This window comes from Seriola dumerili, unplaced genomic scaffold, assembly GCF_002260705.1.
Source record: "Seriola dumerili isolate Sdu_G_001 unplaced genomic scaffold, Sdu_1.0 BDQW01000002.1, whole genome shotgun sequence".
Lineage (NCBI taxonomy): Eukaryota > Metazoa > Chordata > Actinopteri > Carangiformes > Carangidae > Seriola > Seriola dumerili.
In genome coordinates this window covers 6348535-6464905 of record NW_019174257.1, presented here as the reverse complement: position 1 = coordinate 6464905, position 116371 = coordinate 6348535, and the positions used below count along the sequence as shown (strand labels likewise).

General features: G+C 38.8%; 7 protein-coding genes across 8 annotated transcripts; 1 reads left to right on the top strand and 6 right to left on the bottom strand.

The window, feature by feature from the left end:
• Positions 1 to 4923: 4923 nt before the first annotated feature.
• r3hdm4 (R3H domain containing 4) lies at positions 4924 to 13411 on the bottom strand. The gene is made up of 8 exons (XM_022738930.1): positions 13255 to 13411; positions 11177 to 11334; positions 10815 to 10936; positions 9926 to 10043; positions 9755 to 9840; positions 8840 to 8925; positions 8037 to 8092; positions 4924 to 7532 (listed from the first exon to the last, which is right to left on the bottom strand). Exons 1-8 carry the CDS (start codon positions 13293 to 13295, stop codon positions 7429 to 7431), a joined length of 771 nt encoding a protein of 256 aa, XP_022594651.1. The 5' UTR covers positions 13296 to 13411; the 3' UTR covers positions 4924 to 7428.
• A 3599-nt stretch (positions 13412 to 17010) lies between these two features.
• Positions 17011 to 46143, bottom strand: LOC111235088 (ATP-binding cassette sub-family A member 1-like). The gene is made up of 48 exons (XM_022763447.1): positions 46078 to 46143; positions 45733 to 45826; positions 44994 to 45135; positions 43993 to 44117; positions 42780 to 42898; positions 42116 to 42313; positions 41939 to 42031; positions 40847 to 41084; positions 40256 to 40395; positions 39656 to 39772; positions 39351 to 39548; positions 39035 to 39240; positions 38501 to 38677; positions 37911 to 38133; positions 37461 to 37682; positions 37106 to 37310; positions 36790 to 36903; positions 35961 to 36132; positions 35392 to 35523; positions 35097 to 35236; positions 34844 to 34981; positions 34014 to 34252; positions 33497 to 33554; positions 33126 to 33328; positions 32042 to 32171; positions 31474 to 31619; positions 31062 to 31186; positions 30769 to 30876; positions 29994 to 30186; positions 29626 to 29720; positions 29039 to 29071; positions 28769 to 28874; positions 28606 to 28680; positions 28294 to 28463; positions 27996 to 28173; positions 27392 to 27507; positions 26290 to 26434; positions 25805 to 25928; positions 25404 to 25533; positions 25010 to 25136; positions 24665 to 24727; positions 23473 to 23579; positions 23012 to 23153; positions 21877 to 22011; positions 21301 to 21404; positions 20924 to 21016; positions 19915 to 20164; positions 17011 to 19399 (listed from the first exon to the last, which is right to left on the bottom strand). The coding sequence occupies exons 1-48, from the start codon at positions 46141 to 46143 to the stop codon at positions 18902 to 18904; spliced, it is 7152 nt and encodes a 2383-aa protein (XP_022619168.1). The 3' UTR covers positions 17011 to 18901.
• Positions 46144 to 47777: 1634 nt separating this feature from the next.
• LOC111217072 (amyloid-beta A4 precursor protein-binding family A member 3-like) lies at positions 47778 to 58184 on the bottom strand. The gene is made up of 11 exons (XM_022738772.1): positions 57917 to 58184; positions 55737 to 56754; positions 55560 to 55590; positions 55286 to 55431; positions 54918 to 55004; positions 53323 to 53511; positions 51923 to 52102; positions 50445 to 50657; positions 49411 to 49530; positions 48951 to 49091; positions 47778 to 48819 (listed from the first exon to the last, which is right to left on the bottom strand). The coding sequence occupies exons 2-11, from the start codon at positions 56739 to 56741 to the stop codon at positions 48748 to 48750; spliced, it is 2184 nt and encodes a 727-aa protein (XP_022594493.1). The 5' UTR covers positions 56742 to 56754; positions 57917 to 58184; the 3' UTR covers positions 47778 to 48747.
• A 618-nt stretch (positions 58185 to 58802) lies between these two features.
• On the bottom strand, positions 58803 to 63076 carry pex11g (peroxisomal biogenesis factor 11 gamma). The gene is made up of 5 exons (XM_022769666.1): positions 62883 to 63076; positions 61463 to 61660; positions 61039 to 61217; positions 60363 to 60431; positions 58803 to 60234 (listed from the first exon to the last, which is right to left on the bottom strand). Exons 1-5 carry the CDS (start codon positions 62943 to 62945, stop codon positions 60021 to 60023), a joined length of 723 nt encoding a protein of 240 aa, XP_022625387.1. The 5' UTR covers positions 62946 to 63076; the 3' UTR covers positions 58803 to 60020.
• Positions 63077 to 64709: 1633 nt separating this feature from the next.
• On the bottom strand, positions 64710 to 78528 carry LOC111240029 (FYN-binding protein 1-like). Of its 2 annotated transcripts, none has more exons than XM_022770034.1 (16): positions 78416 to 78528; positions 72974 to 73595; positions 71900 to 72014; positions 71376 to 71431; positions 71155 to 71192; positions 70687 to 70724; positions 69631 to 69763; positions 69120 to 69282; positions 67629 to 67779; positions 67376 to 67392; positions 66718 to 66778; positions 66391 to 66433; positions 65996 to 66158; positions 65727 to 65760; positions 65225 to 65262; positions 64710 to 65126 (listed from the first exon to the last, which is right to left on the bottom strand). In XM_022770034.1, the coding sequence occupies exons 1-16, from the start codon at positions 78416 to 78418 to the stop codon at positions 65098 to 65100; spliced, it is 1704 nt and encodes a 567-aa protein (XP_022625755.1). In that variant the 5' UTR covers positions 78419 to 78528; the 3' UTR covers positions 64710 to 65097. The 2 variants fall into 2 exon arrangements, with proteins under 2 accessions (XP_022625755.1, XP_022625822.1); XM_022770101.1 differs by having other exon boundaries at positions 71900 to 72011.
• A 642-nt stretch (positions 78529 to 79170) lies between these two features.
• Positions 79171 to 92738, bottom strand: LOC111236903 (disabled homolog 2-like). Its single transcript, XM_022765847.1, has 10 exons — positions 92647 to 92738; positions 92354 to 92483; positions 87905 to 88044; positions 84734 to 84832; positions 83729 to 83860; positions 83136 to 83222; positions 82999 to 83046; positions 82811 to 82873; positions 82225 to 82315; positions 79171 to 80492 (listed from the first exon to the last, which is right to left on the bottom strand). Exons 2-10 carry the CDS (start codon positions 92433 to 92435, stop codon positions 80071 to 80073), a joined length of 1164 nt encoding a protein of 387 aa, XP_022621568.1. The 5' UTR covers positions 92436 to 92483; positions 92647 to 92738; the 3' UTR covers positions 79171 to 80070.
• Positions 92739 to 106420: 13682 nt separating this feature from the next.
• Positions 106421 to 110334, top strand: LOC111231234 (prostaglandin E2 receptor EP4 subtype-like). Its single transcript, XM_022758311.1, has 2 exons — positions 106421 to 107860; positions 109088 to 110334. The coding sequence occupies exons 1-2, from the start codon at positions 106736 to 106738 to the stop codon at positions 109418 to 109420; spliced, it is 1458 nt and encodes a 485-aa protein (XP_022614032.1). The 5' UTR covers positions 106421 to 106735; the 3' UTR covers positions 109421 to 110334.
• Positions 110335 to 116371: the final 6037 nt, after the last annotated feature.

Here is a 116371-nt window from a genome sequence, read left to right as displayed (position 1 = left end):
TGTCTAATATAAAGTATCATATTTCCCTGTGTCATAAAGCTCATTTGCTGTCCGTCATTGTGAAGAACATGGGCACTAGTTTGAGTCATTCCCACAATTGCTGTGTTTGCTAGCACACCAGGTCTGAAGCCGGAAATAGTCCCTAACAAATGAACAATTTACTCCTGTTTGGGTATAATCTAAAAACCAAAGTGCCCAACTATTTTAGTAATTTATTTAGCATTTTTAAATGAAAGTAGCCTATATATTGAATACTCATTTAAAAATTTGGTTTTAATTTTTTAGAAAGAATGAATGGGATAGGAGCTGAAAGCCAGAGACAGGCTGGGGAAGCTAAAATATCAAGAGATGGACTAACATATTGTTGGTTTGGGCCTTTCCATATAATCATATAATTATTTTACTGTTAAAAAATTCTGGACAAACACCAGCCTTATCCAAGATCTACCCACAGATTTTCAGTGATGATCAAGTCAGAGGACTGTGAGGGGATGTCCATCACAAAAGACAATTTAAAATTCTAATTATTTACATCCAATGAATCAGTCACTAGATCTTCACTCCCACCCTGTCTATAAACAAAAGGCAAAACAAGCGAGCAAAAGAAAAACCAAAAACAACAGATTAACAAAAAACTGCCTCTCAGTTGTGATAATTTGCTGCTTTTGCAGATTAATCAGTAATAAAACTAGTTGTTAAATGCAGCCCCACAAATGATGTTTATCTACTTTCTGGATGTTTTCTTACTAATGTTTTGTTTTGTCTGATGACCACACCGTGATGTTGAGGGGTCACAAGTAAACAAAGACAAAGACATGCAGTTTAGACTAATTGCTGACTCTAAATTGCCTTTAGGTTTGATGGGAGTGTGAATGGTTGTTTGTCTTGATATATCAGCAATGTGATAGACTGGGGAGGGTGTACCCTGCCCTCACCCAGTCTCAGCTGTGGTGGACTCCAGCACCCCTGGTTCCTTATAAGGTTAAGTGGTACGGCTAATGAATGAATGAATGAAGTAAACATACTGTAGCTTAATTTTAAGGGGGTCTCAAGGCCAAACAGTTGAGAACCACTTACATGTATTGTAGAGAAGGTCAGGGTTAAAAAGCTAATCATTATGAAGATTCTGCACAAAATCCTTGTACATTTATATTTTCAGCATGAAGTTTGCAATATATATAAATGTATTTAGTACAAAATTTGTACAGTGTAACTTAGTGTTTGTCATGGAACTTACCATAAATCATGTGTTGTGTGTTTACATTTCCCCTCAGTGTTGATTTTTAGTGACAGTCCCTTGATGGAGAACCCCTGTTCAGCAGGAAGGTTGGATGGGAAAATTAAAAGAGTGTTTGGTATGAAAACTGCATAAAATAAGCTTAAAATTGAAGCCTAACAATTCAGCCCATCAGATTTCACCAGCTACAAACATTACTGACTTATATCGTTATGGATAATTTAGTTTTATCAAAATCATTGATACAGTTTCCCTTCATTTCAATAAGCTTCTCAAAACTCATTTTGAAAATATGAAGGTGGAAAAGTGGTTTATTCAACTGCAGGGAACTCACCTAAACTCAACTTTTTACTTTCAATATACAGTATGCAGTGGAGCCTGGCAAGCTGAATGAATGAGAAAGAGTGAGGGTGTTGAAAATAGTTGATTTAGCTGTCTGTTCAAAATGAATCCATTTAAAATGCTATTGAAAAACTGCATTGAACACATTTTGATACAGTACACGTACACACACACACACACACACACACACACACACACACATAACATTACACTTAAAAAATTCAGTAACCATGGCTGGATCACCAACAGGGCCTCGGGAGACCCCAAAAGCCCCAGATTTACTCAATATTATTTGGGTCTACATAATTTGATCGCAAATTTATCAGAAATTTGCAACAGTGACGTACAATATCAACTACAGTGTATCAGATCCTCCATCCTCCATCTCATTTCCCTTTTCTTGTAGAGGGACCCTGTGTCTAAATATAGCTTTAAGAACTAAAATGTTTCGGCTTCTAATAAAATCGAAATTGTTTTAAATTGCGTTTAATTAAATTACTTCATTTTTTTCTGTGTCAAGTAGTTGACACACAGAAAACGTGAGGCAAGGTTGCATATCCCACCATAGGGATACTGTAAGGCTGCAACCAACGATTCATTTCATTATAAGTACATTCAACTATTATTTTTTTTGATAATCAATTGTTCCATCCAAAAAAGTTTCAGAAAATAGTGAAAAACAACATATTGGCATTCAAATTATGTTTTCTTTCTCTGACCAACAGTCCAACCCCAAGATGTTTACCATCATAGTAAACAGGGAAAACAGCATTTTGCAAAAAAAAAAAAATTACTTAATCTATGAATCATTAACCAAATTGTTGCCATTTAATTTTCGGTCAATCAACTAATTGATTAATCAACTAATCATTTCACCCCTAAAGTAGTGGTTGGTGTATGTATCATGTGTCATGTAAAGTTGGGGTCAACAGAGGCCCAACAACAAATTTTTGTGCCAGGGCTCCTCTTAGAGATGAATCCAACCAGAGCTATAATTCAACAACTTATAGGACAGAGAGAACATGCAATATATTTGTGAGTGGAAAAATTAAAAAGCACAATGTAAACAGGTCTAGTCCATTCAAATTTTGACTATAAGCAAAAAATAATATTTGTTCAGCCACAGTTAGATAAACTCCTTGCAGGACATAGCCTCTTCTGTCCTCATCCCACAATTGTTGACAAGCTTCAAAAGTCACCGTCCTCCTCACCTGTTTCCACATATGAGTTTACAGTGAGCGCAGGCTGGTTGCAGCTGTTTACTAAAATAAAGTGCTCAAAGATATTTAAAACAGAAAAATGATCCTCCCTCTGCCTCATCAGAAGTAATAGGATCCCGGAGAGGAGTGTGTTCATGGCCCTGACGCAGTGAGAGATGAAATTAAAATCAAATGTGTCTCTGTGTTGATGAAAGCTGTAATTTCACACTTGATACCAAAATAATTAAAGATGACTGATGTGTTTCATTTTGAGTTGATCTTTGCCAGGGTGTGGTCGAACATGGGAAAGGATGAATCCAAAAACAAGAAAATGTCGGTGATGAGGACTGTTTTGAGAGCACATCATGCAACATGTTCATTCACTTCACTAGAAATAATCAGGCGTCAAGACAAAAGATAAAGTTTTAAACTTCTGATGTTCAGTCAGTTTCTTAAAGCATTACTAATGATTCTCAAGTATTCTTAATGTGACTTCCTGTATATTACAGAAACAGAAAACACATTGCATTTTCTGTTACTAAAGTTAATGCAATATGAAAACACCTTGGGTTGCATATTTGAAGTATTCAGACTTCTCGAAATGCTTGTCTTATCTCTGATATGTGGTTTTATAATAAACTGATTAAATTGTGTTCTGAAATTATAGAATAAACAAACACTTCAGTTTATGTTTCAATATGGAGTAAGATTCTAATATTTAAAACTTTTTTAATCAAGCAATACAAGACATATAGACATATAAAGACTACCGGAGAGACCTTAATATTGATCTTAATAAGCTAGGTCAAATTCAGCTGAATACCAAGTGGCAGTATCTGTCAACCCTCTACATACTTTATATGGTTGCATTATCCATGTTGGTTGTTTCAAAGACTGCCAATAATCAACGAGAAGATTTTTCCTAATCTTTAAATAGCTAAAAAATGTTGATAATTGTCATTCATCCAAACAGCTGCATCAAAGTTGAAGTCATCATTCGGAGTGTTTGCATTATCTCGTCTATCACATGTAATGTACCATTTTTAAAGCTGGCTCTGAAAAGTTGTGTAACAGCTCCAATCATTAAAACTAAAAAACACGTGGAAATGGTCGATTCAGCACATTGATGTTCACATGGGCACTCTGATAAATTCAGACGCTTGTTTTCACTGATGACCTGTAGTTCATTGCACCATTACGCCATCTACTGGTAAGAATCGAAGCAAATCCACACAACTTTCATGCTAAAAATACCACTGTCCATCTGTCACGGAACTTTTTAGAAACACTTTAAATAGCTTCAGTAAATAAACAATCAACAATCTTTCTAAAAATAAAGCATTCAGTTCTCCTATAACACCTCAATGATTTTGTGTTACTGGTTCTTTTACCTAATATTTTGTATGGTGGTTTTGAAGCGTTTTTTGTTGTCAAGGGTAAATGGTTGTAAATCAAAGTCTGCAGTTGCTTGGTTATATGAATATTTTTGGATTTTAATCTAAGCATTCTGCTGTATCTTATTTAAAGGATTGGTTTCCAGAAATGTCCAAATTTCATGTTTCTTAACTTGCATTCACACCTTATATAAGTGAATATGAACATTATGTGCAATCTGCGTGTCTTCTTTGTAGCCAAACACCATATTTCGAATCAGCAAAGACACTATACAGTCATGTGCTCAAGCGCACAACATGCAGCGCACTAAAATTAATAATATGAGCAAAGGAAATGTGGTTATATGGCAACCTCAGTAATTTCCCATGTGGATAACAAACAGTGGTGGAAAGTAACTAAGTAAATTACTACTCTTTACTACGTTTTACTACGTCTTTCTATGTTTTCAGTAGATTTTGTAGACAATATTTCTGTATTTTTACTTTGGAATGCAGGACTTCACCTGCACTCAAGTATTTCTGAAGTGGGGTATTGCTACTTTTACTGAAGTTGTAGTTTTGAATACTTCTTCCACCACTGATAACAGACTGGCTGGAGCTGATATTTATACCTGTGCATGGAGTTAAGTCAGAAAATAAGTGACTTTATAACTGAATTCCAGTGGTTAAAAACAGAAGATTAGTGGAGACATTTATTAAAACCATTTTTCAGACATGGCTTTCAACAGTTTGAAGTAAAAAAGAGAAAAAATATCTTAAATCCTTTAATAGTTGCAGTGATAACTATAAATAGGTACCGTAACACACGTCATTACATACACAAAGATGTTACAATCTAGTGTATAAAGCTTTCAGACGATTATAGGCTTTTTCAATCCAAATGTTGGCACAAGTCAATTATCTGAGTTCATTATTTACAGCACAACTACTTCTACAGATATTTAAAAAGTTGGCAGTGCCAAACAAGTTCATCTTGATGAGAGTATACAGTACACTGAAAATGACACCATGTGAAATCACTACATGACATTCAGAGTGAGAAATCGAAAGCCTGAGAAGTTGGATTTCCACACAACAAATGCACAAACTTTGGTTGTTGACAAAATGCACCAATAGATCAAGTTTTGTTACACTGCTGACAACAGCATGAAAAGAAAATCGGGGATAACATTTTTTTTTTTTTTAAATAACCTGGATAAGTGTTTCCAAAATCTTGTCAAGTACAAATGTAGAAATACATGTACAGAAAAAAACATAGAAACTTCGTTCATAAGGCAGAAGTGCTTTTCTGGGGTTGTAAATGTTATTATTGAGATGAGACACACACCTGAGAGTCAAAACTCAGCAGGTTTTTACCATCAAAACACCTTAAATGTGGTTATTTTTCCATTAGCGTAACACATCTACTGTTCATACAGTATACCTTTAAACCATAGTACCAGTTCATGTAAGACACACGCTGTTTAAGTTGTAGTTTTGTGTTTAGTGTAAACTCAGTAAACATTGTGCATGTTGCAAAAAACCCATCAATAAATCAAAAATTACAGGGACACAAGCAATTTTTAACAATAGTATAGTTCCTTATCTTGTCTTTGAATATTGACTGAAATAACATTTAGACCTTGTCTACACCAGTGTGCAGTGAAAGCAGCACAGCAGCAACACAACAGGAGCAGCTGCAGCTGTTTGCCAGTGTCTACAATGGATCTGTGCAGCCACAGTGCTGTCATACAGTCATGTATTTTAGCTTTAAAGAAAAAAAAGCACAAGACATACTGTTTCGTGTCACAGTCTGTGCTCAGTTGTTTCCAAGTCGTTACTTGATCAGCATTGACAGTGTGGTTGGCCACATGTGAGTGTATCCCTCAGATGATGAGTGAAAAGGCCAGACAGAGCAAGCAGAGAAAGATGCAAAGTAAAAAAAATCCCCCAAAGCAGATCTTGAAGAAGCTATACCTAAAGAGCAAGTTTCTTCTTATACATAACAAAGAGATGCGTATAAAAGAATGACTTCGCTTCCCAAGCATATTAGAAGCTGTTATTTTACACCCTTACAGACAGACATTTACTTTTATATCTATGACGATCAGTGATGTGTCTGTGTATATAATGTAGAGATTATTAATATTCATGCTTAATACCTCACTACTTACACAAATCCTACAGGCTAATCCTTTGGGCAGTGATGCATTTCCTGATGTAGTAGAGCGCCTTCCTCGTCTTAGCACCTTTACAAACTGTCATTCACTATCAGCCCTACAGGGTCCATACAGCCTGAACAGAGCTGAGACTTCAAACAGTAGAAATGGGCTCCAAGTAAACTTTCCATTAATTTTTTCTATGTCATTATTTATTGTTATGAAGTTGTGCTTTACTGAAATGAATATCAGATTTGAGTTCACAAGCAAGTCCTCACCAATCAATTAACTTGTGCAGCTGATAGTCAGAGCAGTGATGCAATGTTCGAATTACAAGATATATTTTAGAAACTTAAGTTTTTAAAAATCATAAGGGATGTACTGATGGAAAATTAAATAATGACACTGTCATGATGTTAAGGTGCCAATGATAGTGTAAGTTTACTGCCTGTCACACTGTGTAGGACTGGTCTACTAAAGTCTCTGTCTCGAGCTATGTCAGACTGTAAGATATCAGAGCCGATACATGGTTAACTGTAACACTACGATGTAAACACAAAAACAGTATATGAGAGTAGAGGCACGTCTAGAGCATATTCATTCATTCATTCATTTTCTACCGCTTATCCTCTAGTAGGGTTGCGGGGGGGCTGGAGCCTATCCCAGCATCTAGAGCATATTATGTTTTGAAAATGCATCTCCACAAGGCCTCCATTGTTCAGTCAGACCTTTAACAGTTTAACCCGTACTTTGCCTACCTCAGATGTGTGCCTACCTCCTGAACTCAGGCCAAGCTGTGCTTTGAGCTGAATGTTGACTTCAGCATAATAACATACATACAGATAGCAGGCTATGATGCTAATATCTAACATGTAACATTTCGGATGTATGCGAAGCCTGCTTACATACAGGGGTCGATGAACTCTGATTTGTTTGTGGATTAAATTAATTGATAATTTACTACAGAAACCAGAGACCAACCAGAAGGAAGCAGCTGTTTGTGGAGCTTGTTGGACATTACACAGACTACTACATAGGGATTGCGCACCTTATCTACATCTCTCCGAGCTCCTGCCAGCAGCAGAGCCATGCAGGGGAAACAGGGCTTGGTCCTGGTCTCAGCTCATCTGCTCCAGGTAGGCAGACAGCAGAAGTGCAGGAGGCAGAAACTCCTCTTGTTTGTTCACCACTTCAGTCTGACGTGACCCGTTGTAGTCGGTGCCTGAGGGTGCAACAAGCAAAAAACAGACTTTGATCACTCTCATGTGACTCACATTAAGATAGCTTTGTAAGTCCAGCAAAGCTGCATAAACAGGATTATGTAAACAGAAATCATTTTTGAAAAATGTCTCTCTATGGTTATGTCTGTAAGTGCTAGATGGAAAATATTTGTCAGATGATTAACTGATGTTTTCTGCCAGTATTTTCACTCAAAACTGATCTGACAAAATGTAAGCATTCACTGCTTTCCTGTGCATTTTCGCTTCATCAGTGTGGAGAAGCCATGAAACTGAAAAAGAACCCACCACACACATATTTACTGGTAGGGAAACATTACAGCCTTTAAACAGAGGATTTATTTACAGTATATGTCAGTGAATAAATGTCAATGTCATGGACATTTACACAGCTTCAGACAGAAGGAAGAGACTTTGAAAAATCGTTGTCCGATGCTCAGACAGGATGCGGACAAGCCAGATATATATTGGTATGTGTTTCCACTCACTTGCAGAGACGAGGTCCATGTACTGGCAGACGGCATGAAGCAGCAGTCTCTCAAAGCTGATTTACAAACACAAACAACAGAGAAATGACTTTCTGCTCCTTCCCTCCACAGTGTCCTCACACTGAGAATTCGTTTGCATGTGTACTGACCCATTTTTTCTCCACAGAGATCCATAAATATATGTACCCCCCTTCTCTCACATCCTCCTTTTTGTTTGCTGCAATAAATGTTTCTTGTTATCTAATATACCTTTCCCCACCTTTTCCAGGTGGGCGAACATAATTAGGATCCATCGGTCTGAACTTTCAACCTGTATATTTGTCAAGAAGTACAGAGATAAAAGTGTGTTAACACTTGTGTTGCTTCAGGCCGGGGCGATGAGATATGAAACACGATCCAGGAAGCTCAATTTGAGTAACACTTTGAGTTTGAAGGCTTATCACAGTGGTTTATAATGCTATGAGACAGGATTTTTCATCTTGTGTTTATCGCTAGGTAAATGTGTTAGCACATCCTTTTTTTCCCCACACTGGTCTAAAGTCAGTGTGGACATGGCTCAATGACGAGGGCTGTTATTGAGCACATGGACTCAATCATTTTCCATAATGTTACTGATGAAATTTGATATCAAGGGCTACTCAAAAAAAAACCAAAAAACACATTAACTGCCTGTGGAAGACAAGAGAAAAATATTTAAGACTTTTCAATACCCTCTCAGGCCTTTTGTTGAGGAATCTGAATTCAGCGCTTTTTAAGACTTTAGGACCTGCAAATATGCTGGACATATAAAAGAGGATTTCTACCTGCTGGTGAGGTTGGTTGTGTAAACTGAGTGAGGTTGAGTGTTGAAGAAGCTCAGGAGATTTTCCTCAAGTACTTCCAGAGTTCCCTGTGAGGACAAGGAACACAATCAGAAGGTATATCTGGTTCAGTGCCTTGGTCAATATGATGCTTGCCCCACAAGATCTAGTGCAGTGGTAAAATCCATTTGTGATTTGTTACTTTGTTAATCAAAATGGTGATTTTGTAAATCTGTACACAGTACTAGAAATTAAAAAAAATTTAGAAAAAGAAAATCTAGAAGAGCATGTGTCACTGTTTTCTAAACAACCCAAAATGGCCAATGTAGAGATGACATAATTAGTCAATTCACTGATTAGTTACCTGATAGAAAATTCATCAGCCTTTCTTTTTAATAAAAATAATTTTCTATGTTTTATATAATAGTATACAGAACATGTCTCGGTTTTGGACTGATGATTGAACTGAACAACCCATACTGTATGAAGACGTGACCTTGAGCTCTGGGAAACTTAGATTGGTTTATTTCACAATTTTTCTAATATTTTATGGACAAAAAGGATAATCAGTAAATTAAGAATATAATAACTTTAAGCTAATAATACACAAGAGACTAAGAAAAGGAAACAAAGACTTTTCCAACAGGGACTAACAAACAACAAGCTGGTGCAGCCTCTGGGTTTGATGCACAGCAGATATGCAGGAAAGATTTGTCAAAATGTGGCAAAGACATGTCTTTAAGCAGTTGTCACAACCATACGGACAGAGAGTTGACAAAGTCTAAACTTGAGCTTAAGTCTGAAGCTACTGTACAGTACATAGACTCTTACCATGCATCTAAATCTTGACCCAAATGAAATGATCAGCGATCAAACATTTCCCTATCGAGTACAATGAGGAGAAGACCTAACACTCACCATGGGGATTTGTTTCCTTCTAAGAGTGGCTCGCAGCCTGCGATCAATTCTCTGGAAGCAGTCCTGAGCAGTGAAGGCAGGATTTACTGTGAAGAGATGAGTGACGGTAAACCAAACAGCCATACTTTAAACCACCGGCCTACAACCATTACTCAAAACTGCGACACTCACCATTCCTCTGGTCTTTGAGGAGTCGGTTGGTGTTTTTCTTCTTGGCCTCCTCCTGTTCCAGCAGAGACAACAGCCTCTCCTGCTCCTCTCCGGAGCAATTCATGAAGTCATTCCAAGGCTACAAGAACAGGACAATAAGTGAAACTAGTCTGTTTATTTTAATGGGTGCTGATAGATTTGATGTGATGTCTGGATCACAGATGCAAGACAAGTTGTAATGTCTGTGGTTTTTATAGAAACTTTAAAACATATAAATTCCACCAAAGTGTCAGTGTGCCTGCAGGATGCTCTCTACGACGCTGGAAAATGGAGCATTTTTTGAAATTTGATAAATGGCTGGCCTGTACACAAGCGGGAGAACAAAACCTGAGCTAATACTGAGTCACACTAGTGTATTGCTGACCAAAAATGAATGAGCTAATCTTTTCTGCTGGTATTTTTGCAAGCTCATTGTGAATCGAGTTTACACTGGTATATGCTGCCTCCAGGAAATGGTCGTATGCTCGCACTTTAAGTCCGACACTCACAAAAGCTTTCACCTTTCACTTAACACAATGATATTCTGGCACTACACTGGAGGAAATTATATCTCATTCAAGAGAGAAACAGTCACCACACATACAAGCAAAATTTTATAGTAATTTCTTCACAGATGTTGTTCTATCTGTAGGAGCACTAAATGAAACTGTTAAACGTTAAATTTATCAATAGATAAGGTTTTAATGTGTCAGCTACTGCAGACATATCACATACATACATAGTGCACAAAAAAAACACTTGACTCTAAACCATCGGGGGGAAAAAATGTCACAATTGATCCCAAGGTAACCGTAATGTCTTAATTCCTTTCATGCATCAAGGCAGATATGTTTAAACATAGCTGTCTTACTTCTATGTAGTTTCCATTGGTGCAGGCTTCAGTGAAGATGGATGGGATGGCTGGGTTACTGCAAACCTCCAGATCATCTTTGGAGCATTCATCCCTCTCAAGAAGATTGGCAAGAAAGCGCGCTGGTTTTCAGAGAGGGAGAGAAGAGACAGATGGACAGTGGTGATATAAGAAATCCTCCAGTGACAGATTTATGAATTTAAAGTGCATTTTTGCAGTAACAGAGAATTCAATGTAAATGCTCTTTTCCATCATTGAAGGCACCAATTTTCTGATGGTGGCACACTTGAAGGCTCTTCGGGAGGTCAGACTTCAGTGGATGACAGCATCTTCTTATCTGGTCGTGTGAAGTGAGAACTTACTGTTCTCCTGTCGGCGGAGGCTCTTCTTGCCTTTGGCTCGGGGAATGAGGTCAGAGTTGCGGATGGCTTGGTTAATAAAGAACTGCTTCTTTTTGGTGGGAGACACTCGCTTGGCGGGAGAGCTGGGCAGGGAGGTGCATTTACGCTCCTCTATCAGGCTGGGAAAACAGAAAACAAAATATGACTTTAGTCAGTGAATATACAGGCACATACATGGAAACAGTAGTTATTCAGCTTTATGTTGTACTTACAGGCAGACACATTGATACTGAGGGCATATGCCATGTTCATATTATTTGGGATGGATAGTAGAAATGGGAAAGATTCCCATGTTAATGACTTGTGAGTGTTCGCATCATAAAGATAGTTGTACAGTTACAGAGTAGGTCGTATGAGAATTAAAATGTTGTAATGTGACAACATCCGTTTGGGTTTAATGACACTGAATGAGTCTTTTGCTTGTTTGGTTGGCTTTCAGGCACCAAAAATCCATGTCTCCCAGCTGTAATTATAACTTGGATGTTTACGTGAACGCCAAGTCAGAAACTCATAATTACAACAACTCCAATATGACACGAACACAGCAACAGCATGAGACACCAAGCTTTTTGTCTGACCTAATTGTCATTCATTTCACCACAATGAACTTTTTATTCCTGTATGATGTCATTCCTGTTAATGTCATTTTAAAGTCGATGAGGGTCTGGTGCTTCAGAAGTGAAGTGGACATTGAGTTTGGATCCTCCTGTCTCTTTAACAATAGTTTACTAATTGTATTATTGCTGGATGTTGGTGTGAAATGGTGTATCTATATAAAGAGATTAAAGCTATCAATCTCGATTGCGGCTAAACAGGGCATGCAGTACATCTTTACAACATAATCTTATTTGGCAGGTTATCAAAGGAAAGAAGAAGAAACCAAACAGCTAAAGTGGCCATGACAGGTGAAGATCATCATCAAGCTGATAAAAAATACTAAAGCAGTTTTTAAGGACTTTTGGGTGGGTTTCTCCTTTCAGGTCGTAGTCAGAATTTGAGGAGCAGAGTGCTGAATCAGGTGTAACTGTAACTATGTACACACTTCAATTGTATTTCAAGATGCTAAAAAGCAGATTTGGTGACAAACCCCACATAAGTCCTTAAATTTTATTCTAAGTTAAAAACGACACCAATGTTTCTTGCCTGCTAGCTCATGGTAGGCCCTAGAGAATTGAATTTTGTGCTCAGCTTCTTTCACTGGGCCTTGGAGCCTTAACTGAAATACACCTTAAAAAAAGGGGCATCAATTTTTTCCTGTGTCATCAGGAGACATGGCCACTTATGCTGTACTGTACTGCCTGATTTGTCTCTGCAGTATCTTTAAATGGATCAGAGCAAGGAGGAGCACCCTGCAGCAGCAGCAGCTTCAGATGTAGGTCAGTGGGCGCCTCTGCTGGGTTTTCTGCCAACTTGCTCAGTTGAAATGCCATTTTTAGCCTGAGCCCTGCATGTTACAAACAACACTACAGCAACATAATATGCCATCATTTCTGCCTGGCTTATTTAGGTTTGCCCACAGTAATAAACAATCATAATACCACTCTGACATGTAGTTGGTAGCCAGGTGGAAGCTGTAACAGAGGTTTTAAAAACATTTTATATATATATATATATATATAGCGACTTTCTCTCACTTCTGTAACTTCACCTAATCCAACTAACCTGTTGTAGGAGAAGCCCAAAAGCAAGGGTTTTCACCTCGTCGGTTAGTGGAAACACCGTGACGTAGTTTTGACTGAATGTAATCAAAATACAACAACCAACATATCCAGGTCAGCTAGTTAACGGCTAAAAGGCTAACAGGGGTGGGGGATTTAACCCAACAGCCTGTCAATCATAAATATTAACGTTAGCCAAACTACTCCAAACTAGCAACTAAGAGTTTATGCAGTTGTGTTGATAAGAAAGAGAGCTGGCAGCATTTCGGCTAATGTAAACCTGACTACAGCTCCTGACGTTAACTAAAGCTAACTAGCTGTTTAAATGGTGGCTAATGCTAAATAGCTTGCTAACATAAAATACTCGTAATTGTCACTCACATATAATCCTGTTCTTCATTGTTAGTTGTCAAAACGACCATCTTATTGGAGCAAAAATGCACGGAAAGAACCCGCTGTGTGGATCCTTACGGGCCGTGTTAAAAAATAAATACAGTTGTGAAGTTAAGACAGTGAGTATGTTTGGCTGCTAGCTGGACGAGGAGTCCTCCTACTACAAACAAAGAGAGGAGAAAAAAGTAAGAGCTCTCACTCCGTCTGCGTGTAGTTACACCTGGTGCAGCTCTTAAATATCTAATCTTTTCTACATATTACCTCTAATTACTTCGTTTAACAGATTCAAGAACATATAAAAGAATATGTATATGTGTATATATGTTCTTTTTAAATCTGCGTAAATTTAATTTAATCACGTTTGGATTTGATTGTAAGGAAAGCCACCTCAGATATTCCAGACAGCAGTTGTGAAAACTAACTATGATAAGATACGAGGACAACAAGAACAAATAGGGAAGGTACAGTAGTTAGAAAAAGGCAGATGACGCATAGGAGTAAAAAAATAAATAAATAAATAAAAACGTGTAGGCTGTAAAAGCAAAACAATGGGCTGAAAAATGCTAAAACACTGTAGAGTTGAGGTGAACTGCAGAGTCGGGTGACGATTATCTGGGGGTTCGTCACTGTGAGTTACACCTTTGATTGATAATTTGATTCCTTGTTGAGATAGAAAATATTGATTAGTGCAGCTTTAAATTTGGTTCAGAAACAAACTATAGCAGGAATTTCTTTATTTTTACAGTTTGTGTTAGTTGTATTTAGACTTGTTGATAGCCTACAAAAATTCACATATGACCTTTTAACAAGCATCACCAGGAAGCTAAAGAAAATTATTTAGTTTCATTTGGTAGCTCATACATTATGTGAATCAAATATTCAGACGTGCATGACTGCAGTGGGGTTTTTTTTAAACTCCTGGGTGATTCATCTAGCCAATAGACAATCCTCATACACCCCATCAAACAAAAATTCCTGTCATAATTTCGAAATAAAGGCACTGCCACCTCCATTATCTTCATAATCCTGCACCTTAGATTGCTTTCATTTTAAGCAGTGACGTAAAATCTAAAATAACAATGTATTTTTTTCTACTCCACTAAGGGTGACTGGGGTTTGTGTGCATGTTACCATAACAGCCAGTTTAATTGGCCTGCCACACAGTCATTTTATTGTTGTGAGCTTTTCTCACTGCTGCTGAGAGAAAGGGAGCTGAGAAGTTTTGAGCACGAAAGAAAACACTGAGTCTGAAAAATTCTTTTTTTTTTTTTTTTTTTTAAATCTTAAGAGGCTTTTTTGAGAGATGCTTGGACAATATCAGAGAAGATTCACTGATGTGTTTTTATCTGAAGTTTGTGATGGGGAAGGAGAAGAAAACAGTAAAACTAGAAAAACATGAACCAGACACACGTCCGATCATCGTGGGTGAAGTAAAGAAATCAGTTCCTAGGATGAGAATTGGGAAGTCAAAGGAGAAGGTTAAAGAAACCCCATCTCTCAGCAGAGCAGCCACAGAAAAGGGTACAACTACATGTGAGACATCAGGAAATATAATGAGGCTTTGTGTCAACTTGATGCCCGTTTTAGCTTCAGCCAAGGAGCCTGTGGAGGAGGAGGAGGAGGAGAAAGAAGAAGATATCAGCTGTACGAGTGAAGAGGGAGCAAAAATCAACAGCAAGAATGACCCATCTGTCACCAAATTATTCCAACAAACGTTCAATACATGTGATTCTTTTACGGGATTAACTTTGGACAGAGCCACTGGAACCAAACAATCACTAAGACCTCTGTTTGTACTGCCACCTGTGACTCAAGCTAAACCAGCTCCTTCAGAGTGTAGTCACCATCAGGAGACCAAGAGGTTCCTCACACCTCTACCTCCCATCAGCTTATCTGAGAAAACAACAACCATCTCTCCAAACTTTACAACTAAAGGCTGTGGAGGTGACGCACCAGTTACAGGACAAGAGTCAGACAGCAGGCCCTGGATAGATAATCCCTTGTTCTCTAAAAGCGTGAGTTAAACTACAAAAACTACAAAACCTCATTTAAAATGTCCCGTTCCTGAGAATCCTGATATGGAGAGAGAGTGCTAAAAAGGTTTGCTCAGGCAGAAGAGGTTCATTTTCAGTTAAAGGGGGTCATAGGAAAAGTGGCATTAACATCAATCTTTATTAGCAACCTGGAGAAACTGCATCATCACGGACAGGTCTGACACTGTTATGATTAAGAGGAAATGTAGAGGTCACAATTTGAAATTGCTGCAACTTTCTGAGCTGAACTTTCTTTTTGGTCAGAATATTAAAACAGATATTTAGGAACATTTCATGTCTGTGGTCCAACTTCCTCCTTCAACATATTTAACATCTTTCTAAATCTTAAAGGAGATGCAAATAGTTTGATGAATCAGACAGAGAGACACAGTCAAGTTTAAGGTTAAACTTTTTAAGAGTATATGTATATGCTTATGTGTAACTTAAAAAAACTTAGTAACTTGTACATGGTTTTTAAAGTTTTTAGACATTCAGTCACAAAACACACACAAAAAAGCAAAACTAAAAACCAAAGTTTGACACTATATAACAAGAAAAAAACACAAAGCTATTGAAACACTTAGGTGATTAAAAATAAAATTTGAGGTTTGTCTGGTAAGCTACAGAGGTACAACATCTACATATTATCTTCCACCTCTGAACAAAACATTTAGGAATCACTTGACTTTTTTTCTCAGTTTGCTGATGAACTTTGTTCTCTGTGCAGAGATCGGCTGAATTTCGTCTTCCGGACATCTCCTTGTCCAGTCTGGACGCTCTGCTGCAGACAGTCACACAGAAACTGGAGAGGAAGAGGAGAGGCGGTGATGAAGGACCATGGAGACAAGTCCAGTCTGATCACCTCCTTGTGGCTGTTGGTAAACAGCATTTGAGAGAGAAGAGGGTCGGGCAGGAGATCTACCCGGCCAACATGTATGTTTGGTAGCTTTGAGTATTATTATACTCTAGACCTATATTGTTCAGAACAAAAGGGGGTTGTAGAAATAATATTATCAGGGTTACATGAAGGTTACTGCTTTATGCATATTTAGTTATACCTTTTTTTCAGCTCTCATCTTCCAATTGTCATCCAGTACAGCAGGAAACAAATCCACTGTGCATGTTGAATCTGGTGTGGGAATAGCGGACCCTGCCACTGACAATAAAAACTATTACATAGAGAAGGATCTAATGATTGTAATTATAGAATATGTAATGATTTTAACAGAAAAATTGGCGGCCATAAATAGAAAAGAAAATCTTAAGGATTATTACTTCAACTGTCTTCATTTACAAACTAATGTATCCTAAAGACACACTAACTTGAGTTTTACATAATGGTCTAAAACTGTTTCTGCCCAAACAAATTTTAAGATATTTAATATCAGATTTATTGGTGATTTAAATCTAAAAATATTGATAATTATTGAATCCTCACTATGAAATAAATCCTGTACATTAATTAACATTTTCAAATGTCCTTACAGCTACATTCAAGTATATTGTAGTGAGTTTAAGACCATTTATTCAATTTTGTATACTGCTTATATTATGCTTAACAGGGGGCTTTAAAGTGAAGTGTTGCTTTTCTTTCTTTTAACAGTGGAGCGGCAACACAAACTTCAGTGGGAGGATACTTTATAAACAGACAGAGGAGCCTCCCTCCGCTTTTTTTTGCACCTAAACCCACACTCATCCTCACAATGACGAAGAAAAACCTCCTGACTTCAACCATGCTGCAGTGACTCGACAAAAACAGCAGAATGGGCTCGCAATATACAGCAAACAATATGTTTTTATTTTCCTTCAGGACAAAACATTCACAACAGACATATACCCTTTTTTTTCTACACTAGTATATTTTCAGTATATAATGTATATCTTATAGTAGATACACAATTAAATGCATGTTCAAGTAAAATTGTTCAAGCTTAATACCTTAAAAGTACATTTGGTAGTACCGACTTTCATTCCAAAATGAGACCTTTTAAATCCAATTTAGTGTTTTGTTTTAGCATGTCATTTTTTTCCAAATACATTTAACCTTTTTTAAACATTGAATTATAATGTTACAGTCTCCATTTTAGGATGAAACTCTTCTGATACGTATGTCTCATGCCAATACTGTAGTTACTGTTGTAACAATCCTCTAAATATGTAACAGTGCATTTCAGTGCAGTAACAACCTGCTTTAGACATTCAGTCAGCTGTGTCATTTTTTGATAGAAAAAAAAATAAAAAAATAAAGAGTTTATTAAAAGAAACTTAAAATGAATTAAAAAACAACCTTTGACCAAAGGCATTGTTGTTGTGTCTGGTGTTTACAGCTCAGACTAAACGCGACTATTAATCCTTTGATTGTTTGATCTTGATTTATTATCATTTCTTTGATTCAATTTGTGGTGATTGGGATAATGTAGAGGAAATTGTAATGACAGTTACAACAACGTAGAGTCACATGTGTGTCGAGACTTAAAAGATTTTTCAATAGTTTCATATTTTGAAAATATCTTAATATCTTATAATAATTAAATTAGGTTTTAAGACCTTTCAGGATGTCTGATTCCTCTACATGTGACATGGAAAATCAAAAGAGAAAACAAGACTTCATTATTAAATAACCAAAACAAGAGTAAATACCAGGCAGAAGCCCCTCCCCCAATCATATGTAATACCCTTGGACAATGACACTGGTACCCAATGACAAATCACATAAAATAAAAAATAAAATAAAAAACATTTTTGCCAAAAATTGGACGAAAAATTTTCTTGATTTACAAGACAATAACATTTGTAAAGTTCATCATTGAACATCTAAGACATGTTCAACAATGAACTTGTAGCATGAATTCTCTCCACATAAAAGACACTGTATATTGTTCAGAAAGCATTTACAACCACATAAATGCTTTCTGGCATATAAAATCATCTTAATAATTACATGTTACACATTTACTTCTGGTATTGTTTGAGTGTCTGCAGCATTGTTTTCTTTTAAAAGTGCTTTCTTTAAAACAAAGATGTGATTGTGAGAGGTCTAATGATTGAGCCCTGAGGAATGCCCCCCCCCCCCCCTTTTTTTTTAATAATTATAATTTTGGGCGGGGTAGAGACGGGAAAGGTGTGGCTGCTGCGTTAATGGTACATGCTTAAACAGGTGAGCCACCCATGCACCGCCACCCATCATTTTTACATTGAACATTGCATAATATTCTTTTAGGATAAATAAACTATAACTTTGGACTGATGAGACTGATACACAAAGAAAAGACACAGTGTAGGATTTATCAACCTGAATAAAGGTTATAAAGCTACAGATCTGTTAACAGGTGAACAAGGCACCAAAGCCATTATTAGGAAACAATAACTTTTGGTTCTTTCTTCAGAGGAGGCTGAGGGGACAAATATGACTAAATTGAGTCAGTTTCGCCGACACTTTCTATTCCATCTTACTGACAGACTCCAAGTTACCTCAGTTGTCCTCTGTTGCATATTAGGATTGCTGCTAACGCTGAGCAACATTCAAATAAAAATACAATGAGCAATAAAAGTTTTTTGTTATAGTTGGTCCTGCGTCCTCCGCTCATGTTGCACCAGTGACTTCACAGTGCGCTGTCCTCTGTGTTGCTGCTGACAATAAAAAGTGCAGAAGGATTTTTACTGGAGCTGTCTCCTCTGTGTTTGGACCTACTGGATTTACTGGATTCTCCCTGAGCTCCTCCATTGCTGCTGTTTGATCCACTGCTGCCCTTCCGGCTCATCTGAGGCATCTCCTTGTCCTTCTCCTCTGGCGGAGGTAATCTCGTCATGGCCGTACTGCTGCTTTTTTCTCCGCTAGCTTTGCTTTCTTTAGATTTACCCTTGCTAGATTTACCCTGTTTTGATTTACCCTCTTTCGGTTTGCTGTCAGATGATTTAGCATGCTGTGGACTCTTGCTCTTGCTTTGCTGAGGGGGTGTGATTGTCGGTTGTGGTTGGATGGTGGGAGGGTTAATCCTAGTGGGCAGTGCAGCCAGGTTGGTCAGTACTGTCCCGTTGCTGATGACGACATCTGTTAGGCTGTCGTCATCAGTCTGCTCTTTGGCAAAGTTGACAAACACCTATGAAAATTAAACAGCTTTAGTGTCACACAATTAATTTATATAAGAATGTTCTGCTGTCAAGCTTCAATTATATTCTTGTTAACACATCTTAGCATGCATGCTAACTAACATATTCAAAAATCCAATTCAAACTCTGTTTGACAAAGAGTTAAGAGTAGAACTACAGACACCACAGTTGTTTGCTACAGTATGTCAGAGTAACATGTAATTAAAAACAAAACTATCTTACGACACTATTCAGCACATTACTGAACAGATCAGAAAGCTCTTTTGATTCTTACCTGCTAGTGATTAATAAGTATCATTAGTTGTTAATTTACCAATACTTCTTAAACCTTCAAATTCACGTGTTTCGTGTCCTGACACACTGCCTCAGTAAAGAGGTCTGTTTAGTACTATTAACACAAGATCCCGGATCAGATCCATTATACCAGCTTTTTGCATAAATATTCATTAGCTAACATGCTGGAGAGGCTGGAATGCTTTCATCTCAGCTTCATCACCATCCTCACCTGGTCCAAGGTGGTCTGTGAAACAGAGAAGTCGATGATGCCCAGCTTCTCATAGTTGTTGGCCAACACATTGAAGACACGAGCCAGGCAGCAGGCGTGTGAGGGCAGCTGGTACTGCAGCACGTTGTGGTGACGCTCCTTCAGCTCGATGCTGGGAAAACAGTTCTTCATGAAGGTGCTGATGGGACATGAGTCTGGGTTGGAGTTAATGTCTACCAGACGAAGGATTATGGTGTATCCATCGCCAAACCTGAAAGATGAAGGACGGAGAGAAGCAATATTCAAGATTTTATATGTAATGTTACATCAATATAATTTAATGGTCTGTACAGCTTTAAAAACATGAATATTTAACAACACACACACAGTACAAAATAGGTTGAACTTACAACATTCTACAAGATTATAATGAACAAGACTTCTTAGTGAAGTCCATTAGTGTTGGTGCCATTACCTTTAAATTACCTTTAAACTACCTAGTGGTCTATGCACTGCAGGGTAATATATATGTCTACTGCATGCAGATTACACAAGGGATATTTAACCAGTTTAATATGTTAAATACCCGTCTAATCAAATGATTTCATCACCTTGATGCAAAAATCATATAAAATTTCAATACTGCTTCTTGTTATTAAAGTGATAGATACTATAAACACAGCATAAACGGTAGGAAAATCGCCGACAAATTCATACTGTCTCAGTTAGTATTATGTATAACAGACCGTGACCGATTCATCTCATGACTGTAAACCTCATCAAGTGACTCAGTCAGCTGCTTTACTGTGACACAGAGAGGGTCCTGCAACATAACTTTCATTTCAACGCCTCTATAAAGCCCCGTGTTCATTTAATAAATGATACAACTGAGGAGGGGTGAAGCAATGTTAGGACATAAGGCTTTTGGCTTTAATGGAAAATGACACGAACCCAATGACCATAACATTTATCCATTGACTGATAAACTGTTGGAGTTTGACTTGTATTGTTGAGGTCAGAATGTGCTTACCTGTTCTTCAGGTGTTGAACCGACCCCAGACATTGGAACCTGCCGTTGACCATGATGGCCATTCTGGTGCACAGAGCCTCACATTCCTCCATACTGACACACAAACACAGGAATAAACCCATTAGCATTTACACACTGAGGTAACCTTCATCTGTGAAGCAGAAAAGACTTTACAAATTCCTGCCATGCTCACAATAACCACTGATTTCATTTGAAAACACTCAGCATCAAGTTCATCTGTGTTTTCCACTGCTCCAATTGTTAAATTTGGGATTTGTGGGTCTTCTTGCTAGTGTTTCTCAGCCTTTACAGCCTTGTAATAGATTATAATCACCTTTTCATGGCTATGTACAAAATAAGTGTACATCTCCTCCTACCTGTGGGAGGTGAGAACTACAGCTCTTCCTTCTCTGGTGACGCTGAGGATGCAGTTCCACAAAAACCTTTTGGCCTTTGGGTCCATACCAGTGGTGGGCTCATCCTAACAAGCATTAAAAAGACCAAAGCATGAAAAAAACTGGTGGTAAGACATAAGCTGAAAAAAAGTGCACAATTTTTATGCTTATTGTAAGGATTATTGTATGTGATATGTACAGTATTTTTGTGATTTTGTGGTTCGAAATGCTATTTTTGTTTACATTAACATGTTGAATTGAGAAATTGTAAATATAGTATTTGTTTGTCCTTTACTTGGCCATTCCTGTAGCTGTTATTTAAGTTGTAGAGTAATTTCAAAGGTATTTTTTAAATGGTATCGAACAAATATTAATATTATAATTTAACAGGTTACATGCTATTTTTTTTAGCTGTTTCCTTGTAAAAAAATGTTCGTTGGAAAATGTCTTATTGGTTGACAGTTAAGTGTCACTGATTTCTAAAAGGTTCATCCTCTGTCCTCTGTCTGATCGTAGAGGTTGCTCTCCAGCTGTTTTGTGAGTTAGTTTGATCCTGACCAGGAATATAACAGGTGGAGCTCCAATGAGGGAGATAGCAGTGGAGAGTTTCCTCTTGTTGCCCCCGCTGTAGCCTCCGGCCTCCCGCTCAGCATACTGCGTCAGGCCCAGTTTCTTCACACCCCACTGCGCCACCTACAGGACAACAGAGAAGCCACGTCACTGTGACATCCTGCAGCATTAAAAACCTGTTGTTCCATATGGGTGTGCCAAACCCCAACAAACACTATGGTTATTAAAGACAGTGACACTCTCCTGTATGCTGTAGCTGAGGTGGCTCCCTGTAAATATCAGGCCACTGAATTTGAAACCTGACTATCTTGATTTCTGCAGTTTGCACCAGAACTAAAGCAGACAAGTAGGAACTGGCAACATCATAGAGCCGTATGTTCAGTGTAATGCTGCATTCGTGCAAGGTCAACACAGCTGTCATACACTGAACCAAAAGGCATGGTGGTAACTTACGGGCCCTGAATTATTGTTAGGGGAAAAACAGCCCTTAGTCTGGGAGTTTTCATGTCTTATTCTGAGGTGGTTAGCCCTAACGCTAACCTTGTATGCACACCAGATTAACAGCCTGAATTAGCTTCTTTTGTCATGTTATGTATTTGCAGTGATTACGAAGTGAAACCAGATACAAACAAACAGTGTCTAGGTCCTACAAAATTTACTAAATTGATTGTAACAATGATTGTTAACAATGGATTTTATTTTGACATAACTGCCAGGGTTGGTGTATTTGCAGAGTGTCGACTGTAGTTCTTGTCACCTAGTGGGAGATAACATTGGTGATATCTCTGACTCGGAATTACAAGATGGAGGCTGACCTGAACGTTTTTTCCCCACATGGCTGCTCATAATTATGGTTTAAACGATTGGACGTAAACGTAACAACACTTACTGACTGAAGCTGATCTTGACCTTTGACCTCCCAAGGGAGCAGTGAAGCGTGTCTTTTAGAATTCAATAATTGAATTTTTATCACTTTATCTGACAAACTCAGATATCAATGTCATTTCATTTGTACAAGCATCTACATCTATAAACACCAGATGGAAGGATATGTATGTGCATGTCTTCACCATTTCTTGTTCATTAAGTTTAGTTTTTGGGGTGAACTGTTCCTTCATGGTACCTTGGCAACAGAGTCCTCTTGAACTCCCCGCAGGCGGGCGAACAGCTCTAGATGTTCCCGACCTGTCAGCAGGTCGCTGATGGCGTCAAACTGTGGACAGTAACCCATCAGCTGGTGGACTCTCTCCATCTCTGTCAACACACTGAGAACCACACACACAGTTTATCACCACTACTAAACTAATAATACTGCTGATATTATACTAGGACTACTACAGATAGTATGACTGCCGCTGCAACAACTACTTCTTTACTGTACTAGTGCTATTATTAATGATACCTCTAACCCTACTACTAATACTAATACTACTGCACAAATGGTACACCTGAAACAGTGGCCTATTGCTAGTATTACGACTACTGTTACTACTAGGACTTCTGATGTCACTACTAGTATGACCACTACTACTACTACTACTACTTCTGTTATGTCTTCCACTGGGTGGCAGAGGCGATTTCTACCTGTGGTGGTTCAGGAAAGCCTCTCCATAGGTGATGGGTGTGTCTCCAGTCAGCATGCGAAATGTAGACGTCTTCCCTGCTCCGTTTACCCCCAGCAGGCCGAAACACTGGAGGACACACACAACAACACAAAGTTACAATATACAGTTGTATGCAAACTTTTGGGCACCCTTGGACAAATTAGACATTTTGTTAATTTTTTAAATGAAAAAAATTAAATACAACCCCTGCGACAAACAGACATTAAAAACTTTCTTCAAATGTTAATGGACTGTTTGTAAAACTCTCTTCATTAACTCATCCGGCCTTCGTTGACTTGTTGCATTGTAAGGCAGGTCAACTATTACCATTGGGATTTGTCAGCTGATGATTTTCAGAGCTGATAAATTCTTTGGCTACAATCACCAAAAGGGTGTTTGGAGAAAAACAGGAGCAGCATTTGATGAGAAGGACAACTTCACTACAAATATTATGCTTTGAGGTTGTGAGGTAGCCATTGGCACAGTGGCGTGGGGGAAGAGTGAAGAATGGTTTCCACTAAATATCAGCAAATTCTAGATACAAGTGTCCTGCAGTCAAGTCAAGAAGGTGAAACTGAAAATAGGCTGGCTTCCACAACAGAACAATGATCCAAAGCAAATCTCAAAATCAACCATGAACTACTTCAAGAAACACAAGCTGAGGCTTTTGGATCCCTTCATTTGAAATTTCGAATCAGCAGCTTCGCAAAAATGTCACATATATTCTTAGTCTCTACAGTAGCAGCACCAGCTACTGTTGCAGTAACAACAGTGGTTGTTGCTGAAAAGCTGCAGTGCTACAAGTACATTAGCAACAGTTATTCTAGGCTCAGCAGCAGGAATATCAGCAGCAGCAGTATTTTTGGAAACAGCACCGTTACGTGCACAATTATTAATAGCAGTTACAGTAATAGTAGAAGCAGCAGGAGAAGCGACAGCTGTAGTGGCAATAATAACAATAGTAGCAGTAGTCGTAGTTTCATCAGCAACGGTTATCATATAATCACTTGGATATTTTCTAATTATCTCTTTTGGGAGAAAAAATAACTAGCTGAACTACAAGATAACTAGCAGTGATTCCAGACATTGACTGACTGTATCTGCAGCAGATATACAGTACATAGCTGACAATCACAGTGTTGAGTGTTGCATTTGTTGTGTAAATCTCTCACCTCACCACGGGGAATCCCAAGGCAGAGACGATCAACTGCTGGCTTCCTACCTGCTTTGTAAACCTGAAAAACACAAAGAAAAACGCTACAATGACAGCCAAGAACTTACAATGAGGCATTCATAACATCAGCTACTCTGCTGTGCAGGATCAGTGGTAGAGATTTATCTCTATATGTGCTGTAAGTGTCTGCTTCTATCAAGTAAAAAAAGAAGCATAAAATGATAAACGATACATATGTGCAATGTAAAAGTACAACCTGATGGTCCTGTGCTCCTTGTATTAACTTTAAGTAGCTATGTACATAGTTTTAGTTTGACTTTTTAGGCTTGTACGCTGGTTGTACCTTGCTCAGGTCTGTCATGGTGAGGATGTCTGATTGGGCTTTGCCACTTTTGACCCTCTCTCTCTCTCTGGCAACATCCTCGTCTTCTGGACCAAGAGGAGGCATCTCAGGTTCAGTCCACCATGGTCTGAACAGACACAAGAAGAGAGAATGACCACTCTGACTACCTTTGTTTATCTGGGTGCTTTTAGAAAGCTCTCTCTGCATTTTATTCAAATATTTACACCCACCTAATTTCTAAATACATTATTATGTTATTGTATTATGTATTATTACTATAATCATTTCATGCTTAAGTAATATTTTGTTTTAAATTCTGATGCATTCATGATTTTTCTGACACATGGGTACACAGAACAGGTTTCCATGGTGACAGAACTAGTTTTAATCATACCTGAAACGAATGAAAAACTTGTACTGCAGCAATATGGTGAAGATGAAGAAGATAACGCCCTCAGCTGCCATCGCAAACAAGTTCTTTCCTACAAAATCCCACTGGAGAGGATCCAGAGTCTGTTTGGTGCCTGGAAAAGGATGAAACACAAAAAAACGTTCCTGGAAAAACTGTCTTTGATTGCATTTGGCAAAGTGTATAAGTATGTAATAATTTTCTGTAGGATGGCACATAGAAGACTACATACAACAAGACAATATACAGTTTACAGTATGTTCAAACTCCTGTAGAGTGAAGGGCAAAATCACCACAAGCACCAAAATATATTTTAGTCTACCTGGTAGATATACAGGTACATATTCAAAGAGTAGGAATAAAAACCCTCCTCCACAGCTTCATACCCAGTCTCCGGAAGGCGTCTGCCATGGCCTGATTTTTGGCCATGTCGATGAGTCCTCGGCCCAGACAGAAATGAGGGAAGATGAGGAAGACCTTCTTCAGAATCCGGTTCACCTCGTTCAGATGCTGGAAAGAATCGCTGAATAGTTAAAGTAACACTAGATACATTATATGTTTGTCTCACCACAGTATCACACAGAGATTACTGCTCCATGTGTCTAGATTTCTGGCTTTCCTATATCACTTCACTTTTGCAAACATCATTTCAAAACAATTTGTAAAATTTCTTCAATCTTACAAAACTTGATGTGATTACATTTAAGCTTTAGCTGATGAAGGCAGAGCTGCAGTAATGCAGCTCTCATACAGCTTTATGTTTCTGAATATCTGAGCCTTTCCTTGTTTCTTATTAGCCAAGGGAATAACTTGTTAGCTCATGTTACGTTACATACTATCCCCTCTTTGTCCAAACTGGTGCAGTTTGTACCTCGTCTACAAACAGCTCCAGGACGAAGGTGGCGATGCTGCCGTTGATTCCAATGAAGAGGTTGATGGAAGTCAGAACCACATAGGCCGTGCTCGGGACGGTGAACACAAAGGATGCTGGGTACATAAGAGGGGTGATGGACCACCTAAAAAAGATTATGAGGTTATTCGAAAAGCATAGACTGATACATTACTTTTGTTACTGACCATCCCTGCAGGCACGCAGCCGGCCACCAATGTCGTTAGATGTTAATATTTGGTTGAATGGAGGTTGTGACATCAGGTGACCAAAATTCAATGTCAGGACGACGTCTAAAGCCAACGTCAATTTGACATACAATACTGACAACAGCTGATAGTTGATAGTTTGTTGGTTTTAAATTGTGTCCTTATGTAATCAAAATCCAAAGTCTTCCAAATGTCTCATGCCAACGTCATCTGGACACATAAAATACTGACATTCTTGTCTGCTAAACATCACAATGTCAGGTAGCCAACATTTTGACATCAACTCGACTTTCATTTCCAACTAAAATTGAGTCCAATGTCTTCATGATGTTAAATTGATGTCTGGTGCCTGCTGGGATGATCCAAGTGGGACAACAGAGACTTTGTCTACAGAGAGACACAAAAAATGAGAAAATCATGTATCAGAAAATTGAAGTGATATGGAAGTCATTTAAACTTTTATTATTGGCTTGGAAGTTTATTTAGTGAGTGTTAGAAATCATCTTAAGGCTAGTCAGACAATTTAAAGATTACTATTATAAATGTGATTGCCTTTGTAGTTATGTACAGAGCAAAAATTTAATGAGGAAAAAATATCAAAATCAGGATTCCAGTTTGTGATATCTTGAACAGGAAGTTCCCAGGCTCTGAAATCAATCCTAGTCAAATGCAACATGCTGTAAGTATTGTGAATGAATGAATGAGACAATTAGATTAAAATAATGAGACAAACAGATTTAAAGAAAACATTTGATTCCGGATCACAGGAACAGACATGAATCACTCTGATCATTCAGTCTCGTCAGATTTTATAACAGATGATTTTAAGAAAGTAACAGCATGAACTGAAGTCAGTGGAGTCTGTTTAAACGTACCCATAGAGAAGGAGCAGCAGGACGAGAGCGGGCAGGTTTGTCTCAGAAACATACGACTGCTGCTGGAAACAGATGAAGATCAGCACAACCATGGTGGCTGGGACGGTGTAGTTCAACTGAAAACAAAATGCAATTTTTCTATTTTATCATATTGTTTGGAGAACAGGGGTGAGCTCTTACTCCATCCATAAATTACTGGCCTGACACTGAAAACAAATACAGAAAAGTGTAGACAAGTGACCACAGCATTACTTCCTTATCGTTCAGCCTCTTCAGTTACAGGTTGTTAAGACCGAAAACAGCTCTGCATTAAAAAAATTAGGCTGCGTCAGTAATCTGCGGCTTTTGTCAACCCTTGTCAACTGGCAACTCCTTGACATTACAGCATCACTGACAGATTTAATCTTTTCCAACAGAAGTGTATCCTTCTCCTCCGCTCTAATACTGTACGGCAGAAAATTACACATAAAATATTTTTACTTCACATATTTGCAAAGTGAACAGACAGTATGTAGATTTTCTATCTGAGATTGTTGTCACATTGGGGAAATCCTATAATATGACAAGTGTTGGACTTGTGGCTGACTGTCTCTTGAGTACTGACCATGTCCCAGGTGAAGTTGGCCAGCCAGTAGAGGATCGGTTTGACCCCGCTGACAAACTGAAGGTGTTTGGCTTTGCTGACTCGCTCCTCGATCAGAAAAAGGACGAAACTTGCCGGCACAAAGGACATGGCAAAGATCACGCAAATGGAAACCAGAACATCCACTGATGTGGTCATCCTGAAAGAGTGACACAGTCAGATAAACACAGAGGAAACATTCACACTGAGTAAGTCTAGCCCTAACAGCTATATAACATCTACCAACATCAACCTAAAAGTTCCACAGCGGAGAATTTACATGGCCATTTCGGTGAGTTGCTCCTTGGTGAGGTTGAGCGGGTGATTGTAGGCGGTGATGCCGTGCTTCCTCCTCTCTGGACCTGGTGGTAGGCTCGCTCTCAGCAGGCCATTGTTCATCACGTTGACAAATGACACCACGGCATGCCAACCTTTGTTATTGTACCACACCTGAGTACAGCAAAGAGAAACGCTTTTCACTTTAAAAACTTGTAATCTGAGTTTTATCTGCGTTCAAGTGTTTTATGTTTTTTCCTTTTAGGACTTGCAGCAGACGATGAAGAGAGAAGTTAATACACAGACACACATTTACCTTGACGTTGTTTTGACTGTTCAGTCTTCCATGAAAATCCGGCAGTCGGTTAAGAAGATGATTCAGTGAACTGTTCTGTGATGAAACAACAGATATCACAAAACATTTAGAACATTCAGGAAGACGGTGGGATTGGATAAAGAAGCCTGAGACCTCGCTGTACCTGTGGAACTCTGTAACGAGTCCTGATTGCCATGACCGAGTCTTGGAACTGATGGACCTGAGATAAAGTCTGGGTGGCGCTGCCCCCGAGGGAGAAACCTCCATATCTGCAACACAAAAAATAAACCTTTAACAGTTTGTTTCTTTTCACGTCCTTCAGGAGAGCAAACGTTCGAAAGATTAAATAAGAGAGGCTCAAACTGTGGACACTATGGTTATGGAAACTGCAAACATTTTGCTCCCAAAATTGTGTTTTATTCCAGCAGCTTACCTGAATTCATTCACCCACTTCTTGGTTTTCAGGCTGTAAATGGCACAGTGGGGAAAAGAGTGAATCTATGAGGAAACTTTTGAAATACAGGGCTGAAATATCTAAAGTAACATCAGCGCTCTCACTACAACTATCTGTGATTTTGATCAAAATATTATGCCATTCAGTCAGATATTTCCATGCTCATCTCACTTCATCAGCCTGCTTTCAGGGGAAAATGTTTGTGTCACATGGTCTGAATGTTGCTTGTAAAAAGGTAAAGATATTCTATATCATCAACCCTAAAATAACTAAGCTATTCAAAACAAAATTATACATAGGTTTACGAGTTACACAATTAAATAAATACAAGATTTTGCGGTCAAATGAAAGGCACCTATAGAGAAATAAAAGGATATAGGTTTCTATCGCATCAATCACTGACATGAAAGATGAAGCTCAATTTCCAAACAGAAGAGAAGGGACAGCAATGCAAATGTATCCCTTGACCCTTGTATGTATCATCAATAAACAAAACAGAAGTACTGTAAATGGAGTGCCAAAAAATAATCCTCATCAATCTCATTGTATTATGTTTAACGAAGTACCTTTTCTTGAGGATCTGAGAGTAGGTTTTCACCAGGTAATCGGAAATGTTATAACTTGTCAGATTTTGGAGGAAGTCTCCAGTCAGCCTCTTAATCTGAAAAATAACAAATTAAAAGATCTCAACTGAAAGTAGTAGAGCCAAATACAGACACACCCTGCAGTTTATTTCACCCTGCACAAGCAAACATTTAAGAAAATGTTACAAGGCTCAATGTTTGTTTGTCTGTTCTGGATTGAATTTATATATATATAAATATATATATATATATATATATATATATTGAACAATGGTCGAGGTAATTTCATATCAAGTCTTAATGCAAAAGTCTTATCACTCAACACTGCCCTCATCTGACACCACTCTGACCTGCGGAGGTGGCAGGCCACCTGCACCCTGCGGGCAGTCAGGGAGCATCCGGCGGACGTCCTCTGTGCTACACTGACATTCAGGAGAGGGTCTATTTCTGCTCCAGTTGCCTCTGCTGAACATCTGCCATGTGGAGTAAGAAATCTGTGGCCGCATGAACAGGCCACCCCGCTCAGCTTCACACTGAGGACTCCTGCAGGGAGAACAGGCAGCGAACATAGAGTGTGTGTTAGTTTTTGGTTTTTAAACATGGAAAAAAGTTGCCTGAATATCTGGTATTAAAAAAAGAACGTGCATCAAACCATTGTGACAATTTGGCAGCATACAGCGTCCTTCAAAGCCATTAGTTTGTACAGGTAGAGATAAGTTTACATCTTATATTGACTGATTACCAGTGAAAGTAATAGATCACTTATTACCCCGAATCAAATGACGGCACTTTGTGAAGAAATTAATCATTTTTACTTCTATCCGAGGCAGTAATCACTAAAAAGGGAAATTTTATTGAATGCTTCAGAATGTTTTAATCACTACAGTCAAGTTAATCTCAGGTTTTTAGTTAATACATACCAGTATGTATTTTTTGCCACCTTGCATGCTATTTTCTTGACACTACATTTAACATTAAATAGCTGTAAAATACATTAATTAAACCTGTAATTAATGGACATGCCAATATTGTTCTTTGGTCTTAACTCAAATTATCTTAACTTACTTATATTGTCTTCAATGGTGATGCTAGTGAGACAAATTTTTGTGTAAGAGATTGTCTTACGTGCTGTTGTCCTCTTCCTCTGTCTCCATACACTTGGTACCAAAACCTGGCTTGTCCAGCAGAGCTTCTTGCAGGTTCTCCATGGCTGGGTTCCCTGGGGCGTCGTTGCTGTTAATATTAAATATAGTGAAGGAGCTCGTCAGAAAAACAATGACAAGGCATCAAGTGATGAAAACGACTAGTTATTTCATAGAATTAAAACTGCAGTTAGTAGCTGTTTACCTCTGACAGAGTGGCAGAGAAAAATCTCTTCTTCACCGACTAAAGTTACGGATATTTAGGTGCAGACTAACCTGAAGAAGGTGTACTGCTCTCCATACATCCAGGGCTGCAGCTGCAGGGCAGGGTACTTCCCAAATGGAGGGACAATGAGGCTGAAGAGAAGGGCAATCAGGACGAACACAGCAGGCAGAACAATCTGAAACATGAAGCAACCTGCAGCTGAGTGGCTTTGCAAGATCAACTTGAATAGAGAATAAATCTTTCTCCAGTAATGACTAATAGCTAATTCCCCATTCATAAAAAATAAACATAAAACATGTGCAGCCAACAAAACATTTTTTAGTCGACAAAGATTCTAACAACCGATTAGTCAACTGACTGAGGATACAGTTCTTGTTTTCATTATGGATACCGTGACGCCCATGATGACAGATGGCTTTTAAGTCTAGCTCTTAAACAGCTGCTGCTGGTGTTTGTCATCACCTGAGCGAAGAAGCCCCTGCGGCTCCTCCGAGTGTAAAGCCAGCGTTTCACAAAGAGAGCCCTCAGCTGTTGCCACATCAGCCACCAGCCGGTCAGGGGGATCCCACCTCGGCCGTCTCCACTCAACAGGTCCGTCTCCTGAGGCTCTGTAAACAGCAAAGGCACAAGTGAGAACTTACACCAATATACTGGGACAATTAATACACAATACAATGGACACACTTGTCAGACCAGAGTCGGAGAAAACTAAAATAGAAACATGACATGATAACTGGGTTACATTTTATTGTTGTGTTTCTATTTAATAATTTTTCATCTAAAGGAAGTCATGCAGCACAAAGTTTCCCTACTACTACTGAATAAGTTTGGTGTGTGGTTGCTGAATGATTTTCGGTGAGTGATGACCTGAGGATACCTTGCTTACGAAGTCTTTTCCTTCCTGGCAGCAGTATGAAAACAAACAATCACAATTGGAGACAGAATGGTAGACTGACTGTACACAGAAACACAGTGTGGCACTGGTATGTACACAAATCTACTGTATGTGTCTGTGATTGTTCGTGCGTACCTGTCTCTGGTTGTTCAGCATGTTGTCCCTCCTCTCTTTGCCCACTTGATGGCTGTCGGCTGTGGGGAGATTCAGGCTGCAGCTCAGGTTCAGCATCCACACCTGTTTCCTCCGCCACTCGCAGAAAGATCTGGAAATTAACAGGATGGCAGTGACTCAACTACAGGGTAACTCTACAAGGTCTCATTTAAACGTGAAACTCTTCTCCACTGCAGCCCTAAAATGGCTGAATATTTAATGAAAAGTCTCACCTAATTCAGCTTTAAATTCAAATTGAGGAATTAATTTCAGTTTGTCCATGTTTATAAAGTGTATTTCTTGCCAGGTTTGGGAACAGAATATTTTCAGTTAGAATCGAAGAGTTTTCCTGGAAACTCTTGTTATGTTCTGACAGTTGAAGCTGCAGACAGCAGATGGCAGTAAAAAGAGCAGTAAATAACTTTTTACGCAGAGGTCAGAGGAGCAGAGAGTGAGTGCTTATTTCACACTGAGTAAACTTATCAGGCTCCATAGGTCTGTTATCAGTGCTAATCTGATGCCAACGTTAAGCCCATTACGACCATGGCTGCTCCACAAATATCCAGCCCTCCTGATGAGACCTGGCTGAGCCAATGTAGATCACACTGGTGGGACGCTGCCTCACTGATGTGAGGTGGTGATTCTGTCACGCACACACATAATTTACACACATAAAGACAGGTAAGGTTAGTGGGGAAGTGTTTTCAGGGCCATGCACACACTTACCACATGTACTTAATAGAAACCTGTCGTTTCTTTCAGACAGCATTGTCTATTTAATCATTTTATTTTTTCTGATTGTGTATTACTAGATTACTGTGTTGTATTTCCTAAGAATTTTGATCTTTCACTGTTTTTCTGGCATGAGGAAAATGACATTAAGACCCCGAGGCTGTTTTTATACAAGTATTAGTCCTATGCATGACTGAGTTTCATATTTTTGTAATTTTATATTTTTTCTGTCTTTTTACATGACTTTGGCTTCCTTGCTCAAGATTTAGAACGTTTCTGGCAGTAGATAAAGTGACTTATTCTTTATCCATCAATGTAAGTGTAAATGTTTTACCTCTTCCAGTGTGCTGTCTGAAAGGCCGTAGCTGCTGATGCCCAGCTCAGTCAGCCTCTGATCCAGTTCTGACAGAAAGACCGCCAGGCTGCTGTTCTTAGCAGCTGTCTGCGGCAGGTTGATCACCGCCTCACGCCCTGACTCCTCCACCAGCCTCGCACCTGGGATGTGGTGCTGTGCCAGGGAGAGCAACGCTGCCAGGTCTGCCATGAAGACAAGAGAGAAATAAAGTGAGTTTGTTATGATCCCATTGGTATTTAATCATTAATACTAAACTGGTGCTTGTAGAAAGTGCCAATGCACCAAACTGTACTTTACTAATATCGAAACCACCTCAGTTTAGAGGCTATACCAGCCTGTTAAACACTCACATGAGCTGCTGTCCTCGCTTCCCAGCCCGGTGTCTTCACTCATGGATGACTCGCTGTCCTGCAACAGAGTTGACAACATTTAAAGACAGGGACAGACAAGGACAAACTTGATGCTGTCACATGAACTACAACAGCTCAAATGCCAGTGGCTAATTGTCCACCAAGGTGAATGGATTTTGATGTGAAAGTAAGTATTATACATATTCGTTTGTGTTTGTTTCACTCCTGCATTGTTGTTATCACCTCATCTCGGTTGATTTCTAGATTGAAACTCACCTATTGTTTTTCTATCATAATTTGACCTTTTAAGACAAAAATGGCTAGTTTATACATTGGCTGGGTGTTTTTGGACAATGCATGTAACAAATGTCAGAACAGCATTGCTAAAAAATAGAAAGGATTTGCGCTTTAGATTTATTTGATAATTTAAGTTTACAAACCAAAATCAAACATTGGCACACTTAACTTTCCCTAGAAAGCCAAAAACAAAATTCAGAAAAAAAAAAAAAAATCAGACCTTGAGAGGAGCCAGCTTATTGGTGCTGCTGGTGCTGGTGCAGATACTGGTACTGCTGGGAGTGCTGGTGTCCAGTCCCTCCCTCTTCACCACAGTGAGGTAATAACCAGATCCCAGCTGGGATTTCAGGAAGAGCGGTGAGCCGCAGCAGCAGAGCTTTCCCTGAGATATGATGGCGATCCGGTCACCTAACAGCTCTGCCTCATCCATGTAGTGAGTGGACAAGATGATAGTTCGGTCTTATAAAGAAAACAGGAGAGAAATATATTCATTGGTACTGGTCATTTGTGCATTGTTTAGGTCTTACATTATGTTTTACTTGTCATGTTTGATTTTTTTTTTTTTAAGACTAATGAACTGTTACATCTTAATGGTATGACACAGGATGACGGTGCACTCAGAACAAAAGCTTAAACTTTCAAATTGGTAGATGACGGGAGTAACGATGAATGTTGTAAAAGGAAAGGACTCATTTACCAAAAGAAGAAATGTAATTAGAGAAACACTGATGTTCATAATAAAAGCTTTCACAATCGTCATTAATTACTCACAAAATTGATCAGTTTATCTCAGATCTTAAGATAGTATGTAATCCTCCCATTCAAATAAAAAATCATCCCAAAAAAGAACGCCATTACACTCCATATACAGCAGCTACTCTAAGCATATCATTTCTTCTCCTAGTTCATATATTTTTGGCCTCTGGCACCTTAAAATGTAGCATTCTGTTGTATAATAGGTATTTGTATATTTACACAAATGCACACATTTTATCAGAACTTCCTATTCTCACCCCACCCCCACTTGAGATGTAGCCCATAGTCCCACACCTTTGCGGTATTTGAGCAGCAGATCCCAGATTCCTCTGCGGGAGTAAGGATCAACCCCAGCTGTAGGTTCATCCAGAACAACCACCTTGGATCCTCCAACGAATGCTATCGCCACAGACAGCTTCCTCTGCATGCCACCTGACAGAAACACAGTTTTTGGAACAGAAAAAAAAAGTATTTATCCATAAAAATTGAGAAACCCTTTTATATGTATTATAGTTCCAAACATTCAAAGTTAAACTAGCCAATTTACCAGAGAGGTTTTTGGTCTGTTCGTGTCGTTTGTGCAACAAGCCAACGTCGTCCAGAAGAGTGTCCAGCTCAGATTTCACCTCATCTTCAGACAAACCCTTGAGACACCCATAAAACCACACATGCTCCTCCACTGTTAGTCTGAGAGTGAGAGAGACAGACAGACAGACAGACAAAATATGAAAATCTGTCAAAATAAATCTATTCCTTTAAATAAATCTGGCAGATCTTTTCAGACTTATTAATTTCAAAATAATGTATCTAATTTGTGTAGACATGGGAGAGCTGAACCCTACATGTCAAACAGGACATTGTGTTGTGGACAAACTCCCAGTGTCCTTCGGATGATGTCCATATCGTGCCGAATATCCATTCCCTTGATATACACGGTCCCAGAGGTAGGTGGGAACAGGCCCGTCAGGACAGATCTGACACACATAAAAAAAATATCACATAATTTTTTTGTTCTGATGCACTTTCCACATGAAATTAGATCACAACTGCGTGTCTTATTCAGACTTTGATTCCTGAAACCACAAAATTACAATAAATTAAGTGACAAAGCTGTAACTCCAGACCGTATTTTCTATGTACACTAACAGCTACTCAATGCATAATTAAGACATGTAGTAACTGCAAAATAATACAGATGTAAATAGGTGGCTGGTATCAGAGTGAAAGGGTTTAATATTAATTTTTCTTTCTAGCCTTTTTTTTTTCTCTCTTGCCTTCCTGTCATTGCTTTCACTCAACCAGAGAGATTATTCTGCATCTTATTCTTGTAAAAATGAAACTCTACGTTGGTCTAAAAGATAATAAAAGATGGCGTCATAGTCATCTTCTTTCAGTCCTCAGCTATACTCACATGGTGGTGGTCTTGCCAGCTCCGTTGTGGCCAAGGAATGAGGTGATCTGTCCCTCATAGAACTTCAAGTTGAGGTGGTTGACAGCCAGTTTGCCCCCCTTCTTGTAGATTTTCACCAGGTTTCTGATGCTCACGCCCATAACCAGGTTACTGGGTTCTGGTTCAATGTGATCTGATGACAGACACACAATTTATATACTTAAATGAAATATGCAGTATCTACAATGTGGAGTTTTGATCTAAGGTAAAAAAAAAAATCTAGTACTAATTCTGCTCTAATAATCTCTCTATAATCAATAATAAAGATGTCACCAGCCAGATGGTCACAGTATGTTTTTATAGACTGAGAGCATAATTCCAAACAAATACAGGACAAAACTCTAAAATGCAAGGGAACATGGGTGGCAGGGATCAGACATAACTCCTCTGTCAACAGAACAATGTGATGTCTGGACTGATGCTCATCTTCAGCTTCAATCTCCATTTGTTCTTAAACACCGAAGTTAATACGCTTATTGTCTTAGCTCATTAACTAGATTTGTAGATTTGTAGTTAATGAGCTTATGATTACAAAACTACGAGTAGAGCCTTTTAACTGGTATGAAAAGACGGTCGACAGCTTCCACACAGCCACCAAAATTTGTAACTAGGCAGGATGACAGGTTACTAAAACCCTTTCCAATCGACAAGCTACTTATCAGTTATGCAACCTCTGTTTACAAACTTAAGGCTACGTCTAAATAAATCTTTCCACGATAAATGAGCAGAAAATAAGCAGCGAGTAAAAAGAAACAGGTGCTGGTGAGCAGACACTTCCAGAGTCTCGTACCTTCATCCTGCTCTGAAGGTGCCGGTGGGATCGGCATGCCTGCCTCCAGGGGAACTCCACCCCAGTAGTTGATCTGGAAGATGAAATACCAAGGTCTGGGGATCCCAAATTCACCTGGTGTAAAAACACACAAACGTGTGCACACATTCAGTTAAGGCCTAATGTTGGTATTTTTAAGAGTGTGTCTAAATGAAGCACAGAATTTTTTTTGTTCTTTAAGAAAGAACCAGTTTCATTGGGAGCTTAAATCCAGTGCACAGACACTATGTTTTCTCGTAGCCAGATTAAGTTCTCATGAAAGTGAATGAAGTTGTACCAGGGAACACGGCTTCGATGTACCAGGCTGCAGTGGCGTAGATGAAGGCGTCCACGTAAAGCATGATTATAGATGTAGTGAAGCTGTAGGAGTCTCCTTCCACAGGGCTGGAGCGCAGGTTGTACCACTGGATGCCCACACCTTGCTCCTCATACTGAGAGAAATACTCGCAGCCAAACCCAAATGCCACAGGAGAAAGAAAACTCTGAGGAAATAGGAACAAACCATTTTTTAGTCCATCTGTGATAATGACCAAGACGAAAGCCCCAAATATTTAATGAATTACATACATTTATTGCAGCATATTAAATTGTGGAAAAAACTTTAAAATTGTACCCATAATTATTTTACTCACAGCAAGGACTCTGTGTGTGGTGTTGAGGTGGTCTCTCCAGGCGACACACAGTACATAGGGCAGGTAGAGGCTAAAGTATATGAGCCCCCCACAGGCAGCAGCCAGGTTGGCTTTGGAGAAGAAGGTACTGATGAGGAAACACTGCATGATGGTGGCGGTGGCAAATGCCATGAGGAAGAAAAAGACAACACCTGGGTCGCTGTAAGGCAAGATGTCCCCCCACTGGAAAGAAATAAGACAAGAAGGAAGGGTAGAAGGAAATATAACACCGCATAATACCACCTTCTAATCTGACTCCCCATTACTTTAAGAAATCTGACTAGAGACAATTTATATTTCTAACATTCTCATGTTCTGTCTCTGTGATCCCACCCAGCCCTCCATTTACAGTTTATTGTGCATCTATCTGTCCTTTAAATATGTTTGCTGCAGAGTGAGTGGCCATCTTGCCTTGAGCAGAGCAATAAGAAGTGCTGCAGAGACCAGGAAAGGAACCACGCTGCTGATGAACCAGCTGAGCCACAGTGTTCCTGTTCCCAGACCCATAATCCTCATGGTTTCCTTCAGCCTCGCCTCCTTCTCGTACACCATACCTTTGACGATCATGGCAACTGAGTAGATCCAGGCCAAAGTCATGAAGAGTGGCAGGGAGCGGTTCAGCACTCGTAGGAAACTGTGGAAAAGCAGAAGGGAGGAGAAATCGTAATCAAAATTCTTATTTACTTCCTAATGCAAAATAATGATGCTGTGGAAACTTAAAAAAGCCGATTTAATCATTGTTATTTATTTCTCTTTAATGATTACAAAACGTATTCTACACTTATTATTTTAACTCAGTTAACTTTAAACTATTGAATTTTCAAAATCTCCTTGATTGCCTTTCAGGACAAAATATGATCCCTGAACCACACTGACCCATTGGCCACCAGATAAAGGTTCAGATGGAAGTTCGTGGATGTACTGGTTTGTTCCCAGTAAAAATGTGTGGAACTATGCGCGCAGTTTATAAAAACATCAATTTACAACAACATATGACTCACACATCGTCCACATAGCAGGGGTAAGGCATCTGCTGGATGTAGATGCCTGTAGTCTGCTCAACTCCGGTCAGGACTCGGCTCACAGCTCTCTCTACCAGGTCCTGGATGTACACGAAGCCGCCCCAAATGTAATGCATGTCATTAAACGGGTCGGCTGCTGGGCCAGGATCCCAAAACCTGATGGTAAAAACAGAATCTCCTCGTTGTAAGGTGAAAACTAAAAGCTTGTTTTTGGCTTAATATTGTTGATTTTTGAGTTCATGGAATTTCATGCAGGTCCTCCTTCATATGTTCCCATAGCTGAAACTTTTCCCGTTCTTTCAGTTTGGACTTCAAACAGAAAACGTATTAAGCTGTATTGCAGTTTGGTTTGTCCAGCTCTTATGCTTTAAGTCTCTATTTCCCAAAGAACAGTTAAGTATTAGTGAGGGCAAAACCAAAGCAGCTTCCTTGACACTCCAATGAAACAATCTATTAACTCATGTGGAAGAGAAGCAGGATAAAAGCAAGACATTCTGGGTGTTTTCTCAGTACCTGTCCTTGATTTTGTTGGTCCGAGTCACTTCATCGATGTCCATTCGGATCTTGTAGGTAACGTGGGGCGGCAGCTCAGGAGATGAAGAATTGGGCAGCAGGAAAACCACACCTGCCCAAAACTGCCTGTCCTCCAGTAGCTCCAGTGCTCTGTCAATCAACTGACCCTCAGTCTCCAGCCCCTCCAGTTTGTTCAGAGAGAAACACTGCAGCAGAGGAAAGAAAATATAAATGATACAAATTATTTTTTCTCTAAACTACTTCTAAATTCCATGGGAGTAAAAGAGAAAAAAAAAGAAAACGGGGGGGGGGGGACCTCAGTGACTTGTGCAAGAGTGCTGATGATGTGGCTGATGTCGTTGTAGATGTCCAGCCAGGAAGGTGGTGCCCCAGGATTCCGATGGGCGTTTGGAGAGGGTGTGTCCAAGAAACGAGCGATCCGTGAGGCCGTCCAGGACGTGTTCTCCAAACGCAGGTTGACTAATACTGCAACCTCTGGCCGCCTCAACAAATCCTGTTTATACACACAGACACATTATATGAAAAAAAAAAAAAAAAACACTAAATATGTGATAACAGATTCATCCCACTTGCAGACAGACAGTAGTTGGTGAGCCAGACCTGCAGCATCTGAATCTCCACACTGGTCTCCATGTAGTTCTTGATGCGCGGTCCCACCTCTGTCCAGGCTTCATTCATCTCCTGGAGGATCTGGAGGTCCTCAAAGGTTTTGTTCACCTTCAGCAGACACAACTTGAAGTTAGCTTAAATGGATGTATTTACTTCATAATGCAAGTACAGCAGAGTACATTTCAATCCAAAAATCATGAAGATTTGAAACGGTTCTGTGCCCAGGGATATTGCAGTTAAGTGGTAACTTAACTATTGATACTCATTAGTTTCAGAAAGAAATGCTTTAAATGGTAATGAGGCATGTTCTGGTTGTGTGAAATGACAGAAGTGAAACTTCCACTTGAGCACTTCCACTCTATGGCCAATACAGTATATATTACTCTTTTCAGTGAAACACCCATAGGGCTTGTTGGTGATATGAACCAATCTAGCAACAACCGTGAGTTACATTCTTACAAGCTTTCTTGAAAAGTTGGCGATCAATCTTGATAACTTATCCCTTGAGGAAAACAAATTTAGCTTCTTTGTCTAATTCCCTTCCACCTCATTTTTTACAGATTAGGTAACTCTGACTCTATCTTGTTGTACCTCTTTCATGACTTGTTGTACTACAGGAGTGTCTGGTGTATACAGCAGTTTCCCAATAAAGAGAGGTTTGATTCCTCGCCACATAATGCGGGACAGAGGGTTGGACTCCAGCCCCTGGATCAAACTTTTACAGAAAGGAGCTGCAGGGAGGAAAGACCAGACCAAACAGGAGACATGTTAGATGAACACACCTGGTTTAACAATACAAACAGTGCACACAGAACAGCAATGACAGACACAGCTGGAATTTGATGCTCAATGATGATGAACTTATTATTAGTGTTGTTACTGAGCGTAAAGCTTACAAAAGTGTCTAACCATGTGACATCCACTTCTCTTTAATTTACAATATTCAAATCAACTGAAAAGTCAAGGAGAACACTTGCAAAATTTTAGTGTTATATAGAAAATAAATAACTATGAATAAATAAATTGTGACACAGGAAATCATTCACTCATCTGCGTACTGAAATAATCTGTGACCTCAGGGCACAACTTGTCAAATATGAGCACAGATTTCACTTCATATCTAGCCAAAAAATAAGAAAACAAAGTAACACCACACAAACTCTGATCTGCAAAGCCTCTTACTGGTGCTGTTGTTACGGTCCAGGTCAGTGTCTTCAGTGCCGTTTTTGCCTAAGAAGGACTTGATGTCATTGTCCTCGTACCAGTTGAGTGACGGGATGCGTTCGCCACCAGCCTCAGGGTGACCGCACATGATCCTTGAAAAAGCTCGGAAACTCTCTCTAGGCAGCGCTGTGCGATTCTCTGGAGACAGAAGACGAAGAGCTGCGCTCAATTCTGCAAAGCTGGAGAGGGAGGTAAACTGAGAGAGGACAGAAGTAAGAGCAAAGGTTTGGAGGAAGAGAAAGGAAACGCACATGGGAGAAGAAAGGCAGGGAGAAAACAGAAAATGACAAACATGACAACATATTCAGACAGATAATAAGAAAAACATTATGTAAGATCAGGAAGAGAATTCTACAAAACAACAGCAACAATAAAATAAACAGGAAAAAAGGCTGTAGTATACAAACATAACAAAAGCTTCAAGTTCCACTTGCAGCAACTACCTTTATAAGATGCAAGGCTGATTAAACCCCATAATACGATGATATGTCCACCCAACAGATATTGCCCACTTATACAGCTCAACTGGGGATTCTCACATCATAAATGGACAAAAACCAACCTCTGCCTCCCTAGTTTTGTAGATTATAACAAACCCAAATTATTCAGGCTATTCATATTCTGTATGTGTAATGTCAAGCTTTACCACATCAATAAATGTATGCAAATAAATAAATATACTGTACTTATTATTATTACTACTATTATTATCCTTTTTTTTATTTAAACATTTTTTACACTTTCATATTCATAACTCTATGGATTATGGGTAATTTTCCAAGTCTGGTGACATCTGCATCCTACACAGACTCTCTAGAAGTCCGCAGAGAGTCCGCTTGAGGCCCCTTGTGGACTCGCAGAGCTCCCGGGAACACGCCTGTGAGGTCAGTGAGTCTGCAAGTGCGGACATCTGGACACTTGTTTATGGTAACTTATTGATAATAAATGCAAATGTGCAGCACCTGCAAAACATTTTGTCCAGTCTTCAGGCTGTTATCTGAATTAAATACAAACACCGATAGATATGAACAATCAGATGTATGTTCTTACGTCATCTATGAGGACTGCCAGTTCCTGGGAAGCTGAGGTGACGGCCTGACTGATGTCCCTAAGGTCTCCAGCGTTGGCCATCAGACGGTCTCTCTAACAGGAGGGAGAGACACACAGGTTTACTGCTGGCACTTCCTGTAGCTCAACAGATACATAAGCAACTCCACTGATTCCTACCGTGAAGAGCTTGCTGAAGTCCAGCTGGGAGAGAAAAAGGTGCTCGGCTTCTCGCAGGATGTCAGCAGGCAGGCTACACAGCTGAGTCTGAAGATCATTCATGACAGCTTCTCCTCCATCCACTGTCAGAAACTGTCTTAACATGCTCGCATTACACACCAGGTCCTTCAGCTGCATCTGATCTCCAGCCACAGAAACCTGGATGGGACCAAATTAATTCCCCACATTTACATTTAAAATGTTAGGCTATGAGAAATATAATACATAAAATTGTTTGCACCTTTAATTATATGACAGTCAATTTTCTAGGCTTTCTATAATGCTTTCCATGTCTTTCTCAATTTTGTTGAATCTTAAGTTTTTTATCCATTTATTTTTTTATTGAACTTGAATTTAACCCAATAAATCAGTTAAGAACAATTCATTTCCTATTTCATTTGTGAACATTATTTGCTGCCTCTTGGTCGTTATAATATATTCAACTCATTTATGTTGAATTGAAATTGAATTGAAAGTTGAATGGATTTTGCATCTTTTGGGAAAATCACTCATCCCATCGATTTGACAAACTGCTTTAACAAAAGCCAAATTCTGAGGGCTTTAGTGGCTCCTTATTTGATACATAAAATTTTTGTTATACAAAGATACACAATCGATACCTCACCTGCATGTTTAGACGAGCCTTCATCAGCTGGTCCACGGTCTCAGGCAACATGCTGCCGTTGGTCAGTAGAAAGGTGGACAACGTCTCATTGGCTTTCATGTAATCTTCTACTGTTTCTGCTGCAGAAGAAACAGAAACATTAATTTGTTGTTTTTTTAGGTAATTCTTGACATCCAATACTGATAGTGATACTGATTATTTAATATTTCATATCTCTATTCATATCTCAAGTCACACATTTCATAATTAGCATCTCCTCGCTAACATTTTGGATTTTTAAGTGGACATCAATGAAATTAAAATGTGTAGCAAGAATAAGTGGTTCCCTGTGAGACTGAAAGTTATTTTTGGAGTCTGCAGATATCCATTAGGTTGTTGATATGGAATTTGTTGCAGAAAAAAAAAAACAAAAAAAAAACACTTAAGAACCGGCTTTCATTCATCCAATTGTTTGTCTGGGGTAGTCATGTAATTTGATCTGCCTACAGCAAGGAGACGCTGAACAGACACTCTGTGCTGCTTTCACAACAGCAGTGAATGGCCACATTCAGCTGGTCACTCAACACCTGTTTAAAACCATTCCATGGCTTTACTGTAACCCTGACTGCCACTGTAACCTCTCAGTCCTGCTCAGATAAGTCTGGGAACAGTGACGGTTCAATAACAAATCCTGAAAAGATTTCTATGCTTTCTTGTTATTGATTGCCTGGAGGGGCTTAAATCTGTTATACTTTGTATTTCATGCACATATGGGTTCCAGTAGCTACATGACAAAGAACCCGCGCCTTCACTGATGTGTTCAAACACTGTGATCTTCTCGTCTCCCTGTACTCCTACATATATCTACTAGATATAAGATTTAAGTTGCACTACAACTTCACTGACAGAAGCTAAGGCTCTATTGGGTTTCCCCATATACATAATTTATTCTGAGTCCTGGAAAACAATCTTTAAGATATACACTGATATAATATACTCTTGTCCGTCTTGTGTGTTTTGCCATACTACAATAACTGGACTCATTAATAATGTGAAATATAATGATAGCTAAGTTTCTCACTAACCTTGTCCACTCATGGTTTTTAATACGAATATAAATTTTTCTGAATAAAGTGCTTGCGGAAAGAAGACACCAGTGTGTTTACGCATCACTATGTCAGCATGTCAATGCATCCCTTCAGGTGAGTGCTAGAGGATATTAAAACTGTGGTACTTGGCCAGGTTCCAGGACGCTCTCCCAGCCTCTGGACACTCTCCATCAGGTCCTGAAAGCCCAAGAAGCTCCGGTTTCCACTGTAGGACAGAACAGTCTGGGCGTCCACAAAGAGACGAGACAGTCTGTAGGAGCAGAGCAACAAGAGGAGTCCTTACTGGGACAAACAGGGGCGGTTTAGTCACATTCAACAGCAGACTTTTCAGTTAACCAGCAAACACAAAACTCCCATTTGTGAACGCCACCAGGTGTGTTCAACGAAGTGCTCAACTGACTCCAAATTTAAATTAGGTTCATTCAAACAAATGTTGGTGTTTCTTGCATAAAAAAGATTGTTTCACATAAGCAGCTGAAAGAAGAGGTTTTAACAGCCTGTCATCTCAGCTTAATCAATAATAATACAACTCAGATGAAGGGCTGAAACTATTACAACAATTATTTTCATTATCATTTCATTTTGGCAATTTATCACTCTTTATTATTCTATATACATTAAATGTGTGAGTGTCAAAATAACAAAAAAATGACCATTTCAACTTCTTAAAGCGCAAAGTGAATTCATCAAATATTGTGTTCAATCATCGTCCTCAGAACCCGAAGAAATTTACTATCACATTACAAAAGAGCAAACAAGCCAATTCTCATATTTGAGAAGCCGTAACTAGGAAATTCAACTAATCAACTAATGTGTTAATTACCTAGTTACTACCTTAATGTGAATACTAAATAAATAAATAAACTAAATGTTGACTGTGACGGATGAATTTTTTTTTTTTTCAAAATGATTTCTGTATCACTGCGGAATGAAATGAAATCAGCTGCTGCCTGGAAAGTAAGTTATTATCCAGAAACTTAAGGTATGCTTTGAGAAATTTTTTACTTATTCAAATCTTTGTGCATAATTTTAAACTCTTGTGATTTTCTGGGCTGACTGTGAACTAAACCGCTACACACAGCTTTCCATGTTTTCTTTTTCTTCTTTTTACCTCCAGTCTACCTACATGGAGTTGTCAAAGTTGCCAATTTGGCCCGGTATCTCCCCTGGTGTCGGACTGTGGAAACAGGGGTTGTTGATGTTGCAGATAATGCCCTGAATCCAGGGCAAGGTGCCTCCTGATGGTAAGGCTTTGTTTGGAAAGTGACCTACAAGCAAAGGAAAAGAAAAACAACCACACAGAGTTCAGTAGAAGAAGATTAGCTTAAAATACAAAACAATGAAATTACTGTGGCACTGACCTGAAACTCAATCTACAGACACCAGACTGAATAATAATCCTAGAAAGCTGCTGTTATCTAAATGAATAATGTGTTTTTTGTTAAGTAATATCAAATTATAATGTTATTATCCTGAACCCAACGTAAGCTGCCTTTACATGCAAGACTGATCTGAAGATTTAAAAAAAAAAACGGCAAAGAAAAAGTATGATATAACTTTGTCTTGATGTAAGGAAGTTTTTAATTTGAATTAAAGGTGTTAATGTAAGTCACTGACCAATTAGCTTACATTGTGTTGTCTTGCAATGTTGAATTAAATTATGTTATCATATCATGTCACCTTATACTAATGCAGGACTTCTAAATTAAGGTCAAGAACACAGCAGGTTAGGAAAACAAATCGTGCGTGGCTCAAGAATCACTCTGTTAATCCTCTTTATCTGGTTGGCAAAGGGCTAGTTCTCAGACCTGTAAGTGTGTTTGTGTGCGTGTGTGAAAGGATACATATTACATAATATCACTCACATTGGCTCTGTTTGTAAGGAGGGTGTGAATGACGAACAGAGATGAGGATGACGAAGAGGAAGAGTGGCCAGAGGAGCTCGATGATCAGCTGGATCTGCATGAGAGGAGAACATGGGAGCTGTTAATGGTGCATCAAATACTGTCAGAGACCAGCAGGACTATCCCCCAACCCTGTCACCTAGCGTGTCCTACACTGTAGCTGATATGGATAAAACTTGAGACGGTGGAGTTATTATAGTCAATTTTTGCTACAAAGCTGTAAATAAAAGGCTTATTCAATGTCCAAGCTGTGTCTCATATCATATTTTTCTTACAGAATAAACAATCTATTATTTTCATTGTCACCTTGTTTCTCCTGCGGTATGTGATGTTCTTCCAGAGCAGGAGTAAGAGCTGTCTGAAAAACCCCATGGCTCTCAACAGCTACCTGCCCATGGTGTGATCCTGGAAATCACAAAATGTGGTAAAAAACAAAACAAAACAAAAGCGACAAGTTCAGCAGAGATGTTGTGTTCAAGTGCGTCTGAGGCCGCTCTGCCCCTACTTCAATTACAATTATTTCATTGTCCTAAGTGTTTCCTGTCTTGTTCCGTCCCCCATGGAATTAGTCATAGTAATAAGCTATATGCTAATATGAAGCTATTTATTATTGAGGACTGTATTGAGAAACTGTACGTGACCTTTCCCCTGCAGAGGGGAAAGCCGAGGCTGAGGACAGCTGAACTTAATCATCAGTAGAGTACATCTTTTTTTAAACTTTTCCATTTCATGCCCCTTGATTTGACAAAACATATGTTGAAGAATATTAAACCAACTGCGTGGAAGATCAAATATGATGTTTTTATATTCATTGTGAGTGAAGGTTGTCTTGTGTGCCTGCAGTGATCTGCTCAAGATGGACAATCCCCTGCTTTATCCTGAAATCCTCCTGATCCTAACAGCTTACCTGTGTCACTCTGAGACTTCAACATTCACTTCTGCTCTGTGAATGCCTTTTCACCGTGGCATCTTCTGCATGTTTGTGCTGTAGTCAATAATCTGGATCACGATTTGTGCCAGGTTAGAAAGAAGGCTCATTTCCTCTGCAAATCGTTTTGAAAAACACTGTGCAACTTTAAAGTGAAACTATTTTCATGCATTCATCTGTTTAAATTTAAAGACTTTGCAGACGTCTTTGCAGGTGTCAGATACAGGTTTTGTAACCTCTGTTTTTATCGTTTTTTAAATCTGTTTTGACCATGTACATTGATTTCCTTTCCTGCTTTATGGAGATTTACAGCAGCAAAATATTGGATATTATTTCAATGTAATATATTCGTAAGTTAATGGCATGGTACAGGTTAAAAATGTAAAATTAAGTTACTGGTACAAATTACTCCGTAAATTAAATTTCAACTTAGCACTATTCATAATATAAGGGCATTATTGCATGCAATTCGGGAAACAACTCATTCAAACAAAATGTAAAGTAAAAATATAACTTAAATGCTATCATTAACGCAGTTACCAGTTTATGTCGCTGTCTCATCTGGTAAATAAAATAATTAACAGTAAACCAAGAAGGAAAAGAGGAAATCCCGTGCTAACTAGCGTCACATTAGGATGTAGCTCTCTTTTTAGCATGTTACTCAATGATACTATTATTGGGTTTACAGGCTCTTTCAAAGAAAATAAATACAACCTAAGGAGCTCCAAGGACTCATAAAACTGTAGTTAATTATTACCTTTCTGTATTATAGGTGATAAAATCTCCTTTCCGTGTATCGGACACACCAACGATCGGTAGCTTATCAGACTCTCAATGTTTGTCATAGCAGGTGGAAGGTAAAGACATCCCGCCCACAAGCAACGCTGATTGGCTAAAGTACTTTCAAGGGGTAGTGGTCAAAGAAGCCGGTAACGGATCTGATTGGTTTTGGTCTATGTTTTGGTAAAAGTTGACAGCTGATTGGCCAGCCCTGGACAGCAGTGTTACATACATGCCATCAGCGTCTTGGATAATAAGAACTGTATTCTTAGAATATTAATGTATTAATAAAAGGCATTATTTTATTAGTACAAACAGCAGATTATTACATGTTATACCTGCAACTACATACAATATTAGTAGTAATAATAATTAATTATATGGTATTTGCAATTATCACATTATTCTTATAACGACTGTAATTTCAATTTAATAGTTTCGGTTACATATACTGTTCAATGATAACATCCTCACAGGATCATCCTTATCAAAACTCAGCAGTACCCAATACTAAGTCATTGGTTTTCAGAACATATGGCTTTATATTTAGAAGCCGAAACTTATTCAGCGACCACTGGCTCACAATAAATAACATCAAAAAGACATCTTACAGATCATTTTAATGAACAACCACAATAGCAGATTCTTAAAAATATAAGCATCTCTCTATCAAATAAGGCAGTTACCTTCAATTTTGCATGATATCTGCTTCCTGTCAGGCACAATCAGGGAAGCCTTGAATGAATGAACTACAGTGCTGCACTCCGTAGCCTTCTCTGAAGCTTGTGACAGACACTTGTTGATATGCACATGTATGTGGAGGACTGGAAGTCCATCACAATGAAATAAACAGACCCTCTGTGCTGATTCAATAAAGTTTCCCCTGCAAGCACGTTTACCTAAGACACACCAGGCTGGAAGACTCATATGAGTACTCGATATTGTTCACCACCATGTAAGTTAAGTGTAATCAAAAAATATTGCGCTTATGCATTACTGCATCTCAGCTATTGCCTGCATTGTTAAATATCTGATAAATATAAATTGCGAGCTAATGTCTATCCCTGTCACTTTAAAATATGTTTTTACAATATTCAAATGGACTTCATCTTAAAAATATATAGCTAGACTAGATTGTTGTATTCAGTGGTGTGACAACAGCTTATGATATGCTGTACGATCAATTGCATAATATTTTCTGAGTTTGGCAAAAGTTCATGTAGTTTGAACACTGTGCAGTATTTTTGTCCTTGATGCAGTAGAAGCGTTCAAAGAAACACTGGCTGCTCCTGTCCCGTTAAGAGCCGATATGTTGAAGCTGGCATCGTCTTCAAGTGAATCTGCCCAGAGAGAGAAAAATCTAAATCTAAACTGCGAGAACAGCTTATGATCAGTTTTCATATTCTCCAAAATAACTATCAAGTTATAAACTATATATAATTGTTCATGTAAGGATTTCATCCCTTCTCACCTCTCCGACTGCATTTGTCAGGCTCTGGATGATCTTGTCATGTGGAGTGGCAACAACACTCTGCCCGTTGATTTCAATGATGCGGTGCCCGACACGGATGCCTCCTCTCTCTGCTATACCACCCCGCATCAGACTGCAGATCTGCAATGGGAAAAGAGGAAGGGATGCATTAAATGTGTTTGGAAGCTGGAGTAAGTGAGGAGGTGAACCTCAATATTGTTTTGTCAAGCTACCCTTTCATTTACCAAGGCAATACTAACTGAGTGCAGAGAGCTCAAAACACATTTATACATTTACAAATATTCCCAAAAGTAAGCTGTGCAGTGAATCCTTTTTTTCTACTGTTGGGCAATTAACAGTGAGGGAGGGGAAGTATTCCTCATTTACTCTTCTTCTTTCACACATGGTTTAATGCAACAAACGTAATAGTGAGACAGTAGAAATATGGATATTGACATACAATGCCATCTTCCACACTGAAGCCCAACTGAAACTTGGGATCTGGCCTCCTGATAATCGCCATGGTGACCGGAGGACAGTGGACGATACTCAGCTTCACATACTTTTGGCTTTTCAGGTCCTGAGATGGAAGAGAAATGTAAATGAGAGCAAGTTAAGGGGATTGGTCCAAGGTGACAGCAGTATTTTTTTATGTGTTGTCAGTGTCCCGTGTCGTCTCTGATGATTTCCTGAATGCTCGACCACATCTGATGGTTTCAAAACACCAAAGATTACATACTTCCCAACACTAATTACAGGGCTATTGTGTTGATTGCATTATACTTTATAGGTGTTCATCATACTGCTCCCACTACAGGTAAATGTTCCAAAAGCTGTTCTACCTTTGCAGGAGGAAACCTATTCACTTTAAATGTGAAATATCAAATCTCAGCACCAAAAACTTGCAACATACATCATCAGTGAATAAATACTCTTGTTGTCCCTCAGAAACCCAACAGTGTGAAGTCACTGGTGCTGCAACGAATGTTTATTGTGTATTTTGTTGATAATTTTATGATAATTGTCTCTAGACTGTGAAACATCAAATAAATAGTGAAAAAATGCTTTTCACAACTTCACAAAGATGAATGTGACCTCAAATGTCTCGTTAAGTTCAATCAGTAGTTCCAAGCCCAAAAATGTCCACGTTTACATCACTTAAACAATGAAGAAACAAAATGCCTGATTATTATTTTTCTGTTGTGCAACTAATTGTTTATTAGATTGATTGTTTCTGCTCTGGATTCCACTATCGAAGCCATATTGATACACTCTCACGCTGCATGGAAACACAGTGCCATCTAGTGTGCTCTCAGGACAGTGCATAAGCAAGCTTATGTAAAGTGAAAACAGTTTAGGCAATTTATTAGATGCCTCACTGAGAAATTCAGCCATTTGCAGCCTAAAACCAAAGCAACACAACTTTTATTATTACTCTTAGTAGTGTTGCTATCATCGCAGTGATTGAGTCTGTGCTGAGCCTTCCCTTCTTACCCGGATGATATTCTGGCAGGTGGTGATGGGAAGACCCACCAGGCTGGTGCTGTTCACAGACATGATGCGGTCACCGATGCTGAGCTCGCCGCAGCGCTCAGCTGGACCTCCGTGAAGGAGGTTGGCCACCACCACAGTGGGCAGGATAGAGCCCCACCCTGACTCCACCACTGCCAGCCCCAGGATCTCTCCAGGAGCCTTTGTGATGACTACCTGAACCACAAACACACAAAAATCTGGTTTACCAATGATTTCTCCACAATTATCTATCACAGGATAGCATGTACACAAAGTAATGCAGTAATATGCACAGACAAACAACAATGAACACATCTGTATTATTAAAAATAATCAGTTTTTCTCTTTGTAACTCTGTGTATTAATACTAAGATCCACTCTTTGACATATCTAAGGAGTTAAGCTGCTGTTATACTTAAGAACATGGACATGGTTCTACAGTACAGTACATATTACACTGGGTAACTGTTTTCCACACACATGCAGTTGTCACACTAGGTGTTTCAACAGTGCGCAGTCACAAATTTTGGGTGACCATCACTGATGCAGAACTTATAATTTGACCTTTAACCATTTTAGTCGGTGGAGCACCTGTTGTTACCCAATTGGTCCGTAGCACTTTCTCCACTTTGATGGTAGGGAAGAAGGTGGATGAATTTTTCATCTACGGCTGACCCTTGTGGGTGGTCACACTTGCTTCAGTTGGTTGCTTCCTTGTGTGATTTGGTTGAGACTGTGCTTTTATGTTTTTGAACATTTCATGCAACTGTTCATCCCCTAATTAAGTGGTGAACTGGAGAGGCAAAATATGACAACAAACAGACAGATGGACAGTGGAGAAGTGGATTATAATGCAAGAGTGGTTTGAAAAATGTAGTTGGACATTTTGATACTTAGTTTTCAGTGAAAGTTGGTCACCACTGGAATATATTGTAGTTACCATGAATCCAAAGTGACTTTTGCTACCAAAAGAAGGAGCAGACGACATGTATTTTAAGGCCACCTTTCATGTCTCTTGGTGAGTCTATAGATAGATTTTGGTGACATTCACTTTAAAGATGGCATAAAATTCAGGATAAATGACATGTCAGAAATGAGGGACAAGTGTTCGGGCAGGAAACGAGCTGGAGGAGAGCAGGGGTGAATAGTCTTTGTGCTGAAAGGTACACTGAGCTGCAGTCCTGTCCCTCCTCTGGACTAGACACTGATCTTCTCTGTTCTTCGTGGAAAAGCTGAGACGTTATTTGAGGATTTTGTTGATACTAAACATCGACATCTCCCAGGGGTCCTCTCAAACATATTCTCAAAACATCTTCATCTTTTTAATGGCCACTTTCTGCTCTGCTCGATTACTATGCGCAGGTGTGTATGAAAGAAAAAGTGACATCACTATCACACCGAAGTATCGGGTCAGCTGTATATTTTGATGGAAGATGTGAAACCACAATCACTCTACTTACATCTCTGAGGTTTTGAGAGTCAGAGAAGTGGGCCAAGTCTCCATTGTAGAGTTCCTGACTTTCCAGGTAGTCACTGTACTCGCCGGGCCTCAGATCACTGGCTTTGATGCCACTGGCCTGCAGGAACTGCTGATAGGCCACTCCGAATGCCTGACCAATAGCCTGGGCTATGACCTGAGCCTGGATGGAGAAACAGGGAGGAGGAGGAGAGAAAACTGACTCAGGTTTCAAGATTGCTGTTATGTCATATATAGACAGATAGATACTTTATTAATCCTGAGGGAAATTCAGGCATCCAATAGCTCACATGACACAAATAAAACCCATTATCCACCAAATATAAAAAACAAACAAGCACACAAGGACAAGGGTAAAGAACAGAGTAAGATAGGCATTAATTATTCAATAGAAAATAAATGAAGTGCACAGCAGTAAGTGTTACCAGTCACAGAGGTCATGCACATTGCAACATTGTGCAGATAGTCTCTCTGTCTCTCTGAAAGCATATGTGCAATGGGTAGAACAGTGTGGTTATAGAAACAGTGCAATTGCCTGTTGTGCCCTGGGCTCATCAGATAAGCATTTGTTAAACCAGTCATGTTTATATGGAGACTTTGGCATCTGAATGGTAAGCCTCTGAGGGCATGTGTTAAGTAAATATACACACGCTCTCACCCTCTGTTTTCATATAAATAAATAAGCAAATGAGTTTATTTACAGTGCTTTTAGTACAAATGCTTCACCCTGAATGAAGCATTCCAAAAGGTTTCCTGATTTTCTATAAAAAGTGATCTGTTTGTCACTGTTTCATTAAAGTTGTATATTACATTCACTCATTCACTTAACCTCACCCATTGTAAAACTCATTCCTAAATAAGTTGGGAAAACCTTGCAGTAGAAGCAGGAGCCTCATGGCCTTCGGTATCCCACAGCTAATTAGTTTCTAAAAGAAACTCTTCCTCCTCCTATTCAGTCTTGCCAACAGTGGGAAACTGGGACGACAGCCAGACCCTTTTTACATTCAGGAGAACTCGCTGGCAGTCTGGGGGAAGGAAACCAGGCCAAGCTGAAGCTGAAACTTTAGTCCAGCAGGAAACAGCACATTTGATCTGAGATTGTGCAGAGAAAGAGACACTTTAATAAAGTCTTGAACTGTCAGCCTGTTTGCATAATGTTAAGGGTTTTGCAGCTAAAGGCTCAAGACTTCTGCTGGAGCGAGTTGTGACCACTATGAAGATCATAAAAACAGAAGGAGACACTTTTTTATCCTCAAACCTCAGCAGCTGTTGGGAGTCCAGGGTCCAAAATTTTAGATATAATGAGTCAAACAGATAAAGTCTTCCCATTAAGTAAGAAAGAAATGTGATGCTGCTGTAAGACCTTTCAATCGATTGACTCACATCCTCAGAAGAGAACACATGGCAGATCATTAAGCACTTCTTCTGAGGCCCCGAGGATGATGAAGAGGAAGAGGTGGAGGGCGGGTCACCATCCTGCCCTTTACGCTTCCTTCGTGCCATGAGGACCACGATCTCACCAATGTCGGCAATGTAAGAGATCATCTGCAGAGCGTGATCCATCATTGCTTCCTGAGTGGAAACAGGACACGAGGAGCTTAATATTGTTAGATACTGAGAAGATAGGAAGGTGTGGTTCGCAATATCAACCTGTAGAGACTTTTAACTTGCTTAAAACTCTATGTGCCCTTTAAATTGCCCCCTGGGGACAAATAAAGTTTATTGAATTGAATTGAATTGAATTGAATGGAATGGAAAGAACAATGCCCCGTCTTTATTTTTTCTCTTTTTGACAGTCAGGTTATTATTGCCTGGTAAAAATTTCCAAAACTGTCCGAGGTCACACGCTGTCCTAGGAATAACAGTGATCTGCCATAAAGCAGGTCACTGATGAGCTATGTTGACAGAAAATCTAATTAAGAAAACAATCATGAACTTGTAAAAAAAAAAAAAAAAATGATATGGGAATTTGTTGAGCGGTCAGCTATCAAATTTGAGAGGTTGTAGTGTCCGTCAAAGTAACAACTAAAAGACTTTTCAAAACGATTCTTGCAAATATAATTATAACAAAGTGATTTATAAACGCATCTTCCCTTTTTAATGCCACTGTGTATCTCAAATAGTAAGTATATTATTTGTAAATAATAACTGAAACCAAGAAACATCACCAAAAAGCTGTGATTATTTTTTACAAGTATGGTGCAGTGAGGCACAACCAGCCGTGCAAAGGGGGAGCTGACAGTAAATGACCCACTTTTACGCTCCTGACAATTCAACCACACAGTGGAGGAAAATAGACTCTACTATTACTGCAACATCACTGCAGAGCTCTGATATTAAATCACCATCCAGTTCTATATTAAGGATTCCTGCTGTGAACGCTTAGCATGAGGGTGTAAATTTAGAAGTGCTTTATAAAATAAAAGTTCAATAATGAATGTTTTCCTCTTTATATACAGTCTATGATGTTTTCACAACAGAAATCAAACCCTGAATCTAATTATATTTTAGATATTTAACAAGTAGGGATCAGGAAAAATAACATGGACACACACTGGCAACTGCAGACATCTAAGCAGCTCAGGGTTCCTACATGTTTTCGTATTTTAATTCCATTACCTTTCGATAACTCCTCCAACCAACCTCCTTTTACAACACATGTAAATGACACACAGATCATAGTAAAAAATATCTTCATGTATTCTGAAGTCATCCATAAATTAATCTCACAATTCACTCTATCATATCCATCATCAGCTTGTGTTGGCTAAAAAGCCAGAATACAACCACTATGAATGGTAACAAAGTGGTAGTATTGACACTAATAACACTGTATGATACTCACTTACACTTTATTTACATTTTTTTTTTTTTTTTTATGTGAAAAGGGTAAACTACAAGAGGAAAGGAAGATAACTTTAAAACTACTTGGTAAAAACAGACAATGTTTGCTGGTCAACTAGCAGAACATACAGTACCTGTGAGTCAGCAGTCAGCACTTTGATTCTCTGCGTGGAGATGAACAAATCCACTTCTGTCATTGGCTGAGACTCACCCTCTGGAGCCTGAAAGAAATACAGTCCAGTCAAAAGTACTTCAGGTCAATCTTTAGATACGAGTACATGACGTCATCCCAGCCAGCTGGTCTCGTCATAATAGAAAAATCTGTACGTTACTTCAAATATCTTTTCAGCAACACCACCACCCAGAAACACTACCAAGCAATGTAGCACAGCAACTGCTTTATTTTCATGATGTCAGTCAGGCCTGGTGTGTCGTGAGTCTGTTTCAAAGCAGTATCCATGGTAAGCCGATGGTTTTGGTGTGTCTCTTACTGGATTTTTACCTTTATTCGGTCCACAGCTTCCTGAGCCTGAGCCATACGAGCGTTCGTAGATGGGTTCCTGTCTGATTTGATCTGAGTGGAGCCCAGATACTTGGCACCAAATATTACCCCATCCAACAGGTCTTCAGGGTCACAAGGACCAGGCACTAAAAAGTAAAACACATTAATTATAAGATGCCCTATTTTCTTTTCTTTATTGTGTCACTGTGACATTTGACATAAAAAATCCAGCTCAATGTCAACAAGATAAAAGAAATATAGTGAAGTGACTCACCATTTTTATATGAAGGATGGTCATCAGCACTCTGCAGTGACAGCAGAGGGAGAGGGAATTAATTGCAATTGCAATTAATCTATGTTTTAAGTATTTCTTGTGTAGTTCTATGCCTCATACTTTACACCTTAGTTCATCCTCCTTTTAGCTTATTATAGTAATTGTACCATGACCTACCTGCTCACTCTCTGCAGCAGCTTCTTGGTCTGGAGGCTCCTCGCCCAGTTTCATCCACACTGGTTCAGGATACTCTTCGTCAGGCAGGGAGGTGAGGGAGTCGTCCCTGTGCCGCTGATGTTGACCATTCCCATAATGCCCCCAGAACCTCTGAGCGTCCTCCTGACTGTAGGAAACTGACACTACAGCATCCACCTCCCCTCTATGGGGCAGAGAGGTGGGACAGGGAGTAGCACCGATCTCTGTGCACTGCAGCAGCCCCAGCAGGTCTCTCTGGTGGCTTTCAGAGAACAGCAACCCAGTGGTTTCAGTGCTGTCATCTGTTATTAAGGAGGGAGCACAGTCTTCTAGCTCTGACAGGCTGGAGTAGTGATGGTGAGGTGGTGTCCGATGACTGGGATGAGGCTCTTCACCCATCAGCTGGAGCTGGCTGAGCAGGGTGTGAATGCGGCTGTGGTCTTCATCACCTGATCTTCTGTTAGCAACTTCCTCTGCAGTAACTATATTTTCCACGTCCCTAAATGTTACCTCCTCCTGGTCTTCCGCACCCTCCAAATCCTCCACCCTCACCCCTTCATCCTCATCAACTGCTGCATCCCCTTCCTCCACCTCTACTTCTGTATTCTGGACTGGCTCTGAATTATTTTGCACCAGCTCCTGCTGGTTTATGTTGAGTTGAGCCACTGTGTCACTCACGTCCAAAGGCATTAATACTGGCTCACCTGGACTGGCCTTGTCCATGTTGTCAACAGAAGGAGGGAAGCCGGGGTCATCCAGGTCATCTGCGGAGCCTGGCTCACTGGAGGAGTCAGACCTCCAGTCTAATGGAGGAGGCTCAATCAGGTTGTAGGAATCCAGATCCTCCACCTCTGAACCTGGCAGAGCTGCTACAGTCCGTCTGATTACCTCAACCCCAGAGGCTTCATTAACAGGGACAGAGTCAGACAACTGGATGTCTGAGGGCGCAGAGGTGGGCTGATCAGCAGGGCAGACGTCTGTGTCCATTTTGTACAAAAGCCTGTCAGAGGAAAACTGGTATTACTGTGTTGATTCCTGGTTGAGGTCACAATGCAGCAGACTTATAAGGAATTTGGTTAATAAGGTTTCCAACAATGGAACTAAATTGCAATGCAAAATCAGTAATTCTGATCTAAATAAGAGCTGCTGCACTCACCACGCTCCCAGTGTAAAAGACTGTCTACCACCATGACTTTAGTACTAGTAGAAACAGCTGTACAAGTTAAACCCAGCACTATCTGAAATACAATCATTCACCCTCTTGTTCTCAGTGCCATCAAGATAGAAACAGCAGCCTAAAGCTCAAAGTACATGGACAACATGTACAATGTGTGTTACCATCAAATAGACCCCTAGAGAATACCATGCTGCGCATCCCTTTTTCATTCAGTTGTCATTACCTGCAAATTAATATACCCACAAATCAACCTCCTGGAGAACAAGCAGGTTTGGTAATTCCACTCTCATGTGTTGAAAATAAAGCATACGAAACTTCACTTCAACTGATATGTTCCTTATCGATAACTGTATGAGCGTTAGTGTAATGAACAACAACACTGAAGAATCGTTTCACAAATCAGGCAGGTCTTCTGGTAAATCCAGCATCTAAATGATCCACCAGGCAAAACACTATTTAAATACCAATATGTATTTAAGAGGAAAAAAATCTCCGAGAACCAAATATCAGAGATACAGTTTACAGATAAGCACATTACTGGTTAGTAGGTGCAACTTTAACGGTCAGAATAATCAACCATTAGAAATCAAATACAACTTAATTACGTGCTTTAAACAACAGTTTAAAGCGACTTTAAATGCGCAAAATGTTAATGGGCATTGGAAATGGCACACAGTTCTCCCTAAAACCTGCAAGGCAGTATTTCGTGGAGCTAATTTGTTAGCCAAAGGGCTGGCAGTCCAGAAAACTAACGATGATCTAAAAAATAAACAAAACAAATAAACCCAAAAAGCCTTAATACAAATTTAACACTGCGAAGCAAAAACTGCTGAATTTGGCTAACTAAAGTTAGCTATTCCAAAAAGCTTAAAGCTAACTACTTAGCTAATTAACACTGCAGCACCCTGATAAGGAGTTCATTATCAAAACATGGGAATTACAATAAAAATACAAGGGGCTAAGTAGCTAAAATAGGAGCTCTTACCTGATATTTTAGGTCTTTCTCGGTTCCTTTGTGGCCAGAGAGAGACTCCTGTAGGTGCCACGACAGAGAAGTTGACGTGGTTTGGTGTTTGAGTCTTTTCCAAAACTTTAGCTTAATTTTATTCGTCATAATAACAACAACAGCACGGGTAAATATATTAATTTTACATAATCCACAAGTAAAAAACAGTCACTGTTTGTATAAAACAGAGTTCTCCTGTGATTGTGGCGGCTGCTGTTAAACCGACAGCTTCTACTTGTTGGCAGACTGTACTTGTGTGATGTTCAAGTGCTCTTGTGAACGTCCGTCTCTTGGATTCTTACCGCACGATTTAACAATAAACTCGATTATAATATGTAATTTAATTGCTTTAACGTAGCTATCCCTGTACTGTGTTTATAATAACAATTTGAAGATGAAAACAAAGAGTGATAAGCCCCGGTCTTGTGGGGCATTTGACATGTCTTTATAATGTTGAATATTTGCGCTCAATAGGCTCCAATGGTTTTTTACATGTCCGACAGAGGCTGAAGGTAGCAAGAGCATACGTCACGTTGAACCTTCAAGTCCTGCTCAATCAAACGTCAAATACATCGATCCAAAAAGAAGTTCATTTATAAAGTTCATCATTTTTACATGACCTAAAATGTTTTACATTCCAAGCAGCTTATGTCTCTTCTGACAAGTAATACAGACTGCTTCCATATACGTCTCTGAGCATACCAAACTTCATTTCAAAAACTCTTATTTTAGGATATCTTAATAATATGTTAATAATTGATACTCCAGGCTCTATCAGTTTTGATACAATTGTAAACGACTGAGAAAGGGCAGAGAATTCAACTGTTTATTTTAAAATGTTCAATATTTTACATGATCTAAAATTATTTTACATTTTTATTCATTTACATTCTGGGTATCTTCTGTCCCATTTGACCAGTATTACAGACTGTTTCCATCTAAAACGTGGTCAGCAATGTCTAGGGGATACCAAACTTCATTCCAAAATCTCATACCTGATTTTTACTGATTCCCTGATGTATTCAGATATTTCTGCGGCTAATGTCAACAGTTAAGACAATTTCAACACCTAGGGCACTTACTATGTTCAGTACTTTTCAGATGAATCCTTGCAGCCCAATCATCACAATACTAACAAGGTATAATAATTAATTCACAGTTTATGAATCACTGTAGACGAATAAATGCAAGATTTAAAATCAGCTGTATGGAGTGTGTCTCTAAGGCAACAATTTTCTAGCCTTTCTACTCATTATCGTACATCTCTTAAACTCAACACACAGATTTAATTTCAAAACACAGCCATGAAATCCCCTATTTTAGCTAATTGTGCTGTGACCGTCTGGGTTGACGGAACAGGTAGAGGTTTAGTGTCACTTTGTGTCTCTCCTGCGCTTAAAACCTCTGTTAAACCTAGTGATTGCTGCAAAAATCAACTTTTGACCAGCCAGGAATAGGGGGGAAATGTTAGACCACTTTGAATATTGACAAACCAGGACACACAGTGTCATTATGGGATAAATACAAAGAAGATTTACCCCAGGAAGTGCCCCCAAGTAACCACAATGCCATCAGGATTTTATTGTCATGTAGGATCTACATCCTACTCTCTGAAAACCTCTACACTCTACTAAAATGCATGCCATGTAATACTTTCATCTATGTAACAACACATATATTCTCAATGAATTTCACAGTTGTGTGATTGTAAAACTGCAGCAGTTATCTTAGAAATACGAGCTAAATAAAAGAAAATTTGATTGATTAATCTCATCATCAAATCCTACCTCTCACTGTCTGACGACTGACTAAAATGTCCAAACATATTTAAAAAAATCTTGTGAATTTGAAGATGTTTTGCTTACTTATTTTTTCAAGCAGCTTTCATTCACATCTGAAGATTGGCCACTAGTGTATTAAATTTATTTCCTTACTGTGCAGTCATAGGTCCAGATGGTTTTGATTTCATATGTTCTGGATCTGCTTCACATCGTTTCATTCAGCATTTTCCACCGATAGACCGTAAGTCAATCGTTCGGTGCTGATCTAAGCCTCTCATCTACTCCTCACTGTGAGGTGAAGACTATGTGCTGTCTGTCTGGTCACTGTCGCTGGTGCTCATCTGGATTAAACCAATCAGAGATGAGATGGTGCCCATCAGCCCCACCAGCCAGTTGGGGAATCGACCAGCCCACAGGAAGCCGGGCGGCATCCAGTGAATGGCGTTACTGAGGTCAGCCATGCTGCTGAGGATGGACAGAACCTCCCCTCGCATCTGTCTGCAGAGCTGAGAGTGACTACGGGAAAAAAAACCCCACAGGACACATTGTTTTATACAGGAGGAAAATGTCTCACAAAGTAAAGAAGCCTGTCTTATATCCGTTACGGAGGCTGAACATTTGTGATAAAACTGCAGAAACAACACCTGTTGCCAGCTCCATCTCTCCCACATCTCTTCAGCTTCTTCTTCAGCAGCAGCAGAACTCGAAGCGACCTTAAAAATAAAAAATAAAAAAACGACTGAAAGTGTTTTATGCTCGATATTTGGCAGGTAAAGCAAGAAATAATCTAAGTGAGCACCCAAGGTTACAAAGCGCTCCACTTTAAGCTTAAATTGCACTCTTAGTGTTGGTGAGATCGAGTCAAAGCAACCTCTGCTTTAGTTTTTATTTTTCACAGATTATACAATAGTTAGACTTTTGAACAGGAACTACACTTTGCAAGAGAAGATTTGAAAAATTAACAGAACGAGTAAAAACTAATTGTGAAAAAACAGACCTACTTTTGATCTGTTTGGATTTTTTTTCACATGGAGGAAAATTATGAGCCGAGTTAAATGTATTGCCTTTAAACATTATTCAGAACTTGCCTCCATGAGTGCTGGACAGACATTTAACACATACTAATAAAATCATTATATAAATAAGAACATATTAAAATACACAAAATACCATAAATATAAAAGATAAACTAATACAGTAAATTTGATTCACTTAATTTACCGTGTTCTTCAATTATACATTCAGTTATACCTCTCAGTAATCAGCCTATAAGTAACATTTATCATTTCTGTGACTCCATACGTGTACAGGTAAGCTCACCTGAGTATTCCCAGCAGCAGCGAGGTTCCCCACAGCACCGTGCTCAACAGCCACCATTTATCAGACTTCACTTTGATGAGCTCAGCGTCGGCGGCCCATGCGATGTGTTCACAGGGGTAATAGAGCTGATCGGCCACGTTGGTCAGCACAGAAATCCAACGAACACCTCTGTCCTCCTCCTTTAAAAGAACAGAAGAGATGTAAAATATCTTGATACAATAATAACAAGGACAGTACTTGAGTAAAAGTACTTAGTCACTTTCCACCACTGCCATTTGTCTTAGAATATGGACAGAGAACCACTGTATCATGTTTTTCATTTAGTGGGACAGATGTTCATCGATCCCTCCCTGACTGAATTCTGAAGAATGATAAGACTTGAGAGGAGGAAGTGGACGGAGCAGAGCGTTGTTGTGTGACCCACCCCGTCTCCAAACCCATAGCTGCGGGAATAAGCCAGCATGGAGAGATCGTCAAACAGCCTCAGCACCGTCCTGCATTGGCTGAGCTGAGCAGAAAATAACAGCAGACTTTTTCCGAGACGCTGGGACGAGACGTCTGCTTCTGCCTTACGGGAAAGAACTCCTCCAACAAGCTGGGAGCCATAACAGACCGTCCTGATCTGGAAAGACAAACAGAGAGAGGGGAAACACCAGGAGGTGCTCACAGTACTTTTAGGAGACAGGGGTGTTTATGAAAGAGGAGACTTTACTCTCAGGGATGTAGTGAAAGCTGATCTTTTTATATATATGTACATAAACCTGAATGGCTGACATAATAATGACATGTAGTATTTAAGCTAAACTTGCAACATTTCTGAAATATTATTCAGCAAAAACTGCAGAATTGATGGATTGTGAAGTGAAATTTTTTTCACAAGTTTGAATCTAAGGCTGCAACTTAATTTTATTTTTTATTATCGATTAGAGAGAGTCCAAGGTGGCAGCTACAAGTATTATTTTATTTTATTCTTTATTCTTGTCCAAGGATCTAAAATCAAATAATATCAAGCTTTTTTCTCACATTTCGTGCTGCAACAATTCATCTGTCTTAGTCATTTTAGGATTTTATGCTTTTCCTTGTCATACATGATAGTAAACTTTGGAATGTTGGTCGGACAAAACAAGACATTTGGAGATGTCACTTTTGACATTTAATGATACAAAGGATTTATCAAGAAAATAACTGGCAGATTAATTGATAATGAAAATAATCATTAGTTGCAGCCCTACAGTGTTTAGTTTATAATGTATGATGTAAGACAAGAGAAAAAGCATAAGGCCTCCCAATTAAGAAGCTGAATCCAGAGAATGTTTAAAAAAATTACCTAAATGATTAATCTATTTTCAAAATAGTTATCAATATTATTAATTTTCTTCTGGATATCTAATGGTTTATTGGTTCAGCTCTAAAGTTATTCTTTTTGCCATTTGTGTTTTCTACATAATGATATACAGTATTAATGCAGTGTTTCAGCATTTATGAAGCAACTTAACACAGCAAAATTATGCATGCATTAAAATAATTTTTACAGTAGTAGTATCTAGTATTTACATTTTTACTCTATTAAGGATTTATATTTATATTCATATGATTAATATTGTAGGAGATGTAATGTGTTTAGATGACTCTTACTTCGACTTTGGACACTATTTCTCTTTTTCTTGTCCTGCAGGAGTAAACTCAGTTCAGCTGGCAGTAAACACTGAACTAAACCCATGCTGAAACTACACTTACACTGAAAATGGAATATCATAACAAAGTTATTTAAGACCAATGAACTATCCCACATTAGAGGGGATAACAGTTAGGTGTTTGTTATTTTAGACTCCATGAATACTTACAACTTTATCTCTTCCTCTGTAGGACTCCAGCAGTCGGACCAGAGACTCCACAGACTCCTGCATGTCTGTCTGCAGCTCACACACACACACACACTCACGACGCTGTTAAAGAAACAAACAAGGATCTGTGAAGCTCCAGTACAACATCTCCATTTTTGTCTTTAATCACTGGACCAGCTCTCAGCTGGACTTTGAAACAGGAAGTACCCAACAAAATATAGACCCAAGTAGATGATCACCGAGTAAATGGAGCTTCTTCTTCGTGGTCTTCTTGCAGACTAGACACAGCAATGGTGTTATGCTGCCCTCCACAGTTTGGGCAATATAATTTCTGCTTCAACAATACTGGCTGATGCATTTCAGTAATAATGCTCGGTGATGTTGCAGAATATAAACCATACGGATAGTTCAGTAGCCTTTCATTTTTCCAGTATGAATCAATATCAGTATATATAAGGCATGAAGAAACATACCAGTCAAAGGTTTTAAAACAGCCCTGTTTTCCCACTTTTTATTGAAATTTAAACAGTTCAAGTCCAGTGACTGACCTTAAATGGAACAAAGGTAAGCAGTAACCTGCCCAAGGTGAAAAAAAGGTCACCAAAAATGGAAAAATCATGTCAATTTCATAAAAATCAGACCTTTTGAAGAAATTGCTTAACTTACCTGCAGCAATTGAAGTAAATTAAGCTTTGAAAGTTAATGCAAACAACTCCTGACTTTTTCTCCCAACTTTTGTTGGTTAATTACAAACCCTCTGTTTGTGCAATGTTAGTGTTGGAACAAACTGTGTTACTGCACCCTCTAATGCTTTGTTAGTACAATTCTAGTACAATACATTTATGGGAACCTCTGCAACAGTGTTGGGATGAACTTTCTGGACAAAATTTGATTTCCATTGTACAAAGAACGTCACAAGTTTGTTTGGCTGCTGAATCTATATCTAGATAAGATTTAATTCAACATGTTTATTTGTTTAGTGCTTTAACTTAATTTCAGAAACACTGGAGGTGCCCTTAAGCTTTTGACCAATAGTGTATTATTTGTATTCAGATCCAGTCCAGACATGTTATTCCTTTTCTTATTAATGGAAATTTGGGATCTTGTTATGCTAATTATAGGCTACTCTGAATCAACTGATACATAGGATTAACGGAAGGGACTTTCTTTTCCTACTGTTTACTTATACTTTACCTTTGAATTTATAGTTTACAGTATGGCATTATACAGAGAGGTGTTTCGGTCATTTAAACAGCACTCATTAGTATAAATAGGCTGGACAAAATAATAGAAATGCCTGTTGGTATAATGCTTTTCAGTTCAACAGCACCACAAACTACATCCTCCAAAATGACCATAACATTGAATTAACCCCTTTCTGGAACAGTTCCAACACAAACTGAGCATTATAACCTTCATGAACATGCTGTTTATTGTAGGACTGTTGCATTAGTTTTAGCTACAACTACCAGCTAAGTGTATATGCAATTCCATTGCCTTGTCAGTGTACTAATCATTTTTATGATACCTTTGGTTGTTTATGGAATATCAGCTTTTTCTTGCTCACCATCACTGGAGTTGTAGTCAGTTACTGTTTTCACAGTTTCACAAGTCGCTCCCAGAGAAAACCTCAAAGATCAACAGTGACTTAAACACAGTTCCAGTAAAAGTTGAAGATACATCCTTTACTGGAAGTGTGTGTAGCACGCTGCATAGCTGTGCACCCACACTCATAGTAAGACGCATAGTAAGAGCAGAAGGGTTGTCTTTCACATTTCTTTCACAAGAAACTTAAAAATTGACAAAAAAATCAAATCACAATTACCGGAAAAAAAGCTATTTTATTTATTTTTAAGTTATCTCAGAGGTCAAGCAAAACACAAAGCTACAGTAATAGTGTATTCATTTGCTATACAAGCAGTTTGACAAACAATGCAAGTGATGACAGGTCTTAGCACAGGGAACGTATGTGTATATCCACATGGATCAGTTTGGTATGACTTTATACAGTTATATAGTTTTATTGAGTTTGAGTTTGAGTTTGAGTTACAGTCTAGTTTGTTTGTTTGTTTGTTTGTTTGAGAGCAGGACAGCTGCTATAGATTCAAATAAAGCATTTGTACCCACACGTTTTTAGCTTTCATATAGTTTGTTTCCACATTTGTGTTTCTTGCTGTGAAAGTGTGTGTGTGTTAAGTTTGACATGTTTGAAAAATCAGTGTGTGGAGTCGTTGTCATAGATGTCTGAAAAGAGAAAACAATTTCAAATTACACTGGAAATTATATTAACACAGTTTGCATTGCAATTATTCACAGAACATGGGGATCCAAAGATAACTCACCACTTGGATAGTCAACATCGTCGTAAATGTCTCCTTCCCTGCAAACGTAGACTGATGTTAAACTGATTGCAGAAAAGTTATTTTTATTGATATGATATTTCATTGACAATTTTCATTGATACTTCTGTGTAAAATCTAAACCAAAGCTTTAACACATTAAGTCAAAATGTGTTAAAGCTTTGGTTTGGTTTTTACACTAAGTTTACAACTTAGTGTAAAAATGGGTGCATCAAGCGCAATATTTATATTTACAACTTGGACGGATGTAGCAATAGCCAAACTTCATACAGTATACAACACATACTGTAGGTGTGTGCACAGTGTATATAAGTGGGTCTATATTTGTCAGTGTAAGCTTTATCCAGACATCCAGAAGTCATAGATACAGTAAACTGTTACCATAACAACAACAATAACACGTATTTAGAAAAGGCTAATTCATAAAGACTTTACATTTGCTAATGAAGGTAGAGTCACATATGAACCGATTAAGATTACTTACATTGGAAGAAGAAGTGATCTGGACACATAACCATCTGTGAGAGGAGAGACAAAACAGACTTTTATGTAGAACAGTCTCAATGAATTTGTAAAATCCAACTGTTATTGAATTATTTTATACAATCATATATATTGATGCATGATATATATGTATTGGTGGTATCTGTTGCAAGAGTAGCCACTGTTACAATACAGTGGCTAATGGGGATTAAAATATGCTGTAGATTACTATAACATAAAATCACACAGGGATGCAAAGTGTTCACGTACATTTTCCAAACCTGTTGCGACACAGAGCTTTCTTGCTGCTGGTGAGCTGGATAATATCCAGGACATCTCCCTGAGACACATGCAGATCCTTCCCTCCTGGCTTCTTTAAGATGCAGTTGGGATCCACCATCATGGTGTGTAGGACCCTGGGTGGCCCTTCAAACTGGAGAACAACAGTTACAGTGACACATTTTTGGCATTTTAAAGTTTTCTTAAATCTCTCAATGCAGGTTCTGTAGCATGTTTATGTTATATGTGTCATGATATAATTTTGAGTTGTATGAGGACAAATAATTCAGAAATACATTTCCTTTCACTGCTATGCCGATGACACTCTTCTTTAGCTAACACTTAAACTGTAAACCACGGTTATAAATGTGTGAAAAAATATTTACCTTAAATTTTTTTCTTAGCTCCTTCTCCACTTTGGGATCTATGCTGAAAATGATAAAACATTTCACAATTTGATTTCAGAGCTTGACAATGAAATATAGAACATTCAAATACCATACCAATGTATTATTCAACAAATGTTTTTCAGATGTTTTTTTTCCCCAAGAGATTAATAAAGTAATTAGAAATTAACAATTGATGCTCTTCTATTTGAACATCAGTCTCATAACTTATCAGATCTTTACAAAGATTTACATTATAATGATACAGCAGCACACTCAACCAGTCATTTCCTGTTTCCTTTCAGTAAATCAGACATGAACAGATACCTGATTTCAAATGGTGGTGGGGGGAAATCCTCAGTCAATGGTTGAACATCATCATAGTCATCTGAGAACAAAACAAGTGCTGTAAACTGAAACTAACTTTATCTTGTCTTCTAAATAAATAATAAACATTAATATTTTTGTTTGAAAAAATCGTACAATAACAGTAATAAAACATGTCCTTAACTCTTAAATATAGATATTAATAATAAACTAAATAATGATAAATAGAATAAAGTAAACAATGAGTTTGACCCACACTAGATAGCCAAGTACTATTTCATTAAAATATTCATATTTGGGATAAAGTTGGTCATCTTTTGTAATTTAATTTAAGTTGTCAAATATCATATTTAGCAAACAGCACCCCATGTTATTGTATTGTATGTTCAATTTTGAACAATATAACAATACAACAATTTTGCAAAATAACATTTTTTTTAGAGATTTCCTGCAAAGTTTCGCTGGTGATTGGGCGGCTATTTAATCGTTTTATTTTTTTATTTTTTTATTAAACCAAATGACCTAGTCAAATGATCTTTATTTCACAGAAATAACTGAGACTGTGCTGTTTCTTTTGAGCAATTCTGTTATAAATAAAAAAATCTGACATTAATCCTAATTAGTCAGTGATGTTCATATGTGCTTTGTTGTTACTTACCATCATCCTGAAGCATGCTGCAGATTAGAAGAAATACAACGTACATGTTAGTTGGAACAAGAGCAGGTGAACCAGAAGAAGCAATGCAACCGAACAATTAGGCATGTTTACAGGTTACATTCACAGAATTTCAAATTACTGATACACTGAACATAACTTAAAGTAAAGGTTGGCTGTAGAGTGTTGAGAGGTTTTTCTTTCAATATAACAAGGAACATTTTCCATACAGCAGGATGAACACAATCTACTGTACCTGTCTCTGTTATTGGAGTCCACATCAAACATATGTGGGGGGTCTGGAGGTGGTGGAGGTAATGGTGATGTGTCTATTTTTTTGGACTGGAGCACTTTGCGCTTCACTGCTTCATAGTCAATGTCCACACATGTATTGCTGATGTATCCGTCTGCAAGTTTACACAACGACAAGGTAATATACTGTAAGTCAACACAGATGAAACAAACATAACAAACGATGATCAGTATTATGGCTGGGTGATGAATTTTATTATGTGTACTGAATACATCAGTAAATGTGAAAAATATCAATATAATACTGTGACAGTTATTGTATTATTAATTTGGTGCATATTTCACTCTGCTACTGTTGGATTAACAGAATAGTCATACTGTAAAGGAATTCGCTTCATCAGCAACAACAAAATGTGACCAACATGAAAGGTTAAAGGTAAACAGACTGGCAGATTGTGATGTGCTTTAGATTCTTATTTAAAAATGGCAGTCAGTCTGAAACACTTTGTTGTTAAATTGTTATCCCCTTTAGCCAGGATAATGTGCAATATATACGTTATAGTATATAGTATACATATATGCAATATCATTTCGAAGCATTGACATGTGAAGCAGTTGTTTCTTAGTTCATCACTGTGTGGAATTTGCATTAAACTTGTAGCAAGAATAGTAACACTACTTTCATGCTATATTGCCATTTAGCTTGCCGGAGAAACCAACGTAACCACGTGTTGAACTGACTTCAATCAAATTTTACAAATGCTTGCGCTTTACACTTCAAATGCTCTTCTGCTTTCCTTTATAGCATTCTTTGTTGTCCTCAACCTGTCAACTGTCTACAATTGCTGACATTGTTATGTACCAAAACACCTAAGCAAATTCGTCATATGGGAAAACATACTTGGCACTTAATTACTTCTGATTCTGATTGCTTACATAATTTACATAACTTATTGGAAAGATGAAATAAACACTAGAGGAAGTAAACAAAAAGCCAGAGAATAAGAGGTCAAAAGACAGAAGGCCAGAAGAACTGACTGCTTTCACAGATCTCTCTTTCACAGAGTTGTGTCTTATCTGCATAACATAATACATTGTTTTTTTTAATGTCCATTACAAAGCAAAGTAGGAGCCAAGGCAAGATCATAAGAAACACTTGCCAAACACAACAACAATATCTTCTGTGACAAGAGCACACTAATTGTAGAAGTATTGGAAAAAATGTGTCTGCTTTTATTGCATCTTTTCTTGATATGCTTGATATAACTTTTCCACTTAAGCAATATGTGGAAAATATTTTGAAGTATTGAATTTCAGGTATTTCCACCTGTGTTTTTTTTTAATGTGAAACAAAGGTCTCCTCTGTGTTGGTTCATGTTGGGAGGTGAATTTGCTGGACGGGCCAATTCATGGCTTACTCAGACGCCTACCTTTGTGGCTCAGATGGGAAGATGCTCTGCATGATTGATTAAGAGAAATTTAAAGCAGAACTCACAGGTTCCATTCAGAGACCGAGCCAACCATTTGCCTCCTGGGTTATTCTTCACCCGAAGGATCTCCACACTCTCGCCTTGTCGTACACTGAGGTCCAGTTTTGATCCTCCGTGCCAATCGTGTCGGACTTTGGCTGTATGAAGAACCTCCACCTCCCCTTGCAACTACATATGGACAGATAAGTAAGGTGTGAAAGTTGCAAATTTGAAGTTCAAAGAAGGATCTCTGGTTTATACTAGAAATAAAAATGTATATTTCAAGATGCATTTTAATTCAAAATCATAACAATCATGAAGCTGGTAGTTTAGCAGGTTAACTTACCCAAAGTAGCTATCCTAAATTTACTATGACTATATTATATCTTTATCTCCAAAATGCAAGTAGCATTTCTGTTTTGAATTTCCTTAAACTGTCATCCATGCTAAATGCTTAAGGTGATGCCATCAGATCTGCTGCTGAAGGAACTGGATCTTTGGAAGTTTCATGGAGGACAGATGTCGCTGGGCCCTTACCTGAAAGTTCTTCCTCAGCTCATTCTTTTTTTTCTGACGCTCCATCTGTTCTTTCTTCTCCTGTTCTCGATGCTTCTTTGCTTCTTTCTTTCTTATCTTCTCAGCATTTACTTGATTCACGCCCACCTGGTCCCTAGAAAGGAGAAATTCAACTGAAAAATTACTTTTTCACGACAACATGCACTTACTGTACGACTAACAACAAAACAAGGCTTGGCAGTGTTTTTGTTTTCTCATAGTTTTCTATTAAAATGACATTACTAAAACTTTACATTACATTAAACTCTCTGGAAAAGGTGTATCTTTTCTCACACATCAATTTAACAGATTTTATGATCATTCATCTTATTTTCAGTAAAAGCTGTAACATCACAACAATCAGTCGTACATGAGAGACAATTAACATGTTTTGAAGCCATTCATTCTGCACTAAGCAATTCAAACTAAACGTCTTTACCAACTTCAGTATTTACTCTCTTTCACTGTCTCAGTTTTTTCTGATTTGCCCAGATTTCAACAGACTCTGCCTGTTATTTGTCACAATATCCTGCTTTGACGGGAAACATGTGTGTTGAATCACAGACACAACTTAAAAGTAAAGACAAGCTGCACAATATGCTTAACGAACCTTCATGCAATTTGAAATTCTTCTGACTTTAAAACAAAAGAGGCAGATAATGAGTCACTTATTCTTGAAGACTTCTCCTAGACCTGCTGTGGCTCTGTTAGTATCTCATTTGTACGTAGCTTTAGACAAAACGGCCCTCTGAATGAATAAATATGAATGTGTAAATGCACATATCATTACAGCCTAGCACTCCCTCTCACATGCAAATACGACTATGATTAAGAAAACTACTGGGCTGATGGTTGTCACAACAGTAGCACTTTGCAGCGGTGGTAGCAGCAGATGCAAAAATAACAGCAGCAGTAACAGAAATAAAAGAAACAGTTGCTTCGCAACGTAGCCACTTTTTACTTTGGTTGTGTAGAGCTCCTATTAGACACAGACTCAACAATTAATTGGAAAGTAGAAAGCAGAAAGTTTATACTTACTCATCAATAAACTCATATACATCATCATCATCATCATCCTGCAAGACAAAAGACAATTTGATTTGAAGACAAAAGAAAATATTCATACACAGGGATTATTACATTAAAGGAGAATACCACCCATTGTAAGAATTTAATTGTGTTATTTCTCAGTCATATAACACATTGTGTTTTCCTCATTGTTGTCTATATATGTGTACATTACACTCAACTCAAGCTTGAAATCAAAGGAAGCGCTTGAAAGCACTGACAGTGAATAAAGTTAATTGTCATTTGTCTCACTAACATAAACAAATACTAAAGTATTACAAACAGGAGTGAACTGGACTTTCATTCTAAGTTTAGTTACAGTTTTAGGGGAAGAGTGCAACGTGTTCTCACAAGAGGAGCCACCTGATTTTGAATTCTTCAAATTGGTGGTATTTTCACTTTACAGTGAGAATTTCAGTTTCAATTTTCTGTACCCACCCCATCCAGACACTGTGAACTGTTGTCACTCCAGGACTCTGCGAAATCATGAAAGACATGTCTTTAAAAAAGTGGCACAATTTCTCAGAAAAATGCTTGATAATCACGATAATACAAGTAAATTACAACTCATATATTTTTTTCACTTAAAATGTGTCAGAAGAAGAAAAGCTTCAAGAACGAAAGAGGCTGCAGCGTTGCACCAATAAACAATTTTTTACCATTCCTCTCAAAACTTGCAATGTCGTCATAGGTGTCCTGGCTATCATCAATGTCTCTGCAATCAATAAACAAACATTTGTTCATTATTCAGCAATTACACTTTTTTCCTGCTGAAAAAAATAAAATAAATAAAACCATCATCTGGACAGCATCTTGTTTCCATCAAAAAAGATATTTGTTGTATATAAACTTCATTTTTAGGAGCTAGTGTAGTGTAGTGTAGTAGTGTAGTAGAAGTAACTGCACAAAAAGAACGGTTTTATATTATTTATATAATTTGTGTTATACTTGTTGTTTGCAACATGTTTGTTGTTGATTTTTTAAAATTTAATTTCTCGCATAATTTCCTGCCCTCCTTCTTAACGTCATGACAACTGTGAAGGAAATGAGAATCTGGTGTGGCTCTCTCAGTGATTTTATTAACATTGATTGTACATTTAAAGATATGATGTAAATGATCTGAAATTCAAACCAGGTTGTTTCTGTATTAACACCAGCATGTTGTGAAGTGGTGAATACTTACATAGAGGCAATCTGGTGCGGCAGTCTGCTTGGTTTGTTGGATCGCTGTGGCAGTTTTGGAGGACTGACTAATCCTGGCAGGGACATTTTTCTACCAGCTGAACATGGGGAACCTGCTGAAGAGCCAGACAATGTCTTTACGTAGATGAAGAAATTTTATTTACAATGAGACAGATAAGCAGCGATGACAGCACTGACAATCTTCAATGAAAAGGCAAAAAGAGAGGCACATTCGCTGAAATGTTTCCGCACTAGGCTTGTTTGTTTAATTTCAATGAGCTTTAATGCTGCTGACTTCCAATCAAAGATGAAGCACACTGGTTTGTCAATGTTGCTTTGAAGACTTTGAACCAGTGATCATGAGATTTGATTTTAAAAAATGAATCCTTATGTTTCATAGAAGATTCTTCTTTAGGTATCTGATGCTCTGTCAGTAATATTTAGGTATGGAGATTCATCCATTTTAATCACTTAACTTTCCATCAAAAGTTTCAATAAAACAAAAAATCTAACCATCATCATTAAACATGGAAAATGCGTTTAATTCATGGGAAAGTAAAATTGCATGGGAAAGTACAATTGCCACACACGTCTATTTCACCGCAGACATTTTGGCCTTTCATAATAAGAATAGTGAGTAGAAGACTAAGAGCGGTGTTACTGTTATTAACAGGTGGTGTTCTATTTAAGTGTCCCAGGCAGCCATGACGATGTGACAGCGAGGCAGCTTGCACAACACCAGGACCCTTAAACTGAAGCAACTAAATGGAATTCAGCCACCATTCATTTAATTTCTTATACCTGCACTTTTCCTACTGTGAGAAAACAAGCTTTGTCCTTGTATTATATTGACTAATCTTATAATTACACCAGCAACTGCCATGATGATGTTACTCAAATCATTTTAAAACAGAAAGAACCGCAGGTGTTTTCTTTCCATCTTCAGAATAATTAACCTTTTACAAACATTTAGCCAGAGAGAAATAAGCAGAGAAATTCTAGATCGTCTTCATTTACAAGTTGAGTAATACATAATTAAAAATCTGTGCGTTAATAATAAATTAGAGAGACTCACTATCACTTTTCCTCGGGGCAGGAAGGGCAGGTCCTCGGGTGAACCTCATAAAGGGCTCCAGGTTGACACTCGGAGGCCGTTTTGGCTTCAAGGGCAGGGGTCCTTCAGGGGGCAGGGGCTTCCTCAGCGGGGTCACTTCCCCTGCGCTCCTCTGTCTGGGCGGCTGTCGGAGAGGGGTGGAGGTGGGAGCTGGTGCAGGGGCCTGAGGTGGAGTTGGAGATGGAGCCAGAGCTGGTCTGATACCTGCAGGGATCTGGTGCCTCAGCATCATGTTTTGTAGCATCTCCCCCGTCTGTTTGACCTTGCTGGCGTCTGCCGGCTGGATGGGTGCTCTGACTCCAGAATGTAGAGGCGGTCGCGGGACAGAGGCAGGTCTGAGGGGGCTGGAGGCGGCTGTTGGCTCTGGCCTTGGGAACCTCACCAGCCCTGGGCCAGTCAAAGGAGGAGGAATAGAGGGAGACAGTCTGTGATGGGCCAGATTGTTATCTGTCACTGGCAAGATTGCTCTCCCAAACCCAGGTCGTGGAGATTTTGGGGACCCGCTGTCTCGGCTGCTGGTGTCCGAGGTGCTGGTCTTATTGTTGAACCGGGCCCTCAGAGCCTTGACATCTACGATCTCCTCCTGAAAATTACACAGGAGCACAAACTCAAACCTGCGGCTGCTCTGTTTCTTAAGCAGGAAGTTAGCAGCACAGCTCACAGCAAGGCATGACCCCCACGTTCACAAACACACACAACTCATCAAAAGCCTGCGCTATCTTTACAAAGTGTGATTGCACCATGCAACAACACAATTTCCTGGTTGTTTTTATCTTCACAGAGCTCACAAGTCCCCACCAACTCCCTGCAGCACACAAAACTAAAGACAGCAAGAAGTAATCCCAGATCAGCACCTGAACAGCATTTATAAGCAGTATAAACACAGAATAAATAGTTCATAACACATTATACTGTATAGTACCAGAACGAAGTAGTTGTTAGCAGATATCTCTGTTTGTTATATACATATGTATATATATATATATATATATATATATATATATACAGCACTTCATCACTTCCTCATCACCTCCTCAAACCACCACCTATCTCTCTCTTTATATATCCATATATAGATATATAGTGTCTATAGATGCTAAAAGGGAGGGCATATTGTAAAGTCACTTTAATGAAGAGAACGTATTGATTAAAATCCCTTTGCAGCAATTTTCAGAAAGAGTGAGGCTGTTATGGCTGAATCATCACTTCCTCAAAACTCTAATATAGCACAGCATGATGTTGTACAGTTGAATTAACTTTATGCATCATGAACTCATCTCCTGTTGTTTGTGTTCAGTCCTTTTATTCTTACTACTGTATGTTTAGAAGACATTTCCTGGTTTTCTGTCTGGTTTCTCACTATGAACTGCATCACTCCACTGTGGAGCTAGTCAAACTAAAAAAAACTAAACTAAACTTTAAAAAAAAGTAAAATAAAATAAAGTAAATGTGGTGAGAAACTGGACTACATTGCATTATATTGGGAGGGGGTTTGGCCCATCCCCATACAAACTCACCACCAGTGTTGGGGAAGCTACTTCGAAAGCATTATAACTTTGCAAGCTACCAATTACTTCGCTGGAAGAAGTTGAACTACAGCAAAGCTACCACAGGGAGAAAACCAGAGGAAGAAAATGAGCTTGGTTAACTAAAGCTACTAAAGCTAGTTCAAACTACTTTGTAAAAAAAAAATGTTCACGTGACATTTTACAAAGTTGTAATAAAAATGTTTTATTTATTGCAATTTATTGTGAAAAGTGCCTACTTGTTTACATGTTATAACATAAACCAAAAAACTAAAATACCTCACTATCAATAGGAAAGTGCAAGGAATGTCAGCTATGGTTTTGTAAACAATAACTGTTTAAAGGTCCCATATTATATAAGGTGAGATTTCTATGTCTTTTTTGATTATAAAGCAGTTCTAGATCCTATATTAATACTGTGAAATTATCAAAGTCTCAATCCATGGAGAAATGAACACAGCCCATATTCAGAAAAGCCGTTATCACTTCCATAGCTTTGTGATGTCACAACTATACAATCCCCAGTCTCAGATGCCCCAAGCCCAGCCCACTCTGACCCACCGCCCAGCCTTGCAGGATTTGGTTTCTCTGAGTGTTTAGCTGAAATCTGCTAGTTTTTGATTCATTCGCTCAGAAAACAGTCTGAGCTGAGACTGAGGAGGTTTATCCATCATGGTGTTGTCGGTGTGTGAGCACTAAGCAACACCCTTAGCTTTTGCACATGCACTACACAAAGCATGTTGTGTGGCCTGCCTGACAAATGCATTGCCTTTGTTTGCATTCACAGTGGTCAGGATGAAACAGAGAGAATTTTTTTTTTTTTTTAAATCATTCTTTTCCTTTTATGGTTTGTCGTTTCAATATGCAAATATGAATGTAGCGTAACTACCTGCAAACGTCTGCAAAATAGTTTAAGTCCTAGTTTAATAATGTGTTCACTATTCCCCAACACTGCTCACCATTAACTAGGAGGTCAGTAATAAACACCTGTGACAGTGTCAACTAAAACTGAACATTATAATATTCCTGTTGCACTGCATTGCAGTAAATGTTATATGTGCACCTGATAGAGAGGCCAGGCAGAGTAAACATATTCTCTTTGGAGTGTTTTTGAAAAACATATTCTGTTGGGATGAAAGTCAAAAAGGAAAGAAGATTTCAGTTCTTACAGCTTCACTGGCTTCCAGTGGAGCACAGGACATCATATTCAATCAAATATTGTTTTGTAGGAGTGAACATGAAACTGTTCATTGCTATTTTAAACTATTTTAGTCCATAGCCATAACATCACATCCAGTGTAGCAAACTTAATGCTTCATAGATGACATAGAAGACAGGTCAGGATTACTTTCTGTACTCTGGTGCAGTGGAGTGGAATAAACTCAAACTCAAACTCCCATTGCTTTAAAGCAAAGGCTTGACAATGGCTCCTAACTAGTATTCCTTAATAGAGTGTGGAGATATTGAAATGTTGTTATAAACGATCTTTTAATCCAATGATGTTTACATTTTGAACTATTTCATGATGTTGATCCCCTTTAATGTGTTTTTGTCACTATTACTTCATGTGGTTCTGAAAAGATTTTTATCAATTGTTACTCCTCCAAGAAGTTTATGTTTTCATCCATGTTTGTTTGTTTGTTCGTCTGATTATTTATCTGATTATGCAAAAAGTACTGATCGATTTTCACCAAACCTGGTGGAGGGATGGGAAGGAACCCATTACATTTTGGGGCAGATCTGGATCATTTGCTATGAATTTGAATTGTTTCTCTAAAGTTTGGCATATGTATTTTTACAATGGCCTCGTTGGAGATCTGCGCTCTCTGAGGGCCCTTCTAGTTTGTTTACATGACTTCTTCTGTGTCTTCTATTACTTTTCTATTATCTTAATGATGAACTTGATGAGGTTGGTGAACTGTGTAAACACCAGGGACAACAAAGGAAATAAATTCACGATTTAATGGCCGCATTCTTGACAAAGTTTGATATGTAGTACTATTTTTGCAGATGTACTAGCACATTGTCAATAAAAATAAAAAAGACATTTAGTTAGACATTAGTGTCAACAGGAATCTGTCGCGGACTGAAACATGTTTTGAGGCGTCTCTGTGATGTTATTTGGGGTTTGAATGTAATCATTCTCATCTTGACGAGTGGACCGAGCAAGAAGAGAAAAGAGAGTGTGAAGTAAGCGTTACAGAGCGGCAGCAGCAAACTCATTGGTTTAGTTGAAATTCAGCTGGTGGGGTCTTAAAACAGTTTTTAAAACCACAGCACTGGTTATGCAATTTCCCAAAGGTGATCAGCAAACACAGGACCATAGAGGAAATAAGATTTGGAGAGAGTAGTGAAACACGATGAATGAATGTCTCTGGTACTTTGTACACAACAACAAAAAGAAAAACATTATCATAATAAAGGAATCACTGAACTATTGTCTGAACACCTCAAGTTGAAAGCTTTACAAAGCCAGACAGAAGAATGTGAAGAAGTGCAGGAAGTGCTCACAACCACACACCTCTTTACCTCAGCCAGCATCCTGCGCTGGTTACCATAGAAATACCCTCCACTGTTGCTCCTGCACCAATAAGCTGCAAACTCTGCTCAGTCGCTTGCCCGCTTGCTCGCTCACTCTATCTTGTCATGAGGAACAAAGGAAGCAGACAAAAAACTTTTTCTCTACACCACAAAACTCAGACATGGGGTTCCACTTTCAGTCAGCGAGCGCCTGCAGAAGAAACACAGTGTGTGTACAAGTGTGTGTGTACAAGTGTGTGTGTGCGTGTGTGTGCGTTTCCCTTCATGTGGCACACATTATCTCAGGTGTCTTTCCACAGTCTCTAGTTGTGCAGGTGCTTCAGAGAAAACCTGACAACACTCAGAAAAACTACTGTATTTAAAACAGAGTGACAAAATAAATAATGAATAAAATATGACTTAGTTGTTATCATAATACATATTGTTCTTGTTCTTTAAAATATGTTGCAGTGGGTGAAAGTCAGCATTTTCTGAAATATTGTCTAACTCTGTTGATCTCTATTAAGACTACACCAACAACCAGTAAAGCTAACTGTTTTCTGCATTGCACTTTAAATTGCACTAACCTGTGCTAAAGCTAAAAAATTGATTCAATATATTAACACAACGCTGTGTAACAGCCAGTCTTTGCTACAGAACACATTTGATGTAGTTGTTTAATCGATTTAAGAATACAATAATAAGTCTGGTTTTAGTTGAGTTTTAGAGTCACGAGCCTCTCAAGTCTCTATACACCCAAATATGGAGAAAAACCTGAAGGAGTTCTAAGATATTTTACAATTTAAAGGCTAAATATCAACCATCACTGAGCTTCTTCTATTTAAAAAAAGTTTCAAAATGCTATTAAAATACAAACTGAAGTGAAGCGATACTGAGTGCTGTGAATCATTAACTGGTGATAGCTGTGTGATAAAGCTTTCATTCATCAGCTGCAGGATGAACGCTCTAGGCAATTTCAAATTCCAACTTCCCCCTTTTGGCTGTGAAAATGATGTAATTCCTGTAGAGAACAAGTGCAACTCAACACATTAATGTTTTACCGGATCTACCAGAGAGCCACGACGTGCTGGTTCAAAATGCCAGATCATGTGTTTGAAGGATTCTAAACCAGGTTAAAAGTTTAAAAGGTTATGATAAAAGGTAACTGAGGTTTTACCCGGTGAAACAATAAAATCTGTCCATGGTCTTTCTTTGATTGTCAGGTTATTCATAGATGGGTTGACTGTCAGGAGGAAATGGTCAGAATTACACAGTCACTACCGCTGAGAGTAGGGGAGCTGTTAATCCCTATGTTACAACCAAACTATACAAATGATTATAAATGAGAATTTCTTACCATATTTTAGCTTTAGTGATGATTCAGTGGTGGATAAAGTGCCCCATGTCCAGCAGTGATTCAGTATCCAGGCTGATGTTAATGTACAAACACCTACATGACCTGTGTCTCTAAGCTTACTGCAAATGAGGAAATGCTCAGTAATTCACTGTGGGGAAGGTGGTTAACTGACAGCGCCACAACATGAGCTTCAACAGCAGGGAAATATTAACATGCTGTCATAGTGTTTGTTTCATTTCTTCTTGAAAGGTCAGAGCTTTCATTATGTTTGAATGTTTTTTTAGAAAAAAGGGCCACATTTCAAGGATTGGCAAGTAATTTTGTATTATCAGCATTTATCAATTTTCTCTGCTCTTTGTGTTTTATCATCTCGCTGTATGAATAAAGGAAAGGAAAGGAAAGGAAAGGAAAGGAAAGGAAAGGAAAGGAAAGGAAAGGAAAGCACAAAAAGAGCAAAGATGAATGAAATAATTTCATTCAGAGGACACAAGAAAAAGTAAAGCTCTGAATTTTGAAGAAAAATGAAACTAAGTAAAAGTGAGGTGAAGTGAGATGAAATAGGCTTGCTTCTGCTTTCTGTATTTCATTCTGGTTGTACAAGTGAAGTCAAGTCCTTTATATATCACAAATATCACAAATCAAAATTGTGATTGCCCCCAAAGGACTTTATAGTCTTTACAGCACACGACACCCTCTGTCCTTAGAGTCTTGGTCTGGATAAGGAAAACTCCCCAAAAAACGAACAGTACAAGAACTGACAAAAACCTTTTATATAAGATATCAAATTGTAGTTAATTTGATACAGACCAAATAAAGACAGGAAAAGTTTATCAGTGTTTCAGATAAAACTGAAAAAACAGAGTAGACTGCAGAAGAAATTAAATATGATTAGTATCAACGTCTCTCAGTTTTCATTTGATGAGAAACAGCAGCAGTGAAACTGCTCTGTTTTGGAAAGAAACATTGCATTTTCCAGTTTAAACAGACAGTAAATGTCACGGACACCTTATACTGTAACTCTGACTGTTTTTCCATTGCATCACATATTTAAATTTATGAAAACAAAAGAAGGAGTGAACGGCCAGATTCAGGTGGTTAGATAATAATACTAGCACCAAGATTTTAGCTAAACATAAGGAGACTAATTTAGAAGCATAAGCAAAAGCAACAGATAAAAGCATTTTTATTTTTTGATCTCTTTCTGTTTATATTTCCATATTTATTTTCTTATTCTTTTACGGATTTACTCTTTTTGATGGTACTCTTATGACTCCACATACAGCGGCCATGAAAGGAATTACAAGAATAATAATAGGAGAAAAATATGGTAAATTCTCTCTGGATTGAAAATAAGAATTTTATAAATGGAGAGTTTCACACTTGCATGATAACACAAGATCACATCAAGCTAGTGTTCATTTTAGCCAGTTCATTACGGGAGCTAAAGATTTGTGAAGTCCAGTTACAGGAGTGGATTTTGTGTAACTGTAATGAAACATGAGTATATGATACCAAGTAGCTGGTGATCCAGTCTGCTGTCTATATTTCATATCTGGGTGGGGACAGGGTGTTTGGTTTTAATCTGCTGCAGACTGAAATATTGCCATGTGATGTTGGATAAAGCGTTGAATGAAACGTTGGTGGTGTGGAGTTCATCACAGGAGATTATTGTCCAAGCCGGGGGGCGCTGTCTGTAGTGCTCCTGTTGCTCCAGTCGGAGCATAACCGGAGTTTAAAGGGGTGGGGTACCCGTTGACAGTGGTGGGTGAAGCGGGTATATTCCCCCCCCACATGACCCCTGGCTGAGCGCTCACCACGCTGTGAGCCTCCACCTGGCTGCCTGCAGGGGGCGCTGTGACGCCTGCTGGTGCCCATGCCGCCATGCCACCAGTGATGGTTGGCCAGGGCGCCGCAGCAGGACCAGCCCACTGGTTTCCCAGAGGCCCTCTCTGGTCCCAGGGCATGGCAGTGGGAGAGTATGGCGGAGAGACGTATGGAGAGCCACCTAGTGGCTGGGTGGGGAACATGGAGAGGATCTGCGAGGTGGAGAGCATTGGCTGTGGAGGCTGTGGAGACTCTGTGAGAAAAGTAGAAGATAGTGAGTTAAAATTCAATCCTGCTCTGGATGTACATATATACATATCTGGTCATCCTCTGCAACCCAACAAAAACAAAAAATGATCTTGCTCTGTCTACGTACTATATACTGTATTAGTGCAGATAGTCATGTTTGGCTAACTTGTCCTCTTTACATTCTGTGGGTTTTTTTTTTGTTTAGATAAAACTCTTCCATCTCCTTCTTTGTTCCTCTTATCTTTTCCCCCAGTTTATTCTGTTGATGTCACTGAATATCAAGCACACACATGTATAATACTTCTATTGACTTTATTATTATCAAACTGAGCAACAACTGATTAATTGCCTGATGATTCAACTGATCCATTTGTTTATGAACCAATTTACCTAAAAAAATATGTTTGGAAAGAAAAAAAACATTTTAATAATAATAGAAAATAAAAAGAAATCAGGATCAGGGCTTCTGTACTGCCACACACTGCCAGCGTGCAGAGGTAAAGGAGGAGGCGCGGATAACTGAATCTGTGGGAACTGAGCACGAGTTGAGACGAGGCAGTAAAAATGTGTGAGATTATTTAATCCATCATGGGAGCAGCACCATGGGAATTATGGTAATGTGACCTGTGTACTTATACAGAGCGATCATGGGAAAATACTGTGTACATTTAGGGAAAATTGACGTTTCTCTTGCGTCTCCAGGTCAAAGGTCAGATGTCAGTTGAAGAGCAGCAGCTGCTGAGAAACAGTGTATGGTTTGTGTCTAAATTAAATTATTTAACTTGCTGCTTGATCTTCTGATTATATCTCAGTATTATTATGAACTCTAAATCGCACGTGGCTGGATCAGATATTTAGTTTATATTATCTGATTTTCTGTAAAGACATGAATGAAGTTTTGGTGTGCAGGCTCCACAGCACTTCAACCATGTTATTTAATTTAACCACAGTCTCACTGCCACAGCGCAGTGTGTGTTAACACATTACAGAAGTGTTGATGCCCCTATTCAATAAATACAAATGAGATGCCCACAGCGAGTAACCTTGAAATCTAGAGGACCGAAGTGATGAAAGTTTGTTTATCTGATGATATCTATTTGCATGATAGGTGATCAGTGTATGTGTTACATCTCTGTATGAATCCTCCCTTTGATGGGATGGCAGAAAGACTGGGGCTGAACAAGCAATATATTTTGTACTTTTATATGTCATGTTTTTATGTCCACAACCCCAAAAAAAGATTGGAAACTGCATCTAGAACTGACAGAAAAAGCCTCTGCCAATTCTGTAATTTTTGGCCACAGGACTTTCAAACTAATGTTACAAGTTACATAATCAGTGTGAAGTTCATAAACATCTGTGGAAATAAACTGCTGGGACTTGTGTTCTAAATATGTAAAGAAAAAATATACAGAAAATATGCTATAGATTCAAAATATCAAGCAAAATATGGAAGATAATTACCAGAGACCAAACGAGAGAAGGGTGTTCATGTTGCCCTGGATTTGGAATAACAGGTAACGCTTCCACTCAGGCTCTTTGTGGTTTTAAAGTACTTTCCCTGAAGCTATTTGACTCTTAAAGACATATTGGCTTTTTTAGTCTGTGGTTGTTTTTGCATTTATTTATGGTATTGGCATATTTTGAATATGTTTGAGTTATCTGACTTCTGAACTCCGAACCTATTGCACTTCAAGGTTCCTCGCGTCATCACTTTGCCCCGTGTTACCACTGACCTGGCTGACTGGGACACGAGCTCTGGAGGGGTGACAGCGGCTCCTCCAGCTGGACTGAGAAAACTTCCATCAGCTCTTTCCTAGATGAGACCTGTAGACACAGAAACAAAAAACATTAGTTTGTATCTAATTTCTAAAAATATAGAGTGACTGGCTGAACGATAGTGGATATGAATGACAAATTACATAGATAACATATAGATTCAAATAGAATAGAAATTCTGTGTCAACCTATTTGCTTAGTTCAGGATCTTAGAAGATGAGCTGCTAGCTACCTAGCTCACCTTGATAATCATATGTCCAATTTGAACTTGAGACGTCTCATCTATTGAGAATATGATGTATTTTTGCAATCATATTTTCCACTTGGACACGTTTATCCTTATTTACTCATTATTCATTATTTGATTTGAAAACAATGATATTCCAAAAGGTCAAGTAATGTACTGTTTATTTTGATTTGATTTTAATTTTTACCTGTTGTTCTGGGTACAGCTGTTCAGTGGGTTAGTGGTTAAATTGTCAATACTCTCATAAACACAGCGGATTAAAACATTCACATAACAGATGTTGTGTTGTGGTTTACTTGGTTCGATTGTCCAGGTGAAGAGTCTGGCCGTGGACTGAACACACCCTCAAAAGCTGGTCCCTGAAAATAACAGTCAGTATTGTTTCAACATGTGACCTCCACCTCCATCATTTGGAAAAAAGCAGATGAAGAGATTATTTTTCTTTTTAGGAATAAAACTGAGCCTTAATTGTTCTTTAATTTACCTCAGCTGGAAGGGCTGAATTCTCATTTAGAAGCAATAAAGAGCTGGTCTGAAAAACAAGAGGAAACAACATTCAGAATACAGTGTTGACATAGGAAAAAAAAACAACAACTGATGAACCCAAAGTTTTTCTCTGACTTGTGTCGGTGCCTCTGCGGGTTCCTGTGGTGTCTCCTGGTCCAGACTTTGACAAACCTCCTTGATGTCAGCCAGGACTGGATCTGCCTGATGAACCCAAATAAAATGTCACACTGTTTAAACAAACACATTCACTGCAGGGTGGTACAATGCAACACTGGTACAATTAGGAAGGGCTCTCTTTGCAGCCAGGAGGAATGATTACAGTCACCTAAAATATTTTAGTACATATCGGCATGTCAATTTTTTTTAAAGATAGACTTCAAAAAAGGTGAACCTAGTCTGACGAAATAATGTTCACCTTTTCTATAAAATGTGTTTGTTGAAGAATTACATCAAATCAAAAGTAAATGCAAGGAAATATAAAGTTTCTGCATTTTCAAGTGCCCCAAGTTTGAAATGATGAATAAATGAATGTGATGATCTTTTTGGGGACACATTTTCTCTTTTGTCATGTTTCCTCAGGCTTTTCTCATTTTTCACTTAAATATAACCATCACATATGAAGAACACTACCCTATGTATATATATATATATATATATATATATACACATGACATGTCTGTTCCCCTTTGTGTACTGTTTGTTGTTACCAGGTTAGCTGTCTTGATGTAGAAGAGGCTGTAGGCGTCTTGGTGTTGGTAGATGTAGGCCAGAGCTCTGGGGTCTGACGCATCTTTTGTCAAAGAGCTGATCCTGCTCCTCTCGTGCTCATGAAGTACAGCCTGTAAAGCAGATTATGAAAAGGATTTGAGCTTTTAGTCCTTTACAGTATCCACTGTAATAATATATAATAATACAATAACCACTGCACTGCCATTCAGCAATAAAAACGGGAGAACAGAAAACTACCATTACTGCAAGAAAAAAAAAAAGGGAAAATAAGATATCATAACTATAAAATCACTATAGAAGTTATTTGCTGGGTCATCTCAAAGAATAATTCAGTTTCAGGCAAAAGTCTGCAGTGTTTCTAATCACTACAACCAGCACTTGAATCAGAAATTGAACCAAAATATAGAGGCAGATGTGGAAGCAGAACTTCTCCAAACACCAACTTCCACATAAAGCACAGTATTCATTTCACATAGGAAAAACTACTTCCTCATTTCATTCACCACCACTTCTTGTAAATGTTTAACAAATAATAACTTAAGGGGAAAATTGTAACTTGAGGAAAAAAGCCAAACATTATGGTGTTCAGAGAATCAAATCAGATCTTACAATATCTGTGAGTAAAGCGGCTCACCACACTTTTCCCTTTCTCAAGAAACTAGAAAGAAAAGTACTGGAGAATAGTTTTACGGGACTGATGCATGTCAGTTGTATAAATATTGAGCTTTACCTCCTGAAGGAATCAGGACAATTGTCCAATTTTGGAAAAATGAGTAAGAATGCAAATGTTATGTGGTATTAATGTGGTAATCCAAGCAGGAAACCAGCTTTTTCTCCTCACTAGAAATCCACAATGGTTGTTGTGGTTGGAAGTAATAAACAGAAAGTACTTAAGATCAATCATGAACCTGAGGGGGGTGCTACAACTACAGGGCAAGGCAACGAGGAGAGAGAGTTGGGAGAATTTTAGTCACGTGACGCACCCCTGTCCGCTCATCCGCGATTTTCAGGCCGGTGGAGGAAACTTTCAGCCAAACTCTCTGCTTGTGTTTCCCCTGTTTCCTCGCTGCTGCCTCAAAGCCCTGAAATGCAAACACACACACACACACATACACACACACACATACACACACACACACACACACACACACACACACACACACACACACACACACCACACCAACACACACACCACACACACATCACACACACACACACACACTACACTCACACCATACACACACACACCACACACCACACACACACACACACACAACACACACACACCACACACACCACACACACACACACACACACACCACACACACACACACACACACACACACACACACACACACGGGTGCAGTGCAGGTGATGGAAAATATGAGGCAAACGTGACACAAATCTACATGGATATCTCAGCTGAATTTAATGTAATGTCAAAGACGCTGCTCCTGTGGAAAGGAGTGGAGTAAATCAATATTGATTAATGTTTACACTGATAATCATTTAAATCAAAACTTTTTTGTGAAGAATTTGTTTTGTAACCGTTGTTTCACTCAAGCTCTTCCCTCATGATTGTCTAATCATAGCAACTGTAGCTGTAACCACATACAGACCACATACACAACAGCTGTGCGCAGGGGTTTTGAAAGTGCAACACTCAGCATTGAAGAGCGTGGATATTATTGTCACAAAGTAATAATTGTTTAAATCATCTCAAACAAAAACATCAGGACACACTTAACTTTCAGAAAGATCAATGAAAGTAATGCTGAATAAGAGATTGCACACATAGTGGCTTTAATATAATATAATATGAGGACAGTAATTTAATAGTTGTAAATAGGCAAGTTTGTAATATTTAAAAGTGTAAGTTACACATTGACTTTGGCAAACTGTTGTTCATAGACAGTCTGATTTATTATTTTCTCTCTCTGGCTCGTGCAAAGTCCTGTGAGATTAGAGGGCATGAAGTCAATGATATGTCAGGACTCACTGGGATGTCAAATATAATCAAAAGCCTGATCTCCACTGCAGGAATTTTCCCACAACTCCTTCTACATTTGAGAAAACAAGTTTTTAAAAAGGCTGCTCCATTCCCTTTTCACTAGGCCCTGATCCCCCACATTATCATTGTTCTGTCATTAACATTGTTATTTAATCAGTGGGATGATTAGCTCATCCCCATACTTACCTGAGTTGGTGGGAGGCTCCAGTTTGGTGAGAAGGAGAAGATAAGATGCCAGTGAGGAGTCGATACAGAGACTCAGAGCAGGTGGCAGCTTGCTGTGAGGCTGCAGATTGTATTTCTTTGACGTTATGGCTTAGATTATTTTTTCGTGAATTTCCCAAGGTTAATTTTTCTTCTGTTTGGTAATATTTTTGTTAATAAAATCAAATTTTTTCGAGCACTTACAGCTGCTGACATGCTTTATTTGGAAATCCCTTTTAAAGTTTCCAGTGCCCAAACACCATCATCTGCCCTTTTTATGGGGCGGAGGCACGACAAAGTTCTTTCACTACATCGCTCCTAATCCAAAGGAAAGAGGCCGTGATTGAGATTGTTGGTGGATGGAGTTGGCCTAATGAACTACTTGGTCAAATTCAGTCTTCATTAACAAGTGTTATTTTTCACTACCACTGCGTTGTCTCCAGAATGGTACAATTTCAAACTGCAACATACCAACATGACCGTTAATCTGATGTTATTATACATTATAATGTATCAATGTTTCTATAAGACTAAAGCTTGGGACACACCTCAAAAGTAGCTGGGACCTACAAAGACCGACAATCCCCACATATAAAGACTGTTTCCATCAACTTGCACAGATGTGACAGCCAGGGAGGAACATAAACTTTATGGCTGAGAAAATACACTCGACAACACACTGAACAACTGGACCAGCTGAAGCTGTGGCAGTAAGCGACCTCACAAACTCTACAAGAACGCCAAATGTGTTCTCCGACCACCAGGGGCTTGAACTGTTTAAGCAGTGACATTTGTGCTGAAAAGACTAAGAACTAGTTTGGATGAGGCCCTGGATGGAGAGGTGGATACAGAGAGGTGAGGGAAAGCTTTTTTCAGGCAAAGCTGCTCATGTGATGCAAACAAGTGATGCAAACATCATATTTAAAGAAATCTTTATAAGAATGACTGGCAGTAACTGGATCTGACAGCTTAATATTAGAGTCTTAACATATCACACACTATATGATTTTATCTGCTGACTGTCAAAACTAACTGATCCAGACTGGAACGGACCTGATTAAACTTGGTCCGATCAGTGGTCATGTCCGAATTATATTTTTAATCCCCACCTTTACTCTACAGCTGTGTGAGGCTGATGTTTGTACTAAATTTCATGTCATGTAACACAGGACTCTCCTGGAAATTCAAAATACTTCATTATTGAAAAGTGGCACCACAGCTGCTTAATTCTATCAAATCATTAAATTAAAAGTGAAACAATTTAAGCTGTACATCCTGTTTTCACTGTCAATGAGATGCACCCTGGGAGTCGTAGTCAACTTCTCAGCTAAATTTTTTAATTTAAGCCTGAATTTTGTATATCCATTTTTTCTTTTTAGCAGATATTTCGGAAACACAGTTGTTGATCATTTGCAACGATGATTGAACATGTCCATGCACAAGAGATGCCCAAACAGCTCTCCCCGGTTCGCAACTCTATAGCTGTCAAGACATTTCACCCCAAAATGTCAACGTCATGGTGGTGCAAGAGGAGAAGGCGGACGATCACCAGTAGGGTTTATCATCTGGAAACCATAAATGTCTCTTTACTAAATTTTCATGACAATCCTTCCAATAGTTGTGGGGGTTAACAGACAGATGGCTTAGCAGCCTGAAAATTACACCTCACGGCTTTTGACAAAACAGCATTTTTGTGCAATGGTTTGAATTAAATACTGGCCTCTGAAGACAAATCGCTCTAGCTCATAACAACCACTGACGACAGATTTTCCATCTCTCCTGTCATGTGATACCAGACGTCTGGTGTTTATCTTTAATTTGCTCTCTGATAAAATGACTTTGAACATAGAGGAGGAGAAGATCATCTCACAGGCAATTAACCATCTTTAATCAAGACAAGACAGAGGTAAGTTTATTTTGGCAGTGGAGGACAGACTACCTTTAGTTTCATCATGGAGTCCCAGCACATCTTGTCCCCCTGCGCCTCGGGTACCGGGTCTACACCGATCAGCTTGGCTTTGTACCGAACACCGTCTCCATGAAAACGGGAGGTGGTGTCACTGGGTGTGCTGGCGGCTCCTGGGAAACACGAGGAGAGGAAATAAAGGGTCAAACTGTGAGGATAAATCTGTGTGAGAGCACGGAAATGCGTGTCTGTGTATATTTATATTAATCTGTTGTGTTTTAATAATGTTTGTGTGTCATAATTCAATAAAAGCTCATGTGTATTTGTGTTTTCGATGTGTTTGCACTTGTGTGTCTTCACCGTAATGCCTTTGTTTGTGTCTCTGTGACTGTGTGCATTTTTGTGTTAATAAATACATATTTGTGTGTATCTTTGTAAACAGATAAACAGTACAAGTATGTGCGTCTTTTTGCTCTGAATGTGTTTTCCATGTGTGTGTGTGTGTGTGTGTGTGTGTGTGTGTGTGTGTTTGTGTGTGTGTGTGTGTAAGCAAATTGCTGAGGGGGCATTTGACTGATCCTTGGTCAATGTTTCATTTCATTTCCTGGAATGGAAACAGGTAATTTAGCAAGTATGGAAATGTTAGTATGTGTTGATGTAACAAAGGTCGGCTCTTAAACAGTTTCATGCGTGTTGTGTAACAGTTTACTGGCGTTAAGTCGTGGTCTAGTTTAATGTTAAACTCTAATAGGTTTCACATCTGTGTTAAACAGTCCAGTAGTCAAAGTCAGTATTGTAAGTTGGTGATTGTAACAAGTGAAATACCCAGTAAAATTAACAAAAATTGCTCCTTTTTTTTCGAAAACACAGGCTGCTGTTTTTGCAGACAGTGAACTGGGGAAATGAGCCAATAAAAGCCCCAATGCTAAATTCTCACATAGGCATGAAGACATTTTTCATTTTGCCCATTTGCTACTGCTCTGTTAGATGTGGAGTTTCTAATGCGGGTGAGTTATATATATTCTCCTGACAATGCTCAGCTTCAACCACCTCCTGTGACGGACAGATCTCTTTCCTGTTATTTGGAGAAGCTCGACTGTAGAGTGACCTGAGTTGGCAAAATAAACTGCAGTGAAAGCCTGGAGGACACATGATACAACTCAAGCAGCGTATCCAAGGAGAGTTGAATTGAGGGCAACTGGACTCGGTTGTGAATACATAAGGACGTCTCATCCGGGAGGCTTCTTCAGGTTCTGACTGACTGGTGGGGAGTCCCGGTCATTTAACTGCTGTGGGGTCATTTTCAAGGCCTTGATGTCACTTGGTTCGTTAGTGCTCTTGGCTGTTGTAAAGACAGTTGTTAAAGTTGTCGTAAAGTCATCTGAGGCCACGTGTAAATGGTTGTTAAATTTCCTGCAGGGTTGAAGGACGACATTGTTAGTGGGGGATAAGTGGTGTCGCCGTAGACCTCCTCCTCTGTTGACGGATGGTTTCTCTAGTTTAACGTAGATAGCGTCTCTCACTTCTCTTTACCAGAACCACCTGTCCTCCCTTCCTAAAATATGTACACTGTTGTCCTTGAGGGAGTGTCCCTTACCCTTCAGGTGTAGGTAAACTGCTGAGTCTCGACCTGAGGAGCTGGCCCTTCCCAATATGAAAGTCTGTGCATTCCTCACTGCACTGGACTGCATATACTACACTGCTTTTCCTGTGTTTGGGTGTGCAGCCTTTTGAATGGACAGGTTTCTGTCTTAGTGCGTTGCTGGGTTTTGAAAAACACGGAGATGCAGTGCTTGTTGAAGATCCTCCTGAGTGTCTTACTGCAGACACGCAGGGGATGACGATGTTGTTGCGTTTTTCCCTTTTTTTCTTCACCACCTGTAGCTCTGGTGTACACAGACTTGTATATCAGACTTGTATATCAACTAAACAACTACTGAACAAACACATGGCTCAACACAGGAGGGCCAACTCCTCTAATGACTGTCGTTACAACAGCTGGGAGCACTGATGAACCAAGTGACATCAATGGCCTTGATAACGACCGTACAGAGGTTAAATCCATGGCACTCCCCACCAGTCGGTCAGAACTGAAGAAGCCTCTTGGATGAGACGTGACACGTCTTCAAGTATCCACAACCAAGTCCAGTAGACAAGCAATCCCATGTAGATATCTCACTGCACTGTTTCACGTTTTACTTTGATTTCTGCCTCCTAAGAACTTGAAACATTGTTGAAGGCTACTTTTAAAATGTCTATTTTATCATATATTATAGTTTGGTTTTTGGGATGTCTGGAACACCGTCTACCCTGTCTGAGTTTTAAGGTATTGTTAAAAGAACGGTTATGTATTTTATGCTTTTAAGGTTCAGGTTTCCAGTATTGAAATGTATGCCTCCATCTTTTTTCCGGTTTATGGTCTTAAGACGTTTTCGTTCTCTATGTCGTGTTTTATAAATGCATCATAATGTTGTCAATAATCCAAACCAAACTAGACCAAACAACTGTCCCTAAATGTTACACTGATGCTGATACTCATGAGAAGATACCACAGATCCATCGTTGAGCAGCTATGGCAAAGTACAGAAAAAAGTCAGGCTTTTCATTTGGCTGAGCAGACATCCTTGGATCCCTGACAACTGGACCACAATGCCGCTGAAAGTATCTTGATCAAGTATTCTCATCAAATTCAGTATCCAATTCAAGATCCTTGTGGTCACTTTTAAGGACTCACTTATTAGTCAGCTACAACAAAAGCTCTTTATCCTGTCTCCTGGAAGACATCTCACTAATTTGCCAAATACGTTTTGCAGGAAACAATTGCTGCCTAGATTACTTTTGCATATTTTTGAAGAAAGAAATTACGGCTAAATTTGACAAAGCCCAGGACTTTGGCACTGCAGCCTGAGGTTCACATGCTGAATCCCAAGTGTGGTTAGTGCTACAAAAGCGCTTTAGTAAAGGTTAGTAAAGGTTTTTACAGGCACAGAAATAGATTATAGTCTAAGCCAAAGTGATCATATTCTCATAAAGCCATAGTTTCTCCTGATGGCTAATGATTAACACGTCTGAGCAGTGTGTAAAAATGCAAGATTTACATTTTTAAAGCTTCGCTGACAATCTATCACTCTGCTCACTAAACATCTGCTTTTCCAAATGTAAACAGTCAAGGACACGGCGTTTTGGAGCAACGTGAGCTGTAATTTACACCAGATAAACCGATATTTATCCAGTTCACATGAAAGCGTCTATTAGCAACACTATTGTATAACTCAACAAGTGGCATCAACAGTGTGTTTCTCGAACTGCTGGAACAGATAGACACCCTCTAGTTAATCAAGATTGAGAAAACAAACATAATCACTCTCAGTTGAAATGAAGCGTCGCTGATTCTCACCAAAAAGAGACCACATTTACATCCACTGAAGGATTGAGGGCAATTATTTATATCAGGCACAGGGCTACACCAGTGGTTTGGTACTGAACCATAAAGTTGGGGAACAGAGAAAAGACATATTTTAAAAAAGAAGGGTCAAAATCAAAGAAACAGAGACTGAGATGTTCCTAGATTTTACAGGCAGAGAATGGAAGGAAGGAAGAAGAAATTAGATGCGAATTCACACAGAATGATACGAACTGATGCAAAGATGCTTCTACAGGAGTTGAAAATGTGTCAACTTGAGGGGAAGATTCGCACGTGAGGAGAGAGAGGAGAGAGGATGGAGAGAAATAACAGAAAGAGCAAGAGTTTCTAGTCAGTTCTTAGTTCAGTCAGAGGCAAATAAACATAACCTGCAAAAAGTGCCTGGCTGTCAAATTCATGTGAATGATGCAAGGTGTAAAATTTACTTTGCGTTCTGTTTGAACACATCTTTAGTCTCTCAGAAACACTGGATCCCACATATCCATTTTTTTCTTTTTCGGCTTTTGGATTTGGTCTCATTTTGGATGAAATTCTTCCCACTGACAGCGTCAATTCAGTCCATGCACATTCGGCAGAGATGCGTCGCTACAGAAAAACTGTTAAAAAGAATGTAAATCTAGTCAGTCACATTAAAACTTTATTCTTATTGAAAGAAAATAGCAGTTCTGCAACTGCTCGGCGTCTTTAGAGAGATTGTACACATCAAGTCAAATCTGATTTGAGATCTCAGACAGCAAAGTTATGTATTTGTCTCTTTTTGACGTTTCAACAAAAATGAAGCAACAAGTTTAGAATAAAAGAAAGAAATTAATGATTTTGATTTTGCTGGGAATAATGACTTTGGTTATTTTCAGGGATTATGTTGTAACTATTAGAATTGATGGGATTTAAGGAATTGAAGCAGCCTGACTAATCATGTCCAAAGAAAAGGCAAGGAAGCGTACATTCAGCAGGTTTTGATAGGTTTTTCACAGGTCACAGGTGAAGGGCACATCTCTGAACTTATGTTTTTTTCTAAGAATGAATCCTGACAGTCAGCAGCAGCCAGATACTTTTACCTTTTGTACTGGTGGGGAGCCAGGTCCTGACAGCAGCTTGGCCCGGGGCAGGACAACTTCCAGCCGTTTGCTCCATCTCCATCTTGACGAAGTTTGTTTGGAAATTGTAAGCTGGGGGGGCTCAGGATCCCTGTGAACACAATGTGACTGTCACAGTTGGTGGCTGCAAAAGAGCATGCTAAATCAGTTCAATGACAGATATTATTGTTGTCAAACTGCACAGAAAAAGCATCCACAGATTTAAGGACTTCTGAGATGAATTTGAACAAGAGAGACCGTTTGATTCACCTCACCTGCTGGGAGTACGTCTCTGCTCTGACACTGCTGCCTGGCTTGACTCATAGCCGAAACTTCTCAGAGTCAAAGGTCAGGATGTAGACACACTGGTCATATATTAACATCTGCTGGGAGGCTCAAGTACATGGGAACTTGTGTAGAGGACTGGAGAGCTTCTAATTGGAAGAATAGTCAGTATATGGTGCTTTCCCTTAGGAGATGAGTGTGAGGTCATGTGTTTCCCTCAAAGACAGACTTTGGGTGGTATTTTCTTAAAATAACAGCTAAACTAAATGTGCCCCCCTGCCAAAAAAAACATAGCGCTGAAAAACTCTGCAGGAAGGATAGTTGAGAGAAACCAGATGACACAAACCCTTCAGAAGAGAAATTTCTCGCTTTAGATATTTTGAAATTTGAAATTTGATTTGACTACAATGTTATGTAATGCCTCATGTAAACCACTTAAATTGCAACTTTTTTTTCTTTATTGCAAAATGTAGGATTGATCTCATAATTCCTGTAGTGTTTTGACTTCATCATTCATGTATCATTTAATCTTGAAGTGATTAAGTATCACATTTCTGGTCAAACTTGGACACTTACAAGAGACAGATTAAAACTAATAGTCTTCCGCTAAATGCTAACGACAGCATGCTAAAATGCTTACAATGACAAGGCTAACATGCTGATGTTTAGTGAGTATAGTGTTTAGCGTGTTAGCATGCTAACATTTGCTAATTAGCCAAGTAAACTGAAGTTGATGGGAATGTAATTTTGCAGTACTTTGGTCATAAAGCAAAGTATTGGACAAATTTAAGTTTTGACCTGATGATGGTGCTAAATTCACAGTCAGAGGATCACCAGAGTCATTACAGTGCACATGAATGTGTGTACCACTTTTCATGGCAATCCATAAAATAGTTGTCAAGACATGTCGCTTCAAACCACGTGTGTCACCAAAAACACAACAGGATTCACTCCACTTTGTGATGCAGGCTTTCTGTTAAAAACTTAAGGCTGGGTCCAAAATCACCCCCCACCCCCCACCCCCTTTCACTCATTCACTACTCCGTGTATTAGACACTCAATACTTAAATTTAATATATATATGCTATACTTAAATGGCAGACAGACAATAAATATAGGTCACTATAGTAAATAGGGAGTGATTTTGGACACAACCCATGTTTTGAGTGGGAGGAGAGACAATCACCATGACTACATCAGGGTCTCAAACCCCCCAGATTCACAGACGACATTATACCACTGTGTTCACAAGCCTAGTACTTGACTATGTGATGACTAAACTGAACGTGCAGAAATGTTTGGATTGACCCTTTAAAACACCCCTCACTGTTCATGAATGACGGCACACGTGTCATTTTAATGACTCACTTTCGTGAACCAGTGAGTAAACTTGTCCACTCACACTGAAGAGCAATATTATTATTTTTTTTTCAAACTAACCTTGTGTATGTGTGGGGCCAAAGTTATCAATCACTTTCCAGCTAAACAAACCACAGTTCATATCCTTTTATTCAGGCAGTCATAACCTCAGTTGTTTCAGCCTTTGAGGCCACTGAGTTGAGTTTGGTGAAGGAGCTGCCATTGATTTTGTACTGCAGTCACCCATTTCCTGGCAATTAAAAGTTCGGTGAGAAAAATCCTCAGTCTGTATCTTTGTCCCATTTTTTGAGGCACTCCCCTGAGAATGAAATATATATAACACACTGGAATATTCATTATTTTTCACCTCCTCTCATTACTTCCTGTTGTGCTGGGCGATGACCTATGAAGAATTCTTTTAACATAAAAGCAGCCTGAGTTGGGAATAAAAAGAACTTAAGAAAACACATGTAAATAGACAAAACACAGATGATTCAGAAAACATCTTTATCAGTTTGACATGTGCGCTGCAAATACTCACAACACAACCAAATACACAAATGTGCACTCCTTGTTCTTTTGTCTACAGAATGAATTTGGGACCGACCAGATGCTCATCCCTGATGATATACTGTGATGGATAATAATCTAAAATGGCTAAAACCTTTGGACAGTGCTTTATATGATAATTGTAAAAGGCAACAAGTTCTCCAACCTGAACAACTATATAGGTTGTCTTCTGATACAACCCTCCGGCGGCAAGAGATATGCCACGGAAAAAAAAAAAAAAAACATGGATGAGAAATGAATAATTAACCCTTTTACAATGTAACAGCACTATAGTAAAGGTTTAGTAAAACTTAGTGAAAGATCGTGGTTATACTTATTTGAGGTTAGAGGACCTTGACAACCATGGTTACAATGATAACTGAATAATAGATAAATAGAACAATCATATTCATGGTTAAAGAAGCAAAGACCTTCAGTTTGAAACAGGAAGCTTACAGTGTTTTGTCAATCGATCTATCCACCTCAACTTCCTCCAGATGTGGACTTTGTTGCTACATAATGTCCCCTGACTTCCTCCTTTGCTCCAATGGGCTTTGCCACCATAACGTAAACATGTCATTTTGTGGCGTTTGCAAACAGTGATGCTGTCTCACATGACCGCAAGAGGGTGCGAGACAACTTGTGGGGTCATTTTTTTCATGAGAGTCTCCTAAAAGGGTTTTTTTTCCCCAAGTACTTAATGACTACATTTACTTTTGAAAACTGTAGTGCGCTAGATTTTGTAAATAATTAAAATTTTAAATGCAGAAAAGTCCTTGCGGTATTGTTAGGCTACTTTTACTCCAGTTTGTCTGAACACTTCTTCTACCACTGCTTTTAATTTGGATACACAGTCAGAAATGTTTCTCAGAAACCTGAAAATACTTTGAGATGATACAGAGGAAGTTGCTTTCTTTCCCTAGCTGTCAGACCCCCCTCGTGGTTTCCAAGTTGAACGTGCACGTGATGCATTTTCTCAGATACATGTTTTGAACCTGGTGACGTGATATTTAAGTTAGCAAAGAGGCTTTTTGCCTGAAGAAACATTTTCTCAGAAAGTAAAGCTAATTTTTTGAAAACCCCCAGAACAGGAAGAGTTTTATGTCAGATTAAGCACAGCTTTCCCAAAATCTCCTCTAAATGAGTGGGATTCTTTTAAAATCAAAATAATATACAAACCCTGAATATTTAGGTCACAACAGCAGATTTGGCAGAATGGTACAGACTCTAGCAACCTGAGGACATGAAATACCAAATTTAATCCACTTTAACAGTGAATCTGCAGAAAACACCAAAGACAGGAAAAGTTCATGTAGGTTACTGTCATTACAACACTGAGGAGGTCTGTCATTTCCCGACAGTGACAGTGAAGAAGTCAAAAGACTATCTCTCACACACACACACACACACTGTAACTGAGCTCTGAGAGGATCCAATGCACTGAGGGATTTGTTACACCGTGTGTATTGGATGCTTTGTCATCGATCCATGGATCACATGGTCATATATGCACATATACATTCATGCCTGTTCATAATTTTGGAGGTGATACTTTCAGAAGTTTTTTCATATTTGATTTGTTCAGTTAACTTGTCAATTGCACGTCCTGCAAATGTTATTTTTTTTAACAACATGAAGGTTTAAATGGAGTTTCAAAAGGTTTTGTAATGCTGCCAGGACTTACAATAGCAAATACTGAACGCTGCATTTCATAGTGTTTGTTGACCCTAAAGTAGTAATTTTAAAAATGCAGTCTCAGTCTCAGTTTATAAAATAGCCACCAAACACTGGTTCAGGATGCTGAAATCCACATTAAGACTGAGCTCATACCATGTCTGGGATGAACCAGAACAGTCATACACTGGTCCAAAATGAACCTGAGAGCTGCTAACTGGAGCTGATTCTCAACCTAAATTGGACCATGGACCAAAGTCCACAACCACAAAACCCAGAGCCAAGCCCAGGAGCCATATATGGGCTCAAGCCGGCTTACATTTCATTCTTTGGCATCGAGGCACAGCCGAGTGCATCACATATTTGTTTTGAACATATTCCTTGATTTTTTAAACATGTGTCCTTTGTCACGTTGCTTTTAATTGTAATTGTTAGCCGATTCTTGGACGTCAGCTAAATGTCAATTATGTGACCTGTAACATTATGTGATGATGATCATATTTACAGTACATGTACAAAACATTTTTTCCCAACTCACAGGATGTGAATGATAACATCAAATGCATGAGCAGTTCTCCAATATGTTGATCTGAGCAAGTCTCAGTCAGATTACTCTAACGCGGTCAAGTGTTTCCCACATTCCACTTCATATAATGTGGGACAGCAAATCTGTTGCTGTTGCGTGTTTCATTTTTAAACTTTAACTGAAGGATTATATGTTCCTCTCTGTGTTGTGGAAACTGTGTGACCTCTTGAGTAGATGAAAGAGATTTAGAACTCGCTGGATAAACTAAAAAACATTTGGCACTAAAGCTAAACATCAGCCTGGTCCTGTCCAAATCCAGATGTTTTCCAGTTTGCTGGTGTTTAAATGTATGTATATTGGAAGAGTTACTTAATGAACAGACCAGAGTACAGCTGTTGCCTTTCTCTTAACATGCGTCTTTGAATGTGCCCACATTAACAGCATTGTGTTCTCGATGTGTCCCCCACTACTGTTTCCACAGAGACGCCTTTGTTTGCATTTATTGTCATACAGGACACTGAATATGATTTAAAGGGTTTTTGTTTTATTTCTGCCTGTGTTTGCATGTAGATGACATGTACAAACAGCTGACTGGCTTTTACCAGTGTAAAAATACCTCAGAGAAACAAGGTGGCTTATGACAGTGTGGCTGAACGCCAAGCTCCTGTGTGTCTTTACAACTGTAAACAGAGCCGTATATGGGGAGTGTCACGGCTCTCAGAAAAGGGACCCATAAGCACGACTCAGGAGGCAGATGTAAAAGGAGAGAGTCTTTACTAAGAAAAAAAAAAAAAACAAGGGTACAAAAATTTCAAGCAGGCGAACAAAGTCCAAAGGGTGGAGATGAAAAAAACAAAAAACGAAAAAACACAGGCAAGGTCTAAAACAGAATAAGCACCAAACCAGGCAGGCACAGAACAGCGTACTGGAACGGCACATGGCACAGAGACAACCTGGCAGAGAGCAAGTGGAAACAGACTGGTATGTATACTGAGGAGCTAATGAGGAAATGGGGGACAGGTGGGCAGGTGAGTGGGGAGGAGGAGCAGGTCAGGTGATTCTGCAGGTGGGAAAGGCGAATGACAGCAGAATTACAATGATGAATGAATGAATGAATGAAAGGATGAATGAAACTCAAAACCATGACAGGGAGGGACACCATTACACCAACAGCACCCTGGACTAGAACCTGATGCGATCTCCTGCTTGTCGCACTCCGTCCAAATCAAGGTTTGATGTGTTGTTCATCCTGAGAAGTTCCTCTACTCACCACAGTTGTAAAAAAGTGGTTATCTGAGTTACTGTAGCCGTTCTCTCAGATCCAACCAGTCTGACCATTCTCCTCTGACCTCTCTCATTAACAAGCCGAGACTTTTGTGTGGGAAAATCCTCAGCAGTTTCAGAAAATAATCAAACCAGTCAAACCAGTGTGCTCGGTGAGTTCACATACAACTCCAGTAAAACTTTAGTTGTTTTAAGTACAATATTCTGGGTAAACATACAGAGAATTAAACAAATATAATGTCAATGTTTTAGAAAATTCAGGGTCACGGCACTAACACACATTAGTTGTTTACACACATTTATGGCTCATTGTCTCAAAACACAAAGCTCCACAAATCTCCAGGCAAAAGCCAAGCTCTGCATTCACAAGAGTTTCCTCTCTCCTCAAACTGACACACAGCATCATATGAAGCGCTCTTTCTGCCCAACCAACAACAACACTGATGTGCTCAACACAAAACACTATAGACAGGTGTGTTTCTTTTCAAATCATGTCCAATCAGCTTAATTGACCACAGGTGGTCCCCAATCAAGGTGTAGAAAAGTTCTCAACTCTGATCAAGAGAAATGGGAGGCTCCTGAGCAAGTGTCATAACAAAGCTGGTCTGAATACTTTTGTCAATGTGATATTAAAATTTTTCCTTTTTAATAAATAAGCAAAACAATTCTAAAATTCTGTTTTCACTTTGTCATTACGGGGTATTGAGTGTAGATTGATGAGGGAAAAGATTTGTGTCTTCCACCATGGCCTGGTCGTCTATCAGTGACACGCTGACATGTTGGACCGCAGTACACTACAGTATACGTACAAGCATCAAGTGCAGTCGCATAGTGTCGAAGGTAGGCAACTTACCCGTTCTCATTTCTGCACGTATACGTATGATGGAAGCAACTGTGTGGTGGCTAAGGTTTGGATGAACCTTCTGCCGATCCTCCCTCATGCTCAATCCAGGGTTGAGCACATGGTCAACCTGATGTCATCCGAGAAAACTGCCCTTACTCATCCTCGCCCTCCTCTACTTCCTCTTTCTCTCACTCCTTGACCTCTGGTTCTTGCGTCATCATTGACCTCCGTATTCCCCCATAACAGAAGAGCTCATGTGTGAGTAAACAATTAAGTGACTAGTGTTTACACCTGTGTTGGTTGGTAAATAAAGCTTGTCATCATGATTGCTTTCCAAAGGGACACGAGAGATTTTAATTTTGAATGTTGTGACTAATGTAGAGAACTGTGTGTAGTGTTTTGCAAGATTTAGAATTGAAGACTGAGTGTAAAGCAGAACTTGTGCTTGCTATTCTGCAGCCTTGGTTTAGGGATTTGGTACTTGAGTTCCTGGTTTCAGTGACTGCGTTTCAATTTTAAGTGTGTAAGCAAGTGTGAAACACTATTATTCATGATGGATCAGCTTGTTCTTTATTTGCTTGGATTAAATTTTGTCTGACCACAATACAGTATTTGGACTCTTAATGACTCAGGTTATGTGCCAATATCAGTCATTACCCAACACTGAACTCCTACCTGCTCACTGTGACTTTTACAAACTCTTACAAAGGCTTATTTAACTATAAGATAATTTTACTTTCGGCGGCACGGTGGTGCAGTGGTTAGCGCTGTCGCCTCACAGCAAGAAGGTTCCGGGTTTGAGTCCCGGCTCGGGCGCGGGGTCTTCCTGTGTGGAGTTTGCATGTTCTCCCCGTGCTTGTGTGGGTTCTCTCTGGGTACTCCGGCTTCCTCCCACAGTCCAAAGACATGCAAATGGGGACTAGGCTAATTGGTTACTCCAAATTGACCATAGGTATGAATGTGAGAGTGAATGGTTGTTTGTCTCTGTGTGCCCTGCGATGGACTGGCGACCTGTCCAGGGTGTACCCCGCCTCTCGCCCGAAAGGATGCTGGGATAGGCTCCAGCCCCCCCGCGACCCTACTAGAGGATAAGCGGTAGAAAATGGATGGATGGATAATTTTACTTTCACAATAGAGCCAATAGGATACTGTGCTATTTCTTTTAATGCTTGCCTTTGGTGAACCTCCAAACACAGTAAATTGGATGTCCCACTGATTATTCTTTGGGGATGAAAAAACTAAAAATCAGAAAAACAGTTCCAGCATCTGTTCTCCAGATGGATCTGCAGTAAAGTAAGTGAGCAAGTGCATGAGTATGTGTATTGCTCAAACAGAGTGACAGAGGGCTAGCTTATACCAGAATAGGTTGAAGGTTTACATGATTTACCGGAGAAACCAGAGAAATAAATTTTGTGTGATTTTTGATGAGCTGTTGTTCTACCACTTCGGTCCAGAATGAAATATGTGAACAGCTTTCATGTGGAAAAATCTCAGATAAGATTTAAACCCAGAGTGACGGGGTGGCACTTTAATTGATATTTTATTCAGCTCGACTCAAACGGCATCAACAGAAATGAATTGGAACATAAAGGGTTATTGGGAAGTTCAGAGAAACGATAAAACAGAAACATAGATAGATAAATGGATAGATACTTTATTTATCCCCTAGGGGAAATTCATGAAACATGGAAGTTGAACCTTTATATTGTCTAGATATGACTCCCTCCAGCTAAACATTTTTTAAATCATGGTAATAGTCCGTGGTGGTATGGATTACCAGAAAGCAGTGTTGCTTGAATATTTTTTCCCATGAACTACATCGCTTCCCTTCCTGTCAGTGCTGGAGTCAGATCAGCATTTGTTGTCATCTTATCCTCTATGTTCAAAAAATATTTCTGAACTTATGGTCATGCTCTGGTCATAACCACCAAACAAAGATAAAAAAGGGGTTAAGTTACAGATCTTCCTTTATTCAAGTAAGATATCATATCTGCTATAGGATGAAAGGAATGAAAGAAGCTGGGATCTCAGAAAACCTGGAGTGACAACATTTCTCAAAAGTGTGCAAACGATGAGTAGGTATTCAGACGAAATCTTCACTGGCTTCCGGCATTTTAGTATCTTTCAGTTCCAGGGAACTCAGTACTGCATTTGTTTGTTTTGGCACTGCATGCATGTACACGAGTTGATTTGAGTCTGGTATTGCAACAACATACCCATTTGTGATTAAAACAACATCGAGGTTCACATTGAAAGTGGCGCACACAACAATTAAGAACTAAGAATAAACTTTCAAACTACTGTTATTTACACATTAGATCCAAATGGTTTTATTTACATTGGAATCAGTGAACTAACTGATATTGCCACTATAAAAACAAAGATAAAATATTTCAACCAGCAGAAATGAAAGGCAATGAGAAATTTGAAGTAAAAAAGAACTTATTGTGAACATGAGAAGTAGACTTTTTGGTGCATTAATCACCATGGGAAGCGGTTCATAGGAATAGGTTTTAACTGATCTGTCTATTATGATGGTTACATGCTTTTAATCTCATTTTGACAGATTATTGGTTATTTTCAATGTCACAGATTAACTACCAAACTTCTGATCAGTCACAAACATTCATATGAGAAGCTCTGAGAAGAGCTGTCACAGAGGCACAGGAAGAGTTTTGCTGATTTGATGTTGATTGTTGATTTGTGATGTACTCTATTCCCCTCACGGTCATAAAACTGTCAAGTGATGAGAGTGAAACATATGAATCATAATTTACTGTAGCTGGGAATAATTTCTCTTAAACTGTTAACACAACAACTTAAATCTTTCCACTTTTAACTGTGGACCACTGGAGTCTCTCTCTGTGGAGGTCCTGCTTGGACATACTGGTTTAAATAACTCAGTCTCCACTGAGTTTAATCAAAACTGCAGCTACTCTGGAAATGAAAGCAGATTTACAGAATTACATCCAGTTTTTTATTTTTATTTTTAATATAATTTGTGAAGTAATCAAAGACTTGTTCAGCTTCTTGTTTCTCCAACTGCATGAATTTGCAATAAATGAGTCAAATCTGCAGGGAGTCTGGAGTTCTTTTTTCTTTTTTTTTTTTTTAGATAACCATACTACAAGTTTCATATAGTTCATATTCATCAATAATATCATCATCCTAATTTTCCATGTTGTAATTTTACTCTTATTATTCCAGTGTCTGACACATGACAGCCATTGTTCTTCACGGGGTTACTTCATTTCTTTCTCCCACTCGAAGGACAGAGGGCTGTACGGATAGAAAAGCCCTTTGAGGGAAATAAGTGTGACACTGTTCACTGTGTTCACACCAAACATTTTTTATAAAATTAAACATTGTCTTGTGTTTTAGGATGCATCTTAAAAAGAAATGCTTGATACGTTCAGTATCAACACTTTTGCAAATTGGAAAATATAGTACATTAATTTAAAAAGATTTCCTCATTATGTTAGTAGAAAATGTAATTGTCATCACATTTCATTGCTGAAAATGATTTGTTTATAAACATGATTTCAGGGGCATGATGGGACACATGCTGATGCTGTTGTTCTTCTTGGGAGGAACGACGGCCTCGCCGCCTTGTATGCCACCTGCACTCCATTTAAATGTGTTTCACTCCCTTAAAGTTGCAGGACCGAACGGAGTGGCTCCCTCTTCACTCATCACTAGTGTTTTTTCACTGAACCTAATCAGTCTTATTTGGGTTTTTAGCTCTGCCCACTGAAGTTTTCCTTCTTGTGAGTAATTACTTTATTTTACTCAAGTTTATTTTACTCTAATTGGTTTTTCATATGCTGTTGTTTTTGACTAAACTCTGCTTATGCAAGTCCTCTGAACATACTTGACTTTTGATTCCTTTGTGCCTTTGAGGAATCAGTTTATCTCACTTCCAGGGAAGGGCAGAGCTTTGTGTCCCTCTTACCCCAAATGCTTAAACTCCTTTTACACCAAAAGCCTTTACATCTGTGTGACAGCACAAAAATATTGCTGTCATTTTTTCTGTTCACTGAGCAGCATTAGCGCTGCTGCTCACGTGGGATCATATGCAGTTTCAAGTGTGTCTCAAATGACCACCTGTGTTTGGATCTCACTTCCCTTTTGGGTTTATTAGAGCAGTACAATACAATGCATTACAAACACTACAGTGTTGAATAGCTGGTCCTTTAATGTTGGAGAAATTTGTGCTCACGCTGCTGGTCACTTGTAGTGCTTTATTATGCTTATTTTGAAATACTTGGGGGAATATGATAATGATCTCAACATCATCATTTCTTTATTTATTTTCTCTTTTCTGAATCACTTGTGTTATACTATATTTGGTTTAACCTCCAAATGGCTCCTACTGACTCCCACTTTCCATGACAGTTTCATTGTTTTCCCAGACGTACGCAGAAACAGACAACAACCAGTCAACTGATCATCTTAGATGATCAGTTGAATAATCAAAAGGAAGAGCAGATTAATCAAAAGTTGACAATTAATGGGCAGCAACTTTGATAGGTGATTAATTGTTTAAGTAACTTAAATAAAATAAACTTGTACCTGCTACCCAATTCTCAAATGTGAATATTTGCTATTTTCCAAGTTTTCTATGTTAAACTCAACATGCTTGGGTTTGAGACAACAAAAGAAATTTGAATATGTTAACTTTTTGGGCACTATTCACTGTTTTCTGACATTTTGTTCACTAATTTCGATTGATGATTAAAGAAAATAAGTGTCAGCTACTGATAATGAAAGCCTCACAGTACTTCTGTGGTGCAAAGCCACCTTGTCTGAGGGTTTTTTGTGTTTGATTAAACAGAACTTTACAAAAAAGGAGGTTAATATAAATTAAACAGTTAAGGTCTTAAAACTACATTTTCACAGGGTCCCTCTAAAAATGTATATTTGAATGATGATGTGTTCACAACTTCTTTCTGCCCTCAATGGGCTAAAATAATCCATTATTGTAGGTTTAAAGTCCCCCTCGACTCAAAAAAAAAAATTTAATTGCCGCTTCTAATGGATGTTTGACGTTCATTGTACAGAACAATGTGTGTTCAGAGAGCTATATTTAAATTCATCCGCTGAAAGTGAAAAGTTTCTCTGTGCTCACCTGAAATCTGAGTTTAAAGGGTGTACCACCGAGCATGATTTGTGATGTCACAACTAGTGAGGAAGCCAGTCCTGGTTCAACCGGCAACTCAAACAAGTGTGATGTGGTGTTTTGGAGTTGGGTTGGTGAGGGTTGAAAGCTGATTGTGATTGGCCAGTGAACCCAATCCTTTTTTATGGTTCACTGATGCAGATTTATCCTTGTATCGCCAATGGTCAGTCCAACACCAGGATAGCACTGTAGGCCAAAACAAGTGGCTGAATTATGACAGTGGCCTTTGAGTATCTTTAGGATTTGGTCTGCTAGTTGAACCAACAAATAGAAGATTTGAAGATTTCAGTTTGGGCAATGGAAAATTGTGATGGACATTCTTAATTATCTTTTGACATTTAGGAGACTAAACGATTACTCAATAATGAAAATAATCTTTGGTTTTCTTGAGCAATGGATCGCAGCCCATCTCTCAGTGAATGGTTTGGTTGCACTAACACATGTATTCAGAGCTGTACTGACATCACCCAATTGGGAACAGGGCTGAAGTAACCACTAACGATACAGTGTTTTACGGGAAGTAAATGTAATGTTATTGTTATATAAAATGTGATAAAAAATAAAAAAAAGTTTTGTGTAAATATTTTAGCATTTATTGTTTTTAGAATAGTGGGTGAAAAAGTCTTCTGGTTGTGATGTCAAGTGCTGATTCATCTGTTAGGATGAGGGTAGAGATAGGTATAACGACCTTTTAAGGGTATATTGTATTGAGTTCTGTTTTGCAGCTTAGTCATATAGTATGCACCTACAATTTTATAGCTGCTGCCCACTGCAGAAACCACAGACATAGATAATACACTTTAAGTGCATTTTCTCTAAATGAATTACCTTTATGACATTCAAGAAGCTATAAACCAAAAGAGGTACGTCTTGTACATTCCATGATTCACCTTAAGGACATGTTGGAGTTTCCGAGCTTTGGCATCGCTTAAGTGGTTTATTTTTTTTAGACTCTGCCAGCTCTCCTTTGTCTGCAGCAGAGATGAGCAGCAGCGGTTTACCTCTCAGAGAGGTGTTGTATTTTGTCTTTTAAGGTTGGCTGCAGACTGAGACCCCTCTCCGCTTCTCCTCACTGTAAACATAAGTCACGCTGTAATGAATGTGTGATGGCTGGAGAGTCGGAGCAGACTAAGTGCACTGACGTCCCCTGTGTTCTCGTTGTCCATCAGCCCTCTGTTGTTCCTCACAACCATTTACAGTCATCTCTGTTTGGGACAAAGCTGTGTGCTGCACTGACGAAAATACCAACCGCAGCAGCATACTGGAACACAATCACGGTCTCTTGTTTCATCCAATCATACATTCATGTGTTTAATTAAATTTTCCGCAACTTCATCGTAAATTCAGTCTCAGAATCAAAACTAGAGGTAAACTAAAAGTGATGCAGTTCTGTAATTCATGTGTTTTGATGATGTTGTTCATCAGTTGCTGTCATCACTGGTTTTAGTACCGTGTGGGGAACGTGCCAATTATTAAATCAAATATGACATACAATTTACAATTGTATTTATAAATTACAATACAAGTAACAGAAATCCCTTTGCTTCAGACGCTATGAAAAGTTTTCAAAAGAACAACGTGAGAAACCTGCACAATAGAGGGAAACATGTTTGAGTGTAACATCGATTTCATCTAACTTTTCAATTCATGTGCACATGCTCAATTTGATGGATGATTTCTACAATTATTGATGTTACACAGGGGTTGAAACAAATCATTCAATTATTTCTTGGAGAATTTTGACCTTTGTTCACCATTGCATGTTAAAGCTGGTCACACACTTTAAAAGTGAGACATGGACTCAGCAGCAGTGACTGTTGGAGGTGTAGATATTTGCATGTAAACAACTGTGAGTAAATAAATACTTTAGAGGCTTTGACTGCAAGAATTCTGGCTCTGTGAAAACCGGACTCGCTGCACAATTCACAAACATTATGAGGAGACACTTTGACACATAAACAAGATCAACAGCTGCACAGCATTAAACAGAGGTTAAATGTTTAAAGCTAACACTGTTGTTGGATGAAAGACTACATTTTACTTGATGAAATTTACATAAGCTTTTCTATCCTTTTATAAGAGGCTGGTAATGGTTAATGGAGCATTTCTAATTCTTTATTGATCGGTTATAAGCCATTAGTAAAGAACAGATTTTGAAGTCCTTTTCCAAGTGTTTATCATTTTTGTTTGGCAGTAATGCAGCTATAAATGTTGGTAATCTATTAATAACATGATAATCAATCAATTTTAGTCCAGCTACTTTGCAGTTATTTTCCAGTTACAAAGTACAATGAGTAAAAGGGATTTTTCACAATTTAAAAAACCAAACCTTGTCAGTATTACTGCCTTATAAATGCATTAGATTTATTAGGATGTTAATCACAACTTGCAATCATTTATTAAGAAACTATCATTTTTTATCACCTTAGCAGTGACCATGTCAAAGCTTTCTGAATGCAAACTGAGTGAGCTGTGCAGGACTAACTGTTGCATTTGCCTCAAACCTCCCTGCGCCCACATATGACTCATGTGTAACTGGGTGAGAAAAGTCTGCTGAAGTCTCTTCAGCCTCGCTCTTTACTCACCAGCCCTTCAATTTGACCTCCTTAAGAGCTGCCGCAAACTATGCAAAGCTGTGATGACGCCAACACCGGCAGATGAGACATGAAGCGGAAATTGAAAGAGAGAATTGTCTATTTTCCTTTTCGTCTGTCGCGTTCATCCCATCCATCCTGTCGTGGTTCAGCATATTTAGAAACATCCCACCTCTTGGCTCACAGCTGCGCGCAACATCCCTCGTGGTTAACTAGCATCTGGGTTACTGGAAAGCATGAGGGGATGGGACTACCAGAGAAAATGTCCATGCTGACTCCTTATCTTACATTGCAGGGAGTTAAAGAGGAAATGCGCTCCCAAATTCACAACAGACCAAAGGAGATATCGCTGATAAACGCCAGCCTGTGGGTGCATGTGGCGATGGAGAGCCCAAACTTTACGCACGGATCTGTCTCCGTTAACGAAACTATGCCTCTGCATTCACAAGCGGCCAGCGTCCAGACAGCAATCGCTTTACCTATTTTCATGTTTGCTGGGGGCGCCATTGGGAATTTGATTGCAATAATCGTCCTTTCAGTATCGAGACAGGAGAGAAAATCCTCCGCTTTCTACACGCTGGTGTGCGGTCTGGCGGTGACGGACTTGCTGGGCACCTGTCTGGCCAGCCCGCTTACTATAGCCAACTACCTGGACCAGAAGGTGCTGAAAAACGAACACGTCTGCGAGTTTCAATCGTTTTTGTTGCTGTTCTTCGGTTTAACAGGTCTGAGCATTATATGCGCCATGGCAGCAGAGCGCTACCTGGCAATTTGCTGCCCCTACACCTACCAGCGGTGGGGGGTGGACAGACGCTTTGCGCAAAAGTTCCTCTTCTTCATTTACATCAGTCACATTTTCTTCTGCTGCCTCCCGATGATGGGCATGGCGGGGAGCTTGTTGCAGTCGTCCAGCACCTGGTGCTTCATCGACTGGAAGACGCACAAGCCGCTGGCCGCCGCTTACTCCGTGCTGTACGGCGTCGTCAGCCTGCTGCTCATCCTGGGGACCATCGTGTTGAACTTGGCGGTGTGCGGAGCGCTGCTGCTGATGCGGCAGAGGACGGTGCAGCGGCCCGTCACCAGAGCCAGCGTCCGGGAGAGGTGGAGGGCTCTGTCCTCGGCCGCAGAGACGCAGATGATGGCGGTGCTGGTGATGACCTCCGCGGTGGTCCTGGCCTGTTCAGCCCCGCTGGTGGTGAGTCAAGTAGAAATTCATTAAACTAACTGTTTGCATTAGCTGTCGGTGCAGTTGCACATCCCATTAACTTCAAATGGAGCAGCAGCAGCAGCAACTATTAATGAAGTCGAACTAGCCTACTAACTTTAGCTGTCAGATAGTCTACATGTAACGGAGAAGTAGTAACAATGATAAGTAGTAAAGGCATAAAAACTGGCATTAAAAAGCAAAACTGTACTGTAGCCAACAGAGCATATTATCATAGTAGCGTATATTATTTATCATTAGTGCTGTATCATTAACAGAAACAAAGACTGTTATCACTTCACCTTCATTACACCAATTTTTCCTTCAGTCCATCAGGAAAATGTCCGTTAATAACCCAGAGAAAAAAAACATGGCATGAACCTAACTATAAATAACTGATGAAAACTGCCAAAAATGTCCGAGCAGAGTTATGACATTTTATCTACATTGCGTGTCTGTGTTAGCCAACATGAGTTTAAAGTTTTGACTTAGATGTATTTTATATTCATCTAATAAGCTCTCCATATGGTTGTGATACAGGGAATTACAGTTTGCAATGTAATTTTATGTAGTCCATTGGTTCCCTACCTGGGGGTCAGGGCCCTCCAAAGGGGCCATGATATGAAGCTGATGTTTAACAGGATAGGAGAGATTTAAAAACACATTTCTTCTACTGTAAATTGTGTTTATTTTCTGGGTTTTGTCCATTGATTCAAATTTCCTGATATATAATTGATAGTTTTGCTTATTCAACTATTCAAATAAACCAGTTTGAGAAGGAAAAATCTTGTTTTTCTCTTAACTTCATACAATTCATAGACATTAAAACTCTGAGGAGGGATCATATAGTTCATTAACTGATGGGTTGATAGACAGAAATGAATTGGTATCTAATTTGATATCAAGCAAAAATGTCAAACTTTCTTCAGTTCATCTCCGGCTTTAGGAAAATTGTATTGGGCATTTTTCACAATGTTTTTTTTTTTTACATTTTATAGACTAAACAATTAACCCATTAATCAAAAAAAAAAAATCTGTAGATAAATTGATAATAAAGCCCTAAGAAATAATATATTTCTTACTAAGTTAATTTGAATTGGAAAACCTCAAACTTGATAAATAAAAGGAGATATTCCCGTATACATCTCACCACATGTTAAAACTCTTATTTACAGTCTGATGATCTGAACTGTAGTAACTGTAGTTTTCCTCCTTTAGGTCCGTGTGTTTGCCAACTGCTTCATGTTAAAAAACGACCCCAGAGCTGACTTGGCTGCCATCAGGATAGCCTCTGTTAACCCCATCCTCGACCCCTGGATCTACATCCTCCTCAGGAGGTCTCTGTTTCGACGATTACTCAGCTTATCGAGGCGAAGCAGCAGCACTCGCAGTAGTTCCTCCTCTACACCACAAAGGAATCTGTTTTATCCTGATATCATGAAGGACAGCCACGTGTTCACCCAGCTGATGTGCAGCGTAAACATCATCACTCAGCTGCCTGCTACTGTCAAATTCACTCCATGTGACACGGAGAGCCTCAACCAGACTTAAAACACTGCAGGCTGAAGACAAGTTTGATGAATGTTTGCTGCTTGATGCAGCGTCACAGACTCTGTTTCAGAGCTGTCATCTGTGAGATGGAAAGACGGTGACGAGCTTGTGGCCCACAGTTGGGCCGAGCTCCTGGAGGATCATTTATTGAATAAAAGTGGAGGCCTGCTCTGATATCATGTATGGAGACACATGAAGCACACGGGACTTACGGAGGTGCAACAATAAGACATGACTGAGCCTGTATTCTGTAACTTTGACTGTCATCCACCCTCTCCTTGTCCACTCAGTGCTCCGCCCTCCTCCTTACCATCACATCCAGATGATGTTGCACTTTTCGCCATTCTTTCTCCCCTCACTTCCAGCTCCTCCGTCCACATCATTAGTCCGTCCATCAGTTGGATGCTCCAGGGATACACAGCTCCTGCAGGTAGATGAATAGCTTATTTCATCTAGAGACAATTTTCAATTGACCTGTGAGTCATGGAAGGTGCAGTATTAAAAGTCACGTCTTCATATAGCAGTGCACAGACATTGCAGGAAAACGTGGGTGAGACCCATCACAGCTGTTTTTATGAGACACCTGACGTGGCTTTGGGGAGCTCCTCAGGAGGTATTTTTGCATTCGGAGAGACACTGATATGAGCTTAATAAAGCACTGACTATGTGCTGCTGACGTCTGTTTGTATTAAAGATTCTTGTTTGCAGTAAAACTGAGCCTGAGCTTGTCTTTAATCTCTATCACTTAGCAAACAAGTAAGTTGGTCTTTAGCCGCTTTGGACCTGATCTGGACTCGGGCTAACTACTAAATGACTACATTACAGTCGATGCAGATGAAGATGCGTCTACATCAATATCACAAGAAAATATTTATTTCCTAATAATTTCTTGAAAGTTCCCTGGAAAGAATGTATGTGGAATGTATTTTGGTACAAAGTACAAAGTTCAGAGAATGTTATTGAGTTCAGATCAGATCAAATCAGTGAGTTAAGTTTATTATAAATTTCCATAAATGAAATTGCTCGATTTAAACTCCAATAAACTCATTCATGTAGTATTAAAAACTTTACTCTTCATTTGTGTTGAGATGCTTTTTTAGAACCATGCACATTTTGCATGTTAACCTGAATGTTGACTGACCAACCGATCACTCTCTATTTGACCTCTAACTATATTATTCAGATCATATGTTTCTTTCCAGGAAACTTCTAAGGAGATTATTTGAAAATAAATTGGAATTTACAGTAATTTGGACTTTTGTGCAGGAACAAATACCTAAGTGCGACATGGTCGTGATCAAACTAATAAGAATCTCTGCCGTCTACTGTCCAGTTTCTCCATTTCATCAGTACTATTCAGTCTATGACAGATTTAAGTCTGTTGTTCCTGGTTGTGTAAAGGGTCAGCATTGTTTGGTTTTCAGTTGTAGTTCTACCTCAGGCTAATGTTCCCACTGCATATTTTAAGAAGTAAGTAATGACCCATTTTGTTTTAGGAAGGAAGTTAAATTGGGGATTATGGGAGTATGTTTATGATTATGGGATTACATTGTTGATAATACATACTGCATAATATTTATTGTATGGATTTTTGTAGGCACCTGGACTCCTGCATCAATGCTCTTTACATCAAGGACCACAACAGAAATTCTTTCACTTCATTGTGTTATCCTTGAGATTTTGTAGATGCCTCATTACATCTGAACTCACCTGTGTATAAAAACCACTGGAAAACATTGGAGGGCCAGTGGTTCAGGAGGTGGCAGCCGTGCAGGGGGACAACATACTGGTAACTGAGACTGACGTTTTTTTCATCAAAAGTGGGAAAAGGAGGGTGGCTCAGCTCCATCTGCATGATTTGCTTTCCTGGATGTTTTCAAAATCCACCCTGGGCTTTTTGCAGACCCAATTCCTTTCCCCGAAAGTTTCGATAAAAGATGCACCGCACTGAGAGCTTCTGTGGAAAGACTAGAATGAGAAGGTGATAAATTACCAGCAAACACAGCCTGTAAAACAAAAATGATCAAGTATGCATGAAATTTGTCACTCAACCAAAAAAAAAGAAACCTGTATATTGCCATTTACCACTCTAATGTCCCCGAAAAAACAACTTGAATTGATGCTGCGTTCATCGACTCTTGGCCACTAGGGGGCAGAAAAACTCCAAAACTAACCATTTACACATCCAGCAGACACTAATTAACACTTCATCATCCCATTAGAGTCCTGTCTTTGACAGCCTGAGGAATGTAAGTCCATTATTCACAGGGCTTTAAACTCTCTTTTTATCTTCTACCTTCAACTCCTGAGAAAGATATCTGAGCTTGTGCTTGTAAGATGACCAAGTTCTGTAAATTAATAAAAGCTATACAATCTGAGTGAAGATGTGATCTGAGTGATATTCAAATGAATACTTGAACTTAATGTTTGGCTCCTTGGTAGCAGTGAGAAAAGAAGAGAGCAGGTTAAATCTACAGGCTTCACGTTTTACACCCGTTCTCCTAGAAGTGACATACAGAATATGATAGAACTTCAATATATACAATTTTAACTTTCCATTAGAAAAATGACTGTTGAAGTGTGACTGAAAACAAAAATCTTTCACCCCTGCCCATAGTATAGTCTGCCTGATTTTTACCTGTTAAGGGAAAAGACATTTGATATGTTCAGGATTCCATAATGCATTTATTCCCCCCCAAACATTTAAAAATAGCATTTACTAAACATAAACAGACAAGACTGTGCATAGCTGCACTTCTGTACAACATTTTCATACTTTGACACCATAAATAAAAAAATCTATAAACATCGGTTAAGTAAAAATTCTGTCTCAAGATCCATTAAAGACGCACAAAAATAATAATTGTACAATTACTCTTTCTCCACTCATTAACATTTACATCCCAGTGAAAAGCTTTACAGCGAAGAGCACACATCCAAATCAAGAGTTCCCTAAATTTAGAGTTAGCCCACTGTACAGAAACAAAACAGCCAGCATGACACTGGAAAAACAAAATCAGGAGGAAATTTATAAAATGCAACACGTGTCCTACATGTTGTAATTTACTGATTTGACATCCTGTCGACCAGCAAGCAAGGCCTCCTTCCTATAGAGCATCAGCATCAATGGTTACACTCTTGCTTTTGGCAACATGAGGGAAGACATGAACAAGACAAAAAAAAAAAAAAAATCAAAATGCTAAAACATGAGCTGCAGCAGTAGACAGTGTGATTAACCACAAAAGGTTCATATGTAGCTTGTACTATTATTCCTTTCTCCCAATGTACTCTGGCTAAAAATGCATTGAAAAGATACTAGACCACCAGCTTTACTTCCTGCTACATCCAAAAGTCTAGATTCAACATTTTGGGGAAATGAGTGCAAACTCTGATACACAGATTACACATGAATATTACATTCCTAAACATGAAATGAAATTATTTGTCAATGTACAGCTGCTATTTTTTTTATGTTTTAGTAGAATTAACTCGCAGCTACACATTTTCCCGACATGAAAAGTTTAACCAAGTATGACTTGTCCAGGAGAGCTCGATATGTCACATTTCTGCTGCTTTGACATGCAGATGAAGTATTATTCTATGTCTTAATTACAAGACAATTTTAATTTGAGGTTAACTGTGTATTTAAGTAATTGTGATGATTAAAGGAGGCGAATGTTCCTCTTGACATCTACAAAACAGGTTTCTCACATGTGACTGTGTTTTAAATGTTTCCGGGGAACCAGTTGTAGAAAATTAGTTGAAGTCATGTATGCGCATCGTCTTGACTGATAGCTGGTGCTTAGTGTTTTGCACTATATCAGGACAGGTATTCAACACAGCAGTGTTTTTTCAGGCATTGGTATCTTCATATGACAGTGGTAGAAACAAGGAAGATGTTTAAGTTAAATGATAAATACATGCATGTCTCCGTCTCTCTCATGATATTTATTCCTCTTTTAGCAACTTTTCAGCTTCTAAATGCTCCACTGTCTGAGTAAATTAGTCTGCTGTTTAGGTTTATCCCAGCTGTTGTAGCTGGAGAGAGCAGCTACACTGAACTATACAGTAAATGTGACTGAAAAACAAAAATGTGCTCAAAGAGAGTATGAAGCTCTGTGGAGCTGAACAGTTGGGTGGTAGTTCTTCGATTTCAGCACTTGGAGCAAAAAACTTTCACAACATACAGTAATTTAATCCATAGTTTAGAAAATGTAATGAACAGTTAAAAAAAAAAAAAACTTAGCTGGAAACAAAAACATTGCAGCAGATAAATGCTGACCTTATGAAATGTATCATTTTAATTGATGCCGATATCGCCTGTGACGTTTTGATTCAACTCCTTTGTCATTTCTGAGGCTGTAATATGTGGTGCTGTATTGGACTGCATTATATTTCAAGGATATTTCTGCTTACATGTTTCCATTTAACACAGTCCAACAGCCTCAAAGTGCACATTTGTCAACACAGACAACTACAGCAGCAGTCTTAACAAAAAGAAAAAGAAATTTTTTTTGCGTAAGGTACAAATTATTCATTGCATCTGGGCTGTTAAAATTCACATTACATCATACAAGTGTTTCTACTTTTGTGGTCAATCAGTGTAATAACAGCCAACTTTACATATTTTTTTAAAAACAGGATGTTTGGTTACCTACCGAAGCGCTGATGGTTTCTCTCCCTTATGGAGAAAATCAGAGCATCTTTGAGTTCCCAAGAACCTACACTACGTAACTACAAACTATTTCAGAAGAAATAGTTTCCATTCAAAAAAGAGTAAACAGATAAGAATGTATACTAGTCTGTCTCTGGGAAGCCCAGAGTGCACCGCCCCCTCAGAGATCTATTCAGGATCATTTGGGGATTTTTCTCCACGTTAAATACTGTGACAGTGTTTTAAAATGATCGGAAAAGGCAAACATAGTACACTAAAAAAAGCCATAGTAATGCAATATAATTGCACAATTCCCTCACCCATGTCATCCAGAAACTACAGCTGAAACAAAAAAAGAGCTCACAGGCTACAAATGGCACTTTTACAAAAATTAAATGAATGTTGTCCCCCAAAATATACAACATTGATTTCAAATGCAGAGATAGTTAAACCACAAAAAAAGAACATGAAAACTTTATATTGCTGCAGTGTGATGCCTGGTGTGCATCAGAGATAACAGAAGCAGTCATGCTAGAAGAAAAACAAGTGACAGATGTTTCCTAAATGAAATAGTTCCTCAAGCAGTAAAAAGGCTTTCCAGAAATAAATGATTATCATTATCAACATGGTAATCAATAATGATAATCAAGCCTAAGGTCCAACTGAAATTACAGCTGAATCTTTAATTGCACAACCAAAACTCTGATTTCATGCATGTCTCAGTTTAAATCAAGTCTGTCCAGTGACTGTCTGACACCAATGTGACGATAATGTTTTAAATAAAAACAGCAGGACTATAAAGTCACTTGACAGATGGTCACAATTTGCATGACACATTTAGTTGTTTCATGATGTGCAAACTCGACACGGGCCTCTGTTTAAAAAAACATAAACATGATAGAGCAGCTTTGGTTCAGGCTGAAAAATCGCCTGACAGGAGAGAAAATCTCACTCTGCCTGAGAAGCTTTGCAGATCAATAAATACAAATAATCAATTAAAAAAAATACCATCCTTTGTTTTAAATTGATTCTTCAACTTGAAGCTATAACAGCAAAATAATTCATTTTAACATCTGTACTACATTTCACGTGGTTAGACTCCCTCAGGAAGATGAAACACAAGCATCCTCACAGTATGCAGCTGTTGTAGTCCATATTACAAGGATGCTTTGTTTTGGTAAATCCAAGTTTAAGCTAACTTTTTACATTTTACATTAATGCCCCATGATAAATGATAACAAATGATAATGTCTTTGTTACCTTGGGGAACAGGACAGATGTGAGGGAGGTCATTGACTCTAAGGGACAGAACCAGTCTCCCTCTTGGTTTTCAGGGAAATTTGTCTCAATTCAAAGACAAGAACACTTAGTGTGTTTTGTAAAGCCATCTCAGAAAAGAAAGTTTTCAACAGTGGCAGTTCAAAACACTTCCTGACAACAAGCCTGGCTGAAATTTTACTAATCTATTCATGAGTGACAAGTTTACAAGCATCAGCTTCGTGCAGATACAATGAATTCATGTTGAAATTTGGACATTTTTCTTCATCAGGCACTTGTACTTTTGAAGCATCCTTTAAAGCCGGTGCAGATACTGTGTTGCAGCAAATTTTCAGCATGTTAGCATTTGCTAATCAGAACTAAACATAGTAGAGCTGAGGCTGAGGGAGGGAATGTCATTAGTTTTGCAGGATTTCAGTATACTATAGGACGGCAGACACTAGTATTGAAAGTATTGAAATTTTCAACTGATGGTTACAACATGAAAAGTCAGGGGAGAATCAAAGTCAGTGGGATTCACCCTCTGAGGATCATGACATTTCAGAGATATTTCAGCCTGGACCAACGTGCTAAACTGACTGACATTGCTCCATTGAGTCATTAATAGCTCAAAACGCCTCGTGAAAGTCTGATCAAATTATTGACCACAGATTTCCCAACATTTTTCTAGGTGAGTGTCACCTAAAATCCTCCACTGTCCACAAACAAATTCCATCTGCCTCAAGCTTCTGAATAGTGGAAGACAATTTATTCACCGAGGACAATTTAAACAATTAGTTTCTCCTCACATCATGACAAATGCCTCATGAAAAAAAATGACAATGCTAAACATGAAATGCCTAAAAGCAAAAATGTTAAGCCCTTCCACTGAACTGTGTTTGTTACAAAATGTAACGTGACAGACTCTTGTTTGGGTGCATGTTTCCAGTAAATAATTACAGCTGACATCCTTTCCTCTGAAAGTGAAGAAAATACAATGCAACGATGTATGGCTGGTTGTGAAAACAAAACTCAAACAT

What these genes read in the sequence shown, in the direction of transcription:
- LOC111217072 (XM_022738772.1), bottom strand. Translation starts at nt 56,741, where the DNA reads ATGGACACAGACGTCTGCCCTGCTGATCAGCCCACCTCTGCGCCCTCA. An exon ending in CCATCCTTCATATAAAAATG is followed by an intron (nt 55,432 to 55,559) that starts GTGAGTCACTTC and finishes TTTACTTTTTAG; the next exon opens with TGCCTGGTCCTTGTGACCCT. An exon ending in TGCTGACTGCTGACTCACAG is followed by an intron (nt 53,512 to 54,917) that starts GTACTGTATGTT and finishes GTTTCCACTCAG; the next exon opens with GAAGCAATGATGGATCACGC.
- LOC111236903 (XM_022765847.1), bottom strand. Translation starts at nt 92,435, where the DNA reads ATGGAGATGGAGCAAACGGCTGGAAGTTGTCCTGCCCCGGGCCAAGCT. An exon ending in ACATCAAGACAGCTAACCTG is followed by an intron (nt 83,223 to 83,728) that starts GTAACAACAAAC and finishes TGGGTTCATCAG; the next exon opens with GCAGATCCAGTCCTGGCTGA. An exon ending in CACCTGGACAATCGAACCAA is followed by an intron (nt 82,316 to 82,810) that starts GTAAACCACAAC and finishes CTGTGTCTACAG; the next exon opens with GTCTCATCTAGGAAAGAGCT.
- LOC111231234 (XM_022758311.1), top strand. Translation starts at nt 106,736, where the DNA reads ATGAAGCGGAAATTGAAAGAGAGAATTGTCTATTTTCCTTTTCGTCTG. An exon ending in CCTGTTCAGCCCCGCTGGTG is followed by an intron (nt 107,861 to 109,087) that starts GTGAGTCAAGTA and finishes TTCCTCCTTTAG; the next exon opens with GTCCGTGTGTTTGCCAACTG.
- pex11g (XM_022769666.1), bottom strand. Translation starts at nt 62,945, where the DNA reads ATGCAGGAGTCTGTGGAGTCTCTGGTCCGACTGCTGGAGTCCTACAGA. An exon ending in ACAGAGGAAGAGATAAAGTT is followed by an intron (nt 61,661 to 62,882) that starts GTAAGTATTCAT and finishes TTGTCTTTCCAG; the next exon opens with ATCAGGACGGTCTGTTATGG. An exon ending in CTGCTGCTGGGAATACTCAG is followed by an intron (nt 60,432 to 61,038) that starts GTGAGCTTACCT and finishes TTTATTTTTAAG; the next exon opens with GTCGCTTCGAGTTCTGCTGC.
- LOC111240029 (XM_022770034.1), bottom strand. An exon ending in CCGCACCAGATTGCCTCTAT is followed by an intron (nt 71,432 to 71,899) that starts GTAAGTATTCAC and finishes TATTGATTGCAG; the next exon opens with AGACATTGATGATAGCCAGG. An exon ending in AGATCACTTCTTCTTCCAAT is followed by an intron (nt 65,263 to 65,726) that starts GTAAGTAATCTT and finishes CTACGTTTGCAG; the next exon opens with GGAAGGAGACATTTACGACG.
- r3hdm4 (XM_022738930.1), bottom strand. Translation starts at nt 13,295, where the DNA reads ATGGTCGTTTTGACAACTAACAATGAAGAACAGGATTATAT. An exon ending in CCTCCGCCGACAGGAGAACA is followed by an intron (nt 10,937 to 11,176) that starts GTAAGTTCTCAC and finishes TCTGAAAACCAG; the next exon opens with CGCGCTTTCTTGCCAATCTT. An exon ending in CCTCAAAGACCAGAGGAATG is followed by an intron (nt 9,841 to 9,925) that starts GTGAGTGTCGCA and finishes ATCTCTTCACAG; the next exon opens with TAAATCCTGCCTTCACTGCT.
- LOC111235088 (XM_022763447.1), bottom strand. Translation starts at nt 46,143, where the DNA reads ATGGGGTTTTTCAGACAGCTCTTACTCCTGCTCTGGAAGAACATCACA. An exon ending in AGGCTCGTCTAAACATGCAG is followed by an intron (nt 42,314 to 42,779) that starts GTGAGGTATCGA and finishes GGTCCCATCCAG; the next exon opens with GTTTCTGTGGCTGGAGATCA. An exon ending in ACCAACAAAATCAAGGACAG is followed by an intron (nt 38,678 to 39,034) that starts GTACTGAGAAAA and finishes TTTTACCATCAG; the next exon opens with GTTTTGGGATCCTGGCCCAG.